The sequence below is a fragment of the Numida meleagris genome, chromosome Z, assembly GCF_002078875.1.
Source record: "Numida meleagris isolate 19003 breed g44 Domestic line chromosome Z, NumMel1.0, whole genome shotgun sequence".
In the NCBI taxonomy this organism is placed as follows: Eukaryota; Metazoa; Chordata; class Aves; order Galliformes; family Numididae; genus Numida; species Numida meleagris.
In genome coordinates, this window is record NC_034438.1 from 13,232,761 (window position 1) to 13,376,939 (window position 144,179).

Sequence of the window (144,179 nt, forward strand, 5' to 3'; positions counted from 1 at the left end):
CTGAGGGGGCTGAGGCGTTCCTGACATGCTTGCTCCTGGACAGAATGCCGGGATGCATTGGTTGCAGATGCATGGAAGGCCACACTGATCCTCGCCCAACATGTGACCAGCTCTGCTTCGCTGTATTTTAGCAGCTCAACTCCCCAGCCCTTCCCTCTCTTTCAGCTAAGGTCTTGCCATACCCAAGCAAAGACTGCAGGGCTCAGGCTGTGCAGCCAGGGTTGGTGCTGCCAGGCTGTGTGAGCACTTGCCACTGTGCCCCTCCTGTCCCTCTCCTGCAGGCTTGTTACACACACAGGCAAGGTTCAGCCAAGTTTGGCTTGTACATTTAGCTGCTCTGGTAAGGAGAATACAGATTATCTGATTTTCTTGCAGAGTATGTTGCCTGCACAAACAGATGTACAGAGTAATAATCCTCGTATTACAAAAAAGCACTCGATCTGACTATATTAGAGCTTTAGTAATGCAGTGATTCACGCAGACTACAAACTGCCCTCTAAAATGTTTGATTAATTGGGACACTGCTATTTTGTACAAGTCCATGATCTGTGGGTATGATTACCTATTTGTGCAACTAGGTAGTTAATCATCCCAAAGCATTCAGTGTGCCTGCACACTTTTCATCCAGGAAAGGCTGTCGTGGTCTTTATTTCATTGAAAACACACCATGACGACACAACAGATAGCCTGTTAGATTGGGCTATGGAGAAGAGACATGTGAGCCAGTTGGACACCAAACCCTGTGACAAGCCGTGACTAAAGCTAACAAAGTGCTCCTGGTGCTCCAGTCTGCTGTAAATCATATGCAGGAATCTTCAGCCCACAGAATGCTATTACACAAATGCACATTGGACAAGCAGCCAGAGACAGCTTTATGAAAATCTCTACATCAAATAGACAAATGAAGGCATAACAGGATCTTTTCCCCAAATATAATATTTTTAACATCTGATCATCCTATCTAGCCAAGGGTATTAAAAAGGATTAAATACGGAAATAGAGGAGCCTGAATTTTTCTGTCATCCTATGATAACAAATCAGTGGGGTGCTCAATGGTGAGCTATCCAAGCAGAGTTTACCTTCACATCAGTATAACATAAATTAACTTTGTTCCAATTTATCAAACTGTAGCTCTATTGAATTTTGATTTGTGTGAAAGATGACTCTGATTTCATGAGTTGATGGCAATAACTTTACTTTCTGTTATGAAACAGCAGCTCCTAAGTACCTTTCCAGCCGCTAACTGTTTACAGATGTGGGACTCCCTGAGATTAATCCAACTTCTGTGTATTTGGCAACCATCAATAAATTTATTTTTTATGAACCTGTCGGGTATGCTTTTGAGGTTACAAAAACACTCGGCACCCCAGCATCTCCGGGCAAGGGGTAACTGCAGCACGAGTGAGAATCCACCTGCATTCATTCTGAACATGCCTTTGGCAAGATTCCAGTGAGGCCTCCTGGTCATGTTGGGCTACCAGCTGCAGTCCAACCCTTCCATGTCATTCATGGTTTCATAGAACCATAGAATCTTAGAATCATTTAGTTTGGAAAACACCTTCAAGATCACCAAGTCCAACCATCAACATGACCTACCAGGTACCATCACTAAACCATGTCCTTAGGCTCTGTCATCCTCATATCAAGTTTCTTTTCCAGTCTGAAGAGTCCTGAGTTAATAATCTCACTTGAAGTGGAAATTAACCACAGCTTCACTCATCTTTTTTGCTCTTCTCTGAGACTTTTGCAGAGCTGTCACGTCCTGCTAAAGAAGGAGTAACAAAACTGCACTCAGTACCCAAGATGCATAGGTGAAAACAGTGCCTAACGATGTGTCCCGTTTTTCTGTTTCTTTCCATATGATCCCTGCTGTGATTCACTTTTTCAACCATCTAAGTGTAGTCACTTCTTTGCTACATTACTTACAGTTTATTTCAGTGCCAACATAGCAGTGATTACAGGACTGAAAGACAGGCAGATGACAAATACATTTCTCAACAACCTAGAGGATAAGCTACAACCATTCACTGGTTCACATTCCTCATTGCTAATTTTGTTGAAGCAAATATTTATTTCCAGTTAAAAAACAAAATCAGACACTTATTTTTGAAACAGGCCAATAGAAATAGAGTTGTTAAAATGCATCGGCCACTGTGGGAGTTTGCGTGACCCGGTGTGATTACAAGACTTCAGTATACAGAAGTACATCCACTGTGCTTTATCCTGGTTTCTCATGCTGCTTCTTTTAGGACACTGGAAGAGCAGAGGTGAATTGTATGGGCTAGCAGATACATGAGGTATCAGCAGGGAGAGTAAAAGGAGTTTGCTAAGATTTTGGGTCACATGAGAAGTGTTTCAATGAGTGGAGGTAACTTCACATTACTGCAAGGGAATAAATGGTGATTTATTCCACTATTTATATATACCAGCACCACGTACTGACCTGCGATGGGCCCAGGACCCCAACTCAGCCCCTCTGCAGCCATCAGCCCCTGTCGCAATCTCATCTCCATCTGCATGTCTCTGCTTGCCCATCTTGGGCTGTGCCTGGCCCCACTCCCACATAGTGGCAGATCCTGACCACCTAGACAGAAAAAAAGCTGCTGAAAAGGTAACACTTTGCCTTCTCTTTGGGTTTTGCATTGTAGCAGCAGACAAGACGACCAGTGTCTGCTCCCTGCTGTGCTCCTCTCAGCTAAATGCAGGCCAGATTCGCACCCAGGTGAGCAGGAGCTGGGTGCTCAGGACAACTATCATATTTGGTTATCGTCAGGAACACAATGCGCTGTCTGCTTGCATTTGAATGTGAGTCAAGAGAGAGGTTTCTTGTGTTCTCTTACAGTGCCAGAAGAGCACAGAGACGACTGGCTCATCATCAGGAGCTCATGTGCTCCACAGAGAAATCCATTCTGGGTGTCTCTCCCGCTTTGTGCTAGGTGCCTCTGAAACTCGCACCAGCTTGTGTGTCCCAGTGCTTCCTTGCAAAGTGCACAAGTTTCATGTTAAGGTATTTAGGAGACTCAGAAATGTGAAAGTTTGGATACTCAGGAAGGAGAAGCAGTTCAGTAAGATAATAATACTTAAAGATAATAAGGAAGATCCTTCCTTGACATCGTAGACTTCGTGGGAAGAAGAAAACAATATATTTGCATAGATCACAAATTTACAGCAGTGTCTGCTAGCTAGACCAGCCACCTGGAGCATTTATTGTTGCATCTTACCAAGAAGCAAACCCAGCCCTGCCCCATGCAATGCCTACCAATGCAATTGCCCTGGTCTGAGGTTTTCCCACCTTTGCATCTGCTCTTCCCAAAACACAGTTTTCTTCACAGCACAGCCCCTTTTGGGAGCCAGCCTGGGCACTCCATCCCTGCCCTGGGGTCCTCCAATCTGTTTTTCTCAGATCTATGATGCAAAGAGTGAGCAGTATTGTCTTTCTTTCTTTGACAGAGATATGCAAATTTACCATGGTTTTGGAGGATGTGTTTAAGTAGTCAATTGTTTAGAAATTTGCTTTGTACATTGGCTAGGTAAGTAGCACTGAATGAGACTAGAAAATACCTGTGTCGAATGAAGTGTTTAAGGACTGCATAACCTCAAGAGCCAGGATAGGTAAAGGCATTTTTTTTCTTATCCCTTGATTGCCTGAAGTATTACAGCATTTAAAGCATTTTAGTATGCTTCTATTGTGTTCTCACACGTAAAATATATTTCAAACATTCCCACCACTGAGATTGTGGTAAAAAAATGTAATGTGCAGCTTGTCAGGTTTCATTGTAGAGTAATACAATCTCCACATGTGCGAAGACCAATGCAATATTTTATGTTTTGCTTACCCTAAGGAATGTGCTATTAAATTTACCAGCTGAATGAGAACTCATAAATATTTTTTGAGGTGCATCAGTGGTATTCATGGGGAGGGAGAAGACATGTAGCACTGGGTGAAGAGGAAGTAGTCATACTTCTCATTCTGTTCTGCCAGATAACAGCTATGCACTGGTCTTCGGATGGATTGGTCTTCAAATTTTCTCACTGATTGAAAACACAGTTTACATTGGGAATAATTTTTTAGTGACTGATTTTTATTGATAATTCATTTGTTCACTGTATATACAGTGCTTTGGATGTCTTGGAGGTAGAAGAGAGGGTAATGGCCTTATTTGGAAGTGTTGGAAGTGTTGACTGATACTGGTCCAAATTAAAGCTTACGTTCACTAATTAATACTGTAAAATACTTGCCACTTTGTTGACCTTGAAATATATGCAAATGTTAAAAAAACTGAAATGGGTGAGGTCCCCAGCTAAGTACCTGGGCACAGAGACTCCTGGGGAGATCAACTCATGGCAGCTGGGATCGGGGCAACACGGACCAGCAAGCTTTCTTCTATTTTGTACATGTACAGTACAAGTTTTTGAGGTCTTTTGATCTTAAAAAAACTAAGAGAAGTGAAAACAAAAAATCCCACTCAAATAATGAACTCACTATAATTATGTATTAAAAAAAAATCACCTTGCATAAACTCCAGCTGATAGAGATTTTACTTTGGGATCCATCTCAAATTTATTTACTTATTTTATTAGTGTTAGTGTAGATTTTGTATATGTTAATTTACTGAATCATCTTCAGAAGACACCATAAAAAAAGAAAACCAAAAAATAAATGCATAAATAAGAAATACCATGTGCTTTTTCCTAACAAAATTAGAGAAATGTACAGAAATGTATGTTAAAATAAAATCTTGTTTATGCGTATGTATAGCTTAGCCCACTGTTTGGAAAACAAGTAAGTATAATGGGCTGCTGTATTTACTTGCTAAGCCAGGTCTTAATGGCTCTCTGTAAGGATTAACCTACCTTCAGAAAACAAAAACTATGACCAAAAAAAAGGCAAATCAAGCCTAAAATTCATTATTCATATCAGTGTTCTGCACTTGAAGATTTAAACTCATTTAGAACCAGTTATTTAAGTTACTTTGATTTCAATCATTACACTTCTGTTGCAATTAATTTTTCCTCACAAATCTCCTAGCTGCTGGGAGAAAAATAAATGAAAATGCCAGAAGCTGCAGCTGGGGCACCACGGAACAAAAAAATAGGCCAAAAATGCGGAATTCATGTTTATCACTTACTTACAATGTGCCTATGCTCACAAATTGCTTATTTCCATAAAATCTATTTCAAATTGATCTTCCAAGAGAATAGTTGCATTTTAATTGCACTTGCTTATCATGTTAAAAAACATCTACATGTAAAACATTCTTTTTCTTTTCTCCCAGATTCAGTGGCTTAAGTACACCACTACTTTCTGGAATCAGAACACTTTGGTAAATACCTGTTTTTCTTTAGCGTTACAAATGCCCTCTTAAAGGCAATAGCATCTTGGCTGACTATACTCACACATATCTGGCTCCAAGATCGAGTCCAGAGAGGAGTAGACAATGGCTCAATGTCTGGATGGAGATCAGTGACAAGTGGGTCGCTGCTGGAACTGATACTCTTTAATATCTTCATCAGTGACACTGACAGTGGGGTCGAGTGCACCCTCAGCAAGTTTGTGGATGACACCAAGCTGTGGAGTGCGGTCGACACACCAGAGGGACGAGATACCATCCAGAGGGATCTGGACAGCTTGAGCAGTGGGCTCAGGTGAACTTTGTGATGTTCAACAAATCCAAGTGCAAGTTCTTGCGCCTGGGTAAAGGCAACATCCACTACCAATAAAAGCTGGGGTATGAAAGGATTGAGCGCAGCCCTGCCAAAAAAAGACCTGGGGGTACTGGTGGATGGGAAGCTGGACATGAGCCAGCAATGTGCCCTCGCAGCCCAGAAGGCCACACATATCCTGGGCTGCATCTAAAGAAGTGTGGTCAGTAGGATGAGCGAGGTGATCCTGCCCCTCTGCTCTGTGCTGCTGAGACCTCACCTGGCGTACTGCATCCAGATGGAGTCCTCAGTACAGGAGAGACATGAACCTGCTGGAGCACATCCAGAGGAGGGCCACAAGAATGATCCATTGAATGGGACACTTCCCCTTATGAGGACAGGCTGAGAGAGCTGGGGCTGTTCAGTCTGGAGAAGAGAAGGCTCCGAGGTGACCTGAGCGCAGCTTTCAGTATCTAAAGAGGGGCTCTAAGAAAGAAGGGGACAGATTCTTTAGGATGGTCTGAGGTGACAGAACAAGGGAAAACTGTTTCAAGCTTAAAGAGTGTAGATTTTTGCTGGCTATAAGGAAAAAAGTCTTTTACAGTGAGGGTGGTGAGGCACTGGAACAGGCTGCTCAGAGGTGTGGTGGATGCCCCATCCCTGGCGACTTTCAAGGCCAGGCTGGATCAAGCTCTGGGCCACCTATCTGGCTGTGGATGTCCCTGCTCATTGCAGGGGAGTTGGACTAGACGACCTTCAAAGATCCTTTCCAACACTAAGGATTCTGTGATTTTATGATTCTATATCATCAGAATGCAGTGTGAACCTGGACAGAAACACTCCACTTTTGGAAGTTGAGTCCCTGGTTTCCATCTCCCTCCTTGGTGCAAGACACTGCTGTATGGGCACATGCAGGCTACAGAGAGGGGCCCTATGGTTCAGTGGAAGAGGCACACTGAAGCTGGAAAGTCCTGTCAGGTGGAAGAGGAACTCCAGAGCGGCTGTGCTCCCATGTCACAAATGCACCCCAGTGTCCTGTGGTGCTCAGTGGTTGCACAGTCACAACAGTGCCCTCATGGGGCAGTCTGTGCACACCTCTGACATGGTAGCACTGCTTGAGTTTAACATCTGACTTGAGCCCACCTTAAAGACAGTGTTTAAGAAGCCTCCCACATATAACACCTTGAATACAGGAATGAAGCCGTAAACCAAGAACACAGGTACCAGAACTTTATTAGATGTTTCACTGGATACAAAGAAACAGTATTTATTTATTTTTACATTAAATACACATTCTTCTCATAAAAATTCACATTTGCTATACAGAACTGTAGGCATTTTTTACACAACATTTATTAAAGTACTATTAAGTAGATCCTAAAAAGAGAAGGTGCAGCTCTGTGAACCTTTGTGGGCACAACACACATGGAGCTCCATGTCCTCAATGTTACCCATTTTTTCTTCCCACAGAAATGAAGAAAGTCATTCAAATGCATTAATGCTCATTTGGAATAATAAGGCTTCTGAACAGAGACCCTGAATATCATCAGGAGGCAGTGGCAATAACATCCCAATTATCACTTTGCATGATCCTAAAGCTACTCAAGTCTGAGGCAGGCAAAAAACATGTGTCCTGACAAGCCTATTTCTTTTAAAGTTTAATTTTAAGCTCGTATCATCATTTTCAATAACAATACATACAGAGCCCAGGATTCTGCTTTCCCAGATCCCAGCTTCACAGCAGAACTGATTTTCCAGTTCAAGTAATTTTACCTACTCTAGGAATTTGCTAATCGAAGTGGCTTTGGCAGAACCTAAAACCAAGGGAAGAGACTAGTCTTCATTATTCCACTGCAGAAAAAAAGCCTAATTGCATCTCAAAATTAGGAGACAGTCATTGACTTATCATCCAGTTTGTTTTTAATTTGGCAAGAGAAAGCTTATGATGGACTTCTTACAAGACAAGGTGAGGTCCTCTGAAGAGAACATGTGTATGTCACCTGGATATGGACATAACCATCAGATATCACAGTTCCATCTTTTAGCAGCAGACCTTGTAAGAACTTGTGAACTGTGATGGTCTAGTAAGGATGACAAACCTGTACAATACTCACTTCGAGCACAGTGTTGCTCACCATAAGTAGTTAAGGGGTGAGAATACAGAAGCTGAGGAGTGCTGAACAGAGACAAAGGAGAAAAGTGGAAAGATGCTGCATTGTAGCTGGACAAAGATAACAGAAGAGGGTCTCAAAGCAGACTTCTGCTTCCCTTCTGTCACTGCTTAAGTAATTTGCTGAGGCTGACTTCATGCCAAACAAGAGTGCTCTGCCTACTCCTATCCAACCAGCTTGGCATGAGGCACATTCCTTGCTCTGCATGTCTTTCAGCATCACCCTAAGAATCAATCAGTGGCATCTCTCACAAGAAATCATGAAAGGAGAGCTAGATTTAGCTGTAGGAATGGTAGGAGGGGAGGTCATACCTGTGGGCAACCGAGAGATTTACATTCCCCTTCCTAGAGCACTAGGCCCTGTCAGCCTCCAGGAATTTACTACAACCATCTTAATTTAAGCTGCCAAGGCTCCTGAAAGCAGAATGCTGTAGGTGGGTATGCCAGGCCAGGCTGCTTAGCCTCAGATATTCATCCTTTTTACATAAGGATTTTTACAGTCCTATCTGGATTGGAGAAGAGTTCAAAGCTTTTACTGCAGACTTACAGCTACATTCCAACATGGGACATGAGCAGTATTGCACAGCATCCAGGCACTTCCATAACGCCAGGGTACCACAACCTTAACATCATGACTGCATCCCAGAAGAGGAATTTCAGACCTTTCAATTGCATCAACAAGATTCCTGCTGGCATCAAGAGGAGCTGTGTGTGTGCAGAAGTGATTTGCTCTGTAGCACTCACACATCTTTGCCACCACGTACAATCAAGGTTGTGCAGACATGCTATTCTCCATTTATTGATATGTAAGTGAGCTCCAGGTAACTTTGAGTTTAACTCCTTAATGCAGAGAAGTGAGGGAGTCAGCACTACAGTCAATCCCCAGTAATGTCTGAAATCAGAACTTGTAACTATGGGCTTTAAATAAGATTATGCAAATGCATTAAGGCAGGTTACATAACTGCCCTTTTCCTTTAGGATTAGTTATTATTTCCTCGTACACTGTAGACAATCCATACTTCCACACACACACATATCTACGAAACAGCAGCACAGTTAAAACTAAATACATCACCGAACTCCAACATACCTATAATCAATACACTGCACATACTATAGAGCATATTTTAACCTCAGCACTGGTAAACATATACGATTCAGAAAAACGCTGACTGTATGTAACACAGAAGCTACCACTGAGATATGGCAAATACATCATATATGCTATTAGCTTTTACTTCACTGAAAAAGAGTTTTGAAGTTTAAAATGGTGTTAACTGAACTCTTGAAATCACCAAACAGTCTGCTCAGATGCTAACACCTAATGCTCTGTATACTATAGTGAGCATAAACAGCACTAGCGCTATATTTTCAGGGCACTCCACTTTTTCAATATGGCAGAGTTAACCCCAACTTTTTTATGTCCTTTGCAACACAGCATATATTTACTAGTCAATGACTATCTGCTCCCTCTCATCCCAGGGTAAAACATTAGTAAATGCTTTGAAGTTACTAGAAATGGCCTAGATTTGTATCAGTATGACAGGAGGACTTAGCCCAGCATACACAATCACACATTCCCTCACACACATGTGCAAATATATACACAAACTTACACACGTTTAAAAGAATGGCTTGAAGTGGCAGGACCTGCACAACTAGTAACATAACCAACAGCAAATGAATGTAAATGGCCCACTGATGGAAAACTAGGCTCCTTTGGTCTGATTCTGAGCCTCTGCCCAAGGCTGGACTTGTACTCCTGGAACCAGCTCCTGTATTTTTTCCCATCAACACAAATTGCGTCAACATAGAACAAAGAGACCCTCAGTTTGCACAAACTGAAAGATGGAGCCACTTAGCTTTACAGCGGCTAAGAAACTGCTCCAATGCCTTTCATCTTGAGTTAATGAGGCAGTTGTAACTTTTCATGAATGAAAGAAAGCGTAACTAATCACATGAAAAGTTCAGAAAGCAATACTGCTTCATGTGCACCCAGTGAACACAGCAATGGGGAAAATGAACACAGAAAGAGAAAACGCTTTGACAGCAAGTGACATCACATTTTAAATAAAAGGATGCTCATGGACATCAATAGCATAGACAGGTATTTTTCCTCTGATAGTCCGATTACAGTCATCTAACTTTCCATGCAGGATCCCTCATAATGCATGTGTACAAACCTCCCAAATGAATGAGGTCAGACAACTAGTCCGACCCAGGCCTACAGTCCTTCTGCAAGCACATTTCTGGCTGAAATCAAAAAGTTTTAGCTGCATACGGATGGCAACACGGGCCTCTAGAGTGGTCCAGTTGTGTTGCATAGTCTTTTCTGGCTTGTTCTTTTCTGGCGAGATCTCCCAGATGATATCCAGCTGGGAGTGTATCCCCATCAAGACAGTTTGAGTACAGTTTTGGTGCCTTACAGATGAAATCGCCAGGAAAGAGTGGATAGCATGCTCCCCCCACCTCCACTTTTTTATTTTAGTAATTAAGGCATGTTTGTTTACCTGTCCCCATTGTAAGGTACTGTGCTTCTCCAACAGAAAGGAGATTGAGAGCAAAATGAAAACAAATTTTCTGACCAAAATTTAACATTTTCCCCAATTAATGGAGAAACTATGTGATTTGTCTATCATCCTTCTTGTCAGAGGATTGGTTTTTTTTTTGTTTTTGCTTTTATTTTCCAGCACCCAAATGACAATTAAAATACAATGCTAAGCAAATTAGAATACAATTAGAATACAATGATGCTAAGCAAACATTTCATAACAACGTCAACAAACTGAAGATATGATATAACTTTATATTTATTCATATATATAGGCACACACACGCACACACGTTTTCTTCAACAAGCAGAACACTTGCTTTGAGTACACCCCTGTGTAAGCGAAAGGCCTGGTGTGTCTGGTGTGTATTTGAGGCAGATGTCCCAGGAGGAACTCAGTGTTAGTGCTCTTAGATCCAACAGGATGTCTGCCAGAATCCAAAAGAACAAACCCAGTTTCTGCTCCATCCAAAGATCCTGACTGTTTTACAGCATTAGAAGGACAGTTTTAATAATTAGACTATACTAAGTAGCTAAAGAATGACAGGAAGAACCTGAAAGCAAGTAAATCCAGCGACACAAAGGGATAAAAGGAGCACTTCACACCACGTGTCGAATAAATAAGCAAACATTTTCATGTTTCTATAGGACACACTCCACATAGAAGAAAAGGAAATGCTTTACGAACTAAGTAAAACCAACAAGTTTTCAGTTTGCACAGGCTTCCTGGACACACATGCTCAGGTTTTACTTTATGTGTCCATTACATTAATTTTGCTTGGCAAGGCTGCGGAGACTGAAAACAATGTGCACCAACCCACCTGACATCTTGTGTAGTCTGGATGAAAGCATCAAGCTCTACCTCTTGTTCAATGCAAAGATGGGCTGTGGCTCATGGCAAATATTTTACATCAATTTGAGTCAAATGTTGATGCTGTACAAAACCTAACTGGCTTAGATCACAGATTTCACTAAGGATGATTTTTACGCTTTTAATATAGAAAAAAACTGCTACTTCGGGAGGCATCATAACTTCCTAATAATTGCAGTTTTCTTCAAGCAAATACGTAACACTCCTCCAGAATATCATTATGGAAGTGTGCAGGGATGTCTTTGTATTGTATACATACATTTAAAATGTGTCTTTATAGTACAGATACACTTAAATGTTTCTCAGCTGTACGCACACACACATTTTCCAAGGCACCCTCTCTCAATACAAAATAGCAGCAAGTGTTCATTTTAACCCACTTCTTCATAAAATGATTTTAAAAAAACCCACAACAACAACAAACACAACAAAACCAACCAACAAATCCCCCATAACTCACCTGTTCAATGAGATCATTTTTGTTTTGATAGAATTTCATGATAGATGGTAGTCATTACCATCTGACAGAAAATAACAAAGTACTATATGATGCCTATCTCCCTTCTCACTCAGTGGAAAGTTCTAGCAATATCAATGGAAACTTGACCTTAGTCTTGTCCTATAAAGCATTGCAACATTTCAAAGAGAATTTTCCTTGTATGACAGTATAGCATCTATTGGTTTGTACAAATGAAATGTTTTGCTTTCCAAACCTGTGTGCATACGCACTGATGGACTCAGGACATATGACTGATGGCACTATATCCAGTTAGGTGTTACACAGTGGCAATGCTTTTATTTTATAACTTACTAAATTTTCCATATATTTGAATTTTATGTGCTTTATCAAAAGTAGGGCGATCAGAGATTCCACTGCTAGAACAGTGCCATTCAGTAGACTTTTAAACTTGTGTTATGCTGCATTATTTCCCATGTACAATGTAACGACTACAGCATATTGTTTTTAGCTAGGTATTGAACTACTACACTCTTTAGTGCAGCAGTTTTTCACTGATGAAACAGGCACTGAATTTTTTTTTAATCCACAGAGACCTGTTGTATTTACAGGTGCTCCAAAAAGAAGCTCAGACTGCATCTATTTTTAATAAAGTGTATTTTTAATCCTGCAGAAAGCATCTTTCTACTATGGGACAAAATCCTGTTCACTGATTCCATGCCCAGTCCATGCTAAACACAGTAAATTTCTCTACTAAATTCAATGGATGTTGGATCAGACTCTTACATGAGATTGGTCCTGGGAAGGTGCGGTGCTCCAAGCTGGCCTAAGCAAAGCCAAGGAAAATAGCTATACCTGCTAAAGCCATAGAAAATACACACTGGCAGCACCTAGAACACACTTAGCCCAGCACTACGTAACTGCTGACTTACCTAACCTGGGGCAGAGACACTGAAAAAACTCAACTTTGGGAATAAAAAGCAAGCAGGATTTAGTCAACACTCTATGCAAGCTGAGTAATGCATTGTGTTTACCATCCAGTGATTAAACATGAGTTGGAGACATGACTTTGTATCTACTTCACAAAGGCATTTAAACCTGTAACTATCAATAAGTACAATCCATTAAATCACCTAACAGATGAAGTGTAGTGGCTGAAAATTTTAGGGCCATATTTGCTGTCCTTAGATGCCTAGTGTAATGTTCACACCTTTGGGAATCCTGCTGTGGGCAGACCCAGGGCAACACACATTCCACTGTGCTGAAAGCAGCAAATTTCTTGGCACTGTTCATAATCATAGAACACAAGAATTGCTTTTGGTATCTCATGGAAAACATGTAAATGGTATTCTTATATCAAACACTGTAAACATGGTTAGTTTTGCTCTTCACATGAAACACAAATGTAAAAAATGATCACAACTGATTAAAATATTTCCCCCAAGCTCAGCCACTGAAGCCCTAAACACATCAATGTGTTTTAGGAAGATCAGTGTTTTACACAATATTTCTTTTAAAATGCAATCTTTTTTTTTTTTTTTTTTTTTTTAATTCTAAACAGCGCAACAACAAATATATTGCAATACTATCAAGTTGTGTCATCTTCACCTTCATCCAGGGCATAGTTGAGCTTTATGACAGTGCTGATAAAGTCACCGAGTTCTACAAAATCTGCAGTGATAATATTCACACCACTTTCTCCTGGTTTCTGAGTTCGGACCCACTGCATCATTGCAGGAAGAGCCCTAAGGAGAAAACAGGAACAATAATTACTCATTAAGCAGTAACACAAATGCATTGAGGCAGGATTTTCCAGTAGCGACTTCCAGTGATCTCACTTGGTTTCTAAGGGATACATGTGGGTTACTGCTCAGGCTTTTGGAAAACTCTACTCTTCATAATTTTTATTCTCTGGATATAGTATGTTTGATTGTATTCAACTTCCCAGAAGAAAAGAATAAAAGGAGATTCATACAGGCTCATAATGATTACTTATCTTGCAAACGGTCATGGGAATCAACCAGACACCTTTTGATATCATCTGGACCTGTGACTCCACGAGAACTGTTTATGAAAACAAAGTTAGAGAGAACTCATGCCATTTGCAAAGTGTGTTTGATGTGTTCAAGGAAATTTCGAAAATAGTATTTTAGGAGACACAGACCACCATGACTTCTACACTATAAGTACAAACTATACTCAATTACCTTTCTTTCCTAGTATTAATATCCCTGGCATAAATTATACTTTCCATAAACAAATGATTAATAACTGAACTAAAAAGCACCACAGTCCCTTTTCTAAAACAGCATGTTTTTATCATGTCAGACCCCTAGTGCTGAGATATGTGTAAAAGATATCTGACTAACTGAATTGTTAAGTATAATTTTTCTGATACCACAAAAATATAAACCAGTGATCACTGGAAATACTACGGGAAATCAAAGGGCTCCACAGTTCTGTATCAATAGAAATATATCCAGCGTTCAGAAGTTAATAAGTTCAAACAAAGTAAGGTACAAATTTTTCGAAGAAAAGGTAACTGACAATTGGAACTAATTCCCAAATATTGTAATAAATTCTGCAGCTCTTGGAGTCTTCAGATCAAGCCTGGGTGCTGTCCTAAAAATACACTCTCTGTCAAGCACCAGCTATTGAGTTAAAAACCAGATCTATGGACTGGGTAAGGCTGCAGTCAGCTGAGACGATCATGTTCTCCCTTTGCTCCAAAATCTACAGATCAGTACTTTTCCCTCAGCCAGCATGCTGCACAGACCTTTTAGTTGAGGGAAGGTACATATAAAATGCTGGTCTGACTGCAATTTAAATCTCAAAAGCTTTAGGAAAACAGAGCTGAAGAAAATTAACTATTAGTACTATTAACTGGCACAGACTGTAGTGTTACAGGCCAGAATCAGTCTTTAAAACAAAACAAAACAAAAAATTAGGACAAAAAATACACACAAGGTTAAAGTTAGACCCCTCCATGATTTTACAGGAGAACACACAAAACAAATCTTTTGCTTCAGCAAAGCACATTTGTCCTTGTGCTTAAATGCATTTTAAGATAACATGTTTAGGATGAGAAGAGGGTTTTATGTCACACACTGATTCAGCAGGACTGAAGCACAGGCATGCATTTGCACCAGCTTGTAACGCTGTGCACTAGGCGGTAAAGAAACCTAACCAGTATCTTTAGATTGCTGCAGTCATGGAAAGCTGGAATTGCTGAACACTGGAGGAAGGCACGTGGATCCACTGCTAAGATGGCAGATGCCTTTGTCTTCAGTGTCCTGTTGAAGCTCCAAGAATTCTAGGTTTAAAGATGAACTGATTGAGTGTTGGCAGGCACAGATTTTTTTCCTACTGCATAAATTGATACCCTTGTTATTTTACTCCCCTGTGACACATAATTACCACTTCAAGTGTCCTTTATTTATTCTTAATCCATTCTGATGTAATTTTATCTTTTGACCATAGAGCTTCCTGCCTACACACTCAGCTGTATACCCTAAAATACCTTTTATTTTTTCCTACTGTTTTGTTATTAATCCAGTCTCTATTGGATAGCCACGTTCCTTTTGATTTGGGCTCTATTTTAAATTCAGTTTGCCCTGCCATTTCATTTCCAAATAGGCTTGGCAGTAAAAATGAGTTGTTTACACTTCATTGATATTTCAAACAGAGCTCAGTTGCATGACCCTTGTCTGTACATAAATTTTCAGATAAAGTCACAGAAATCTTTTGTTTAAGAGACTAGCATGCATTTAAACATAAGCCAAAATTGAATCAGATTATCCAACAAAAAGCTTATTTGCATAGCAAAAACAAAGAACACGTCTCTGTAGAAATACATACCTGAAAATAAGATTTCACTGACCTTATCACATGTAACTCTGCTTGTGATAGAAATTCACAGAAAAACCCATACCTTTTCCCATCTTCCTCCCACAGTGCCATCTTGAAAGAGTATCTACATCAGTGACTGCATGAAACCTTGCGTTGCTCAGCTGCACACAAATATCTCACACGCGCACAGTAATTACTAGAATAAGCCCGCTTTAACATTCCTCAGGGTGTCTTTCTGATAGCAGCACAAACCTTGTTCACCCTCCCTTGTAATTTCCAGTCTCTGCATGCCTCAAACTAATAATTATTCTCATTAAGGGTTTTACTAAGAGGAACACAAAACATGCTGTGTGGCAGCCACCTACATGACTGTGCTCACAGAAACCCAGAGCATACCACAGTCTAAGTGGATTTTGTTGCAGTTTTGATAAAAATGAGAGAGTGTGAGGATGTGCCAGCTTCTCAGCTTGCAACTCGATCCTGGCAGCACCACTCTGGTGACCAGTGCATGGCTCTCTTGTGGAGGCTGCTGCTATCCATGTTTAATGGGGGATCTGGTCCCAGTGGTTCTGATCCCAGCCTTGCAAGCACTGCCAGCAGTCCAGCTACATCAGCATGTGCCACACCTATAGATACTAATGGTTAGCCATCTCTGCTGCTAGGCAAAAACAATGCTACTAACTGAAGCCATGTAGTCATACTGTAACTACACCCACTTCTACACTGTGCTAGTGCAACTTGCTCCCTATTATCAAACTGAATCACAATCGCAGCAGTGCCTGCGATGCCAATGTTGAAAATGCAGCAGTTCAGTCTCTCCTTAAGGCACCAGGCAACCTTCTGTTTCCTCACCCTCCCATATCTCAACTGTCTTTGCCACCCAGGATGCAGTGAGAGCTTAAGGAGTGAATCAGAAGTTTAGCTGGTCTGCGAAGAGTGTTGTGAGACTTCTGCCCTGCGAATAAACTGAGACAGAAAGTCTTATGTTAACATGCTGCAAACTATGAGCCAGGCAGCCATAAACCTGAGCATGAGGACTGTAGTCAGTCCTTCAGAACACATGTATGCTTGTATCCCACAAGTGTGAAACCCAGCCTTCAAAGAAGAGTGAAAGCTCTCAGCAGGAAAGGTTTATAACCCTCAGGGCTGCGAAATACACTGAAAAACTCTGAACCTAGGACACAGAAGAGTGCTGCTTGCCTTAGCCCAGAACTCTGTAGGAGAGAGGTCAGCTGGTCAGCGAATCTAAGCAACGAGAAAGTGAGGAGCCTTCACCTCTCATCCCACGAGCTTGCACCCCAGCCCACTGCCTCTGCCTCTACAACTCTGGGGCAGCCCGCTGTCCCTGCGGGTAAGATGGGAGGTCTGCTTTGCAGGTGCAGCTGGGACACTGCCTGCACTGGGCACTGCTGCATCCTGCAGGGACATCTGCATTCCTTCAAAGGACAAGGCTTGTCTCTCTTGATGGCACTTCACTAGGTTGGTCAGACACACTGGTCACTTGGGCATAGCTTCCCAATCAAGATGACTTACATTACTGTTTCAGGTTGAGGAGCCATACGCTTTCTCATACAGTGCTGCTAGAGTGATTTTTATTTACAACTCTGTAAAATATAGGCTCAGCTTTGACAGTCATGTTATCACCTCTAATTTCCCCATTCTGCTTATTTGCTCATACAAAAAGAAATATGTGCAGGTGTCTTTTTATGTTTTTATTTGTTTGTTTAAAGTTTTGCACTTCTTCAAAAACTATTTACTGACATGTTTGAGAATGGAGCTGAGAAACCCTGCCCTAAACTTAAAGATATGCATACCCCTTTCAAAACCATTGATGCCTTTTCTATTTTTCCCAATCTGCAAAAGATCTCAGGTGGACTCCAACAGAACTAAACTTTGTTTAAAAAATAACAATACATTCAAGAAGCTTCAGTTCAAGCAGCAAAACTGAGAGATCCATTATAAGCTTTCATAAGGAAAACATGACCTAACTAATTGCATGAAAATCTGCTTAAAAAAATTTTTGTTCTTAGGCTATTTTAGTTGAGCAAGAAGGTTGGATTTTTTTTAAATGTCTGAGTCATCACAGCCTGACAACGTGACAGAACATTAATGGCAGCAGCTCTCCATGACAGGACCTCCTGTGGCGAAAAAGCCACTCCTCTGCACAGAGCTTTCAAGAGAGGAGGAGGAGAAGGAAGTCTGCAAGCACAAAGCAAAAGGGCTCTTCACTGTTTAGTCAGAGGCTGAGCCCTAAACGGCAGACAACAGATTCATTTTTGGAATGTAAGAAACCACTAACCCATGCAGGTAGACTGGTCTCATTTCCAGACTGCAAAGTCTAGCATTAAATGGCCATTACTAGCAACAGCAGAGAGAACTGAAGTGGTACTGCTTGCTCAGGACAAAAGTGCTATGTGGCGTTTCTTCTCTCTCCAGCAAAGTACACAGACTTTTGCAAATAGGTGTTACTGTTAAAAAAAAAAAGCAGCACTCCTCTGCAGGAGGATGCACATATATGAGCCAGAATTTGAATCCTTACACTTACCCCCCTTCTCCACTCAATTTTAATCGTATTTGCAAGGACACTGATTAATTCTGGAGCTGTAAGTCAGCACGTGCTGACTTTGGCTTTTCAAGGATGCTGAGAATTCATTGTTCTGGTGGGAGCTGTGGATGTCTCATGTGTCACTGAATCATAAACACCATGACTAGAAAAAACCTTGAAAAGTTGCTCAAGTACATCCAGCCCATCCTGAGGCAGGATCAGCTACACAAAGATCAAATATACAAACCAATCCTGGCAAACATTCAATTTAATCTGTTCTTACAAGCCTCCAGTGATGAAGATTTCAAAACCTTCCTCTGTATTCATAGCATTCCTACATAAATATCCTTACACATTCTTGTTAACGTTTGTGGGAGCTGTCACAAATAGATGCCACCAAAAATACTGGCATTAAGGTGCACTATTCAAGTGTTCATCGTGTCCAATAAAGATCAACTGTTTACCAGCAAAAAAAGCTTCCATGCAAAACACGAAGCATTCCACAGTACTTCATTCTACCACGATTTTCTTTTGTGACAAAATTATTTTAAAAGGTTTTTCTTTTGCATATCAGCCACTTGTTTCTGCCTCCAGATTAGAATTTACCCTTCTCTCAGTTGTGCTAATATACCTGCTGTGACAAAATGAAAGGCAGCAAGTGAAAGCATTCTGGATTAGAAGAAATACATCAACCATTTTCAGTCTTGTCTTGTCCCAGATGGCCCCAAAACATTGAGGAGAACTGACTTATAACAGAACCTTACAAACCTTTGAACCGGCACAAGAAAGGAACAAATGAACTGAAGCACAAATGTGGACTGGCTGGGAAAGAACTCCTTAAATTTGATCCTCAGTTCTCAGATCCTCTCCTGCCAGCAGCAGTGTGCTCATAAAATTGGCATTACTGATTAGAATCAGAAAATCCGGGAAATGTTGGGTGAAAAAAGCAAATTTTATTATTCATAGTCTGAAAGGAACACAGGTGGGAATTCATTTGCTAGGATCCTGAATGGACATGTTACACAGCCCACCAGCTGTCATGTTGCAGGTACAACGTATGTTAACACCCAACAGCTCTATATTTATTCTTCCGAAATGCTTTTTTATTACTCAGCCATCTCCAATTGCTTTATACAGTTTGGAAATGCATCTAATCAGATGACACAGACTATCATACTGTGGCCAGATGAATATTTTACTGTAAATGATCACAGCACAAGTACTCTGCAGAGTCATAAGGGACCAGATGTCTTCACTCCTCTACTGAGCTTGTTGTTGTCTTTCTGGGTTTCATTTCAAAAGTGGCCTTTCCTAACCTCCTTTCAAAGGACATTTCCACTGTAGTTATCGAATCTATACTTCTGTGCTTGGACAAAAATTTAACAGGAGATTTAATAGCAGCAAGCACAATGGTTCTGGACATGATTAATATTCAGCATCCTGTTTTTTTCCTTGTTATGTTTTTAGCCATTGCTCCTAGAACATTAACTGATAGCACAAGGAACACATCAGCTGGTAAAGGCTTCAGCAACTCCTGTATTACCAGAGATCTCACTAACAAAGCAACCCTAGGATTTTGGCTATTCTCTTGGTCAGTGTGGTGGGGAATGTAAGTGAGAAAAAAAAACAAAAAAACAGAGCTGAAAGTCTGAACTGCTGTCACCCAAAGCGGTCACATCATAGAATCATAGAATCATTTGAGTTAGAAGTGACCCTTAAAGGTCATCTAGTCCAACTCCCCTGCAGTGAACAGGGACGTTTGCACCCAGATATGGTTGCTCGGAGCCTGGTCCAACCTGACACTGAATGGCTCCAAGGACGGGACATCAAGTTCCAGTGCCTCAAAACCTTTTTAATAAAAACCTTCTTCCTTATGTCAAATCTAAATCTCCCCTCTTTTAGTTTGAAACCTTATCCCCGTGTCCTATCACAACATCCCCTGTGAAACAGTCTGTCCTCCTCCTTAGAGCCCCTCTTTAGACACTGAAAGCCGCCCTCAGGTCACCTCGGAGCCTTCTCTTCTCCAGGCTGAACAGCCGCAGCTCTCTCAGCCTGTCCTCATAGGGGAGGTGTTTCATTCCTTGGATCATTTTTGTGGCCCTCCTCCAGATGCACTTCAAGAAGTCCATGTCTCTTGTACTGAGGACTCCTCATCTGGACACAGTACTCCAGGTGAGGTCTCACTAGTGCAGAGTAGAGGGGCAAGACCATGTCATGACTAGAGAAGGTCTTGTAACACATGTAACAGAGGGGAAAATAGAGGAGAATAGAACTGCCATTGCTTCCTGATCAATCCAAGTGCTGTTCAGATGACATTCAATACAACCTTTTGAGGGCCAAAGAGAGATGAGGCTGAACGCTCATTTACTCAAATACAGGCAGGAGGCTACAGCCTACCTGCTTGTTGGGTAGGTTTTGGAGGGTTTTGGAGCCCTTTCCAAACAGAAATCTGGCTGTTCAACAAACTCTGAGAAATCCTCAGCAATGATAGTGAGAACAGACTACAGAAATAAGAACTGGACCTTATTCCATTCCCTGTTAAACACAAAGCCTGCTTTTTGTAAGAAAACGTCTCCCACCAATGAAAGAAATAGCTAAAGCTTTGGGTTGTTTTTTTTTTTCCCTCTCATCTGCTTTAAAAATATTTTTAAAAATTCTTGGAAAAAAAAAAGTTGTAGATTACTCACTCATTATGTTTGATTCATTGTATTAAAACTACTCAAGTCACATTTTAAGAATTGACCAGCAATTGAGAACTGCTTTGCCACCTTCATGTCATGATCCATCAAATGTTCTTTCTGCTTTGTATCCCCAAATTTTTTATTGACATTTATTGACAGCCCCTGTGCTCTTTATCATGTCATGATCTGTGTTGTCAAGCATTTCCTGAGGGAAGTTAGTATTGTGGGGTTTTTTTCTTCTTACAAGTTACATAATTCCCATGGTATAGAGTTACACATTTTTCTATTGTCATACAGAATCATCTGTTTCATATTCAGCAAACATTTCTATGTTACTGTTCTGCAGCATCCACCTACAGAACTGATGGAACAAAACAGAAACTGTGTCAGCTGAATTTGATCCCTACAAACACATAACCCTAATGACACTGCCTCATGAATGCCCCTCTCACACTTTACAAGTTACTAGAAATATGGCTCTGAAACACCTCATTTATACAGATATAAACAAGTAACCACGCCATTACAGAACCTTACATGAATAAATATCATATAGAACAGCAAACCAGCATTGTCATCAGTGGCAAATCACCATTCATCAAATGTTTACTCACCATTAATCTGCTTTTTTGATACTTTTTTTCAGTCTAGGTCTCTTGCCCAAACCTGTATCTCAGAAAGCTATCTGTACTGGTAGGAATCACCTTATGTGATGCAAAGGCAAATGACTTGGGCTTGGAAGCTCTGAGGCATCTTCCAAAAAACCCGTCATAATTAACATATATCTTCATCAGTGGTGGTGGCTGGGAGGTAATTTCTTACCACCTGGGGCTTGTAAGTAATCATACAAATTTAGGTAAAGCCATCTGTACTATTAATACATGACTACGTCCATTAAAAATTCTGCCACTTACAAAGGCTACAACTTATTCATCATTATCACACTTAATAGTTACTCTCCTACCTTCTAAAGACAGACAGCTTAAGCTGTTTTATGCCATACTGATGCCATGTTTTGAACACCACCAAGGAGAAAGCCTCGGGCAGACAGCAAGCTTGGGGTTCACCATCCCTGCCTTCTGACAACTCCAGCTACTCACAGCCTCCTGTACACATGCCCTGAACATGTTACCTGTGCTGCCCACAGCAGAGCTCAGCTCCTAGGCATCTGCAGCAGCACACAGGTATAGGGTGGACCGGTCTCGCTGAGCTGATCTGACAAGTGCCTGAGGGGGCATAGCTGCAGGCAGCTATCATCGCCCTGCTTGTAAGGAGCTTTGTGTACTCTGCGCATCCTTTTCTTTCTCTCCAAAACACAGTGTGTATGTGTTCAGCCTTTTGCCAGCAGGCAGCAAAGCATCAAGATGCTCTGAAAATCCTGTGGTGGAACATTCAGCAGAAAGCTGAGAACAAGATCAAAACGGCCATAGTCAACCAGACAGGTGGAAAAAATCATATGCCGACATGAGAGCTATTGGACTCTGGAATCTGAATCCATACATGCCTGTGAAGAATCTTGCAATCCTTGGACACCCAGCAGTGGTCCCCAACACAACTAACCCATAAGAAACTGGGAGTGAGACACATGAGCAGAGCAGAACATAAGAGCAGATCCTATCTCATGGTCGTGGGCCAACACAGACCTCAAGAGGACAAATAAAAAAAAAAAAATCTCGCTAAAAGAAAGTGTATGTTTTAAAACTGATGTCTTGAAAAAACCTGTCTTCTGGGTGCCCAGCACCACTCCAACAGAATAGAAATACTCCTCCCTCTTCCTCCCCTTGCTAACAGGGGAAACAGGAGGGAACTGCAGCAATGCATTTTGTACTAAGCTCTAAAATTTTTCCAATGATTTTCCAACCGGTCATCAGGGGCTAACTACCATATTTTCTTATGGGTCTTATGGCAGATGGCATTTTTCTTACAACCCCATTGCCTGGAATCATAGTATGTGAGAATCATTTTTACTCAGAAGGTATGGAAACAAGCCAGGGAAGAGGAAGCCTAAAAGAAAACAAAGAATAAGATAACTGAAAAGTCTTCAATGATTAATTTTTAATATCTTGTTCACTTCCACTCCAAATTTCAATTTATTTAATTTGGGTATTCTCATTAATCACTTGATATCCTAAGTATAATAAAAATAGAAAAAGTATAATCAAAATAGAAGAAAAAATTGGATGTCATTTTGGCTTCAGAGGGCTTTTTAGAACTTTAATATGAAGGACAACTCCACAAAACAGTATAAAAGCATGTTAGTGCAGCTGTACTCAATATTCACATTCAAAGAAATAAGCAATTATAGATGCAAATGGTTTAATTTTTGACATGAAGGAAGAAAGCATGTGTACAGGCAAGCACAAAAATGTAATAAGCACTAGCTTCACTATAAGATAAAAGGACAACTTTTTCTAACTTTGGCCATCTGCCAAGCCAGCCGAGCAGAAACTTCTACCGCTTTGATGCCAAGGAGCCTAATGAAGGCACGTCACCAGGGCTCCACAGTCTTGGCATAACTGGGTCCTGCACTGTGGCGAGGAAAGGACCCCAAGAGCTTGTCTCATCTGTACCTCATCTCCTTGATTTCTCCCCCTCAACTTGAGACCAGTCACCATCAGATTGTTTTCATTTCACTCATGTTAGCTAATCAATCCCACACCTTGCTCACACACTTGCCCCAATGCAGTATCAAATTTTGGCAGTGTCTAGCTATCCTAGGTAATGGTATCAACTGGAATTAAACTACTAACACCCATCACACATCGTATGGACACACACTGAATAACTAGTGCATCTTATGGCTCCACGTGGTATCACACATTTCCCACCACATGCCCAGGAAGATAGATTAAGAGACTGACTTCCTCTAAGGGGCATACAGAAGCTGCTTTCAGAAGTCTTAGTGACACATGCAAAAGCAGAGAGCACATAGGGAAAGAGACTTATTCATCAGTGATTTACACCTAGGACAGGAAGCAATTGCTAAGTTTCATCTACAATGAAGTTGTTGCCAGTGCTAGACTGTTCACAGCCAACGTTTCCTCCACCAGACTCAGCCAAGATTTGCCAACATGTGATGCATGGGACCTTCCAAAGAGCTCTCCTCCAGGTGCAGAGCTGGAGGTTATTCCCCAGCTGATGGTTTCACTTGCTCCTGATGGCTCAGCCCCTTGCTACAAAACTCAAATTCTGGAGCATTTAATATTTGAATGATGCAAGAAAGATGAGAGAGACTAAATGGCAATGAACACCAATAAATAAAAAAAAGAAAAACAGTTGTACATGGGAGAAATATCCTGAAATTAGACATGGAGAACAAGGAATCTGGGTCCACTAGAGGGGATTTGCACTAATATTTAACCCAGTCCATAACCCTGCAACATGGGTGAAATAACAAAGTAGTTTTGAACAAAAACTTGTTTTGAGTAACTAGAAAAAATGAGCAAAATGTACACATCACTATCAGGGAAAGCAGAGCAGCTAAATGGAAGGTACAGTACTTAAGGCACTTCTAGCTGCCAGTGCTATCACTTTACTGCATGACCTGCAACAGAAATTTGCATAACATCGCAGTTTCCACTGAAACAGATACTACAATAAATCCGAATTACTTAATGAAAAAGATAAAATGTAGATTTTTTCTCATCTGTGTAGCCTGAAAAATTAATGCTTTTTTGAATGAATTTTGAAGCTGGAGATGCTTCAAAATTAAACTAAATGTGAGCTCACCTCTATTTGAATCTTTTGCCACTGAATACAGAACAAAGCAATTACCATTTCCTTTCAAATCAAACTGCTCTAAGCAGTTCCAATTTTTTTTGTTCCATCAAGCAATATTACAAGGAGTCTGCAGAGGCAGAGAGCAGACAACCAAAGTATACAGTACTGCATACAGCTGTTTGCCATGACACCTTCCTCAGTATATTACACAATACATTACCCACCGATAGACACACCAATTACAATGAAGCAATCCACCCAACAAAAGTGAAATGGAAAATTGTTACAAAAATTACTGCCTTTGAAAAAAGGCATGGGGAAATAGCCATTTTTCCAGAAGAAGTACATCCAAGTAATAGAAATTGAGAATAATTACAGCTCTGATTTGAGTGAATAAAAAAAATCAGGAAGTGAGATGGTAGGGGACAAAATCATATCGGAACAGTTTTTCAGTTAATTGAAAGAATTAAGCAGCTAGCTAACGTTCAGCATAGCCAATTAAACAGTGTTCTCTAACTTTTTGCTCTTTTTAAATTCAAATCATCTTAAATGAGATGTTTTAAAAGAGCTACTTTGAATTTGTCAAAACATTTCAATATTTCTAAAATATTAAAAAAAATATTAGAAAATATCAAGAAAAAATGTTTTTCTACTTATTTTCTTCAATTTCAATTACTTATCACTTGGGACCCAGTTTCAAAAATAGCATCAATGCTTTTCAAAAGTTGTTTTTTTTCCAGCAAGTTTCCGTTTAGCATCAAAATCCCTCTCAGCTGTACATGTCTCATCTTCATCTGAGATACCACCTTGTCTTCTTCCTACTGCTTTTTCTCTAGATGAGCAATCATCTTCTCACATGGACTAAAACTCCTCCACTTCCTTCTCCACCAATCTTTATCTCCAAAACTAGTTTTATTATTTTGTATCAAACAGATACACAGTACTAAATCCATATTACATTGCTGTCATTGCTTGCCAGGTTTGTTCTCTAGACTACGTTTAAAAACCTTATATAAACAACAAACAAAATGAAGAATTGACATTCAGTATAAAGGTCTTGTCTGGGTCTTAGTTATGGGCTGGAGCTTCCATGCTCACTCTGGTTCATGTTGTTCCACTGATGTCTGAAAGCATCTGATTTGGGTTAGCAACTATAACTCATCTTTTGGTGAGACTGGTGAATGGTATACAGCAGCCTTGGGCGCAGAGTGGTCACTGAAAAGGTAGAACAAAAAGAAGTCATAGCAAAGGCCAGGCCAGCAGCCAGACCGGGCTGTGCAAGTCTAGGACCTTCAAACACTGATTCTCCCTGCTGCAATAACTGCTTAATCTCACAGGAGGAAACTAAAATGCTTATTAACTGTTGTACATTTTCTAGCTTCCAGCTCTGGCTTCACGTAGCAAAATCAGCTTTATTAATCGACTGGATCCCAGGGTCAATATCTGCAAAACAGTATCCTAAGCATGGCTGTGAAGCATTTAGCAGCAGCAGCTTCCATAGAAACATATAGAAGGTTGGAAAAGACTCCAAGATCATCTAGTCCATGAGTGTCCAAATTTTTGGCTTGCACGGACTGCATTTAGCAAATAGAAATAGTCTTGGGCCACACAGGTTGCTCCAAAAGTAATGCCTCACAATTATTTCCATGGAAATGACAACAGATTCAAGGAGCACAGTAACTCAAGAGTAACGAGCAAATTCTCATCTATAAGACACTGTTTTTTCAAGACAGTCACCACCATGAGTTATGCATTTTCTCCAGCAATGAACAAAAGCCTGCATACTATGCTCATAACAATCTGACCCACTGCTGAAGCACAGCACCTACAGCCTCACTGTGCTCACATTCACTGTTTGGTCTCAATAACAATTAAGAAAGCGTCAGTGAATGTCAGTGAGTGCAATTCTTCTGCATGGAGGAATTCAGTGACACACCTTTGCTTCATCTGCACTTCCATGTCAGATGCCATTTTGTCAGGCTGCCCCTCTGCTGCCATCTGTCACACAGCAACAAATTATAATGGGATATTGGTGGGAAGGTTCAACCTCTACTGCCATACCACCAATATCCACCTCTGACATCGTGGGCCAACATAAGACAATGGGAGGCATTACTTCAGAGCAACCCTGGCAAAATATACAATATCCTTAATATAAGTAACAAAACATTTTAATTTGAATTATTTTTCTTAAAGCATTAAAAAAAAAGAGGAGAAAAGACATAAAACTAGTAGGATATTTGACCTTGTTTCTGTGAAACTAACACATCAGTCTGGTTTGATGGCAGTCGTTGCAATTCTTAGTAAGGTTTCAAGGTGCTCATCAGAGATTTTTGATGAAATTTTACTCTGCAGTACTTCATCCTTGACATAATTGCTCAAAATGTGTGTACTGACAAAAAGCAACTACACGAATAATGTGTAATTGTGAAGCAAAGGATATTCTTCTCTTTTAAGATAGAGATAGGGAAAGTCCAGTAAAGAGACATGATCAGATTTTTGAGTTGAATATCTGATTGCCACTCTGTACAATTCATTTGAAAATCTGCAGGTCATTAAAATGGTCTTGCAAATATAAATTGATGACATTTTTTCTGGCAATCTTGAAACATCAAGCTGTGGGATGCAGCTGACACACCCAAGGAATGGGATGCCATCCAGAGGGATCCAGCCAGGCTTGAGCAGTGGGCCCAGGAGAACATCATGAGGGATGTAAGGATAAAGCACAGTCCTGCTGAAAAGGACTTGGGAGTACTGGTGAATGGGGAGCTGGACATAAGCCAGCAATGTGTCCTTGCAGCCCAGAAAGCCAACTGTGTCTTGGACTGCATCAAAAGAAGCGTGGCCAGCAGGGTGAGGGAGGTGATCCTGCCCTTTCCTCTGTGCTGGTGAGGCCTCACCTGGACTGCTATGTCCAGATATGGAGTCCTCAGTACACGAGATGTGGACTTGTTGGAGTACGTCCAAAGGAGGGCCACAAAAATGATCCATGGAATGGAACACCTTCCCTGTGAGGACAGGCTGAGAGAGCTGGGGCTGTTCAGTCTGGAGAAGAGAAGGCTGCGAGGTGACCTGAGCATGGCTTTCAGTATCTAAAGAGGGGCTCTAAGAAATAAGGGGACAGATTCTTTAGCTGGTTCTGATAGAATAAGGGGAAATTGTTTCAAGCTTAAAGAGGGTAGATTTAGGTTGGGTATAAAGAAAAAGTCTTTTACAGTGAGGGTGGTGAGGCACTGGAACAGGTTGCCCAGAGGTGTGGTGGAAGCCTAGAGATTTTCAAGGCCAGGCTGGACCAGGCTCTCAGCATGTGATTGAGCTGTGGATGCCACTGTTCACTGCATGGGAGTTGGACTAGATGACCTTTAAAAGGTCCCTTCCAACTCTAAGGATTCTATGATTCTGCGATCCTATTTTCAAATTCCCTTATCAAAACGGAAAGCATGGCTGTGTATTCTTTGCTGTTCAGAGTCTTGTGTTTAGCCAGTGCAACAACATGCACACAGTTACTTGCCATCACTTGAATCAGCACTGCACAGCACTGTCCTCCCTGTGCCCTGCTTTCCATTGACACAGAGTTAACAGTGCACTAACTGGCTGCTGCTGAGCAATGGGTGCATGCCTGGAGCTGCTCAGCAGGGAAGAGCAGTTGCCCTTAAATCGTGGAGAGGGGGTGGGCCGCACTGAGAGCTGTGGTGGGCTGCATGTGGCTTGCAGGTTGGACATGCCTCATCTAGTCCAACCGTCCGTCTACCAGCAATATTCCCCAACTAAACCATGTCCCTTAGGACCACATCTTGAAGTTTCTGGAACACCTCCAGGGATGGGGACTCAACCACCTCCCTGAGCAGCCCCTTCCAGTGCCTGACCACTCTTTTGGAGCAGAAACTTTTCCTAATATCCAACCTGAACCTCCCCTGGTGCAACTTGTGGCCATTCCCTCTACTCCCATCACTAGTTACGAAAAGCGTCTTTCCTTTTGGTTTCTTCCTCACAATCCATTACTAACAAGCCGAAAGCATTCACAGAATAAACCCTCTGCTATATCATAGAATCACAGAATCAAAGAATCATAGAATCATAGAATGGCTTGGTCTGGAAGGTACCTTTAAGATCATATAGTTCCAACCCCCTGCTATAGGCAGGGATGCCTCCCTCTAGACCAGGTTGCTCAAAGCCCCATCCAGCCTGGCCCTGGAATGCTTCCAGGGATGGAGCATCCACAACCTCTCTGGGCAACCTGTTCCAATGTCTCACCACTCCCACAGTAAAGAATTTCTTCCTAATATCTAGTCTAAATCTATCCTCTTCCAGTTTAAAACCATTTCCCCTTGTCCTGCTGCTATCTGCCCTTATAAAAAGTCACTCCTCAGCTTTCCTGTAAGTCCCCTTCACGTACTGCAAGGCTGCTGTAAGGTCTCCTTGGAACGTTCTCTTCTCTGGCTGAAGAGCTCCATCTCTCTCAGCCTGCCCTCATAGGGGAGGTGCTCCAGTCCTCTGATCATCTTTGTGGCCCTCCTCTGGACCTACTAAAACAACTCCATGTCCTTCTTGTGCTGGGGGCTCCAGAACTGGAAGCAGTTCTCCAGGTGGGGTCTCATGAGAGCAGAGCAGAGGGGCAGAATCACCTCCCTTGACCTGCTGGTCATAATTCTCTTGATGCAACCCAGGCTGTGGTTGTCTGGTTTCTGGGCTGCAAGTGCACACTGCTGGGTCATGTTGAATCTTTCATCAAACTGACATTCCCAAATCCTTCTCCTCAGGGCTGCTCTCAAGCCATTCTCCACCCAACCTGTATCTGTGCTTGAGACTGCCCTGACCCAGGTGCAAGACCTTGCACTTGGCTTTGTTGAACTTCATGAGGTTGGCATGGGCTCACCTCTGAAGCCTGTCCGGGTCCCTCTGGATAGCACCCCTTCCCTCTAGCATGTCAACTGTCAATAACAATAATGATAGACACAGTATCCAGGAGATATAATAGACACTGCTCTTCCACAACAAGAAATGATTGCTCTGGTCCCAAGTGGGGAGACATACTCTTGAGGCTCTTCCTGACAACGTGCTTTCAAGCCATCCTGCCTGATGCCGGCAGGTCTGGCCCCAGCTTCTCAATTACCAGTGGGGCTGTGAATGAACACTGCAAGTGTGCCTGTTTCCTTCAGGCAGGTCTCAAGAGACCAGACCCAAGCAGCTCAGCAGGAAAGAGGATGCACTGTGCTGTCTTGCCCTTCCATCTGTGGTGAAGAAACAAGGTTACATCCACAAGAAAGTGCACAGCTGCCTCTGCAAACGCACGTTAGAAGCCATGGTGTTCATCTATAGAAACAAGCTGGGAGGAATCTGCCAATTAATTATCTCTCTCCCTCTTTCAAAGGCTGATAAAGCTAATCTTATAAGCAGTCAGCTTTCTTATACCCGCGTCTCTGAGATCATTGTAAAACTTCACTGCTCTGATGGCAGGAAGCCCTTCTCTTACTTTCAGCCTAAATTTGTTTCGTCAGTTTATAGCTCTTGCTCTTGTGAGAACACTGGCCTTTAGCCTAAACTGTTCCTTTCCCTCTCCGGTATTTATTCTCCTGTGATATTTATAGACAGTAATCACATAGCCTCTCAGGCTTCATTGTGCTAGGATAAACAAGACAAACACTCCCATGTCTTCAGCAATTCATTCCCGATTATCTGAATAGTCCCTCTTGCACCTGTTCCAGGCTTAATCTACTCCCAGCACAGGGATGATCAAAATTGCACAGGATATCCAAAGATAACCTACCAGCACCTCAGGCAACATCATCACAGCGCTTCTGTGCATGCTGGAAATGCTTCGGTGCGTATCAAGATGATGCCACTCATTTTCCCAGACACTTTCCACTGAGGGCTTAGCTTTAGCCAGCCACAAGTGACACTCCACCTTGCCTTGCTTCCCCAGCTGATTATATTCCACCTTACCAGAGCACATTCCCACTCCAGACTATTTCTAAATTCTGCAGGTCCTAAGGTCATTCAATTCTTTCTGTATGTTACTCGTCTACTATGATGATAACCAAACTGTGTTAACAGCAAATTCCATTAGCACTCTTCTATAGTTGAACCTAGGGTCCTTCATGGAAATATTAAAGACCAGCAGTCTCTTTAAGGAATGGTTCCATTACCTTCTCTTCAATCTGAACTTCCAACCAATTGCAATTCCATTTCTGATTTTTAAATTCCATTTTGCTTGATAATAACCTATTTTACACTTTACTTGCTGCATTACTGAAATTCAGTAATCCAGCTTTGCTGTAAAATTTCTACAAAATTAGTTACAAAAATGAATCAAGAAAGTTTGCTGCAATCCACCTCAAAAACCTCATCAACATTTATCTCATTTTCCATTAATCTTTGTATCTTTAATTATCACTTCTTTCTAGTTAAGCTCTACAGTCACGCCTTCTCTCAAAACCTTGTGGGGGCTGTGATCATTTCCCTACCAATTTTACATAGGGATGCTACACTTGCTGTTCTCCACTATAAAACAATGCTTTCATAGATCTCTTTTAATACGTACAATGCTTATGCATTTAGCAATTATACCATACAATTCACTCTCCTCTTTGTTTGTATTCAGCTTTTATAAGATGTTTACCCAGCTCTACCTGGGGTCACAAAGAAGGCTGCAAGAGGAAACCTGACAGCTAAGGCAGTAGTAACTCAGGCTGCAGTATGGTTCATGTAACTTCCCAGGCTTTTGGCCTTACAGAGTAGGAATTCATCCAGTTGCCAAGAGGCCTTTTTGTAAAAGGTTGTGTAAACCTAGAAACAGAATCTTGGGGGATGGAAGGGACCTATGGGGATCATCTAGTCCAACTACTCTACTAAAGAATGTTCCCTAGAGTAGGTTACATAGGAAATTCCAAGTGAGTTTTGAATACCTCTAGAGAGGGAGACTTCACAACCCCCATGGGCAGGCTGCCCTAGTGCTCTGTCACCCTCATAGTTAAGAACTTTTCCTCACGTTTGTATGGACCTTCCCATGTTCCAGTTTGTGTTCTGGTTGCTGGGCACCACCGAAAAAATCCCAGCCACGTCCATTTGATTCCTGCACTTTTGATATTTATAAACAGTGATAAGATCCCCCGCAGTCTTCTCTTCTCCAGGCTGAATAGTCCTAGCCTTTTCTCACAAGGAAGATGTTCCAGGCCCCTAATCATCTCTGCTGGACTCCCTCTAGGAGATCCCCATCCTTCTTGAACTGAGAAGCCCAGAACTGGACAATACCCCATATGTGGCCTCCAGGACAGAATAGAAGGGGAGGATCACCTCTCTCAATCTGCTGGCCACACACTCTTCCTAATACAGCCCAGGGCACCATTTGTCCTTGGCCACAATGGTACACTGCTGCTACATGTGAAAATATGTAATACTGAAAAACAGGAGAAAATATTTTCATATTACATTTCGTTTTTATTATTACTGGATAAAAAACTGGCTTCCAAGCTCCTCACTGAATAAACAAATCAGATTTTAACATGAAGATAACCAGGGTTAATTTTAGCCAACTCATGAACGCCTATTACTGAAGTAATGGTATTACTGTTTATATACTGCACTGGGCTGTGGAATCCACTGGAGGGAATGAAATCTATTTATGTCAGTCTAGTAGGTATTTTTGCTGAACTTTGAGCCATTCTTTCTAATATGTGTTACTGACAGATTTTATAACAAAATGCTAACAGTCATTTTTTTTTTATAATTTGGCCTTATAGCCAACAGTCTTGAAATGGCTCAGTGATGATGCAATCACTGGCAACATAATGTGATCAACAGCAAAATTCAGCTTTCTCACAAAGCTAAGTCATCTTCATTAGATTCTTTCACACTGCATATTAATAACTCTACATCTACCATTAGGCTGTCTGAGTTGGTTTAACTAATTTTAAATATTAAAATGGGCAGCCGGTCCATTTTACTCTTGGACAAAGTAATGAGGCTAAACTTTAAACTACAACCAGGTTTTGATGATTTTTTCCAGCAAAGAGAGTAAAGATCCTGGAAATGTGCCACACATTACTTAGATGGTAGACTCTCCCTGAAGAACTCCATCCTATGTCACTTATTATCATGAATAGCAGGTAAATTACTATTGTTAATAATAATGCTGTTTTGCTTGGGCAGTAGCTAATGGGTAAGACCGTAATTCCCAATAATCATGAGCAAAAGGAAAATGAAGAGTAGAAATGAGAAAAAAATATGCTAGAGTCTGTAGACTGTCATTTGACAAACAATGATATCCAGGGGATGGCAAAGGCTGGGCACTTCAGTGCTAGACAGCCTTTGTGGTAATACATAGATCTGGCCAGAGACCAAGAACTTCTGTTCTGTGAGAAACTCCAGCATTTCAAAATGTGTTTCTATCTCAAATTAGAAAGCAAATACCAAGTGTTGGCCTTTCTCATCACGTAAAGTTCAAAATTTATTTCTGAATACAAAAATGAAAGATGTAGTTACAGCATTAAATAATACAATTAACACTGTAACATAAATCTGAAGACAAGATGGAATTAATAGAAGTACAAAGTTGAAATGTTTTGACATAAACTATTTTGTTAAAGTAGACTTCTCCCTGGAGAAAAACATTAAAATATGCAGTTCTGAAAAACTAGACTAGGATATCTGCAGTTTTCAATAAAAAGCTGCACCAATGGCAAAAAGAACAAATGGTTTTGTAATCACTAGGTTGAAACGATTCAACAAAAACATGCAGCTACTGCCACTTTCAACAAAACTAACAACTGTAGACAAAAATATTAAAAGAAGGAAATAAAAAATGTACTAATATAGTACAGTTGTGATCTCAAATTAGCTTTTAAAGCAGAAGTGACCAAGGTTTTTCAAGTGTAAATGATGATTTGGAGAGCTCTTCTGGTTCTGCTTCACAGTAAAAAGAACCAGACACTGTGAAAAGTCTCATGTTTCTAGTAATAACAGTAACTTCTGAACTGATCTCATATTTTATTTAATGAAAACTCATTGCTTATGCTCTTATGACACACAGACTCAGCTGCACACAGCAGAAACAAAAATGCAAATGAACAACAAATAAACAAACAACAGCTAAATCGATAAGCAAAAATTTCCCAACCAGCTGCTGTGAGTCTGCACCACAAAAGAGACATACCCTGCGAAGAACTACTAAGCACAGAAGCAGGCAGGCAGTACGGTCAGCGCTGGCTGTAAAGCTGATTGCTGCAGGCAGGAGAGCAACCCAAAAGATTACTGAGAGGGAATTACATTAAGTGAGCCAGTGGTCAGTCCACACAATGCATTTCCAGTTACTATAGAATAAAGGAAAGTCCTGCCTGAGCAGGAAAATATTTTTCCAAGAAGCAGCCTCCCTATAACTCTCATAAGAAATAGCTTACAAGAAAAAAACAATAGATGATCATCACATGGCTTACTGCTTCCACAAATACTCCTCAAGCTGCAGTGTACAAAGAAAGGAGTCTTCTACCAAGAGGTGACCATTCAGCTGCACTTATGTCTTTTCTGTTTTAGCACAGCCAGACACGAATACCATGAAACATTGTGTGAGGGAGAGAAGGAGCCAGCAGCAAACCCCATGAGCCGACAGAGATCATTATCATACAAATGCTTTCTGATCTGAGATCAGCAGCAGGCTCAAAAGAACCTATTGAGCATGGCATTAAGCAAGGACAAGCAAGTGGCAATCTGAGCACTTCATTTGCAAGGCCTTGGCAATGACCTTGCTCATCCCTGTCAGCTAAGTCCTGCCCTCGAACTACTGCAGAAGGACATTCAGCTGATGGAGTCTTGCTGTGCCATGTGGTGATGCTCTTCAGAGAAACTGCATTAGTCTCCACACACATTCACCACAGTTACCTGCAGAACTGCCTGCCTAGCATCGGATGTCAGCCTGAAACATCCCTAGGAATGTAACTTCCTTTCCCTAATTCCTCACAGTGGCACTAGCAACAGCTTTAAAAGCTGATGTTAACTCTCTGGTTTCAGATTTAATTATTTTAAATAATTAATTGACCAAATCCTTATCATCACCATACAAGGAATGGAAGTAGAAATCAATCTTGTTGGACTGACTGCTTGCAACTGTCAAGAGGAAGAAATTAAACAAAGCAAAAACAGTGTGTGTGGAAGCAGAGAAATGGTGAAAGGTAGCCAGGGAAAGGATGGTCCTAAGCAGGGGTAGATGTCAGTAGGTCACTTTCACCCTTCTCCCTGGGAAGGGCAGTGAGAGTAGGTCTCTTGGGGCAGATCCACTCAGGCGTCACTGCTTTGGTTGCCAGCTAAGGCACCGATGTTCTGCCTTCACCTGCCTGTTGGCCACTCACTTTTCAAGGCATCTTCCTCAACCAAAAGGGCTGCCATGCTTGTCTTCCTTCCAGGAAGCCCTGGTAAGCAGCAAAACCAAGGCAATCCATAATGAATTGACTCTAAATAGTCACCGAATCACTTGCCCTGCAGACAAGGACGCAAGTTGCTTTGCAGTGTCCTCTCCAACCTTGGGAAACAGGACACCAAACGCACTGGCTAAAATGATCCCTTCCTGGTTACTTGAACAATGCAGTCCACTACTACCTGCACAAATCTTTTCAAATCTTTTGGATTTCAGTATTGTCTAGGAACTCTGATTTCAGTGGTCCTCACTGGAAAAGGAGAGAAGCTAGCTTTTGACTTTAGAATGTGTAAATCCAAAATAGGGAGCACAGAGGGTTACTGTTGTCCCACAACACTGGCCAGCAGCAAAATCAAGAAGCTGCATCACTCAAGATCCAGATCAGATCTTGATTCTTGGTTTCCTACATAATAGTACTTGCTGGCACAACTGAGAGTACCATGGCACTACTTGAAAGATAAAGCTAAGCAGGGTTTAATACCCTACAATGAAACAAATGATGGCAGAGTTCCTCCTTTGTGCTACAGCTCAGAAAACAAAAAAAATCACTGGGAAAGTATGTGCATGTCACCATGGCTCTGACTTGAACCTCTCAATCTCCCTCCATACCTTAATAGTGTTTTATGACATAATACATTCTGGATGTCAGTTGCTTAGTTACAAAACCTCTTGGATCAACAGCTTCAAAATTAAAATCTTGCCAAAGGTCAGATGCCACCAGTGATCATTCAGTGTTTTAAAGACATAGCTTTTATTTTTTTTTTTAGCATCTGAGATAAGTACTGAAAGACAGATTACTATAATAGCTTGTATTCTGCTGAAGCAATGGTACAGCATGGAACAATATGTACAACATTATCATTATAATTATAAACATACTCTTGAAAGGAGGTTGTAGTGAGGTGGGGGTCGGCCTGTTCTCTCAGGTAACTAGTGACAGGATGAGGGGTAATGGCCTTAAGTTGCACCAGGAGAGGTTCAGGTTGGATATTAGGAAAAACTTCTTCTCAGAAAGAGTAGTGAGGTATTGGAACAGGCTGTCCGGGGACGTCCCTGGAGGTTTTCAAAAAACATGTGGGTGTGGCACTGAGGGACACGATTAGTGAGCATGGTGGTGATGGAGTGATAGTTGGACTAGATGATCTTAGTGATCTTTTTCAACTTTAAAGATTCTGTGATTCTATGATTCTATAATCTCCTGTTACATATAGTTTGTACCTTAGCCACAAAAAAACCAACCTCAAAACAAACAAACAAAAAAAAACAGCCTGACAGAAGACAATGGAATAAGGAAGCTTTTACCTAGCAGTAAAGTTTAGACAAGAAGTTTGATAAAATGAACATTTCCAATGGATGAAAAATCAAATAAGCTATATATTTTATCAAGGCAGTATCTTTCACAAGGATTGTAGTTCCTTAAAAAAGAATTGCATTTCACCCCACGGACATTAATGAAACATTATTACTTCTTTTTTTTCACAGAAGAAAAACATCTTCCTAGCCTATGCATGTTCTCTGCATCGTACAGAAGGTAGCAGGTCACCAAGACCTTCTGCCTGGCTGACTTCTCTAATTACCAAGTCTTTTTCCACTCACCCTGTTCCAGCCATTTATTTTGTATAAATGTGTCATCATGTTGCCATGATCTCTTACTGCTTTCCCTGTATGTTTTCTACCAGGTCTGCCTGTATCCTGCAAACCTAATTGCTCATTCGGTCCACAAAGGCTATTTGTTTGTAAGCACGGGGCAGCATTTAATAAAATTAATTTCAGGCTTGGACACCTTCAATAAAACTTTGACCAGTCTGGCAGTTTACTTCACGGATTCCAGGCATTTTACTCATTTACAGCTGTTTTCTGGTGAGAAAAACACTTAACTCTTCCTCTCCTAACCTCGACGACAGTTCAGTTTAGAAAATGCCAGTATCTTCTGGCAGTGTTATTGCCAGAGATCAGTGCTCCTGCTGATTTGACAGCACATCCTTTCAGACCATCCCTTTAGCTTCCATCTCTCCTTTCTTCCCTTTCACAACAGAACACACACCAAGGACTGGTAATGCATCTTGCAGGCTTTCCACAGCTGAAGTCCCCTTAGCCTAGCAAGCAAGTTTAGAAATAGCCAGTGCAGAAGACAGATACACAAGTGACTTCTCTAGAGAGAGTGTGGATGCATTCTCTCTTTATTTCACTTGAAAAATCTCCTCTATTGCCTTGGAGGATGCTGAGAATTTACCATGTATCAAATGCATGTGGAATGCTATAGCACGTGTAACAGGACTTTAAGAGCTGATGGAAAGTTTCTGACAAATTTCCATCCACATCCTACCATTCCAGAAACACTAAGCAGGTACAAGGACAGCTCAAATTTCAAATATATAGTAATTACATGTTGTTTAGTCTAGAATTGCTTAAAAAGTGATGATGATGCCCCTATTGCTCTATATTGTTATGTTGTCCTGCAGGCAATGGTTTGCAGCGTGCTACTGCTAACACTACATAGAGACATTAATGTTGCCATATCTGCTGAGTTTTTATTCACCACAATTTGTATTAAATGCCTTTGTATTACCAAATTTCACTATCAGCTTGAAACCCACCCTGTGAATAAATCTGGAAAGGCTTGTTTGTGTAAATCTCTGTGCTCACTTTGTACCTTACAAACAAAAGAGAAGGACCAAACCAACAAGAAACTGTTCCCTTCACAAAGAGGTACAAAGCACACAGGCAGACCGACCCAGACCCTGTACCAAGAAACACATTTTCACTCAGAGTCAACGCTTTTTACCATCTTTTAGCTGTAGGATTTCCAAAGTTATCTGAGTAATGTCAGAAAGATCAAAGAAAACCCAACTGAATCAACGAGCCATCTGCAATTTCACTACATTGGTGAGGCAGATTGAGGTATGAAATCTTTCAGGCAAGTAGATGTTAGTAATGGCACATAACAGATGGGGTTGGAGAATGAACGTGTACTTTTCATAATGAACAACACTTGCTGCTTTCTGTATATGCAGGGTCAGACTGTGTTTAGAGAGTGTGATGACAGCATTACATAAAATATCTTTAAGTGCAGTCACACAGCATACATTGTAACTGCAAACAGGTGTTTTGGTGCCTAACGTAAGTTACAAGCAGGCCAAATGGAGGAAAATTCTATGAAGAAAAAAAGAGCAGCAACTCTCAGAAAACCCATAAGTCAAGCCATCAATAATATGAGCTGGCACAGAGTTGGTGACCAGTATGTTGCCTTCCCTTCTGGAGTAAATCTTACAAGCTATTAATATGCACTTAGATCTCTACTAATCCATGATAAAGTTATTAAAAATCTCGTGTTCCTCTATTTTGTGGCATTTTACTGCTATCCCAGGCTCACGATCAGCCAGCCAGCCATCAGATACAACCACTCAGCACTTCCCGAGGGAAAACAATGCCAACATTCTTGTGCTCACAGAAGTTCCCAAGACGAAATGCCTCTAAAACATCTGCCTGTAAAAACAAACTGAGCACACACAGCCAACTCTGGATCTCATAGCAGAGGACCACTGATGTGGCTTCTAGATGCTTCAGATGACATCAAGGTCTGTGCGCCAACCCAGAGATTTCCTCTTCTGTGGAACAGCTAGAAAAGTAATTTGAGAACAGAAATACTATGGATTTGTCTGGATTGCAGAGTTCAGTTGTAAAGTCTCTGGTAATGATAGTCTGAGCCTCCTGGAAAAAGAAGAAAAAAAAAAAAGAGAGAGCTGCCTTCAAAATCAAACATAGTGATGGCCAAGCATGATGGTACTACAGACCTAAGTGAGAGACTGGGTCTGCTCTTGCCTCTTGGTGGCTTAAGATGGGCTGCTATGGGTTTGCTGAGTAGTAAACCCAAACCAGCTGAAATTGCAGCTCTCCTGCAGCCCATAATGGCAGCAGACATCAAGATTATAAGGAGGAAGAGTACTCACATAATTAGCAAAATAAAATCACCAATTCCATTGATATTTGTTTTTCCACATATTCCACTTAAAAATGACATCAGTCATTACCTAGTATGGATCTAAAGCAACAAAATCTCACTCTTCCAGAAACTCTCAAAAATGAAGCTGTTTGAAGTATGGCTTTGAGAAGGAGTGCACCCTCTGTAGCTGACCACAACATCCCACTTTTTGCAATTTCAAGGATTATTTTTATTTAAATATCCACCTATATGCTAGCTAAATATGAGCCTGCTTAGTTTATGACTGCACCCAGAGATGGCTTTTGTCCAGACAGCTTCTGTGTCCTACTTACCACTTCTGTTATTAATACTGTCTATGCTTTGCCTTCACTTCAAAGGTTTCTGTGTGCAGGATTCCAGGATTTTTTTTTTCCACTTTGGTTGCTAAGGGGTAAGCTTTAGCATAGTGGTCAAGGATTTAGTCACGTGTGAGCCGTAGGGAACATTATCCTTAGAGATTAATTTGGAAATCAAGGGACAATAGGCTGGGTATGTGCCTATTTTCCATTCCTCAAAAGCCTTAGAAGTACGTCAAGATTTTTCTTTTCTCTAAATGAGATCTGTTATTCTTTTGTATTATTCAACCTCAGAGACAACAAAGAGAATATAATGCTTGTCTCTAGTGTCATTTACCCATCAGAAATAAAATTAGTAATTTCACTACAAATCAGAAAACAAACTACATTAATATGAGGAACAGCTCTACATGCATCAAAAGGTTGTTTCACAACCGTCTTTCAGTTGTACTAAAGGCAGCTGCCTCACTGTGAAGTTAATTCAATAAGCAGTGGGAATGTAATTCATTTGGTACATACTGTTTGCTAATCAAAGAGTATTTCTTGGCACATAAACTGTGCCTGACAGAACATTACGCCAGAAAACATATTGTTAGTCCTCAAAGTTTTTCATCAAATCAAAGAACGTAATGTATGCACACGTGTGTGAGTCTCCTTATTCAAGTAACAGATAAAAGCTGTGGTATGAAGCTTTGTAAAGGTGATCTGCTGATCTAAGAAGAGTACACAAGAAACAGCTTTTCCCTCTGTATTTGCTCAGGGCAGAAAGAGTAGAAGACAGGGTAGAAAAGGTAGAAGACTTTTAAATTTCCATTTCTTTCAAATTGTTATCCCACTGAGTATCATCTCTGATGATAGCAGCAATATCTATAAACAAAGTTTATCAGTAAATATCAATCCTGGTGACTTCAATCTTGGGAGCACAAAACTGTGTCTTTCACCTCTCACCTTGCCACCTCAGTCACAGTGCAGTGAGGAATAGTGTCAGGAACAAAATCTTTGCTTGTTCTGAAAAAGCATGAACAGCACCACAGAAGACTGCTCCTCTGTAGCTGGAGCAAGTAGACTTGCACCACAACAAGCAGCCATATTATAGAACTGCCCACCCCACCAGCTCGTCAGCTACAGAGGAACATTTCACACCATGTGAGTTATAAAGCAACAGAAAGGAGCACAGACTGCTGCATAGAATCTGCTTGTGGTTTTCCAGTCTGACAGATGCTACAACAGAGAGAAAACATGTTCTCTCTCTCAGACCATTGTTCTTGGCGATCTTAAATAATCTCACGAGTAATGAACAATCTGATATGTTTTATGGGATCCACAAGGATCCAAACTCTGCACTGTTCTCAAAACTAAGTAGATACATGACAGTGACCACACTACAGAAGAGGGAAAAAGCAGAGACATCTAAGGGTTTTATTTGAAAATGCTGAAAAGAAACATTTCCTAAACAGAGTATTTCATTTAGGAAAAAAAAATGCAGCTGCCAGCAAAAGCACACATGCAATATACCTGGACGCAATAATGGAATCTGATGTGTGCATTCATTCCAAAAACGACAGAATGTTTCTGCAAATAATCATTAGATAGTTCAGCGTAGCAAGCTCCATGTAGCTGGAACATATACCCCAACTCCTTTAATATGGATTACATACTTTTAAGTTTCTGAAATATTAATTTGATGAGATTGAAGAGAATTCTGTCAGTTCCACCCTTTAATTGCTCATCTATTTATTTTTAACAGGATCATCATCACATGAGGAGCAGTTTTGAGTATACTTGATGTTCACTTTCAGCACTTAATTCAATATATGAGCTCAATTTCTGTACAAATTAACACATATTTCAAGATTGTGTCTTCCCACAGTGTACTTTTTTTAATAACTAGTAGGATTTCCACTTCCATACTTGAAAGACAAAATACTAGCTCTGGAGATGACATTTGCTTTGTAATGGTTAAAAGAGCTATGCAAAGTAAGAAAAAAGTATACATGGAGCAGACACTTAGTGTTCATGTGGGTATGTACTTCTTAGGAAAGACGGGCCAGCAACGTGAGGCAGTAGAGCTGCTCTTCATGTGAGAAAGCAACTGGAATGGATCCAGGTTTGCCTAGAGATGAATGATGAATGAGTGGAGAGCTTAAGGAGCTGGCTAATATGGGTGACACCACTGTAGGTGTTTACTACAGGTCACCTGATCAGGATGAGGAAGCTGATGAGGTGTTCTCCAGACAGCTGAAAGTAGTAGGCACTGGTTCTCATGGGGGACTTCAACCACCCTAATATTTACTGTAAAAGCAACACCGCCAGGCACACACAGTCCAAGAAGTTCATGCAATGCATGGAACGTAACATTCTGACACAGGTAGTGGAAAAGCCAACAGATAGAGGTGTGCAGCTGACCTTGTTCATACAAATGAGGAAGGACTGGTTGGGGATGTGAAGGCTGGGGACAGCTGTGGATGAAGTGACCATTAGAAAGCAGAATTTGGGATCTTACATGGAAGAAAAATGTGCAGTAAGTAGGACTGTTAACCCTGGACTTCTAGAGAGCCAATGTTGACCTCCTGAAGGACATACTTGGAGGTATCCCATGCGTTAATGTTTCGGAAGGTAAGGAGGCTCAAGAAAGGTGGTTAACATTCAAGAATCACTTCTTCTACACTCAAGATCAGTGCATCCCTGAGAAATTAGACAAAGGTGACAGGAGACCTGCATAGATGAGCGAGAAGCTCATGGAAAAACTCAAAGGGAAAAAAGAAAGTCTACAAAAAGTAGAAAAGGAGTCTGGCCACCTGAGAGGATTATAGGAACACTGTCAGGACATGCAGCGATGCAACAAGGCTAAGTTAGATTCAGAATTAAATTTGGTAAGGGAGGAGAGGCTTCTGGCAAGGGAAGAAGAAAGCCTTCTTTAAGCATGTCAGTAGCAAAAGGAAATACTGAATGAGGTGGGTACCCTGATAATAGAGGAGACAGAAAAGGCAGAGTTACTGAACACTTTCTTTGTCGAGGTGGATCTGGACAGAAATCTTCTAGGCAAACTCAATGCATGCAAATCCATGGAACCAGATGGAACGCCCAAATGCCGAAGGAGTTGGAAGAAGTGATTGCCAAGCCACTCTCTATCAACTTTGAAAGGTCATGGAGCATGGGAGAGGTGCCTGAAGACTAGAGGAAAGCCAGTGTCACTTCAGTCCTCAGGCCAGTCAGCTTCACCTCCACCCCTGTAAAGGGGATGGAACAACTTTTTCTGGATGTCATCTCTAAACAAGTGGAAAAAAGAAGGTCATCAGGAGTAGCCAACATGGATTCACAATGGGGATATCATGCTCAACCAACCTGGTAGCCTTTTATGATGTTATGACCGGGTAGGTAGATGAGAGCACTGAATGGTGTCTACGTTGACTTCAGCAAGGCTTTTGATGCTGGTTCCCATAACATCCTTGTTGATAAGCTTAGAAGTTGTGGGATAGAGGGGTAGACAGTGAGGTAGACGGAGAACTGGCTGACGGGCAGAGCTCAGAGGGTTGTGATCAGCAGCACAGAGTCTAGTTAGAGGTCTGTAGCTAACTGTGTTCCCTAGGGGTTAGTACTGGGTCTGGTCTTCTTTAATTTCTTCATCAATGACCTGGATGAAAGGATGAAGTGCACCTGAGCAAATCTGCTCATAACAGAAAGGTGACAGGAGTGGCTGACACATCAGAAGTCTGTGCTGCCACTCTGCAAGACCTGGACAGGCTGTAGAATTGTGCAAAGAAGAACCTTGTGAGGTTCAATAAGGTTAAACGTAGAGTCCTACACCTGGGAGGAATAACCACATGCATCAGTTCAGGTTAGGGGCTGACCTGCTGGAAAGTAGCTCTGTAAAGACCTGGGTGTCCTGGTAGACAACAGGTTGGACATGTGTGCCCTTGTGGTCAAGAAGGCCAGTGGTATACTGGGGAGTATTAGGAAGAGTGCACAGCCAGCAAGTTGAGGTGAGGTGATCCTCCCCCTTTACTCTGCCCTGGTGAGGCCACATCAGGAGTACCATGCACGGTGTCCATTTCTGCGCTCTTTAGTTCAAGAAAGACAGGGAACTTCTAGAGAGAGTTTGGCAGAGGGCCAAAAAATGATTAGAGGCAGGGAGCATCTCCCATCAAGGCTGAAAGACCTGGACTTTTCAGCCTGCAGAAGAGAAAACTGCGGCGGAATTTTATCAATGCTCATATGAGGTCTGTTCCAAAAGTAATGGCTTCCATTTTCTTATGTTAGCCTATGATGTCAGAAGCAGACGCTGGTGGTTTGGCAGTAGAGGCTGAACCTTCCTACCAATATTCCACTACATTTTGTTGCTGTGTGACAGATGGCAGCAGAGGGGCAGCCTGACAAAATGGCATCTGACATGGAATTGTGCAGGAAGCAACGTAAATGAATTCCATCCATGCGGAAAAAACTGTATTCACTGACACCTGCTGAATGTTTATGGAGACCAAACAGTGGATATGAGCACAGTGAGATGGTGAGTGGTGCATTTCAGCAGTGGCAAAGTGGGTCACTTCAGCTGGTGCACATTTTTTAAGAGTCTGGCCTGCAGGCTCTTGTTCACAGTGGTGACAACACATAGCTAATGGCGGTGACTATACTGAAAAATCATGTTTTGTAGCCTGAGAATGTGCTTTATTAAATAGTGTTATAGTGCTCTTAGAAATAGGAGGCATTATTTTCAGAACAACATATGCCAGGTTCTTTTTAATGGTGCCAAGAGACAGAACAAGAAGTAATGGGCACAAACAAAAAATTCCATATAAACATGAGGAAGAACTTTACTAGGAGGGTGACAGAACACTGGAACAAGCTGCCCAGAGGGGTTGTGGAGTCAGTCCCCTCTAGAGATATTCAAATCCTGCCTTTGTGCTTTCCTGTGTAACCTACTCTACAGAACCTACTTTAGCAGGTCCCTTCCAACCCCTGTGATTCAGTGAACATATCAGTCGAAATTTGGAAAAACAACAGTCAGGTAGTCCTGCCCAACCAATTACTCACATTTCAAGTAATTTGGTTGTAATCTCAGAATCTCCTGTAGACAAAGGCATACCAAAACTTAAATTACAACTCATTCTGGGTTCTGCGAAACATATCCAGAATTCATTTGAACCTTTTATTTCTCCTATCAGCTTCACAAAAGCACATTAGAAGCCAGAGGGGAAGAAAAGCATTTTTTTAACTTGCTTTGTTATTGATGTAGCAAGTTTTAAGAGTAACCTGTTAGTTTCTCAACTGTGCTACTTCATGTTCTAAAGAACAGGCAGAAAGATGTTTACCAGAGAAAACAAATGCCTGAACACCAAGGTGAGGGTTTTAAAGTAAAAGCCATCAGCAAAGTAGGATTTCAGTACTGAGAAGTGCTCTTCAGACTCACCAGTTAGAGTGGTACCCTGCCCAAAGGAACGTATAAAAACACGCATTGTGGATACACAAACGATTGCAAGTACAATCATACAAGCATTTGTGAATCATATTAAATCGCCTATAAAACCTTCTGTGTCACTCTTTTGTCGTTTCTGGTAACATTTGTCCGGATTTTTCCTACTAAACAGCCACTTGGGATAGCTGTCATGAAAAATGGTTCAACTCTTCCCAAAAGTGAGGCTTGTTTTCTTCAGAGGGCATAGTATCACAGACATTGTGCTATTCATCACAGAGAAGAGGCAATGTTCCCAGTGGACCTTCCTAGCACAGGACCAACCATACAGAGACCAGAACATTACCAGGTCATTCTTCCCCATTATTCTACACTGCAACATTTTTTTTAAACAGAAATCTTATGCCTTGCCACTAAATTTCAGGTTTCTGTCAAGAACAGAGTCACACATACTTGCCTTTAAGCTGAAAATTGGCTGTGATTTATCAAAGTCAGAATGGTATAAATAATGCATGTCTTGCACAGAAAACATTTTTTTGTAATGTAAGAATTAATGGCCTGTCAACAGAGCATTCCAACCTCTACAATGGTTTACAGAGTTTCTTCCCTCAAATTTTTTAATATGATAAATGAAAGGCTGTTAGGACGCAAAATTACCCCAATTCAGTCCTGACAACTATGATATTGTGTGTGATGGTATGCAGACATGTCATATATCCTTAAGATGAGTAAAGGTAGTTAAGGATGCAAAATTCTGCATAGTCAAAGCTTTGCCAATGAGCCCAAATGAAAAAAATTATTTACTCAATTCTTGAAGCCCAATGCATAAATCAAAATTTAATCTTGGTGCAGTCTCACTTTGAATACTGTGTGCAGTTCTGGGATCCACAGTATAAAAATGATGTTAAGATACTTGAATGAGCCCAGAGGAGGCAACAGATCTTGTACCATGGCTGGAAGGCATGTCCTGTGAGGAGAAGCTGAGGACAGCTGGGTTGTCTAGTCTGGTGAAGAGGAAGCCAAGAGGTGACCTCACTGTTCTCTGTAGCTCCCTGAGGAGGAGAAGCAGAGGGAGGTACCAAGCTCCCTCTGGGAGTTCCTGGGAATCAATGGCAGGACAGGAATGGCACCAAGATGCCAGGCAAGGTTCAAATGGGACATTAGGAAACATTAACTCTGATGGTGGTCAAACACTGGCATGGGCTTCCTGGAGAGGTGGTTGATGCCCCATAGCCTGCCAGTGTTTAAGAAGCATTGGACAATGCCCTCAATAATATGCTTAACTTTTGATTAGCCCCCAAGTGGTCAGGCAGTCAGACTCAATGGTCTTTGTAGGTCTCTCACAACTGAACTATTCTATGCAGACAAATCTGTGAGGAAATATGAGGGCAGATGTTCAGTGCCTGTGGTAAGAAACCACATTTGAAAATTAAAGAAAAAGCCTGCATTCGGGAAAAAAAAAAAAAGCCAATCCAACCCCATATGATTTCATGAGGCTTTTGTGCCAGGTTTTCTTTCAAGATACAATAGCTCCTCCTTAAATCTGTTGCACTCTAAATATTTAGGATTATGCTCAAGTTCTGAATCTTAGCCATGGTAGCATAGTAGAAACACATCTGCTGAAGTTTTTGTAAAAGGAATTAGAAAAGCAGCATTGCCAATACACAGTAAGTACAGTCACCTCAAGTTACCAAAATAAACTTACCTTTCTGTTATTGTTTCTCTGAGACCACTTGCAACCCCTTTCACCACTGTACTAGCCTTTGGTGTCAGCACTACTTGAGATATAAAAAAGGAGCCCTTCTTTCTTCTTTCAGTGACTGATGCCTGGAGGAACTGAATCAGTTTTTCTGGATCTGTTGTGTTTGCCCATGGAGCTGGCATCATCTGGCCTGGCCAAAGAAATGGTACCTCAAGAGCCACTGGGCTGTGATAAAAAACTAGCACTTGGTGTTCCTTTTCCCACAGGTACTGGAGGCTTACTTCATGGGCAAATATAGCAGGACACATTTTGTTTCCATATGTGTCCTTGAGCATCTGGACAAGCTTTTCATGATGGTATTTCTGCATTCCATAGAAATGATTGAAGTCCAAGAAAACCACTTCTTTTGGGTGGTCAGCAAGGAATGCATTGATCTCTTCCAGGCCTTCCTTGACTTTGGCACTGAACAAGCCATGGGCAAAGTAGAGTTCGTTGTCTGGGTCTCTGGGCTTGGTGGAAATCCTAAGATCAAAATACCGTATACCTGCACCCAGCTGGCTGGTGAAGTTCATGGTCTGTGTAGCCAACCACTTCCTCATCAGCTTTTTAGCCACAGTTCCAAAAACAGACACAAAGTTCTGGACCGTTTCTGGCTGTTTGGGCCCAACTGGAGAAGCTTCATCAATGTAGAAGCTAAAGGAGTCATGAGAACCTAAAAACACAACAAAGGAAAACAATCAATATTGGTTATATGCAATAGAAGGTGTTAATGGTTCTTCCTTTCTGACATCTGTCAACATTTTTCCACCAGCTCTCCACAGGAACTTGAATGAAAATAAGTGTCTGTTTTACAGCTTGTCTGGGCACTCACTCTTTCAGCTCCTACTGACCCCTTTCGTACTACTTAAGTCAGAGGCTCTGAATGGCAAAACAAGCCTGATATAACTTCAGCAAAGTCAGACACATAACATATCCCCAGAGCCAATGCAAAGATGAGTATCTGGCCCTGTACTCTGAATAGTGCATTGTCTGGTTTGCACAACAAGCTACACATCTTTGCATGAGTGTAAAAATGCCAAAGACATGTAACCTTTCTGACTTTTTCTTTACTTCAAGTCTCAAATCATCAGCAAGGTTATTAAATGCTGTTTTCCTTCTTAAACATAGCTTTAAAATTCTTTCTTTTTCCCCCTTGCTACATAAATAAAATTGAGCTATGGATAGCATTATGTTCCTCTGCTAAAGCATAGAAGTTCTACTGTGTGCTCTTGACGAGAACAGGACTACTACTAAACATACCCATATAGAGAACCTACCATTTTCTACAAAACAACATGGCTGTATAGAGATACCTGAGAAAAACTGCTTTGCAAAATTCTTGTTGTACCAAGGTATGTTCATAAAAATACCTACACATTTATTTTGCCAAGCCTTTAGATCTTTACATGAAAGCAGCTGATGATGCTAAGGACATCTGCAAACGCATGATAATTCTCCCAGCAAGAATTTTGTCTTGCTTTAAGGAAAGAAATGCTCACCCTAGGAGATGCTTATCATACTTGCATACCATTAACTTTCTGCAGTTTGCACAGACTGACTGCAGGCAGAGCCACTGACCCCTTGGTCGGGGATGCTGGTCAAATTCACCACAGCAAGGAGTTCTGGTCCTCAGTCTGTGCCACATCATCAGCAGAACTCCTTCAGGTCAGCAGGACTTGCAACTCCAAAATAGATCATAGCATTAAGCCCCCAGAGATCCAACTTCAAGCATCAAAATGAGTTCAAAGCACAAGTCATGCCTTCTGCTATTTATGCTTTTGTAGGTGCTTTTCAAAATTATCTTCCAAGGCACACAAGCTGTAGCAAGTAAGTTTCACATTAATTAAATCCTGCTACTCAGTCATTTCTGATGGTGATGCTATTTTAACTGAGGTGCAACAAACCCTATATACTGAAGTGACAGCTGTAAAATTTTCTTTAACAATAAGTGCAGTCATGCATATCATCATAAACTCTGGTTTGAATTTGGCTTTGTTTAATCTGAGAAAAGTCTTAAAATATTATACACACTTGCTTTTCACAGCTGTCGCTCTGAACAGCATTTCACTTTCAATATTAGACAAATTTTCCATTTTGAGGTAGCTTGCTACTGCTAAGCGTTGAAGCCATACCATATTCCTTGCAGAGCCTGATTAGATCATGGAGTATCTTGTTACACATTGATATCCCAGGGGACCAGATCCGCATACAGAATTTTAATGGTAAAACAAATGATTAGAGCAGTAACTTGTGTTTGAACAGCATTGTAGGGAAAAATCAATGTGATACATTAAATGTTCTCCTCAATGTAACCTGCACTAATCTAGAAATCAAAGTAAATACAGTCCTGTTAAAAACAAGGCATAGTTACTGATATGGATGGATCTTGCAAACCCTCATTTTGTCCACTGAAGTTCCTTTCATTTCAGTAGGATTTTATGACTGAAGAAGTATATATGCACAAACAAGGTTAACTGATTGCAGCAGTGGACCCAAAATCATAGTAAGATTAATTCAACTATTTGCCTTTTATTGTCAGATGTATAGCCACTGGGAGTTGCACGAAGAGGTAGCTAAGCTTGATCACCACAGCCAATACATAACACAGTGCCAAACACTACTTTAAAACACTGAAGTCATGAGAGGCAGCACAGTTCTTACTGTTGAAAACTACAGCGAACAACTTGTTAACAAGCAGCTGTTAGCCTTCAGTAATGCAGACCACAGAAGGAAAGGAAGGAACATCATGGTTAGAAGTTACTGACCAGTACAAGCAGGATAGTTTAGAATTTTGTTATTCTTAATTAAGATCTTCAGGCACATATTTGAATCTAAAAATTGGGATTCCTGTGTGAAAGGTGTAGAGAGGAGGGCACTAAAAAACTCCACATTTTGTAACCAGAACAGGAAGGACCCATTCAGTTCTATAAAAAGAAAATAAAGTTTGACTTAACTTGGTTGGCAGTGAAAGGATCTGATGTGAGCTATTTCAAAGCATGTAAAGGTTCTTTCTGACTGAAAAAAAAAAAGTTTTTGGCTTTCCACATGTATAAGTAATTTGAGCAGGTCATCTAATATTTATCCTCATCACACACTATATTCCACATAATCAGCTTGCACATCTAACTCTGTGAAATTCAAAATTCTTGCACTTGGCAAGGAAAATTAAGAGCACTAATTTTTTCTACTGCCATATCCCAAATCACTATGTTCCTGGTAAAGAGAAGATCTTGTACGTTTTTAGTAGGGAAGTTTCCTTCCAACTCTGCTTTGGTGCACAGGGACATTCTCATACTTCTTTGCCACTGAGAAGTGGAGTTGCAGGTCCTCTGTATCACTAGATCTCAGGTCCCATAAGGAAAGGATGCAGGATTTCCCCGGTTCTGGTTGCAATAGAATTACTTTTCCTCATATAAATGACATGATGCTGTGTTTTAGATTAAGAACACCATTGATCACCCACCGATGTGTTAGCAGTTGTTGAGCAGTGCTTACACAGAGCAAAGGACATTTCAGCTTCTCACACTGCCCTGCCAGCGAGGGGCTGGGGGTGCACAAGGTGCTGGGAGGGGACAGAATCAGAACAGCTGACCCAAACTGCCCAGTAGTGCATCTCATACTACGTGGCATCATGCTGAACCATAGCTGGAAGGAGGAAGGAGGGACTTTTGGAGTGATGACATTTACCTTACCAAGAAACAGCTACACATGCTGAACCTTGTTGTCTCGGCACTGGCTGAACACCTGCTTGCTGATGGGAAGCAGCCAATGAATTCCTCACTGTCTTTTGCTTGGTTTCTGCTTTACCTGGTAAACTGTCCTTATCTCAGCCCAGGGGTTCTCTCACTTTTACCTTTCTGATTCTGTCCTTCATCCCATCTAGGGATAGTGAGTGAGCAGCCGTGTGGTGGTGAGCTGCCTGCTAGAGTTACACCACAACAACGGTACATTCAGAAAAACTAATGCAGTGACACTTGAAGTCTTCACAAGGCAGCAGTGTTCACACATCAGTTTTTTTTACACCAGTAGCGAAGCACACTTGCAAACCCCAGAAAATGCTTGCACCTGATGTATCAAAGTTGTACCTATGCTGCACAAGTGACAGTCCCTACTACAGAGACTTCATAACTTGAGATGTGGAGAAGTAAGGTCAAGGGACCATTCAACCTAAATCACACCAGGAAAGAATAGTAAATGGATATTCTCTTCTCCATTCTCTTCTCATCAGTTTACTAATTGTCTAGCATTTTCTTAAAAGTATTAGGTAGCATTTTCCCACTATTTCCGCAACACAAAAAACAATGATTCAAGGAGTCAAAGATGAAGAGTCACAGATCAAGATTACAGGGGTGGCAAACAAGGCATGACCATGGTTTGGATATGTTACAGACTGTCGAGTTATGAAGAGAAAGTGAGTAAGACCTTTAAACATCTGGAAGAAGCCTCACGGAGTATTTTCATGGGAAACTTGACTACCGTGTTTTCATGGGGAACTTCAACTACTTTGACATTTGCTGGAAGAGCAGAACATCAGGGCACAGAGAATCTGGTGAGGTTCAAAGACTTTTTTTTTCTTTTCTGCTGGCACTCCTCCTAGTAGACTGCTGGGCTTGGTATGAATAAAGGATAAACAGCTAGGGACATGAAGGATGACAGCCATAAACTGACTATTAGGTGATGAAAAAAATTAAAATCCTGAGGAAAGCAAGAAAGGTAAATAGCAGAACAAAGACTCTCTATTTCAAAGTAGTAGTCTTTGCTCATTCAACTACTTTAAGGGCAAAGGGACTGAGGAGAAATGGTTGTACTTGAAAGACAACTTCCTAGAGCATATGAACAATCCACTCCAGTGTGCAAAAAATAAAGGAGATAATGCAGGGAGCAAGATTGGTTGAATACTTGAGTGAGCTCAAAACAAGAAGCCATACAGAAAGTGTAAGCAGGGACAGCTACCTGTGAGGAATACAGGAGGAAGACAAGGAGAGAGTTAGGAAATGCAAAGCAAGGCTGGAGTTAAAACTTGGAAAGGATACAAAAGACAACAGAGATCTCCTGCAGAAAGATCAGAAGCAAGAGGAAGGAAGAAGGAAAATGCTGCTCCACTATCAAACAGGGCTGAAGATTTCATAATGCAGGACAAGGAAACTGCTGAAGCAACTGAGCAGTGGTTGGACTAAATGACTGCTTGAGCTCCCATTCAACTTAAATTATTCTGCATCTCTCCATCTCCCTGCTCTCCCAAGAGACAACATCTTCACTTCTTGTCTCTCAACCTCTGAAGCAATCATCATGGGACATTGCATAATCTGTGATGCAAAAAAAAAAAAAAAAAAAAAGGGGGCCAGTTTCAACCACTGTGCCACTAAATTTCTACGAACTTAGACATAAGCCAAACACTATTCAGACATTTATGGGTAAAATGTGCAACATCACCTAGAGTACAAGAATGGTCTGTTTTCTTTAGTGAATTCCCTTAATAGGACAATTGGGAATATAAAACCCACTACTGCTCAGCTATGGACATATTTATGGCTTTCTCAGAGGGCTAACTCCCCCCTCATTTAAAAAATAATTGGGCTCAGTGCTGAAGAGTCCCCTTGGGAGAATGTGATACAGTTCAGAACTGCTTCTTCAGCCACACTGGAGATTTACAGACAGGTTTGGTGAAGCAACCATTTTTGGTGGCTAAGCTTTAACATACCGTTCACAAACAGGCAAGGTGCTGCTGAATTTCAGTCTGCCCTCCCCTTGCCTCACTGGGGGCCCTAGACAACCCTCTTAACAAGAGCCTGGAAAACTGCACCTAAAACAGAGGTCCTGATTCAAACAGTGCTGCCCAACTTGCTCCTGACAGCAGCAGATCAGCAAGTCACAGCAAAACTGCAGTTTTCACAGTTCGGGACACATTTTACCCTTCTCACATAGATTTCAAGCTCCTTCTGCCTCTGCAGCAGGAGTTACCCAATGACTGCTGGAAGTGGAACCCTATACAATTGCTTTGCGTGTCATTAAAAGCTTTACTCAATGTTATTTTTCTATATTTAGGAGATGACATCCCTCGGTGACTATCCCTGAAGCTTCACAAGCGGTGCAGTCTAACCTTTTTGAAGACAGCCTTGCCAATGAGAGCTCTACAGTGACAGACACCAGATCACAACATGTTTCTCGGAAGCTGCAGAGGGCAGCAATCCCTGACATCTGGTACTAAAGGCAACCAAAGCTCATAATGTTCCTGTTTCATTTGGTCTGTTCTTCCCATCTCATCTGCCCTTAAGAACAGTCATACAAGGCAAAAAAAGCCTTGTGAATCTTTACTTAGCCACACTGTGGTTTTAAGGAATAGCAAGTCTTTACATATGAACACTACTTGCTGCACCTTAATGGTGTGCTCCACCTTCTTTTTAAGGCAGCGGAGCACTCACTATTCTCTCAGTCAAAACCACAGCACATCTCAGGATGTTAAAAGGTTCTGCCAAGAGTAATGCAATTCAGACTTCATGATCCTCTAGCATTAAATTGCTTGGGAGACACCAGCTTAGTTTGGTAAGAAAGATTACCCAAGAAAGCAAAACCAGAAGAACTGGGGGAAAAAAAAAGGGAGAGTATAGATCATGCAGTGAGCCAGCTTTCCCACAGGCAACTGCGTGGCTTTCTTCCAGTGTTCAACAGTTATGAGCCCCTGTCAACAACTGAAGGTCACGGGGCTTAAAGTACTTCATGTAGTGCAAAAATCCAGATAACAGAATACATGGCCTACTCTTGTGTATGTAAGCCTAGTGGCTTCACCCTGATCACAATAAGTTACCATGTAATACAGACAATCTTCAGCTGTGATGCTCCAAACAAGCCTCATAAATCCTGTCAAAACCCTAAGAGAAACAACTGACTTCTCCAAGACCATGCTCCTGTTCCCAGGAAACCAGGTAAAGATGCACAGTGCAAGTCAGTTTGGATTTGACGAAGAGCTGAGAAGTCTAAAACTGCTCTTCTGCAGTGGCACCAGGGAGCTTTCCCCATGCAAACCCCAACACCTTTGTTTTGTTTTGTACCTGAATCAAGAAGCCTGAAGAGATGGAACTGGTCACCCCCACCTAACATTCACCTAAAGCTCATGGCCATGGCCAGTTAAATGGCCACAGTTAGCTGAAGGAAAATGTACCTGGCAAGGCTCACCCATGGTCTTGTTCCTGCACCTCAGTGTCCAACAGTTCTCTGGGATTTCTGCAGCTCCCTGTTTGTAAGCAGCTCCAGCAATGTCCGTAAATATGCCAAGACTTTCAGAAAAGGTTTCCTGCAGTACCAGCAGGCTTACACCCAGCTTTGGCTCTCTAAAATTTCGAGAAAACTTCTCAAGAGAAAGCCAGAACAGTTTTCACCCTTCCCAAGAGCTCTGGTAAGCCAAACAACCACATATTCTTGTACCTCAGTCTCAGCATGAAAACTGGTATTTTTATTAAGAAGTCAGACTTTTCTTTTAAAGAGAACAGTATATTTTAATAACCAACAATAACTGGGTTTTATTCAAATGAATTGCCTGATCAGAAAATAAGAAAAAAATATTTTAAAAGCCTGCATTTTTCAAGTGGTGAGCTAGCACATAGAAAAATCAACCTGAATTGCTCCTCTCAAGTGGTGAAAACCGAGGAGCTATTTTTACTTTTCGTATGTAATGCCCTGAAGTTCCTACTGAAAAACTACAAACTAAAGTGAAAACACTTTAAAAATAAACCAATTAAACTTGAAATACCTATGAGGTAACATGAATATAAATCAATTCACTTTTTAAAATTAAATATTCTTCCAGGTCATACAGCACTAACAACCTTATACGTGGACAGTTAAATCTTTCCAAATCATCAGCCTTAGCCTGTGAAGTAAGCATTTTAATTATTTCAATGTGTAACTACAAGGATGAATTAACCTTGATTTTCAGAGGGAGATTACAGATAATGTACAAGTCCAGAGCCCAATTCTAAGCACCCTCAACTGTTTGAATGCCTTTAATTATGTGCCCAAATGTCTGCAGGAAAGAGCTCAATTCTCTTTTAGCTTCTTTCAAAATAATAGAATTCCAAATTGCATTGGAGTTTCACGCAACACCAGCTAAACTGAAGTCTTTGAATATCTGGGAGCAAGAAGAGGCATCCAGTGACAAAGGAGAAAATGTATTCTGGTTGTGCTTGCAAATGTAAGCAAAAAAGGTGACAGGAGTGACAGAGAATGAAGCTGTTAAAGCAACACTTATTAGATTACTATTAACACTGCAAGAATTTAGGTGGTGTTGCAAATACAGCACAATAACAATCTCACCAACAGAAATCCACTCCACAGTCTGCCCACGTCCTCTGTGCCAGCTGTATCAACCCCAACAAACTCTTCTCTTCCTCCTCTTGTAACCAACATCCCCTTCTTCTTTGAAGACTTCAGTGATAATGTGGGAAAAGTAAAGGAAGTGTTCGCTTCCATCCAGGCTCACTACCTTCTGGAAGCCTTTCCTTTGCCCACCATCCTCCTGCAGGAGATAAAAGGTGTATTTTTCATCCTCCAACAGGGAAGGACCAGCTACCAGAACTCCGCATAACCATAACTCTGACCTCAGTCAAGCATCTGTAGACATAACATCATAAGTCTGTGCTGTGCTGCTTCATCTGGACTGTTACTGCAGGCAAGCTGCACGTCAAGGAATATTCTAACAAACCAGACAGGTGCACAGTAATTAGTGCACTGATATTTTAACGTGGTTTGTTGGCAAGACTGAACAAATTTATTTTGTGTCTAAAAACTCTTTGAAAGTCATTGTTTGTTGAGCCAGACATGGTTTCTTAACACTACTTCAGCTGTGGGCAGATCTCTCGCTGCATTACTCAGCTGGAGCACCTTACTTCAAACTGTCTTAGTTTCAGCTGGGACAGAGACATCTCTGACAATCAGAGATGATTGGTATGATGCTATGTTTTGGTTTTAGGAGAAAAACAATGTTGATAACACACTGATGTTTACAGTTGTTGCTGAGTGGTGCTGTAAAAAGCCAAGGATATTTCAGTTTTCTCAGCTTCTCCTACTGTTTTGCCAGCAAGGGGGCTGGGTGGGGAACAAGGAGCTGGGAGAGTCAACAATCAGGACAACTGACCTAAACTGGCCAGAGGGGTATTCCATACCATATGACATCATATGGAAGGAAAATATGAAAAAGGGGGAAGTTAATCAAGCAGGCAGCCACTGCTTGGAGACTTCCTGGGGATCAGTCAGTGCGTTGTGAGCAATTGCTTGAGCATCACTTGTTATATATATATATATATATATATATATACACACACATATATATATACCTCACTTGTTATATATATATACATGCACACACATATATATATGTATATATGTGACAATGACTATATATATTATCCTATACATAGGATATATAAATATGTATATATGTGTACGTATATATATATGTGTGTGTGTGTATATGTATATGTACAGGTGAATATATACACACACATAAATATACGTGTATTTGGGTTGAGGTAATCCCAGATATGTATACAAACTGGGAGAACTCCTTGAGAGCAGCCCTGCTGAGAAGAACTTTGGGGTCCTGGTTGACTGAAAACTACACATGAACCAGCAGTGTGCACTTTCAACCTGGAAGGCCAATGGTATACTGGATTCCATCAGAAGAGGGGTGGTCAGCAGGGTGAGGGAGGTGATTGTCTCCCTCTATTCTGCCCTGGTGAGGCTCTATCTGGAGTACTGCATCCAGGCCTGGAGCCCCCAACACAGAAATGATGTGGAGCTGCTGGAGAGGGCCTGGAGGAGGGCCACAAAGATGATCCAAGTGATGGAGCATCTCTCCTGTGAAGATAGGCTGAAGGAACAGGGCTTGTTCAGCTTGATACAGAGAAGGCTGCAGGGACTCTCACTGAGGCTTTCCAGTATTTAAAGGGAGTTTATAAATGTGAGGGACATCAACTTTTTACATGGGTAGATAGCGACCAGACAAGGGGGAATGGTTTTAAACTAAAGGAAGGGAGATTTAGATTAGGTGTTGGGGGGAAGTTTTTTACTGAGAGTGGTGAGGTGCTGGAACAGGTTGCTCAGAGAGGCTGTGGATGCCCCATCCCTGGAGGTGTTTAAGGCCAGGTTGGAAGGGGGCCTGGGCAATCTGCTCTAGTGCTTGATCTAGTGGCTGTCAACCCTGCCTGTGACAGGGGTTTGGAACTTGATGACCCTTGAGGTCCCTTCCAACCCAAGCCATTCTACAATTCTATGATACACACACACACACACACACACACACACACACACACATTTATACATGTATATATACACACACACACACATACATATTCATGTATATAATTTTCATAACTATTATCCTTTTCACCTCTTCCTTTGGTCTATCTTAGTGAATAGTTTTTAGCTCAACGTACAAGTTCTACTTCTTTTTCCTGATTCTCTTCGCATCCCACTGAGAAGGGATACTGAGTGAACTACTGTGTGATGCTTGGCCACCTGCCTGGTTAAACCACAACAGAACCACAGCACAAGTACAACAGATACCAACTACTCTATCAGTGGTCATGGCCTAGAGCTACATGTGGTAAAGCACAAAACATTTAAAACACAGCACAGAGCAAATAACTTCGATCAACACAATACAAAATAGAGAGCTCTATCCTTCAGAGAATCACAGAATAGTTGAAGTTGGAAAGAGGCCTGTGGAGGTCATCTGTTCGAACTGCCCTTCTCCTGTATGTAAAGAGAATGAAGTGAAATGCAGAAAAATGTTTTGACAGATCGCTACAAACCATTGAATACTGCTCAGAAAGACTTGTATGAATCTAGTACTTCGCTAGGGAGAAAGACGAACCAGTAATCCCTCAGTCTGAAGGTGACGTTCCATTCCAAGTGACCACCTTTCAGATCTATACACAAACCAAATCTTCATACACAAGAATTGATTTCAGCAACTGTTTACTCCAGTTCCTCTAGCATATCATCAACTATGAAATACTCCTGAGATCATGTTTTGTTTTCTGCTTTTGAACATGGCTACAAATGCCTTCAAAGGCAGTCTTTGTTGACATTGCCCCTAATCTCCATAACCACGAAGAACTTGCTCTTCATCCTCATTGAGAAGCATTGCCATTTAAAATGTTTTGTTTTGTTTTGTTTAAGAGACAGCTTGTGGACTGTAGCTGTGCCTGCACTGGAGAAGTGCTTCTGATTGCTCAACTGCGCCAAGGTGCTCCTCTTAGGAATGTGACAGTACTTGGGTGAGGATCTCACTTGTAAAATCAAACAGTAAGAAGGTGGGGAAAAAATCTTTGTTTTACAGCCAAGAATAATGAAAGATTATCACAGTAATACATACAAGCTTTGGCTAAAAACCTAACTGGGTTAATTCTTATTCAATTCATACTAGCATGTATAGCATACGTAAGAAGTACTCAGATTTAGTCTCCTACACCTCCCTCTCACAAAAGCAATTCCCTTTTTCCTTAGGATACATATCAGTTAATATCATATTTTAAATTCCCAATGCTATGTTGAAAAGCAAAGATAAAAAAAAAACAAGCTGTAATTTTATTTCTAACTCTCCAAACACTATGAGCATATGTCACAACTATGGATAGCGCAAGGCAAGTTCTGCTAAGAAAACTGTTCTTAAACAGAAAATTAGCATGTTGCCCTCCTGAGAGCATGTTTCCATTCTCACTCGCTAACTTCTTTACTGTCCTGTAATAATTTGTGTAGGAGGAGGTGTTTTAATGTTTTCTGAGACACTTAAGTGTAAATAGCCTCCCACCTCTTTCCAGTAAAACCACCTCCAGATACATTTCAGTATGGACTTTGTGCATACAGCCCACAGAGAAGACAGTATGATGGAGCAGCGCTTGAATAGCAGGGGATTTCTGAGAGCCCTAGTTTTCTGTACTCAAAGTCCACCATTAAGTGAACTATTAGCTTCATCACACTTAAGTTCTAAACAAGATGGTATTTACTCAGACAAATGCAACATTAATATCAGGAGAAGCCTGAAAAGGGCTACAGGCTCAGGCCATAGCACAGAACAAAGAGCCTTGTTCTGAGGTTTGTTCAGCTCAGTGGAGACCTCGCGTTGCATGGCAAGCTCTTGGCAGCAGCACTGCTCACAGCCTCTCTCCATCTTCACTGTCATAGGGGGTGTCCCCAGATTCTCTGCAAAACACCAGTCAGGCTACCAGGTGAGTCCCTGCAGACACCTGAATTCAAACAGCACAGGGAACATTTTTTATGTTAAGTACATAGATATAGAAATGATTATATGGAGGATTGAAAGAATCAGTTAGTGTTACTTCCCCACTCTTTTTTTTTTCCCCAAATATGATCTTAAATGTCTCAGCTGCATGCAGAAGGTGGAGGAGGATGATGGTAATACTACCTATGTGTATGCCAAATGTATAAACACAGTTTTACATTTGTGCACTGAACTGAAAATTTTAAAAGATGTAGGAATTACTTTGAAGTCTGGCCTAAAATAAGCCACTAAAGAAGCTATTTTTATTTAGTCAAATGAAATGTGAGGATGATTTCATGATGTTCTAAAAGAAGACACAGAATGTATTATTTAATAAAAAAGAAGGCTCAATTCATCTACTGGGCTAAAACTTAGCAGAATTAATGAAAGAAGACAGCCAAGACAGCCAGCACAGCTTCACCAGGGGAAGGTCATGCCTAACCAATCTGGTGGCCTTCTATGATGGAGTGACGGCATCGGTGGACAAAGGGAAAGCGACCAATAACATTTACCTGGATTTGTGCAAGGCCTTTGACATGGTCCCCCACCACATCCTTATCTCCAAATTGGAGAGATGTGGATTTGACAGGTGGGCAACCTGGCTGATAAGGAATTGGTTGAAAGGCCGCAGACAAATAGTGGGGATCAATAGATCTTTGCCCAGGTGGAGGCCAGTAACAAGCGGTGTCCCCCGAGGGTCTGTCTTTGGACTGGTGCTCTTTAACATCTTTATCAATAACATCGATGATGGAATTGAGTGCACCCTCAGCAAGTTTGCTGATGACACCAAGCTGAGTGGTGTGGCTGACACAGTGGAAGGGATACCATTCAGAGGGACCTCAATAGACTTGAAAGGTGGACATGGGTGAATCTAATGAGGTTCAACACAGCAAAGTGCAAGGTTTTGCACTTGGGCTGGAGGAATCCCAGGCATAAATACAGACTGGGAGGAGCGATCCTTGAGAGTAGCCCTGCAGAGAAGGACCTGGGGGTTCTGGTGGATGAAAAACTGAACATGAGCCAGTAGCGTGCTCTTGCAGCTCAGAAAGCAAATGGTATCCTGGGCTCCATCAGAAGAGGGGTGGCCAGCAGGGACAGGGAGGTGATTGTCTCCCTCTAGTCTGCCCTTGTGAGGCCCCATCTAGAGTACTGCATCCAGGTCTGGGGCCCCCGGTACAAGAAAGACAGGGAGCTGTTGGAGAGGGTCCAGAGGAGGGCTGCAAAGATGTTCAGAGGGCTGGAGCACATCCCGTACGAAGACAGGCTGAGAGAGCTGGGCTTGTTCAGCTTGGAGAAGAGAAGGCTGCAGGCTTCCAGTACCTGAAGGGAGCCTACAAACAGGAGGGGAGTCAACTCTTTACAAGGGTAGATAATGGCAGGACAAGGGGAAATGGTTTTAAGTTGAAGGAGGGAAGGCTGGATATCAGGGGGAAGTTCTTTACCAAGGGATTGGTGAGGTGCTGGAACAGGCTGCTCAGAGAGGTTGTGGATGCCTCGTCCCTGAAAGTGCTCAAAGTCAGGTTGGATGGGGCTCTGAGCAGCCTGCTCTAGTATTAGATATGGAGGCTGGCAGACCTGCCTGCAGCAGAGGGGTTGGAGCTTGATGATCCTTGAGGTCCCTTCCAACCCAAGCCATTCTATTATTCTATGATGATTCTATGAAGAAGAGCTTCAACTCAAACCTTAAAAAGCAAATATTCTATCTTTGTTTCTGGCACAGCAAGAGTAACTACTGATTTACTCACTCATTTTAAGGAATCTTTACACCTAAACTGACCACACACACCTGAAAATATATAGTCTAGGATGACCAGAGGTTACAATGTCAACAGTAGAGCAGATACAGCTTCCACGGGATACAGGTTTCCATGGTCACACACTGTGATAGGTGGACTGTTATGGCCTTACTTAATTAACTATGTATGTATGAAGATTGAATAACATATTTTATATCAAATTAATGAGCATCACATGCATTATTTCATGGACAACTACAGCTTGAAGACAGATTACCTAATTACTTGGAAATGAGATCCTTGGAGGCAGAACCCTAGCTACTGTCTGTCGTCACCATTCCACAAACAAGGAATCTTTCAAGTTTTTGCTTCTTTGGGAACAGAGCAAACACATCTACTATGATATTTTTCCTTTTTTGCTCTGGAAGCTCACTGCTGCTTGTTCAGATGCATCTGAGATTCTATCACAGCTGACATTTTAGTTTAACACTAGTCTTAGAGTTATCATATTAACTATTTTCCTCTTAATTCATGGAATAGCGTAAGAAGATGGACATTTCAGAATGCAAAAGATATATCTGATTCTAAGAATAAAATTAATGTGCCAGGAATAGTCTAGGGTGTATTTTATCCCAGCACCAGCACAGTCTGGCTGAGTTTTTCATCAGTATCCAAGTCATATCTCTTGGGGGCGATCAGCAACACTTGCATTGTGAGCCAGCAGCTCTGGAACTGGCAAGAAGCCGCAATGACCCCAGGCAGCTCTGCTCAGCATGTAAAATGGCATCTTCTCACAGTGGCTGCCTTCTGATCATAATTCTTGTTCATAACCCTAGTGCTACCATTGACAAGATAGCCTTCAAGGGCAGTATGCAGCTGAGGAGGCTTATAAAAAGAGAGCAGGCTGCTGTTGATCTGTTCATATCTCTTCCTCTCCATGCACACAGGAACATAAAGCACTACTTATTATGTATAGCCACAAGTAATGCAATGTTCACACTTGAAAACAGGATCAAATCAGGACACCTCTGCTTCTTGTGCTTTTATTTATTTCATTTCTTTCACAAAAAACAGCCTTTAATACTCTTGGTAACAGAAGAAATTTCCCTTGAAATAATTGCTTTGATTACACAAACCTTTCTCTTGCCAGGTATTGCATCTTTTCAGCACAATGAAGCATTCTGAATTTTGCACTGGCACCATCTCTTGCCTCTCCCCTCTTCTTTGATCTAATTGATTTTCCCTCTGACATATATAAAAGGACCCCAAACACACCCTGGGGTGCGTCAGATCCAGCACTGCCCTGGGCAAGAGAAGGGATTGTCCCCTCTGTTCTCTGTGCTGTGAGGCCTCACCTGGAGTGCTGCATTCAGGTTGTGCACCACAAACTTAGGAGATAAAACTATTAAGGAGAGTCCAAGGGAGGACTTCAAAGATGTTGAAAGGTCTGGAGGGCAAGGTGTGTGAGGAGCAGCTGTGGGCCCTCGGTTTGTCGGGCCCAGAGCAGAGCAGGTTGAGGAGAAGCTTCATGCCGGATGCAACTCCTCACAGGGAGCAGAGGGCAGCGCTGAGCTCTGTTCTTTGTGGAAACGACAGGGCCGGAGGGAACAGCATGGAGCTGTGACAGGGGAGGGCCGAGGGTTAGGATGATGGGCACGGCCCTGAGCTGCCGCAATTGAAAGGTGTTCGGATAATGCCCTCAGACACAGAGTTTGGATTTTGGGTGATCCTGTGTAGAGCCAGAGATTTTATTTAATTATCTTCATGGATCCCTTCCAGTTTCTAGATATCATAGAACCACAGAATATGGCTCTACTCACTACTGCTTTTACATCGTTGCACTTTTTTTTTCCTCTTTAAACCAAATACTTGTTACAAAATCTGAATATCAATACTGAGCAATTCTAGTGATTCTTCAGCTGACAAAACTTTCTTGCACCGCATGTATGGTTTCTGCATCTCTAGCCAATATTTCAAGGCCAAGAAAAGGAAAATTGGGATGCTGTTGTTTAAACTGTTTAAACTGAGGTTGCATTTGCATCGCTTGTGGATGATCAGTGCCTTAAAACAAGTTTTCTGGGAGTTCAAAGATTCTGCAAGAAATCTGATGCAGTTAGAGATGCATATCCACAGGAACTTTAAAGGCAAAATTTTTCAGTTGTACATACAAGCACTGAACTCTGCTGCAATCACTCCTATGAAGTAGAGAACAAGGATTCCCCTTGCACTTTAACGAGTGCACAGCCAGACAGTTTATTAGCACTCCAGGATGGGCTTTCCCAGGGATGATATTGGTAGAATTTTCTATTACCATGCAAGAAATCTAGGCTTGATTCATTTTCATTCTCTCAGTCACTGAGCTTGAAAAGCTGGGACAAATCTGGGCCGTTAATCTTATTCTTCTGAAGTAAAGCTGGGAAGGTGAGTGGGAGAAACATTATTCCCTCTTCTGAGTCAGCTGGCAAAGGCTTTCACTTAGAAACTTTTTTAAAAAGATCACTTTTAAAGCTTTTCATAGAAACTTAGCTGACCAACCACACCGCAACTCGGAGATAACAAAAAGAAGCAAAATACTGCAAAGGAATGAGAGGAAGAGGGAAGCATGTAAGTTGGAGTATCTTGACCATTCCCCTTGCTCTGCACCTTCTCTTACGGTTTGTTTGATTCAGCCCAATGCCAAATCCCTGCCCTGCAGTGGAGCTCAGGAAGTGTAGTGTACAGAAGCCCCTATCCCCAGCACCACTCTCAGGGGGCCCAAGTCCTTCTGATGAAGGCTCAGCCCGCAGAATGTGTGAGACAAGTAGCAGACCCATGGCATGCTGGGCTCGGGGCTTCTCAGAGTTGGGTTGCTTGGAAATGCAGCAAAGCCTTTGACGCTGTCTTTGACTCTTTCTCCTACAGTATTCTTCTGGAGAAGCTGGCAGCCCATGGCCTGGACAGGTGCACTCTTTGCTGGGTAAAGAACTGACTGGATGGCCAGGCCCAGAGTGATGGTAAATGGAGTTAAATCCAGCCAGAGAGTGATCATGAGTGGTGTCCCCAGATGTCAGTATTGGCTCCTGTCCTATTTGATATTTTTATGGATGACCTGAATGAGAGCATTTAGTACACTCTCAGTAGGTTTGCAGGTGACACCAACTTGGCAGGAAATGTCTGTCTGGGAGTAGGATGGCCCTGCAGAGGGATCTTGACAGGCTGGATAGCTAGGCTGAGGCCAGTGGGATGGAATTCAACAAGACCAAGTGCGTGGTCCTGCACTTTGGCCACAACACCACCAAGCAATGCTACAGGCTTGGGGCAGAGTGGCTGGAAGACTGTGTGGAAGAAACAGATCTGGGGGTGTTGGTCAGCACATGGCTGATCATGAGCCAGCAGTGTGCCCAGGTAGCCAAGAAGGCCAATGGCATCCTGGCTTGTATCAGAAATAGCGTTGCCAGCAGGAGCAAGGAGGTAACTCTGTACTCAGCCCTGGTGAGGCCGCACCTCAAATACTGTTTTCAGTTTTGGGTCCCTGACTACAAGGAAGACATCAAGGCCCTGGAACATGTCCAGAAAGGGGCAATGAAGCTGGTGAGGGGTCTGGAATGCAAGTATCATGAGGAGTGGCTAAAGGAATTGAGATTATTTACTCTGGAGAAGAGGAGGCTCAGGGGAAACCTTACTGCTCTCTACAACTAGTTGAAGGGAGGTCGGGGCAAGGTGGGGCTCAGCCTCTTCTCTCATATATCCCACGTAACTGGACTGGAGGGAATGGCCCCAAGTTGCGCCAGGGGAAATTCAGGTTTGACATTAGGAGAAATTTATTTTCTGAAAGAGTGGTCAGGCACTGGAACAGGCTGCCCAGGCAGGTGGTGGAGTCACCGTCCCTGGCGGTGTTCAAGAAACATTTAGATATTGTAGGAAGGGACATGGTTTAGTGGGAAATATTAGTAATAAGTGGACAGTTGGACTGGATGATCTTTGAGGTCTTTACCAATCTTGGTGACTCTATGATGCTATGGTCTTCACACTGGATGTTATTCTATTGTCTGGCACATTTGACAAACTGCTGCAAACAAAACTCCCTTAGCCATGGTGCTTTACATGAGACATAACTCCTGAGAATGAATGTTTTAAGATAAGTCTCTCTCACAAAAGGTCTCCTCAACTACAGTGAAGACATGGTAATGTTTAACTTCATGTTTAGTAGTGTGAAATAATGAAATACTTCCCTTAAGCCTGAAATGCTTACGGAAAACACAACATCATCTTTTCTAAAGCATTTGTTTCCCTCTAAAACTTCAGAAAAACAGCTTTAAGCATTTGGAGCCTAAGCTTTATGAAGGCATTGGTTAAATGTGCACAAGAAACAGGGGTCTCCTGTCAATACTTTGCTTTCCTTGAACTAAACAGGGTACAACAGAATGGGCAACTGGAGCAGTGTCATGAAGAGGATGCATGCAGGCTTGTTTAGCTATCTGCAAGCATCAACGCTTCACCAAGTTACCATTCCACAGTGTCACTTGCCTCTCAAACCCCGTATCAGAGGTCTGCAAATACAGGACAGCTTTGCTTTAGTATCTAAAACCCATGCTTAACAAAATTTCTCCCTGTGAAAATACTACAGAGGAAAAAAATCTTTCCAGGAGGCACCCTGTCTCCACATAATCATTACCTGACTTTCACATCCAACTGCAGGGTAAGGAAAGTAATCTGAAAGACTCCACATGTAAGAGTTCGAGATGGTTGTGGCTTTCATAAGAAATCCATCTAAGATACCACAAACTGTCAGATGCTAATACATTCTGATTTTGTATGACCTCCTAGCAGCAAATGTCACCCTCCCATTTCACCATCTTCTTGCACCACACTTTACTGTTCAAATTCCCAAGGAAGATCTCCACAATCACACACAGTCCCTGTAGTAAACCATCCTTTCTAGGAATGTGTAGAGAAGAAAAAAAAAGATCTGGCTACATACTGTGTGAAGAAAAGCGATCATGACACCTGTAGAACATCAGATGAATGCAAAAGAACAGCCAGTTGCAATCAGATGACACCCAGACATGAAGACAATCGGCAAAGAGGCTTTACAGAAGAGAACAGTGCAAAGATGCATGCAACTGGAAAAGCAGAATTCAAAGAAAAAGTTTAAATAAATTTATTTGGTCAGCAGTGAATGGAAGAATAAGCAAATGTGATCTACATTTTTATTCCTTGAACATGAGGTATGAAAAGAGGGGTAACATTTCTGTAGCCAAACAGGGAGATTTAAAAACAAATCCTATCTAAGCTGAATACAAGTATGACTACAGACCAGTACTTGAATCTGGGAGCACCGTCAGACCAGCCATGCAGTGATGGGGCAGTATTCTCTTTCAGGAGCAATACCGCAGCAGAGGCTTGGGATAAGATAGAGGTGTAGGATGATTTGCCATCTCTTCTTTCCCCACAGGTTCACAAAGTTAAAAACCAAAACATGAAGTTTCAAAAAATCTTCATGCTTTTAACTGTAACTCTGAATCTATCTCCCTATCCGTGCCATTAACTACTTTCATTTTTTGTTTTCGGGGACTAGGAGCATAAAAAAACAAAAGAGAAAACATAGCCAAACACCAGAGATCTAAAGACAAGTCTCAGTCTCAACAAATATCCCAGAAACAGGACTCAATTTGTTGCTATTTCAGCTGGTGGATCAAATAATAATAAGTTTTAAAAATCACATTTTATTACAGGTAAGTATTACCAAAGCTACTGCTGGAGCAGTCTTGGCTAGGACTGTGAAATGAGTTTACTAACTACATCACCAGTGCATATCCTCTCTGGTCTAGGAACATAAAGAGACTAATAATTTCATTTTGCAAACAGTGGCAACAAGTAAAGACTCATGGAATACGGAGGAACCAAACTGTTAATGGCTGCCTTTTACTCATCTCTTTTACCATCACTAAACAGGCAATATAAAAGCCCTGCACAATCAATCAACCTGGAGTCCTGCCAAACATGCTTTGCCCAGCAATTCAATTTCAGCTCCTCTTGCCTTATTTGTTGCAAACGATTTCCCTACTTGATTCAATACAACAACCAAATAAGCCACTATACAGTACAGGGGACTGTAAGAAATGAATGAAGCAAGTTGTAAAATAACTGTTCCATTTCCTAAATTTCCAGTCCATACCAGATTTCCAGTTGGTATTTATCAGTGTAGCTCTAATGACCCATTATGCCAATTTAGACTACTGCAGATCTGGCTGCTAGCGCTTACCATTTAGCATGAAGAAATCAATGAAAAAGCACAGGCAGCATTACTGATTAACTAAATGAACAGTCAGACGATCTGCACTTTGTCCAGGCTCTGAATACACCTAATTTACACTGGGTATGTTCAAGTCTTCAAAAACAATAATTAGTTTAGCTATTTCATACTAACACTACAGAAGTAAAACATTTCATATTAATTTCCTAACATGAAATTGGAGACTATCCTTATCCTCCTGGGTCATCTCAGCTCTTTTCATCCCCTTGGTTCAGAAGTTAACTTTGATGCAATAAAATTTACAAATTACTAAGCATATTTGAAGGACCTTTGAAAGCATCAGAGCACCAACTGCTTTTAGTCTTGGAAGTGCCGCAAAAAATCATGTTTTCTTGGAACATGGCACTGACAGCAGCACACTCCGGTGACTGCGTTTTGGCTTCAACATGACAATTCCTAAGCTTAGAAGTCAAAATATTGCTATCCACAATAATCTAAAGTAAAACTGACAATGTTTGTAAAACTGACACTTACAATATAGCAATGATTCCAACACAAATTCGTTCATACTTCTGTGCCACCCTTTTATTCTGTAGAAACTGGTTTGTAGTGGGGCAGAGATTGCCCTAATTATTACAGCACAAGAATCACAGTGCAAACTGTGATACTTCCCCTTCACTCTCCAGATCATGCCATCCCAAATATTTATTTCTGGACATTTTCAAGGATTTGCTCCAGATGGTCCATTTCTGATCCATCTGTTGAGAGGACATGAGTGGTTTATATGAAAAGAGACCCTTTGCTTCTGCTTTAAACTAGCAAGTTATTACTTAATAAATTGGTAGACAGGCAGGATTTCAGTTCTGCAGTCCCACTCTGCAACCAAACATAATAGCAGCAGTTCCATACTGCTATTATTGTCATTTTTCAATGAGACTGTCAAAGCAGAGTCTATATCAGACAGTGTCTTTTTTTTTTCTCTCTCCAATCTCTGCCTTTTTTTTTTTCCAGTTATAGAAGTGTGTATTAACATAGGACTTTGTTAATTTTTGACTAACGGGTCTTCCGAAAAATAAAATCCTTGTTACTGCTTTCAGGAATAGCTGTACTGGAAATAAATAAATAAATAAATAAAATAGATAATAAATAAGAATAAATAAAATAAATAATAAATAAAAACAAAACAAAAAATAATCCAGCAAGCCACTTGCAATTATGTAAATGTGGGTTGAGATTGGCAGAGACCTAGACTTGTGTACCTAACTGTTTCAAAAGCTTTTTAAGATCCTTAACTTCTCTGTCAGATGCAAAACTGCCTTCCAGTTAGAACATCGCTGAAGCTGGGGAGCACTTGGGGACAGAGTTCCTGGGACCCCCTGTCCTTCCAACACACAGCTGTGACGCAAAGATCTGTGCTCAGATCTATCTGGGAAACACACTCAGCATTTTGGTGAAAATTTCTTCACCATTTGGTTTTCTCTTCTGTAAAACAAGGGATATTAATACTCTGTCTTCCATTACGTCTCCCAATAACAAGTGCTGTATAGGACCTAGGTGTTGGTGCATTTTCAGTTGAAGCAGTACCTAGATCAAACAGACATTCATCCAACAGCTGAATGATATTATAAATATCATTGCTTGTCATAGCTCATAAGGATATTCCTTGCACTCATGAGACGGGTCATCTTGCTCTTACGCCTCCCAGCACATTGCAAACCTTCCAGAAGCCAGGGAGCAGCACAGTAACGAGCGCAACAAGCTGGACAGAGTCACTGCAGCAGTTGCAGAGGCTGTGTTTCATCATTACAGGCAAATGCTGCTGTGCAGAGGCTACAGCCCCTCTCTCCAGCCTGGCAGACTGCCGCCCGCCTTGTCATCAGGCTGATCCCACCTACAACAAAAAAAGTTTTGTTGCAGAAGGTGGGTCTAGTAGATTGCGTTGTGCTCACAACTCCAAAACATTCAACCTTCCATACAGTAAAAATGGTTAAGATTTGACGAGGGAAGTATCAAAATTGCCTGGCAAGTTATTTCTCACCTATGACAAACACCTAGTCTGCAATGTTCTGTTGCTAACAACAGCTCTGACATATAAACAAAGAATAAATATATCTTATCAGAGAGTGTGTTTTGAAATCCAAACATATTCATTAAAAATTAAAATTTGCAGGAAGTTCCTAATTCTGCTCCTGCTCTAGCAATTAACCATTTTGCACATCATGTTAGTGACATACTTTAATTAGCTCTAATTCACACACTGTAATCACTGTCTCGAAAATTTGTGATGCACTTGTTGTGAAGCAGATTTGCATCTTTATCAACACACAGTTGTTTTAATGTTATAGAATCACTAATGCAAAAGAAAAGAGCTCTTTTTGTATCATGAATTCAGATATATAATATTTCTGTCTTCCCATTACGTACTCTCTTCCTCTCTGGTTTTTGAAAGGCACTTCCAACCTAATAGCCAAAAGTATTAAAATCTCTTTTCATTGAGTACAAGAAAAAGGTAAGAAATCATTCCTTTGTTACAGTGACAAACATTTTTTAAAATATATTTCAACTAATCTGCTTCAGTTCTTTTGAAAAACTCTCAGAGCATATACTTGTACCTTTCTGTTCCCAAAAACCTTTGAAACTGACAGAGTCTGACTGTTGCTGGGAATCAGTGGCATCCAGGTTTTTTTTGAGTGAGATGCACGCTGTTTAAGCCTGGCAGTGCTTAACTGTAACATACAGTGCCATTGCTGTTGAAAAGACAGGGAGTAAAATTGAAATTCAAAATTGCCACCCTTTATAATAGCGAGGTGGATGTTGGTATTGCTGATGTTCAGACCTCATTACTAGAGGGTCTTCAACACCAACTATTGATTTCAGCAGCGTATTTCCTAGCATTGTTCCAGGCAGATCTAATGCAGCCTACTCATCAAGTGCAGAGTTTTAATAATTTGATGTATCTACTAAGTGAATCATAATTTCTTCGAAGAGGTAAGAATAAAAAGCAAAAGTGAAGGTGCAGGGGAATGAAAGCCAAATGAAAAAACAAGCACAAAACCTTGGGAAGAATATTTCTGAACTTGCAAGCTATGGTGTGTGAAAAAATATAAAAATACAACAGCTTCTTCATTTGCTGCAACGCACTTCAAGCACAGGTGTTTCCTCACACCAGGTCCCTAGCCATCCAAAAAAAAAAAAAAAAGGCCAGATTTGTACCTGACCCTCAAGGAAAAATATATTCTACTTCTTGCTTTATTTCTCTAATATGCCTCTGTCTGCACAGAGGTACAAATCCATATTAAATATTGCTTCCTTCTTCCACAAGTGAGCGCCTTTGCATCTCTGAAGAATTCTAGAAACAAGACAGTTCAATTATTTACCAACAGAAAGCCAGATTTCATGGCACTGATAGACTTTCACCAGTCAAACAGACACAAAGAGGCACACAAGGGCACTGAGCTCTGAACAGTAAATGAAGCCATCAATGACGACAAGGCAAGCATGAATGCAGGTGCCAGGCACATTTTCATGTACAATTCCAAACAAATGAGAGTCCACAAAGAGGAAGAGGAGATATACAGCAATCAGTCCATGCTGAAGTCCATCCCTGCTTGCTGCACATTCCATGGCTGTGCAAGGGCAAGTCCCGCTCTATGCCATCCAAACTTCTCTTGTGCAGCAAGTAGAGCTGCAACAGAAGCAGAAGACATCCCTCAGTGTAGGAGGAAAATGAGTAGTCACCCTCATGTGACCAGTAAAACAGTTTTGCCAGTATGTGACCTTTTGTTTGCTATCAAATCATCTTCCTAGCAGTCAGATCATATGTTTGTCTATTCATCAGCTCCTCTGAACATTCAGACCACCTGTTCACAGGCACAAAGGCTGTTTGGATCCTTCCTGCCCTCTGTTGTGGCAGCTCAATAACAAAGACAGGGAGCTCCCAGCTGGGTACCAGCAATGGAGAAATACTACACACTCAGAAAGGAAAGAGATGTCAGCAGAGCACACTTAAGGAGAAAATTAGGGTCTAGAAACTCAGCAAAAAGTCATCCTTTTTCTTGTGAGTGTCATAAAAGAAAGATGCTCAGAATAATTACTACAATAGTGATGTTAAAATGTTAATTTGTACAGTACTCTGGGGAGCAGGCAGTTCTGACTGACGTTTTGACTGGAAAAGGGATCTTACTTAGCAATCTGTTTGCTGAATTAAAGCACTGGTAGAAGCAGTTTGATAAAAATGATGCAACCCTACTTGAAACCAAAGGAGAAAAACATTTTTACCACTTCACTCCTGCAACTATTAGGTGATATTTAGAGAAGATTTCCAGAATTTTGGTAATGTGGATTTGAATTCTTAGCACCAAACATTAAAAATTGTACAAAACTTCTGAAGAACTGTAGCAGCAGAACACAAGCTATTTGCAGGAACAGCAATTCTTTGGATAGTTAATTTTATCACACTAATGGACATCCACATAGGTGGTCCATGTTTTTCACCCCAACCACCTCACCCAACTGTAGCCTCTCATAGAAATTGATCAGATAAATTCCTGCAGAGACAGAGGAAGAGAGAGGGACTTCTGATGGATTCTCATGCTTGTCCTGACACAGATGTTTAACGCAAGCCAGGAGGATCTACTACCTATGCAGACAGTCCTTTTCTCCACTCTTTAGATGAGACAAACAGCTAACTTCAGACAGCTAAAGCTATGTGAGATGAATCCTAGCATATGTATCTCAGGTACTAATTAATGAATCTACAGGGAGGAAAATATTTTTCCCTGTATCACTGAAGGGCAAGGCAGGGTTTACTAATTTAAATAATTTAAACACCTTCTGTGTGGAATTTTCAGGTATCAAGTCTAAAGCTGTGACCCTAAAAACTGCTTTGTACTTCTTGCCTACATGTGACAAAATCTTACCACAGCATTTCTCAAGCAATGAGAGTTGCCCACAAAGGAGTCATTCTCATAGCTGAACAGCTCAGTACTCAAAAGGATAAATCCTTCCTGGAACCAGAAACTTAAGGTATTTTTGCTCTAAGTTCTTGTTTAGAAACCAAGCTTTAAGCACACCCAAGAATATAAGACAACCCTGAAGGTGCTCTGTAACTCCAGACACCAGACCACACAGTCCAGAGAAAGAAGCAGGTTGAAGGCTAAGCTTGAGGCAGGGAGAATGACAACTGCTAGGAGTGCAAGAGTCTGGAAATCCAGGCCCACAATATTTCAAACTGAGCACCAGAAGTTGTGTGGTTTTTCTTGTTGTTGTTTTTCCTGCCTAACATACTCTCTCATATTCAGTCATACCTCCATTTCTTTCCTGTCTCACTGCAGTGCAACTATAGTAGCAACAGCTGCATTGAGATAGCTTAAAAAAATCCTCATCACTGAACATGGCTGCATTGTTCTAGAGAACAGAGACATCACAGACAGCCTGTATCTCTGCAAAGATCTGACCATTTAAGGATAAAAGGATATCCATGAAGTAGGAAATAACAATCAAAAGAGGAGAGCTAAAATAAACACAAAGACAATTAAGAACAAAATAAAAAAAAGTCACAGCTCATCAATTGCTTTCTAAATGCTTCATATTTTGTATCATGGTAGATCTCAATTTTAGAAAATGATGGCAACAAGACTCCCAGTCTGGAACAGTATTCCACTCTTTCTAGAAATGCAAAAAAAAAGTCTAAAAGAAAAGGTGATGGTGCCAGTGGAAAATGCTGTCAGTCAAGAGAAGGGGCCATGGTTACTGAAACAAAGAAGAACCAATCCTCCACAGCATCCAGGACACAGATTGGGCTGAGGTATGATGAAAATCTGAAATCAAGGATGAGCACTTTGTGTTTGATGTGACTGGCAAGGGTATCTGGAGAAGGAAAGAGAAAGGCAAACAACCAAGATCAGTCTCTCATACGAGTTCTGCAGAAAGATCTGTGGGAAAATGAACCATTCCGTCTGTGCAGTTGAGCACTAAGGTATGGAGCCATACACAACCCAAAGCAAACCAACCAAGTACCTACCTGAGCAGTCCCAGAAGCAATGAGATAGGCACTCTATGGTGAGAAACAACGTATCATCCTCTAACACTTTGCAACTCACGCAAACGCACACACAAAATGGGAACAAACCAGAACTACACAAGCAATCTTAATTCAAGTAGTTGCTAATCTTGAAGGCTTCCCTTGACCACATCCTGGTATTATTTCTCCCTGCATTACATACTAAACTTTGAACAGAAATGTAATGTTTTGACAACTGTCTTCTTACCCACAGTATCAAAGCAACTTGATTTTTTAAAGCATTGTTCCTTCATATTCCTCCATGCCTTAGTTACTTCGTGCATTACAAAGGCATAATTCCAATGACAGCAAAGCTCTTGCTGTTTTTCCCCTTTTCTGTGTAAGGACCGTGCTCAGACAACCAGCTGCTGGAGTGTCAAGGAAAAGAGCCCTTGGGGTTCTCCCAGCACAACCCAAGCCAGACTCTGCTTGACACTCAGACTGTGACAGTTTCATGTTTCACAGATTGAGCTACTCAAGCTGTGTTTATTCTCAGATAGCACTAGCATTAGATTAGCGTCAGGCTGTACTTTTGTACTTAGCTTGAAGTCCACTGCTTCCATTTCAAGCTTGGAGAAAGGCTTCTATACCTGAAAGTTTATCCAATTTTTTTTTCCAATTATAGCCACTGGTCCTCAAAAGATACTACCATTTCTACATGCCTCATTCTTGATATTCTTGGACTATCACAGTCATAAGGAAATGACACCAATATATAAAGGTAGTGAATTTGGTATCTGAAAGGAGACATTGCCTAAAGTGAAGAAAAATGAAGCCACACTATCAATTAATTCTCAAATTTACACACTATCTTCAGAAGACCTACTACTACCCTCAATCCTTTAAGTATTACCCATTTTTTTACTAGTGTAACATACTACTAGGTAGAAAATGGCAACAGCACTGAAAAATCATCTCTTGCACTCAGCTTTTCAACTCACCAGGAAATAACTGAAACAAGAAATGTGTTCAATCAGACTAAAACACTCCTGAAACAAAAACAACCAGTATACATCAAACTCTAAAAAGCTGCCAAAATAATTTGGTAACAGACAAAATAAGAAAAATATGAAGTCTCATTAACATGATGAAAACACTCATCACCAACAACAAATTGACCTGGAAACTTCAAGAAAAAAAACAGTAACATCACCTTGCGTGCTCGTGGACACAAATATGGAGCTACATCCTTAAAAAGACTTTATTTCTTCCACTGCAGGAGGCTATTAAAAACCCACATCTCTTAAGCTTTTAAATAATTTCCTGAACCTCAACTTTCTTCATTAAGGTAATCTCATTAACTCCTGATCAACAGGTAACAAACTCAGCTGCTAGCTCCTAATGACACAGGAAACTGCACTGGGCTGTTCACAGCTGTGAATTACCTCTTCCTCTGCCACATATGTAACTATTAATCTCATACTGTTCCAGTATCTAAAGCTCCATCGTTAAGAAAAGAAAGACACCCCAGAAGCCCCAAGATTTTTTTTTTTTACTTGGTTGAAGAAACACAAGGAAAGTCAGCTCTAGGTGCTTTCCTACAGACTACATCACCTCATTATTGTAGAATACAGTTTAGTTTTCTTGAATATAGTACCTGTATGTCTTTTTATGAAGTCTTCTGGCAAAGGGCTGGACACAAATTTGGTCATCCCTGTTCTGAACCCCAGTTATTTTCAGTGGCACATTCCCTCCTCTGCACACTCTCCTCTTCCTTCTCCACTCCTCCCAACCTTCTATTAACAGCAAAGAAACAAGAGGAGTCTATAACCAACATCAGGTACATGTCGGCTGAAACCTATTGTAAAATTTCTCCCACAAATCTATCAGTTATTTCCTAATAATGGTTTTTTAATGCATTTTTTATCTAAATGGACAATATCTTGTGTCACAAACGGTGTATAAAACTGATAGAGAACTAGCTGGTTTCTCAGTGTGCCTGTACCCCTACTGCGTTAAATCTACTAAGTCTACTCTAAGCTGCAAGTCTAGCAGCCTTGGTTCCTGCAGAAAACATAATGGTAGAGTATAATGGCTGAAGTGAAAGGTCAGTCTGACTTTCACTTTGACAGGTTTTAGACATTAAAGGTTAACACACAGAAAAGATATTAGCTCCATCTCTAACGCTCTTTTGTGTACAAAAACAATGTTTCTGTATGAGTACGAGTAACACTTAAAATGTGATTATAACTGGCTTTAGATAAATCAACGCAAGCCTCTCTGAGGACACACACTTATTTCAGCAGTATGGACTGCACGGCTATTAGAAGCTGGTTTTAAAGAGGCACAGTATGCATGCACTGTGCTGCCAGACCTGTTTCAAAACCCACTGAAACAAAGCAGGACAGGGGCAGCCTGCGGCAGCCCATCCAGCAGGGGCTCCAGTGGGGGAAGGGTTTTTTCCTGACGAGGGGCCATCCATTCATTATGGATGCCGTAATTAGTTAACCAGAAGTCACTGCTGCTGTTAAAAGATTGAGCTGTAACTGAAGACTAGATGGGCATCATCTGGATTTCAAAATCTGACTGGAGCTATAGAATCTGCTATTTAAGGGGAGACTTCGCAGCTCTGTCACACTTATGTTTCTGTATTTGTATTCGACATTCCTGCATTTCTCCCACTGCCTCTTCCCCCCAGAAATGCATACATCTAAAGGAAATGCAGAGATCAGTTATCAGACACAGGTGGAAATTTGATTCCAAAAGTGCACAGAAATTGTGAATGGAGTATTTTTATCTGTGTAATGCTTGTGAGCCTGAACACTTACAAAGACATACTGCAAACTGCAGGCTCCAAAAATAAAATAAAAAAAACAAAACAAAATAATTCCTGTGCTAAAATCAAAGGAGAACTATTTAATTACTTCACTGATTTCTTTCCTGGAAAAAAAGCATGTACTAAGTAAATAAGATATTTTAGCGTAGAACAGCAATTTCTTATGGCTCTAGCTTTGGCCAGGTTGACAAATAAAACTACCATACGCCTTAGAACCCGGGAAGCTAACGGTTATCTCATTAAAGTGCAGCACATTAACTTGCAGCCATCAGCTCTGCTGCATGCTGTGCTGTGAATAAATTAAATGTGAATTCTGAAGAATTCTGGCTGGCTGTGTCTGACAAGTTTTATCACTGTGCATATACCAGCAGTCATTTTGCCAGTTTTGCAGGGAAAAAAAAAACAACAAAAAAACAGGCAGAAGCAAAAAACCCAAGTTTATCTTCTCTGGCAGGGAGTAGCTAAACTGCTAGCACCAGAGATAGCATCATATCAATGTTCAAATGGCAAATGCACAAACAGCACTGATCTTTTGGACAACCACCAACTAAAATGGTTATTTCAGTGACCTGCCATTAGTAGGTTCTACTTGAAGCTGTATGTATTGCATGGCTGTTCCTTATGCAAACACAGTTCATGTTCACTCAGAAGGAAACAATACGACCACCAACTACGTTGAGTTTGGGCTCAGCCACACACAGATCACAGTGGCAGTTACTGAATAAGGCATTTTCCCGGGGCGCAAGAATAATTCCTCAGTTCTTTGTTGCTACTGCTTACAGTAGTATTAGCCCCTTTACACCGACAGCATAAAGAGGCTATGAAGATGCATTTAACCCACTTCAAACGAAGCAACATTTGACTATGACAAACAGAGACTAAAATTATTTTCCACTACACTTTAATAAATTCCATCTCATTAATGAAAATCAGGATTTGCAACGCTGTTCTTTATTTCTAAGTATGAATGTATAATAGGAATATTTAAATTTTATTTAGGTGAAGCAGGCAATCAGAAGATGAATGAGTACACAATAAAGAACATCATAGCTGGCTTAGGCTTTTCAAAGCCATAAACACAAAAGCAGGCATTCAAGATTGAAGCTATAGCAGTGATCAATACAAGCAAGAAACTCATAAATATGTATCAACAAGTTTTAGTTCTATGCATACAGAATATCATTATTCAAATAGGCTCAGTATGAACTTACTGGCGGGTTGGAACTAGATGATCCAAAGATCCCTTCCAATGTAAGCCACTCTATGATTTCATGATTCACATTTAATCTACAACATGAGTACTTGAAGACCTCATGGCTAAATTAGCTCAACGAAAGCTGAATTGCATGATGGCTGTCAAAGAATATGTAAGAGCAGAATTTGGCAAACTGGCATAACCATAAATAGAAGCACACAAACACATTTTCTTCTGTTAAACTTGATCAGCTTGACCTCTGGTACAATACAGTTCTGTAGCTCTATGTATATTAAAATGGGCAGTCTTTAGGTCATATAGTCTTAGAAAATCTTTGAGACAAAAGCACATAGAGTTCTAGTTAGCTCAGACTGACGGAGAATTAAAAATTAACCTTATATTCATCAATATTTCAAAGCTCTATCAGTTTCCATTCAGTAGAGAATGTCCTTAGCATGCATCCGGGAGTGTCTTATAGAACAATTACAGCAAAGCAGGAGAGGATGACAGACATTTAACTGAAGAACATAGAAGGACATCGAGTTTACCTCAAGTCTTCTTCATACAGTGGTTCCAAAACCAGTGCACACATTTCACTGCTAAAAAGCTTTTTTGTTTTTATTCCATACTTTGTGAAGATTTCTTACTTCTAACAAATTCTGACAAACAAGGCCCCTGTGTCCATTTTCTTCTGTCTTCAGTTACAGATAACATTGATTTCGGCTTGATCTCACAAGGGACAAATGTGAGCAATTTATCATTTTTGGGTTTATGACCAACTACATATTCTTCAGAATATTGTCCCTGGACTGGTAACTGCTCTCTCTGCAACTGTCACAATTTCTGAAGCCTTTCAAAACCACAGCAACACTAGAACTGGAAACAAACTGTGGCATTGAGTAATGTGGCTAAGTTGACAACATCAGCTTCAAATTACAAATCTCACTGTAGCAATTCTCTGAATTGTTTTTAAGTTTTTATTCAGATTCTCAACATGCTTCTTCTTCCCAAGAAGGGAAATGAAACACCTGTCTGTTCAGAGACAGTCATTACTGACCCTTGGCAATGATCATAGAATCACAGAATCATAGAATTAGCTAGGTTGGGAAAGACCTACAAGATCATCCAGTCCAACCATCCACCTACCACCAATAACCCCACTAAACCATGTCTCTCAACGCAACATCTAAATGTTTCTTGAACACCTCCAGGGACAGTGACTCCACCACCTGCCTGGGCAGCCCATTCTAGCGCCTGACCACTCTTTCAGAAAAGTAGTATTTCCTAATGTCCAGCCTAAATCTCCCCTGACACAACTTGAGGCCATTCCCCCTCGTCCTGTCACTAGTTACAAGCGAGAAGAGGCCGACCCCCAGCTCACTACAACCTCCCTTCAGGTAGTTATAGAGAGCGATAAGGTCTCCCCTGAGCCTCCTCTTCTCCAGACTGAACAATCCCAGCTCCCTCAGCCGCTCCTCATAAGGCCTGTGCTCCAGACCCCTCACCAGCTTCGTCGCCCTCCTCTGAACACGCTCCAGGGCCTCAATGTCTTTTTTACAGTGAGGGGCCCAAAACTGGACACAGTACTCGAGGTGGGGCCTCACTAGGGCTGAGCACAGAGGGACAATGACTTGCCTGCTCCTACTGGCAACACTGTTTCTGATACAAGCCAGGATGCCATTGGCCTTCTTGGCCACCTGGGCACACTGCTGACTCATGCTCAGCCGAGCATCGACCAATACCCCCAGGTCCGTTTCCTCCACACAACCATCCAGCCACTCTGCCCCAAGCCTGTAGCGTTGCCTGGGGTTGTTGTGGCCAAAGTGCAGGACCCGGCACTTGGTCTTGTTGAACCTCATCCCGTTGGCTTCAGCCCAGAGATCCAGCCTGTCCAGATCTCTCTGTAGGGCCTCTCTACCCCCAGGCAGATCGACGGTTCCTGTCAGCTTGGTGATGACTCCCTGCAGAAGATGACTACCATTCTAATGGTTCTCACAGCATCAAACACAAATATTCAGGAGCCACAGAGGAAGGGGCATAAAGGAGAGTAAACACTGAAAAACACAAACAGAAAATGGAAAAAGAAAAAAACACAAAGAAAAGACAGGAAGAGACGATGCAGCAAAACAGATCATCTATAGCAGAAGCGACTAGAACTTAAGAAAAGGCTGTAGAAGATGACAGAAATAAAAACAGAATCATAATAACCTTGCCTGCAGTACAAGAGGTTTTCAGCAGGCAAAATATGTATATTCCACGGAAGCTTTGCAAAGTTGCTGCTAATAACCCATTCCAAAGGAGCAGATTCCATACTGGAGTCTATACGCAGAACTCTGGGGAAGGCAAGCTTTAGCTACTATAAAGGCTTTAAAGTAGAGAGATGGTACATGACCCCACTGCCCTAAATCCTAGCATTTCATAACCTAAGAGGAAGTATCAACTCTGACTTATTTGTAGGAAGCATGCCCTCAAGACAGGGTAATTGATCTTAAGTGCAATCTTACAAAGAAAAAAAAAAGGAAGATCAAAGCATGGGTCTACTAAATTTGCCCTGCAATAGGATGGTAAGTTGCAGCAATTGCACACAGAGGAGCCGTGGCATTAAACCACCTTGTACCACAACACAAAGCCCACTTCTTCCAGTTCTCTTTTCTGCAGCCGTTTTTTTTTTTTTTTCCAGACAAATCAGCTATATCATCTAAAGGTATTGGAAGGAAAATGAATTGAGATAAAAGAAATAATTCATATCATAAATACTGGGGAGATGTCCAGATATTACAGTACAATGTCTGTGCAAAGCTCTGGTAATTGAACCTAACTTCTCCTGGGTACTTTCATTTACAAGAAGTAATGTATAAACTTACTGGTAAATAAAAACAATTTGTTTTGATAAATACACTTTTTTCTTTGTTTAACAGCACAGCAATTGCTGCTATGATGTACCTCAGCAGGTTTGTTGTTCTCAGAAAGTTTCCACGTGGGTTAATGTCAGAGAAAGACAGGTATTGGTGCTCAGCGGCTACTGCAGCACCCACTTGCTGCAGGATCAGGACGCTCATATGCTCAACAGTGCAACAAGTGGAAAACAGGTGAACAAAATGTTACAATATTTACCCCGAAAAGAAGGATCATTCAGCATTCTAAGAGTTCACTACAAAACAAAATGTAAGAGCAGACTTCTTTCTAGAAGTTCTTGTAGCTTGCTCATCTCTTCTATCACTGTTTATCCCATTCATACCTTGCATAGTTTGCAATGTAAGTTCTAACTTAATCTCTTACAAAGTTTTAACAGGGAGCTGCCAACAGAATGACCAATATAAACATGTAAAATCACAGGTGCACAAATATATCTAATTGGAGTCAATGCAATGATTAATATGTGTCCAAATACAAATTAACTGAGTTTTCTAGCATAATGTGAAATTTAGCACATAAGCCTTTAAAGGAAGAATTTATCTGCCAAAGGAGAAAAAGTTTTGCCATGACTTCAGATCAGTCAAACCTGGCTCAGGACAGCTTTTTGGTTTTTGAGATCCCAGCTCCCAGTCACTCATCAAAAAAAGCCAGGGCATACCAAGTGTGATTTTTTTACCCTGCTCTTCTCTAAAGAATTTAGGAGTTCACTAAGGTTACCCCTGTGCAGAACTGAGGATGCTAAGATGTGGGCACTATGCCCTGGCTATTATATAACCTATGACAACAGATGGGCAAACAAAAAAGTGCAAAGGATGAAAAACACAGCTCTGCACAGCACTACTGGTGAATACCTTTAACAGAGAGAAAATTAATTTTTAAAATCCTTGTTCATGTTTGCGTTGGTTCTGCTTAACTATTCCCAGTGCATGAAGTGCAGCTACTGCCAGGGAGGCCCTTAGCACCCCTACTTAGAGGGCTGCTCTAACAAGCTTCTGACTCACAGAAGCAGCATTGTGCTGCTTTCTAGCAAGCCTTTCATCATCTAACTGCACAAATTCAACAAGACTTCAAAATAGCACATCTCCAGACTACTTGCTACAGCATGTGACGTCTGTGCCCAAGTACAGTGCAGAGCAATGCCAGACTTTCTTTAATCTTCCTGTCCTTTGTTCACAGCAGGAAAAGGCACAGGTTGGACCTACCTGCCCTGCGAGGCCATTTCTAACTCTAGGTTTCAAAGAGCTAACTAACAGAATTTATGGAAGAAACCCTGGCTGCTAAAGCCATGTCCCTGGAAGAAAAGTGAGCCAACACCCCTGAAGTCCTGACACAAGCAATGCTACTGCTTTCACAGTATTTCTCCAGGTTCCAGGAGGCAGGTTAGTTACAAAGCCCTGTGTTCAGCTGCTTACAATATTTGACAGTATTAAGTCTTTGAGGAATTTTTAATAACTACCTCTCAAATCAGCAGCATAGCTGGTGCCCCACATAGGGTTAAGAATACTGAGTACTGCCAGCTCTGGCTTACAAATGAAGTAGCAACAATCTGGGTAGAAAAGTCATACTGCATTTTTGTATTTTTATCCTGAAGAAACTGACACAAGGGATAATTGAGAAGACCACTATAGCTGAAAGCCTATCTCAGTAGCTGGAAAAAACAAACTAACACAATATTAATTGATTAATTATATATACATGAAAAAGTGTGCAAGTCTTATTTGAATGGCCTGGAGATCTATCCTGCAACTTGTATAGCAACCTCCACAAGGCTGTGATGCTCACAATCAGCTGTTACATTCTAGTCCCATTCCTCTCCAGCAATTCAAGAATATGTGGCCAAATCAGGACACCTAGAGAGAGGTAAGCAGCATCGTGGCCTGGAGCAGGAAAGCAGCACATCATGATGAAACACTCTAAATGCCTTGAAAAATTCTTGAGAGCAACACTGGATGAATTCCAGGTATATCTGAAAATTCCCATCTAAACTTGTACCAGCTAACACAGAAGTAAACCCATACACGTTACTTAAGAGCCAGCAAAAAGAAACCCAGCTTGACAGGTATGTGCTTATCACTGTTAAGTACCACTAAAAAATATTTGCATTCTAAAAGTTACCATGTGACATTAAGCACCTGGAAGCCTGAAAAACATACACAGATATCATGTGTTTCTTGGAAGTCAGGCGCTTGTGTGACAAGTAAGCAATGTGAACCTAATGAGGTTCAACAAGGCCAAATGCAAGGTGCTGCACTTGGGCCGGAGCAATCCCAGGTATTTATACAAACTGGGGGAAGAAATCCTTGAGAGCAGCCCTGCGGAGAAGGACTTGGAGGCTCTGGTGGACGAGAAGCTGGACATGAGCCAGCAGTGTGTGCTGGCAGCCCAGAAGGCCAACCATGTTCTGGGCTGGATTAAAAGAGGAGCGGCCAGCAAGGAGAGGGAGGGGATTGTCCCCCTCTACTCAGCTCTTGTGAGGCCCCATCAGGAGTATTGTTTCCAGGCCTGGGGCCCCCAGTACAAGAAAGATGTGGAGCTCTTGGAATGAGTTCAGAGGAGGGCTGCAAAGATGATCAGAGGGCTGGAGCACCTCTCCTATGAAGAAAGGTTGAGGGAACTGGGCTTGTTTAGCTTGGAGAAGAGAAGGCTCCAGGGAGACCTCATTGTGGCCTTCCAGTACCTGAAGGGAGAATGAGTGTTTGCAAGGGTGGACAGCGATAGGACAATGAGGAATGGTTTTAAACTGAGACAGGGAGGTTTAGGTTAGATGTTAGGAGGAAGTTTTTCACTCAGAGGGTGGTGACGCACTGGAGCAGGTTGCCCAGGGAAGCTGTGGATGCCCTGTCCCTGGAGGCGTTCAAGGCCAGGCTAGATGTGGCCCTGGGCAGCCTTGTCTAGTGATTGGCAACCCTGCACTCAGCAGGGGGGTTGAAACTCGATGATCTTTGAAGTCCTTTTCAACCCAGACCATTCAATGAATTAAAAATGTTTTATACACTACCTTCACATTTGCTGATTACCTGGCCAAAAAGTTAATGCCTCCTATTTTCTGACATTTGGCTCACAACATCAGAGGCAGATGTCAGTGGTACAACAGTAGAGGCCGAACCTTCCCAACAGTATCCCATTACATGTTGTTGCCGTGTGACAGATGGCAGCAGAGGGGCAGCCTGACAGAACGGCATCAAATGTGGGAGCGCAGATGAAGCAAAGGTGTGTTACTGAATTCCTCCATGCAGAAACAACTGCACCCACTGACATTCACTGATGCTTGCTGAACATTTATGGAGATGAAACAGTAGATGTGAGCACAGTGAGGCTGTGGGCAGTGCTTTTCAGATGTGGTGACAGCGATGTACTTCATCTGATGCAGACTTTTTAAGAGCACAGGCAAAAATACACAGTTAACGGTGATGACTGTTGAAAAATAGTGTTTTGTAGTCTGAGAATGTGCTATATCAAACAATGTTATTGTGCTCTTTGTTGTAGTTTCCATGGAAATAAATAGAAGGCATTACTTTCAGAGCAACCTCCACATAACATCTTTTGCAGTTCAGCTGTTTATGCTTCCAGTCCTTACACTTAAAATTCTTCAATTTATAAAATTTAACTTACTCTGCCCATTGTATAGCTTAGTCCACAGTCTGCTTTAAAAGAGTGAATCTGGCTGTGACTAATAACAGTCTGCCTTTTGCAGCCTTTTTATCAGTCAGATTCATCAATCTGCTATCCTATGAGCAGTCCTTAGAGCACACAGTGGTGAGTAAACTACTTCAGATTAGTTTCACGCACATAATTGCTTTTCATAAAAAAAGCTAGATGAGTGCTCAGGAAAGTTCACTGGGTCACTCTATTCAAAACACACCTTCTCATATTTTAATTCAGTATATACCAGTCTCTCAACTTACTGAACCAGGATCACAGTCACATTCATATTCTGACCTTTTGTCTTTTGAGGACAGAAATAAGCTGTTAGAAAATGAACTTTCATAAAACATCTTGAGAGCAGAGCTCTACCTAGGCAACTGTAAAACCAGAAGGATTATACTTCACCAGAAAAACTGAACATAAATTATAGCTGAAAACAATGTGTTTTTCACTGCTAAACTCTGCAGTGTCCAGCCCTAATCTACCCCAAGGCAATCAATGTTTATAAATTCATCCTAAACCATCATATTTGAGATATTAACCTGCTGCAAGGAAAAACATCCAAACATTATTATTTCCTGCCCAAAAAAGGAGGAAAAGATGGAAGAAACTTACCTCACCCTCACAATACAAAATAATAGTTTGATTTTTAAAAGATGGCAGATGAAACTTTCATAAATAATGTCAAAAGACAGTACAAATAAAGAAAGCAAAACAGATACAAATCAATGTAAGTATCTGTTGTGTAAATCAAATAAATGAGTCTAATGAGTATGATGGAAGCAAAAAAGTGAAAAAAGATCTGTTTATAAGAAATTCTTGAATCCAAAATTAAATGACTTTTATTGACAGTTTTTACTCCTTGGTCAATCTGGAGAGCAAAAAAACTTGTTTCAGCCGACATATTCTCCACATATTATTGGAGTATTTTCAGAAATCACCGCCTATTTCAGGCTCCTGAAAAACCAAACATTTGCTTCTTGACGATTCAGGAAGATTCACTACAGGGCACATACAAGTAAATCAGTCGTTTCATTAAGTCATTTAGTCATTCAGGTACAACTCCTACTGAGGGAAAGTGCAAAACTGACAACAATGTCAGGAGCATCCTCTGCCTTTTGCAGTATTTTTTTATTTTTGTTTTTTAAATAAGTAAAAATAAGTGATAATTGTTTGGTTTCTGACAGATATCTCAGAAGTTCTCTGCAAAGTGATGATATTAGCAGTATTTCCAGGTCTTGAAGATAATGGGAGAACAATTATTTTTGCTGGTCCACTCATCATAAACTAACAAGATGTGTTGTCCATTTCGTTCATAATTTTCTATTACTTTATTACTTAAATCAGATTTTTTCTTACTATTTTTTGATGTTTTTTTAATTTAATGTGTGATCCCCATCCATCCAAGATTACACATTTTACTGTTCAAGAACGCCTGCAGGCTATTATTTTGGAAGAAAGCAGTTTTCCATGGATGGTTTGTGGAACAGAAATATCTGAGGAATTAACAGGCCATATCTGCAGATTCACAGCAAAGCCATGTAATAAATTGATAAAAGCTGTTTGACAAAAACAGCCTGCAACAACCAGCTACAACAGATAAGTGGACTGAAAACACTGGTAGCAGAAATACATAGTTCTCAAGTATGCAAAACTCCTCTAGGCACTCTCAAGAGCTTCCATCCTGCAAGTCCTAATACTGATCTAGGTCCACACGGCCAGGTTGGGTGGAGCCCTGAACAGCCTGACCTACTGGGTTGGAGCTCCATGATCTTTAAGGTCCCTTCCAATCCAAGCTTATTCTATGAGTCTATCAAGTTCTTTTGGTTTTTTTTTTCACCTAAATCTTCCTTACAAATGTCATCGAAGAGGTAACTTTCAACTAGAAATCTGTTCAGTTATAAACAGCTTTAAAACAGAGCTTAACCTGTAGAATTTCAGGGGAGTACAGCATTCCACACAGGGGCATTCAGCTCCTTGCTAATTAATCCTCTACAAGAAGTGTCCTATTTGTGAGATAACCCAGAAGCCAGAAACCCCTCAAGACCATAAGCCACAGAATAAAGAGCTACTTCAACCTTAGAAACTTTCTGAATAGAACTACCTGGACCTCCTAATGATCTTGAAAAAATATGCAATCTCCATCCAGCATCACCATAAGATTCAGAAGATGAACACGTAATTCAGTGAAATAAAGCAAAGCTTGTGCCACTTTCAGTAGCTGAAAGCCACATATACAAGGAAAGCAGCTGATCTGCTTGCCTCTGTTCTTGCTCTTCCCTAGAACTCTGCATATAGAGGCTGGAGAACAGCAAGGTAATAGGGAGATGGCAATGCATGTATCTATGCAGTGCTTTAAACAGAGCTTTGATTTGAAACAAGTTCTTTATGTTTGATATATATGGCCATTAATGAGTTCATACATTTAAGCTGGTTCATGCCTGAGGAAGAAATTTTTATTTTAAATCAGAAAACATGCATTTTTCCACTGCAAATAAAGAATTCCTTTCTCTCTGGCATTTTCAACTGTTAATGAAAAAAAGGCATCTGTTACTTCAAAAGCTGTCTTCCTGACAATATGGAATTTATTGGAAAACAGATTACAGTCGTAGGGGATTTCAGATCAGGGTCTCTACAGATCTCTAAGGCCACAACAGACAGTAATTACTTATGCTGGACTGTTGCAGAGAACAGAATAAATCAGTTCAGGCCACAGAATTACTCCATTTGATAGACTTCAGAGCAACTGTGAAATTTTGAGTGTTTTTTTTCTGGAAAGAATTCTAATCTTGCTTCAACAAGTTTGACTTCTCTATCCATTGGTTGTGCTAGCAGCCTCATTGGTAAAAGTGCACAATTTAACTCCAAGCTGAATTTATGTGAAATAGGAACTCCATTTATATTTCCCTTCTTGACTACCGTCAAAGCATGCTGTGATACTTATGTCCCTACCGGAGAGCCATCCTAACAAAAAAAAAAACAAAAAAACCACACACTGCTCATGTTCTTCAATCAGACTCAGAAACATCTTCATACTCTGTAGGAAGCAGCAGCTCCATCAAAAATATGAATCTCACAGGGTCTCAACCACGAATCTTCTTCATGGTCTTGATGCAGCAAACGACCTCCTCCAGATTTCATCATTCCTAATATCATAATGAAATGCATCATTAAGAGCTGTAAAATAAATCCTAGAATCACAGAATAATTTGAGTTGGAAGGAAGCCTCAGAAGTCATCAACTTCCCTGCAATGAAGAGGGACATCTACAGCTAGGTGAGTTTGCTCATAGCCTCGTCCAGACTGACCTTGAATGTTTCTTAATATACAAACAAATTTAGAAAGGAAGACACTAGTACTTTTCTAGTAACATGTAACTTACCATTTGTCTTCATCTCGGGAAAGTAGTTCTGCAACACAGAACACGACGTGCATTCCAGAACCATACATGGAGAGGCTGCATTTTCTCCCTGACTGGACCTCTCAGAGGCTCTACTATGTGATTAAGCATGAAGTGCTGGCAAAGCTGTAAGGACAATACAGGCAGAAGCCAAAAATAATCATTCAGACTGCCGAGCTCAAGAATGACAGCAATCTACATGCAGCATGTACAGTGTTCATTCACACGGCTTAGGGACTGCTAACCTACAAGCACTACCATAATACTTGGAAAGAAGCATTGCATTTAACTATTAGTGTATTTCCTTACACATGCCCTGCTTTATATTCTGTAGAACAGAATGTGCTTTGATTCCAGCAGAGCATGAAGCAACAGCTAGTTAAGGCTCAACAGTGGATGCTGCCCTCTGGTTTGTCAGGGTTGCTTCTTAAAAGTTTAAGTAGGCCTACCAGAGGGCCTGTTCAAGCAAAAAACAAAATTCACTGGAAAAAGAATAGAGTTCAAAATTCACTTCTTAATGTGGAGTGATTTTTCTATAATTTTTAGGCTGTAATTCAATTGGCTAGGCTCTGCCATACAGAGAAACATCTAGAGTGAGGTTCCAAGGTCACACATCTTGGCTCTTTACCAGAAAGAGCTACTCAGCACAAAACTTCATCAAAAAGGAGCACACTTTTGAGTCTAAGATGCCCCCTGCAGAGAAGAGCTCAGAGAGTAGGTCAAGCCATGTAAGAGAATTCAATCTTCTAGTATACGGTCAGGCTTTTTTACAGCATGGCAAAACAAACTCTCAGTGGCTCTAGCAGCATCCATTTTTTATACAGCATCAGTTAGAGTATTTCCTCCACAGTTTGCAATAGCAGCCCTCTAAATGCAGTGTACCCTCTCCAATCTTGCCACCAATTAACAGTTATGAACAATCTTAATTGATATTCTCTAAATTTATTCTCCAGAGGTTTCACTGTTTTTGTTGAGTTACTACATTGTTACTACATGCACAGCGACTCTCTTAAGGAGCCTGAAAGCTGAAGCTACAAGTATAGAACTGAAGTTTGAAGACAGCTGCAGGTGGAGTCATGCAGTCTTCTTGAAGTTGCAGCTTGGCATAAGCTTGATCGACCAGGAGCCTTCAGGTTTTATAAATGGACTATCATGACTTGTAGCTCATTTCTACATCTGAGGTTGCTTAAAAAATGCCACATTTTAACCTGTATTTCCTGAAGATGAATAAAGGATGGGAAAAGAGTGTTCCTTAAGTCAGGCAGGGAATCCACCTGGAAATGTGTAGCTTTCGTTATTTACAGCAAGGCAGGCCTTCCAATCCAAGCTTCAAGGAGTTCAGAGAAATCATACCTCATTTCTTTTTTCTGAGTTATATGTTAATCTATCATCAAGATATTTCCCTGTTGTTATCATCTCTCGCCGATTTCAACTCCATTTCCAGAGTTGTATCTGGGTGCTATCCTAGCAATTTTGCTACTTCACTCCCACTCCTCAAACTGACACATGATTAATGGTTTTTTCACTTCACTTCCACCTTCCATTTCTGTCTTTTAGTAATGACAAACACAATACCACATTTGCAGTGACATTGTACTAGCATCTCCATCATAAACAATACTTCTGAGCACGCAGTTGAGACCTGCAATGGCAATTTCTTCCCAGCTGCTTGATGTGTTAAAATTGCAGCCATCATTCCTCAGTTCTCTTTCAAAATTACCACGTTTTAAGTGTCTCTTCTGCCAAATAACTTCCAAATAATTCTGCAGTCCAACCCAGCCTATTAGTTTATTTTTAATCCAAGTGCAGTTCATTTTACTGTGGTCCAGTATGGGCTAATGTTTTCCTCTTTCAATTGTCATTACCCATGTATTTCAATAATGAGCTTGATCTCATCTAGCTTATTAATGAAATACATTAAATGAAAGAGCATCCAACCATTTTAGCAATGAAAAAACACTCCTGCCCAGAATTTGATGTCACCAACTTACTGCTGTCTTCACCCAAAAGAATTTCAAATTGACTGGATGCAAGCATTACTAACATTTTTTTTAAAAAAAACTATCATACACAACAATAAAAAGATTTTAATTTGTGTTTGTTATTTTTTCTCCCCAAAGTCATTAATCAGCTCACCCTTGAAAAATGCTTCAAGGTTACTTCTTTAAAGCTATCACAAAATCACTGCCAAGGGTAGCAGGCAAGACACACGTCAGCAGACACAGTCCTAGTGGCAAACGTCATTTTAGGCAGTCAGCTGTTCCATATTCTGATTAAAATATGTCAGCTATAAAAGCATCTTCCCTCAGTGGCTTTCAACTTACATATCCTAGCTTGACATCCATGGAATATATATCTAAATGATAGAGCTCAAAAGACCTCTAAACGATAGGGATATGACAACAATATGTATTTTCAGAACATACATAAGAATGACAGAAATAAACCAGTCTTTTCAGAGCCCACATACAAACTCAGCAGCTGCTGAAGTGACTGGGTGTATCTTCTTATTTAGCAGTAACATGTTGTTTTCATTGTTGTGAATTGTACTGATTTTCCTAATAGTAGTGTTATGCCTGTGCTTTCTCTTTCCAAGCTCAGGTTTTCCTTTGCATTTTCTTAAGTCTTATAAGTGAAATCAGTCAGCAAAACACTCCTGGGTTATGCTCTAGATGCTTTATGAAGCAGTTCTTTGAAAAGATGGAGATATATCTGGCAGAGTTCACCTTCTAATCTGCACAGAGGCCCATGGGTTCAGGAGCAGACTGGGACTCAGCGCTCTCAGAAATTCCGTTTCTTTATCATGCTTCAGAAGAGCATGACGATACCCTAGGCTGTGACAACAAATTTAACAAGTGAGCACACTGGCATTCGTCCTACTCTGTTTTTACAACTTCTTTCTCTTTACGAATCTGTGAGAAATGGTTACAAGTATTTATAGTTGCCTTACATTACCTATGCAGCATCAGCACCACAGATAAGGAGATCAAAATAAAACATTTAAATTGTCTGTATCTTATGCAGTGCCAGAGAAGTCACTCAGATACACTTCTTCTGACTAAGGGGTAACAAAAATGTTACTTTGCAGTAACCTAGGTTGTTTGTACTCATCCCTCAAGCCCTCAGTAGACTCATTCTCCATTTAATTTAATCTGTTCTCTTCTGTTGTACTGTTTTGGATGAACAACTGAAACTACTCATGCCTTCAGTGTTTCAGACCACACAAATAGAAGGCTTTTGAGCGTTCACACCTTATCCTATTCCACAGCATATATTAAGTAGCATATATTAAAGACTAAAGTGATCAACAACTTGCTCAACTATCTTCACAAAACCATGGTCAGAAACTTTGCATGAGGAATTGAAGGATATGGACTGAGGGAAAGAAGTGCTGCTAGACCACTCCAGGAAACACCAAAACAGGCAGCATACATACAGCACTCGCATAGGGAAAATGCAGAACTGTTAACGAATTTCAGTACTTAACTGCTGACTTGACAGCTACTTCTCTCCTTGCAAACTTCCCATCTCACTGATGCTACTGCAATGCTTTCTTTGCTTTTCATTTGAGTAAAGAAACCTCAGCTTCACAGCTCACGCTCTAATCTGCTTATGACTACTTTCCTAGGGCTGGTCTTCTCCTCCAGAGACCCCTAAGAGACAAGCAGTGCCACCACCACCACTCTGTTGGCCATCGAGCCCTTTGATGAACTGCAAAGTTGTGCTGCTTTCTACCAGAAATGTTTCCTGTCCTCGCTCGTGTGACAGAGCACAAACAAGTATCACATACAAGGCATCAGCAGCAAGCCAGATGTAATAAGAAGCTTCAGATACCTGTTTGTCCTCTAATACAGCTGTAGTTCAATGTCAGAGCAGAATACAACTATTTTAAAACATATTACTCCTTAAGAAAAAAGCATGGTTCAAAGACTAAGTCACTACATCATGATCTATAAAACTTGAGTGGGTTTATTTCCTGCTTCTGCCTCAGTTCTCCACTTTAAGCAACCCATTTAGTTTTTTTGGCTCCATAAAGCATAGAAAAAACCCTGTCATAATAGAGGATATGAATTCTTTACAATCCATTTAGTACTGAAGCTATGTAGAAGGATACACTGTTCAGGTTGCGTTTCTCTCAGATGATATTTAAGTACATGTCTTTGACTACAAGCCCCCTTTACCAAATCTCATTTCACACCTCCCTCTGGAATCACAGAATCACTAAGGTTGGAAAAGACCTCTAAGATCATCCAGTCCAACCATCCACCTATTGCTAGTATTTCCCACTAAGCTATGTCCCTCAGGGCAATATCCAAACCTTTCTTGAACACATCCAGGGACAGTGACTACACCACCTGCCTGGGCAGCCTGCTCCAGTGCCTGATCACTCTTTCAGAAAATAATTTCTTCCTAATGCGTAACCTGAATTTTCCCAGTGCAGCTTGAGTCCATTCCCTCCAGTCCTATTGCTAGTTACATGGGTGAAGAGGCTGACCCCCACCTCACCACAACCTCCTTTGGAGTAGTTGTAGAGGGCAGTAAAATCTCCCGAGACTCATCTTCTCCAGAGTAAACAATCCCAATTCCCTTAGCCACTCCTCATAAAACCTGTGCTCCAGATCCCTCACCAGCTATGCTGCCCTTCTCTGAACACACTTCAGGGCCTTGATGTCTTTCTTGTAGTGAGGAGCCCAAAACAGTACTTGAGGTGCGGCCTCAATAGCACCAAGTACAGAGGGACGATCACTTCCCTGCTCCCGCTGGGAACACTGTTTCTGATACAAGCCAGGATGCCATTGGCCTTCTTGGTCACCTGGGCACAATGCTGGCTCATGATCAGCCATGTGCTGACCAACACCCCCAGGTCCGTTTCTTCCACACAGTCTTCCAGCCACTCTGCCTCAAGCCTGTAGCGCTGCCTGCTGTTGTTGTGGCCGAAGTGCAAGATCCGGCTCTTGGTCTTGTTGAACTTCATTCTGTTGGCTTCAGCTCAGCCTGTCCAGATCCCTCCCTAGGGCCCTCCTACCCTCAGGCAGAGTAATACTTCCTGCCAAGTTGGTGTCACCTGCAAACTTACTGAGGGTGCACTCAATCCACTCATCCACATCATCAATAAAGATGTCAAACAGGACAGGTGCCAATACTGACCTCTGGGAAATATCACTCATGGACTGTTGCTGACTGGATTTAACTCCATTTACCATCACTTTCTGGACCTGGCCATGCAGCTAGTTCTTTACCCAGCAAAGAGCGTATCTGTCGATGTCACAGGCTGCCAGCTTCTCCAGGAGAATACTGTGGGAGACAGTGCCTAAGACTTTCCTGAAGTCTCGGAAGATGATTCAACAGCCTTTCCCTCATCCCCTGGGCAGGTTACTAGATCACAGAAGGAGATCAGTTAGGTCAAGCAGGACCTGCCTCTCATGAACCCATGCTGGCTGGACCTGATCCCCGTGTTGTCCCACACATGCTGTGTGATCTCCCTCACGATTATTTGCTCCATAACCTTTCCTCACACCAAGGTCAAGCTGACAGGCCTGTAGTTCCCCGGATCCTCCTTACGACCCTTCTTGTAGATGGGAGTCACACTGGCAAGCCTCCAATCCTCTGGGACCACTGCAGCTGACCAATGATGATGGATGGTGGAAAGAGGCCTGGCAATCACCTCCACCAGATCCATCTGCACCCTCAGATGGCTCTCATCTGGCCCCATGGACTTGTGACAGTCCAGGTGGAGTAGTAGGTCTCTGTTTCCACCTGGATCACAGGGGTTTTATTCTGCTCCCCATCCCAGACTAGCCTTTCTAATTTTCTCCTTGCATATCCTAGCAACTTCTTTGTACTATTCCCCCCCCACCGAGTTGCCCGTCCCTTCTTCCACAGGAGGCAGATTCTCTTTTCTCCTGGAGCCTCACAAAAAGTTCCCTGTTCATCCACTATGGTGGTCTTCTCCTCTGGTTCATCTCACAGCACAGGAGCACAGCCTGTTCCCGAGCCTTTAAGACTTCCTTCCTGAGGAGCATCCAGCCTTCTTTATCCTTCAGGACTGTATCTCAAGGGACCCTCCCTAACACTGTCATGAGCAGTTCAAAGTTCCACTCTCCAGAAGTTCAAGATAGCAGTTTTGCTGGTCCCCCACTTCGGGAATACAAGAAAAACTATTCAGAGTAGAAGCTGCAGAGCAAGATAAAAAGCATGAGAAAGCAAGGTTGAGAACAAAGGACACCTCCAAAAGAGAAAAACAAAGTCAAGTAAGCTGCATGATGACCACGTGATAAAGACCCTGACTGGAGGAAGAGCATGTGGCTAGGAAAGACTCATGACTCTGGCTGGATAAGCTCCTGCATGCACAGTTATGGAGAGTTTGTGGAACGTTTTGTTGACATGTAAAGGCAGGTGAAAAAGTTAAAAGAAAAAACTTGTAAATGTATATAAGGGATGTTAGAATCTGTAATAAATTATTTGGATCATTCACATCTGAGTCCGTGCCTCAGACGTTGCACCCCTCCTGACTTCACCTAGAATCAAGGACTCCACCATTTGGTGGACACTCTGTCCAAAACAGCTCCCGATCTCCTCATCTCCCTCCAGTCCTCTGTGAGCAGCAGGTCTAGCAGGGCACCTCCCCTGGTAGGCTCTCTTATCAGTTGTATCAGGAAGTTATCTTCCACACGCTCTAGAAACCTCCTAGACTGCTTCTTCTGCACTGTATTGTGATTTCAGTATATATTGGGGAAGTTGAAGTCCCTCACAAGAACAAGGGCTGGCAATCGCATAAATGATGTCAGCTGCTCACAGAACGCCTTGCCCATCTCCTCATCCTGGTTAGGCAGTCTATATCAGACTCCCACCAAGGATGTCCACCTTGTTGGCCCTCCTCCAATCCTTACCCACAGAGACTCAACTTTTTTATTCCCATCCCTGAGCTCAACAACACTGAAACACTCTCTAACATAGAGCTACGCCACTGCCCCTCCCTTCCTTGCCTATCCTTCCTGAAGAGATTCTGATAATCTTCAACACGTTGAAGATAGATTTTTTTCTTTTATGTAGCTATTTAATAATGGTTCAGAAACTGGAAACAATGTAAGCTGGTACTCATCCTTCTGAAAAAAGTTGCACTGGGTATTTTACAGGGCCATATTTAACTCCATCACCTAATCAGTATCGCTTTCTTCAGCTAGCCTTTGCAGTTTATTCAACAAGACGTAACCAAAATAGACTCAATTCCTGTCACGGCATTATCAATGGATCTGTGTCCGTGACAGGGGGACAGCAGGCCCACAGGCCCACCGGCCCGGAAAAGGGAGAATGGATGGAAAAACAAAAAGTGTCTGTGGTTTAGGGGCTGGCCCGGTCCGGTGGCTAATGCGGTAGGAGACCTGTGGACCCACGCCCTGGGGAAAACAAAGGGAAAAGGGGAAGGGTAGGAAAACCAGAGGTGGGTCTAAAACAAAACAGCAGCAACAATCTGAGGAGGAATGTTAATTTACTACATATGATATCGAAATTGAGGCCAGTAAATCAGAGCAGAGAGAGTTCAAAGCTGAGATTCTTACTCCGTAAGCTGCACAGGGACCACGCGCTTCTCCGCTGCATACGGAGAGAACTCCCTGCCTACCAGGCAGCTCCACCAATCCCCTCTGAAAACCAAGCACCTAAAAACAGCAGTCCACAGAACCAGAAGATTAACTCTTTAACTGCCAGTGCTTTACATGATGTTATGATGTGGAATACCGACAACAAAAAAAAAATCACAAAACCATGACAATTCCATAACACATAGTTAAATACAATGCACAAATTAAACATATAGAGTTAGTGCCCTTATTTAGTGACACATCATACAGATCAGCACTTACAATATATGGTACATGGCAGTGGAAAATCAGGCCAAAGAACATCAGGCTCATTTCAAAATTGTCCTAGCAGCTGGTAAATTCTGTTAGCTAACCAAAAGCCCAAAACCAAAACAAAAGGACTTACGTGTGAATCAGGTTGAACTTCAGCAAAAAAGCTTGCTTTGTGCATAATATATGCTTCATTCCTTCTAGCTGCCTTCCCATGGCTTACTCATACACTGGTAGAAGTTTTGAAAATGCATTAATTTGCCTCCTTTGCAAATTCACAATTCATTATCCCAAATTGAGAGACGCAATCCCTAGACCGTCCTCACTTACTTTTAAATGGTTTCTATGATTCTTGTGCTAGAAGAATATGCCTCCATACTTCTACTGGCTTTGTATATCCTCTACCAAACTATCTTCGGTCCCTATTTCACACTTAGTAAATAACAGATTAAGGAAAACTCAGTGTCAAACAAACTGCATTTACCTTCTCTGTTTCTGTTCCTATAACAAATATTTTTGAATTCAATAATTTTGAAAGGAAAAGGCATTACCTTGACTCAGAAGCTGCCTTCTACGCATAAAGTTTGTTTATCGGCACTTCTATATACCTCTCAAAATATGAAAAAGCTTATTATTAAAAGCTTAAAATGACAACAAAACACCATAACTTCTCTCTCTCTGATAAAATTCAAGCTATTTCACAATGACAAAGGTGGCTTGAAGATTAAGAAACTATTGACACATATGGGGAAGCACTGGCAAAACAAGGCAAAATCCAGTTCTGAACATTACACTAGAGGCTTATTTTTGCCTGAACACTTATTTGAGAATCAGACTGGACTGGAAAGAGGCTGCCATACAAGTTAGTTCCTCCAGGGTAGTCTGCGCAATGCATGAGATTCCTCCTCCAAAGCAAGAGAACGTTGATTTATGTGAATTGTAGACAGCCAGAAGCTACTGAGCTTTGAAAGAAGAAAGAGGTCATCTTTCAGCCTTCCTCCTTCAGCTTTGCAGCAGGCTCCAGAAGACCACAAACAAGATGAACTAAGCTGCTGCACTGACATGTTCAGCTGTGAAGGAGGGGGCCGGGCTACAGCTGCTGTTCCAGAACACCTTCTGTTGCTTTATTCAGTGACTATTTGGTGTAAGAAAATGAAGCAGTCCCAGAAGCAAGGAAAAAAACTTCTCTCCATCCTGTCTTGTCTCAGGCAAGATCTCCCGTCACTGATCCACATTGCCTTCTACTCATGCCCCTGCAAACCCTGCAATCTCCAACAACAAAGGGGAATAGGGAAAGAGTCCAATCCAGCCTTATTTACAGCCTAAAGGTCATTGGGAAAAAGTCCATTAAAGGTTATACAGCACAATAATCTGAATGCAATCTTTTGGTTGAAGAAATCCACAGGTCAGAAGAGTAATGGAGTACATGTACACATGGTGGGAATATCCCTTTATCCTCATCAATTTCTTGAGGCCTTGCCCTGGCAGAGGACATGGAAGATGCCAAAGTCAGTACGCTAAGCTAACTGCATATTTGATCTCATTTGATAGAGCAGTTCTCATCCCAGCCTTAGATCTCCACCACTGCATCCCATACCACATAGCAAGAATTAGCTGAAACCAGTGTTATTTCTCCATATATCAATAAGGCACCCCCAACACTGATACCACCTTTCAGTAACAGAGATTCCTCCTGATTTTGTAAAGGATGCAGTCTGTAGGGAAACCATCGTAATTTTGTGGTGTACACAACGAGAAAGCTAGGAATTTAAATCATAGGATGTACCAAATTGAAGGTCTTAGTTGTTCTGATCTCTGCAGAGCAGAAGGATGCAACAGGACTAGCGTGCATTATTGGAAAAAAACAGACCATTTCTCTTCAGTACCACCACCACACCATCCTGAGCTCTCTAACAATTCAGTTTCCGCTTTTATCAGTTCACGCTCAGCTTGTTCCCAATCAGAAACTGGCCTTAGAAATATCTGATTTTCTGCATATTCTACACTGTAATTTTCAAAGGGATTCTTGCTTCTTACAAAGAAGAAACTACGATATTCATTTGTACACGTGCTGTTCATGTCCTTCACAGTGTCCTTTGGCTTGTTGCCCCTGTAAGACAGCTACATCCAAAAACTACTGAGGCTGGCTTGGTTTCTCCTTATTTATTGTCAACTTATAAAATATGTTTCTCAAAACACTCACTAGGCACATGTCCTAAATAACACTTAGCTAACGGCACGAGTCCAACTCCCTTTCGCTATAAAAGCCTGCGCTACTAGATAAGCGCTGAAGCATGACTGGAAGGTTAAAATACATACACTAGCTGCTCCTAGCACTGACAAGATCCATTTGAGACAACTTGTCCTACTGCAAAGAGTAAAGGTTATCAATTTTGCACCATAAGGGCATTAAGTCAAAACTCCAACCAAGCAATGCTTTACAGATTGAAGTGAGTTAAAGAGACTGTCTAGCTAAAATCAACGCACACAAATCCATGCACCCTGATGGGAAGTACCAACATGTGCTGAGGGAGCTGGCAGAGATGACTGCAGTTCACCCTCTATCATCTTTGAAAGGTCTTGGTGAACGGCAGAGGTGCCTGAAGACTGGAGAACAGTCAATGTCACTTCAGCCTTCAAAAAGGGCAAGAAGGAGAATCCAGGAAACTACAGGCCAGTCAGCCTCAACTTTGTCCTTGGAAAGGTGATGGGACAACTTCTTCTGGATACCCTCTCCAAGTACTTGGAAGAGAAGGAAGTTATCAGGAGTGGTCAGCATGGATTCACCAAGGGGAAATCATGCTTGATCAACCTAGTAGCATTCTATGATGTCATCGCTGGTTGGGTATATGGGAGGAGATCAGTGGATGTTGTCTACCTTTAATTCAGCAAGGTGTTTGACACCGTTGCTCACAACATCCTTGTTATGAAACTTAGAAAGCGTGAGATGAGTGAGTGGACGGTGAGGTGAATTGAGAACTGGCTGACTGGCAGAGCTCAGAGGGTTGCCGTCAGTGGCACAGAGTCTGGCTGGAGTCCTGTAACTAGCGGTGTTCCCAGGGGTTGATGCTAGGTCTGATCTTCATAGAATCATAGAATTAGCTGGATTGGGAAAGACCTACAAGATCATCCAGTCCAACCATCCACCTACCACCAATAACCCCACTAAACCATGTCTCTCAACGCAACATCTAAATGTTTCTTGAACACCTCCAGGGACAGTGACTCCACCACCTGCCTGGGCAGCCCATTCTAGCGCCTGACCACTCTTTCAGAAAAGTAGTATTTCCTAATGTCCAGCCTAAATCTCCCCTCACGCAACTTGAGGCCATTCCCCCTCGTCCTGTCACTAGTTACAAGAGAGAAGAGGCCGATCCCCAGCTCACTACAACCTCCCTTCAGGTAGTTATAGAGAGCGATAAGGTCTCCCCTGAGCCTCCTCTTCTCCAGACTGAACAATCCCAGCTCCCTCAGCCGCTCCTCATAAGGCCTGCGCTCCAGACCCCTCACCAGCTTCGTCGCCCTCCTCTGAACATGCTCCAGGGCCTCAATGTCTTTCTTCCAGTGAGGGGCCCAAAAGTGGACACAGTACTCGAGGTGGGGCCTCACTAGGGCTGAGCACAGAGGGACAATGACTTCCCTACTCCTCCCTCCTGTTGATCTTGTTCAACATCTTCGTCAGTGACCTGGATGAAGGGATAGAGCCAACCATCAGCAAGTTTGTTGATAATATAGCGCTGGGAGGAGCAGCTGACACACCAGAAGGCTATGCTACCATTAAAGAAGACCTGGACTGACTTGAGAGTTGGGCAGGCATGAGCTTTAACACCTGGGGAGGAATAACCGCATGCATCAGTACAGGTTAGGGGCTGACCTGCTGGAGAGGAGCTCTGCAGAGAAGGACCTGAATGTTCCAGTGGACATCAGGTTGGCAATGAGCTAGCAGCATGCCTTTGTGGCCAAGAAGGCCAATGGTATCCGGGGGTGCATTAAAAAGAGCATGGTCAGCAGTTCAAGGGAGGTGATCCTCCCCCTCTATTCTGCCCTGGTGAGGCTGCATTTAGAATACTGTATCCAGTTCCTGGCTCCCCAGATCAACAAAGACAGGAATCCCCTAGAAGTCCAGAAGAGGGCCACAAAGATGATAAAGGGCCTGGAGCATCTCTCATATCGGGAAAGGCTGAGTAACCTGGGTCTGCTCAGCTTGAGAAGAAGATGACTGAGGGGGGATCTGATAAATGTTTATAAATTTCGAAAGGGAGGTGGGAGGCAACTGGATGAGACCAGGCTCTTCTTGGTGGTGCAAAGCCACAGGATAAGGAGTGATAGCCTAAAACCTGAACATAGGAAGTTCCATAAAAACATGTGGAAAAACTTCTATTCAGTAAGGGCAACGGAGCACTGGAACAGGTTGCCCAGAGAGGCTGTGGAGTCACCTATGGAGATATTCAAGACCCACCTGGGCTCCTACCTGTGCAACCTATGGTAGGGTACCTACTTTAGCAGAGGGGTTGGACTCAATGATCTCTTGAGGTCCCTTCCAACCCCTGTAATTCTGTAAATCCGAGTACCTTCATGCCACTGCAAAAGCCTCCATTTCATCCCTGGAGATGGTAAGATGACTTGGGAAAAAAGCTGTAGTATTAAAAAGAAAAAAGAAACAAAACAAAACCATTTTCTGAAACAGAAAATTCCATATTTAAATCCACAAACTTAAATGGCCTAAATAGTCCTGAACTTGAATGTGTTGACCAAACAAATACACAGTTGACTCTGGCACTATATGGAGATGCCAATTACATACAGACAGCAAGCATGGTCAATTCCAGAACGCATCTGCAGATAGAAGGTTCTGGGGATCCAACACTGGAAACCCCAAATGGCACATTTTAGTGCAAACGGAGACAGCTATGAAGGCCACCTAACCCACAGCATCTGATACTTAATGCCCAAGTCAGATCTTTGCCTCCATGAGGCGCTCTCCTTCCCCTTTTTTTGTAATTTCAAGAATAGCTTTGAACAGCCACAGCTCACCCCAGTGCACTGATTTGCAGTTCACAAGTAACCAAATAAATAGCCTTTCTCCCACAGCATTGTCTAGGGGTCAGTGAATTACTCCACATCCCATGGAGCACAATTCATGATTAAGTTCTTCTCCCAAAAACAAGGCCAGCCTCAATATCAGTGTTTTTCTACACATCATTAGCCCTAGACTACACTGGAAAAAGAAAAGCTTTCTAGTGGCTTCAGAGGTAGAAAAAAAATAAAACTTTTCTGTATCTTTTCTACTCTTTAAGAGTAGACATCTGAATGAAACATCAGAAGACAATTCCTGTTGATCTCTGGTTGGTACATCTTCTGAACACATCATCCAGCCTTGGGAAGTCTGAAACTCACTTTTGAGGAATATGTAGTTATAACAAAGGTATTTACTTAAACAAACTAAAACATTTTTAAAATGTAGACCAATAGACTGATCAAATAGCACTATAAATAACTCGCATATTAAACACTCTCACTTAAGTCCCAATTTATTAACCTTCCATAGTTATAAAAGCCAGTTGCATGCCTGCCAAAATATAAATACTTGCCAAATGTTTAAAAGGATTTTAAAAAAAATCCAACAATAAACATAATACATTCTGGGTGATAGCACCACAGCAAAGTAAAGCAGGAAGTATACTACTTATCTCACTATATTTTGTTTTGATTTAAAAACTGAAAAGGAAAAAAAAAACCTACAGAAGTTACTTAAAGATCAGGTTAGCTCAGTGCCCTTAATCCTGGCTTTTTCAAATCAGTAGCAAAACTTATAATCCAACAAACTTCCTGGATAGGTTGTCACTTTCATAGCAGCAGATCATGTCATACATCTCCAATCACCTGAGGCATCTTAAGTGTCATAGACAGAGAGGAGCCAAGATTGGAACCACTGCCAAGGGAATTTGTTTCCTTCTCTTTCTTTCTTCTTTTCCAGATATTCTGAAATACTTTATTTCATAGTTGATACACTAAAACGAAGCATTTAAGCATGAGGTATGCAAGCTAACTGATGAAAGATTAGATGAAGAAAAGATTAAACATTATTTAATAGAAACGGAAGCATTTTAAAAGGTGGCAGCATATCAGAAAATTATTCTAGTGATTCTGCTAAATCAGATCATAGTGAAAACCATGGCAGAGATTGGATCTAGTCAGAAAAAAAATATATATTGTTTTTTTAAGAGGAAAAAAAGCAGAATATATTACATTTCACCCCAAGAGAAAACAACTTTAAAGTTGATATGACATTTTGCTACATTAGAAATACCACAATCCCTTCAGAACAATTGGGCCTGAGCTGATGAAAGACCAAGAGCCCTCACCTTCCATGGGAGATGATGCACTCACCACCTTCCAGCACTAAAGCCCTTCTGTCTGCTAGGCACTTATCTCCTAGGGAAAAAAATCCCCAGCTTTGCCATATGCATTTTGGACAGATGACAACTTAGGGAGTGATTACGATTATTATTATTATCAGTTGCAATTCTGTATTTTTACTGACAACAGTAAAAAAATTATTTCAGATATTTCATAGCTCCCCACTACCCACCCACTCCTTAGCACAAACTATTTCTTCTCAATAAAGAAACCAAACCCTGCTACAAATATGTGAAATATGACCTCAGTAGGTCTAACTGAGCAAACATAAGCAGGACCTGTACAGTTTTCCATCACAAGTATATATATGCACGAAAATAAATGCAAACTATTTATCCCTGAAATCCTCCTGAGGAAACCACTAGTGATTCCAATTTCTGGGGGCTACTCGAGAAGGCAAAAAAAGCATTTCATTGCATCTGTTTATACTGATTTACTCCAACATTTCAGTACTTCCATACAGTTATTATTTGTCACTATTCAGATGTTCAAAATAATACAAAAAGATGTAACCAACATATGCTACAGCAGATCAAATGAAAAAACAACCAACTTTGCAAAAGCTTACATTGAAATCCAAATTTTCAGATTTTGAATCATCCTTTTTATAAATTATATTATTTGCAATGCTTCACAAACTTTACTGTAAGGACTGCAAAAGCAGTTCCACTCACAAGCATAGCACTTTAGTTTGTACCTACCTTGAAGGTAAGACAAGATCTCAGAACCATAACCTGGATCACCCAAAATCCAAACTCCATGTCTTAGAGTGTTGTACAGACACTTCTTAAACTCTGGGAGCTCAAGGCTGTGCTCACAGCCCTGGGCAGCCTGTTCCATTCCCACTGCCCTCTGGGCCAGAGCCCTTCCCTACGCACCCCCACCTCCCCCCCACCACCCTTCTCATCAGAGCTCCATGCCATTCCCTTGGGCTCTGTTGCTGCCACAGAGAGCTGAGCTCAGCGCTGCCCTCTGCCCCCTGTGAGGAGCTGCAGCTGCCAAGAGGCCTCCCCTCAGCCTGCTCTGTGCTGGGCCCAACAAACCCAGGGACCCCAGCAGCACCTCACACTCCTTACTCTCTAGAACCTTCATCACCTTCACAGACTTCATTTGAATGCTAATATTTTTACATCCTTCTTATATTGTGGTGCCCAACTTGCACCCAGTGCTGGAGGTGAGCCTGCACAGCGCAGAGCAGAGGGAACAAGCCCAGTGGCAGTGCTGGGCATGGTGCACCCCAGGGTATGGTTGGCCCTTTTGGCTGCCAGGGCACACCGCTGACTCAGATTCAACGTGCTGTCAACCAGAACCCACAGAACCCTTCCCACGGGGCTGCCCTCTAAGGTCTCAATACTCAGTCTGTACATACACCCAGGGTTGACCTGTCTCAGGTGCAGAATCCAGCAGTTGCTCTTGTTGAACTTCATGTGGTTGGTGACTGCCCAGCCCTTCAGTCTCCGCAAGGCCTCTCTGCCCAAAAGGCTCCTCTCAACTTGGTGTCAAACTCAAACTTACTTAGTATGCATCTGAGACCTCCATCCAATCGTTATGAAAACATCAGAGAACTGGCCCTAAAATTGAACCTGTCAGAACTCCACTAGTGACTAGCTGCCAGCCTGATGTAACCCCATTCATTCTAGCCCTTTGAACCTGACCCATCAGCCAGTTGTTCACCCACTGCATTATGTTTTCGTTTAGCTGTATGCTGGACATTTTGTCCAGAAGGATACTGTGAGAAATCTTTTCTGAATGAGTACAAATGGGAATAGATGTTACTCTACCTGGAAATGGTTGCTAGAAATGGTTTGAAAAGCAAAACTGTTAAACCCAAGCCTATTTACTAAATTTAAAAGTTTTTATTAGACATAAAATAATCAGTGTCTAATTACATAGCTAAAATTTTAGTCAATATCTATACGCAGAGCAGTACAAGACACTGAAGTTTTTATTTTAAATACATGATGTGTTTGAGGGATAAATCCTCTACTTATTGTGTTTTCATAACATGGCCTGCTTTGAACTTGCATTTTTAATTACTTGCATGTTTGAGTGCATCTGAGCACCTGCAAAGTAAGTTTCATTTCACATGGTAGACACAGTACAAGTTGCAATGCCATAACTGCCAAAAGTTACCAATCATAAAACATTTGCAGAGTTAAAATTTGATACAGGGTAAGGGCAGTCTTGATGCAGAGACAGAACAGTAAGTTTCTAGCCAAGAGATGAAATGAAACAAATTCAGTGAGGTGGAAAGAAGGGAATAATTCCAGATGGCAATGCAGCCATTTCCTCTGCCGCACCTGCCAATATAGTGGGATGCTAGGAAGAGAAGAAGCCAGCCCTGCAGGAACTACGCATAAGAGACTAAGAGATGGAGACTGCTATATTAAATAAGAAGCTTCTGCGGGGAAAACCAAGAAAAAATGGTTTCAAGTAATTCCTCCAAGGAGACAGGCAAGCAGCCGAAGGGCCTGAACTGCATGGCAGTAAGAGAAACCACGCAGTCTCACTCTCTGCATGCTAGAAACACATCCTGGCATGGAGAATTAGTGCTGAATGCTACAGAGACCATGTCAGAGAAGTATTCCTGAAAAAGCTAGAAATAATAGTAGCATGTGCAAGGCTGGTGAGGGGTTAATTTACAGGCAGGTAAGATTAAAAAGCTCATCACTTAAAAAATCAGCTAACAAAGGAAAAATCAGGAATGTCACTTATGAAGATATTCATTTTCAGACCAGAAAATAAAGTGTAAAGCACTTATTTCAGGCAGAAGGGCACTGTGACAGAATACAGATTGCACTGAGAAAAAAAAAACGAACAAAAAAACACAGTTCTTCCAGATATTTATACCTAGGCCAAAAGCTAGGTGGGCAACCTGCACTAACAGCTGATTTATAAGGCTACCTGCAATATCAGTTCACAGTAAAAAGCAGAAATAATTTTGTAGTCAGATCCAGGAAAGAAAAGCAGAGGTCCTCTGTTGACCACTAGTGGACAAGTAAGGATGAAGCGGGCTCCAACCACTTCCTAAATACATCCCTCTTCACACTAAGAACATCCAACTCATCAGCTTTTCAGGCTCAAAATTAAAGAGCTCCCTAACAGCATTTAAAAATGACAGTGTTGCATGAGCATGTAACCGACAGGAAAGTATTTTTAGCCCTTTTAAAGATGAAAAAGTTCCCTGTAGGGCTGAGAGTGAGAATTGTCTGCCCATGAAGTAATTACTCAAACATCTGCGAAGTATTACAACTGAAGACAGAAATTTAAAGTAGCATTAGGAAAGAAGTCAATATGCTATTTCTTCAGTGCCGTCATTCGGTAAATGGCCAAAATATTGCAACCACAACACCCAAATGTTTTTCCCAAGTCTCTTGGTACCACAGCCTGCACCTTAATACATTTACATGTACATCTTTGACACTGACAGACATAATTTCTTTCTCGAAGGTAATCTGTGAGGTTCTGCTCCCCCCCCCCCCCCCCAAGCATGATGATGGTGGAAAAGTGGGGAATACAAATTTCAAATCTCTGAGCCTCTTTCTAAATATGGGTAGCACAGTAAAAAATAAAGAATTCCACCTGCCAAAAGCTCCTTCTCATTTAAAATGAGCCAACTTTAGCTCTGCTATATCTAGTAATTGCTTTCTGGCCAACGGACAAAGAACTTTATAGATCAAAAGAGAAAAAAAAAATCCTATCTGAGAAACAAAAGATGCTCTTCAGATCCTGTGTATTCCTTCTAAGGAACTACATTAAGCAAACACAGCTGCCAAGCTGGTAACACAGTGAAAATAACTTTCACTGAGGATTGTATCGCTTACAGCAAATCCTCAGGCGACAAGAGCACACACTGAGGCCAAAGGTTTCATCTACTCAAAGAAAGAACAAAACCCTCTCATGAAACAATAGAGTCTCAGCTCTAAAAATGAAGCACTCATGGGCTATTTGGGGTCTCAAATTCATTCAGAGGATTTTATACATGCCCCTAGCATATCAGAATTACTCATATCACTGATCTCAGGCAAGCCACAATTTCGGTAGAAAGACTTGTTACCTGGAGAGAAAAGCACTCTCTTCCATTGTAAATTATTTGTAAAGACTTTCTCAGAAGCTTAGAGTATCAGCACTAGGGGGACAGGTAACACACAAATTATGTAAAACTCAGACTCAAAACTACATGCTTATCTACAGACTGTCAATAAGAAAAAGTTAAATCATCTAAGTGGGTCAATTGATAAGGAATGCTGCGTACTGATGCCTGTTTTACTGCACTGCACACAGCTTATGCTGTCACTCCAGATTAAAAAGAGAGCATCAGTGCAACAGAACAGACTCTACACTTCATCTTCGATCCACAATTTGGGTGCCCAAAGACTTCAATTCTGTTATCTACAGAAAGCTATTTCTTATACTGGTCAAATACGTGCAGCCATTCAACAAAACTACACCTTACCAACTACCATAAGACACTCTCAACCAGTCAACCAGAACCCCCCAAAATCCTCTGCCTTTTTCTTAACCAGACTGCTATGTCTTTACCCAGGCAGAGCTTTTAATGTAAGAAGGAGTCTAAAGCACCAGGAGACAAACCTTGGGCTGAATATACTCCTTCATTGTTCTATCTCTCATAACAATAGAAGATTAAAGATGCATGGTGTTATTTTCTAGTTGCTAAAAGATTTTGTTGTTTCCACATAGAGTATACTATTAGTTGTTACTGGTATTCTCCACTTGAGGAAAATCTGCCATTTGCAATACATAACAACACAGATACAGCCAGCAGAGCCAAAGAAGAAAACATTATGGTAGAAGGAGCCATTCTCATACTTGGGAGAAATCCAAATGGAAAAGTTTGACTGACAAAGCTGGCACATGTTGCACTAGAGATCTGTGTCTCCTCTACCAGATTTCTCATCTTCAGAAAAATACTCAGCCTAGGCTGCAGAGAGCGAAATAAGTGAATGAGTTTGCTAGGATACTGACAAAACCCAGCACTGGCTATGGAACCATGAGTTCAAGCTTAACAACTGACCAATAAATAAAAAAAGATGATGTATGACCTATCATGTTTCGAAACATTAGGTGAACACTTCAGTATTACTGCTTACGTACTACCATGAGACAATGCTATGTATTTTGTGTCTCTCTTCTGCAACAGACACAGTACATCATCTCATTTCCAGGCACTCCTTCTAAATAATGAGAAATGTACCAATGACTTCTAACAAAACGACATTTTCCAAAATAGAATGAAATATCCTCTGTATTGGATCAATGATGATATATCCATTTGGAAAATTCATTCTATTATTTTTAAGCTAACAGCTGGTTTCTTGCACATGAGCACTGGACCTTTATTCAATATTCTAAACTGAATTCCATATAGCTGAATTAAGTTCAAAGACAGTATTCCTACTGCTGCAAGGAAGGTTTACATCCTGCTCAAAATAAAACAATTTACTGTTAATTTCCTTTGTTATAGAAAAAGATGTAAACAGAATTCCGTTTGCAAGGTACAGCAATTGTTTTATGACTACATTACTACAATAATTGAAAAATTGGAAATACTAGTTTGCAAAACAGTTAAAAATGTTCTACACTAAAACTAAAAGATATGATTTATTAAGTTTCTGATTCTCCACATTCCTTACGTTAGCAACTTGGGAAGCACTGCTTGTGTTACACACATACAACATTAACGATCAGCTGTGATCATATGGAAAGAAACTTGCAAACAAATTTTGTCAATGCCTAAAACATTATTTCATCTCAAAGGATTAAATCAATCCCATGCTTGCTTTTTCCCTAGCATTGTATATTTCCACGTTGCATTTTGAACATGATAACAATCTACTGCAAGAAGATATGACTACTTCACCTGCAACTACACCCACAGAGCCTGTGTGCCCATGCTCCATCATAGACCAATTTATTTGAGCTATATCTTCCCTCTCTCCATAAAGCTCTATTTGCCAAAGCTGGCATTTTAGAAGCAAAACAGAAAAACAAATGGGGTTTACATCAATTTATGTCAACAGAAAGGCAAATTTCAAAGGTCTTCACTTTATGTCACTGAAGTTAAAGAAGTTTTGAAGATAATTTCACAAAAAGCAAGACTGTGTCCTTCACTGTTATGTGCAGAAAGCCCTTTTGGTGATTTAAGGGGTCACTCTTTGTACTACAGGGCTGCAGAACTTGCCCACTACTTAATGCTGGCATTAACTGGGTCTGTAGGTGATTATTTGAATAAACAAAAATGTTCAGTCATGTTAATAAAATGACTGAAAGATTGTTATCAGTGCCTAAGCTGCACCAAAGCACTGATAAAAGTGCACTATGAAAACCTGTCCTGTATTTTACTGAAGGGCTGGGAAACAGTAACTGTGAGCGCTCAGTGAGAGATGCCCCCAAAAGCCTCAGCCAAAGAAACCAGTGAATGCTGATCCGCTTCACAAGGAATTTCACACAAGTTTAGTCAGAACCACGAGAATGACTCTAAAACAATACATTTAACTTGTAAAGACCCAGTGAATTACAAACCAGCTCACTTCTCATCAAAGACAATATTCTGTGGGAACATTTTGCACCAAGAGGGCTAAGGAGGAGTTATTAACACCAAAAGCTTTTAATAGCACCAACAGGATTTGACATAATAATTACAGATACTGGTTCCTACACTGATGGGTGAACACAGTTTTACACACAATATACTCAACCAACAGCAAAAAACACCATGTAGCATGTAAAAGATGAGCCACAGCTTGCACGAACTGCAAGAAACTATGAAAACAAAGTATTTTATTTTAATAGAACAGATTTATGTCTGAACAAAATAACTGCAGAACACACATTCTAGCAAATTGCCGCGATTGACTTGGAACAGGTCTTTGACTGGTGTTACAAATTGCTGCAGCACAAGTAGCTGCTGGGCAAAACTTGCGAGAAGTGGACGTTTCCCCAGGGGAAGCTCGAGAGACACCAGCGCAGCCTCAGCGCCTGCGGAGCCTCGCTGCTGGCGGGCACCGGGGCCACCCAACCCACCCAACACCTCGCCTAGGTCAACTCGCCGCCTGCACCTCACTGAAAAAAAAAAAAAAAAAATGCAGAAAGTCCGGGAGCGAAGAGGTCGCCGCGGGGTGCCAGCGGCATGACGGCCGGGACGGAGCGCTCGAGGCACTGCCCCGCACCGCCCGCCAGGATGCCCGGCGCCGAGCACGGCCGAAGCGCCCCGCACGGCACTGCTCCCGGAGCAGCGGTTCCTGCTCCGACTCCAGCCCGGGGGGGAGCGGACCGCCCGGCTTGCCCCCACGGCAGCGGCGCCGCGAGCCCCGCCGCCATTTCCACCCCGCGGCCGCGAGGGGCAGAGGGCGGGCAGCGGCCCACCTGTTCGCGGCGGCGGAGCGGGGGGAAGGCAGGGGCGGCCCTACCTGGGATGGCCAGGTTGGTGAGCGGGGTGCTGCGGATGCTGTCGGGCAGAGCTGCCATCCAGTCGGCGAACCGCGGCTCGCTCTTGCCTTGCGACGAAGCCATGCCGCCGCCGTCCCCCGACCGCTCTCCGACTGCCGCCGCAACCGCACGCTCCAGCCCGCCTGGCCCCAGCCCGGCCCCGCCCGCCCGGCGCCGCCCCGTGCCGCCCCGTGCCCCGCCGCCTCGCCCCCGCCCGCTGCCCCTCCCCGCCCGGGCTCTCAGCGCCCGCGGAGCGCAGTTGGGGTGCGGCGCTTCGCTGGTGGGGCTGGGCTGGCCCCATGGAGGGCAGGGGTTGGCAGCAGGAGCCTCAGCCCGCCCCAGATAACTCAGGGGACGAGTAGCGGTCGCAGGCCAGGCCCTGGGCGGTAGACCTCGTACCGCGGCTCCTTCTCTCCTGTCACAGAATTCGCCTTTGCTGCCGGCTGGGCTGAGTCACCATCACCCCTCAGCGCCAACCCGGGATCTCGGCCCGCAGGTCCTGTCCTGCTGCTCGGATGGCGATGGGGACATCAGCAGCGTCCTCATCCCGTGTGCAGCCCTGGGGCTTCGAGTAACCTGCCTGGCCCTAACTACAGTCATAGAATCACAGAATATTTCAAGTTTGAAGGGACCCATGGGGATCATCGAGTCCGACACTTGGATCCGCACAGAACCACCAGAAATCAGACCATACATGTGAGAGTGTCGTCCAAACGTTTCTACTCTGGCAGCTTTGGGCTCTAACCAGTGCCCTGGGCAGCCTGTTCATTGCCCAACCACTGTCAGTGATAGAATCATAGAATAAGGCTAGATACCCTCTGTGCTGGGACCATGGCCTTGGGAGGGTCTCCCAGCTGATAGCTGCTCCAGGTTTCTCTGATCTTATATGAAATCTCTGCAATGGGTTGCTCACACCAAAAAAATAGCACTCCTTACTAGAATACTCTTTGGAGATTTGTTTTCTTTTGGATATGATTTCTTACTGTCCTTTGAAGATTATATAAATTAGTATCATCCATTCTCATTCCCAACCTGTCTTTCTTTTGAGAGGCAGCTTCTTAAATGTTTGCATTAGCAAAGCATTTATATTTCTGCCTCTGAATCAATGAATTAATGAAGCCAATATGGCTCTGTGAGCCATCTGGAGCTGTTACAACAGTCTTGATCTGTTGACCTCAGCATGACCATTCATGTTTTATTAAAGTAGCTGATATGTGTGTGGAATTGTAGAGATGTTCACTTGTCAGAAACAGTGCCTGAAAAGAACCAGAGCAGATGATCACCTCGCCTTGAAGTCCTAGCAGAGCCAGCTGTAGTCCTTCAGTTTGTGTTTTTCCTCAATATCTTTGATTGCAGCTGGCTTAGGAAATAAACGAGAGGGAGAAATTATTAATGACCATTATTTCTCTTTTGGTCTGAGTGTGCAGAAGAACCAAAACCAACTAACCAATAAACAAACAAACAAACAAAAAAAACGACACAACACGACCTCTTCCTTCAGCCACGAAATAAAAGAGATTTCTTGAAAAATGAATATTTCTGACATTTCTTTTTTTAAAAAGGGAAAATGCTGACTCACTCATTGCAATAGAAACTGTTTTTAAGGTGGGTTTTATATGGAGAAATGCAAACAGATGGTTGGTCTTGGGAGAGATGTTGGATCTGAATTGATAGCACATGAAAAAGGAGGAGGAGTACACAAACAATCACATAAATGGGTTTAATTTTTCAGTATTTTTGTATGCCTTTCAGTATGCTAATTTGCCCCTTTCAAAATCACTGATATTAGTAAACATGGAAAAAAAAGTCTGGATTTTGGATATGAAAACATAAAACCCGCTAATGACCTGGAAGTGGAAGGTACTGCTTTACTTCATCTTCAAAGGATAGTATGAAATTGTAGTACAAAAATTATAGATTTCTAAAGAGCATTCAAGTGAGGAATAATGAGTGTTTTTATTAACATGATTGGATCAAATCTGTTTTAAGTGGCAAAGTTAGTAATGGATTGCTCTAGTTACCTGGAAAACTGCTGCTGATTTTTTATCCAATCCGCTATGTGTTATGTCTTTTCTAACGCAAAACAGATGTATATTGGTTTTTGAAAGGTTAAGCACGTTATTAATAACTACTGTTGATCTCTTCCAGTCTCTAAAGCTTTGGGTCTAACTCAGAGCAAAATAAAAATGTCCACATGAAAGCCCTGTCATTTTTCAATGTCTGAATTTTTATAATAATGGTAGAAATATTTAATAGCATTCTGTGGTTCCTACTTTACTGGAGAACTGTAAATGTCCCCCTTTGCACTGGCGATAAACTCACTGGCCTTTGTTTCCACAAGTAGCTAGAGCTTTTGTATCTGCTTTTTTCTTTCAGTGTGCAAAGTTGGATTGGATGTAGGATGAATATCTACTTAAGCATTTATACTTGTATACTTTGTAATTAAATTAGAGACTTAACAATAATACACAGAGGACCCAAGAAATTGTGCATGTCTTAATGTAAATTTTTTAAGAAGTCTAAAATGCATACTTGTTTCTACTGTTAAAACAGAATAAAAGAATTAACATTTATGGAAATATATTTTGTTATAATTAACTAAATTCTGGAAGTTCAGAAGAAGTGGCTGAAAGATGAGTGATAATACATGCATACAGCACACAGGAAGAAATCAATTTCGCCATAGCCACCCCTTTCTGAAGATTATTTCTAAGGCTCCTGAAAGAGAGCATTTGTTCTGCTTTATTTTCTTCTCTTTTCTAAGTTTGTCCTGTGGGGTTATTTAGTGCTTAAGAAAGGCCACTTAAATAATAAAATGGCTAAAAGTACATAACACTGTCCTTTTGATGTTAACCCACACTATATGTCTTACCTAGGATATTTGTTTAAAATTGCATCAATGGTGGCTGCTTTTTCATCTGGTTAAAAACAAATAAGTTTGGTAACAGGATTATTGCAAAGACTGTAATAGCATTACTGAGTGTGGTGATGGCAGAACTTGAAAAATTCTATTTTCTACACAGTGGTATGAGATTACACAAAAGATATGCAACTTCCATACAGGGAAGGATGCAAGAAATGTTGCTTTTTGTTTGTAAAAAAGCTTGATAATATTTCAAAATATCCTGCAGAAACTCGTGAACATTTTGCCATGAATAAGTGTGCAGTTTTGAAGTCTTCACAGTGCAGAGCAAGCTGGATAACAGTATATTAATTTCAGCACATTCTCAAGAATTAAAACTGGGCTCTAACAAAAATAAGAGCTAATTGAGCTAATTTAGCAGTGGAGTTACCACAGGCAAAGCAGAAGCAAGCACCAAAGCTAATCATCATTGATGTGGCCACCAAATATTGTGTTGAGGTGGTCAGAAAATATGTATAGGAAAATATCTACCTTTGTTCAAAAAGAGAGATGAAAGCAGCACAGACTCCTCCTCCTCCACTTTCTTCATTCCCCCCTCCCAATTGTTAAGCTTTCCAGCAGCAGCAAGGTAGAACAAAAAGTTCTGAAGGCAATCAGACAGTTTTGTCAGAAAATCCACTCCTTTGAATGAACAGAAATTTTTGACCAGCCTAACTAAAGTCAGTACTGAAAATACATACGGCTCCATAAGAATTCAGATTTTTTGGATGCTGAGATCATACCTTTGGGGTTGTAGCTAACAGAGAAAAAATTGGAACTTCTAAGTAAAAACTGTTAGAAGACAGAAGCATGTGAAGAAAATTCCATTGATGATGTTTATAATATTATTGTAGTAAGAAAAGATAAACCTATACACAGAAAAAATTGGTGAAGGTACCAGGAAAGAAATGGATGAGATTACCTGCAGGATTTTACAGTTAAAGATAGAAGATGCAGTAATTTCGTACTTGTCAGCCATTTAGGACATAGTTCAGATCTACATGTTAAGATATTTAGCAACCAAGGAAAAAGAGGAAAATACTATTTCTAGATAGGTGACCTAATAATAAAGCAATTTTTTATTCATTAAAATATAGAAATTAGGTACTATAAAAAGTGATTCTACAACTGCTTCTTTACCATCAAGGTATTCTGAATGACATCTTATAAATTGATCTTGTCTATGACTGAAGAGCACATATGCACTATAGTGTACTTACCATTTCTTTGCTGTAATATTATTTTTAAAAGTGCAAACATTATTCAAGTCATTCATTTTCTGTGGTGTTATTTAAAAGAGGCTAAAAGAAATGGAAACTGAATTAAATGAGAAAATAGAGAAAGCAAATAAAGCTATGCTGAGTTCTTAAGCAATTAATATTAAGCACTAATAAACAAAGTATTCTGATTTCTTTGGCTGATGGAAAATAAACCAAAATGAAGTGAAGATAATGAAAATACTCCACTGGATTCAGTGGAATATGGATCCCCTGGATGGAGAACCAGTGTCATTTGGTTAATGGATGATGCTTCCACTGTGCCTACATCCAAAGCCACTAGGGAAGAAAAGTATTTTCTGTTTTTAAATAGAAACCATGGTGGATGACACAGAGACTTCACAACAGGAGCTGAAGACTGTTAACAGTAGTCACTTCCACTCCTGGCAACCGGCATTGTTTTTTATGAAAGATGCATTTCAGCATCCTAGACAAGGATTCCCAAGCAGGCTCTTGCTGTTTGCGTGGTAATGAAACACTGCCTAGTGGTGTTGAGAATAGTAAGCAGGACTAATGAGATTTTAGAATGAATTCGGTATGCTAGCTGCATTTAACAGGCTGTAGACCATTCATGCTGTGAGGATGAGAGGTAATGTTCCTTTCTAATTACACACTCCCCATGATTTGTATGAACAACGTGGTCACTCCATCTTGATGTTTGCAGACGAGGTAGTACAAAGATGCAAGGCACTGTTTCAGCCTTAAAGAAATGAGTAATGCATCTGGCTTCTCTATAGGGAGAGGTAGGAAGGGGTAAGCATGGATGCTAGGGAAAGAAAGATGACTACTAATTCTGGGAAGTCAATATTTCCACAGAGTGCCTGACTCTGATGTGTGATGTTAAGGAACTGCTTAAAGGGAGTATATTATACAACAACATAAATTTTTTCCCTTAAACTTTCCCTGTTACCTTCCAGCACAAGAGAACAGTGCTGAGGAAGAAGGATAGAATAAGAGAATGAAAGAGAGGCTGGAAGTGAAGGGAAAATAATTGTTCAAGGAAACTGAGAATGTTATATCCAAATCTGGTTCCTAATGGTAACAACAATGCTTCAGGTTATCACAGGGTTCAATGATATCAGTATAATAAAGGCTGCAAAAAAAGATATGTCAGATGCCACTGTCTTGACGAATTCCCCGGGAAGGAAGACTCCAGGAGTACCTGTTGGCAAAAGAGTTCCACCAGCAGATAGCAGAGTTTTGGATGTCATCTGAATGATGAAGAATCCCAGATCTTACACGCAGATCATAGGTCACTTGGATCCTATACACTTTGTTCAGCATATCTCCTGGTATCGTGAAGGAAGGAAAGCTATGGCCTTAGGGGAAGAGCACCTTTTATTAGATATGAAGTAACATGCAGAACTGGAAGACACAGCACAAGGTGTCTCAGCTAAATGCCCCATAACTAACAGCTGAACACAGAGCAAATGCATCTCATCTAAACTATGTGTGGGGCTAATTGATTGCAGCCAAGTAACAATGTAGTGGAGACTTCAACAGATTAAGTTAAACATGCAGTTGAGCCCAGGCTAGTTAAAGGAAAGACTTGACTTACGTAATTCCTGGAAAGGGATGTAGCAGAGGATTGTGCTTCAGATCTTGGTCTTCAAGGCCAAGGAAACAATCTATAGAATGCAAAAGTAGGCGGGCTAGTGTATGAATAAAAGTATATCATCAAAATACATTAAAAAGTGGTATTCAGTAGAACAACTGATAAAATGCAGTGAAGATAGTCACATAATTAGAAGGTGAGCATGGAATCACAGTTTTTAGATACAGATTGTGGAGTATGCAGAAGATGGTGGAGTTTGCATAATAATTCCTCAGGGTGGGCTGAAGAGTTCTCAGAAATAGGATATGAATGTTGAGTAGTCCTGTATGGGACCAGGAATTGGACTCCACAGTCCTTGTGAGCCATTCCAATACAACATATTATGTGATTTTTTTGAATTATATGACAGTATGATTTCTCTAACTGCTTAATAAAGAATCAAGCTAAGCTTCATGTAATGCAGGGCTGACTGATTCTGAAGCTTGGGAGTAGCAGAAGGGATGGATTTGGGAATGGTCACACTGGCACACTGATAGAGGCCAGAGGACCACGGTAGAAGCATGAAGCAACACAGCCCACAACTCCTCAGAAGAAGAACCAAATAATAGAAGCTAGGTTATGAATTCAGTTTGCCCAGGGGGGATCCAAGCAGTCTATGACGTGTCTGTGTGGGAAGGCAGTCACTGAACACTGCAGAAACAGGGACAGGACTGGTGTTGAAGATACAAGACCAAGATGTGGAGCTTATCCTTGAATGAGGGGGGTGCCCTGGTAATGAAGGACACTGAGAAGACAGAGTTACGGAATGCCTTCCTTGCTTCAGCCTTTACTGCTAAGACTGCCCGTCGGGAATACGACCCTGGAGGAGAGAAAGAGAGAGAGTCTGGGGAAAGGAAGGCTTCCCCTTGGTCGAGGAGGATCTCATCAGAGACTGTCTAGAGAAACTCAAAGCACACAAATCCGTGGGCCCTGATAGGATACACCCATGAGTGCTGGGGGAGCTAGCGGAACTGTTTGCTAAGCCACTCTCCATCATCTTTGATAGGTCATGGAGAATGAAGAGGTGCTTGAAGACTGGAGGAAAACCAATGTCACAAAAGTCTTCGGTCTTCAAAAAGAGCATCTGGGAAATTGCAGGCCAGTCAGCCTCACCCCCATCCCTGTAAAGGTGATGAAACAACTTTTCCTGGATGTCATCTCAAAGCAAGCAGAAGAAAAGAAGGTCATCAGGAGTAGTCAACATGGATTCACCAAGGGGAATTCATGCTCAACCAACCTGGTAGCCTTTTAGGATGTTATGACCGGGTGAGCAGATGAGTGGAGAAACACAAGCAGGGCTATTGAAACTGGCTCCCATAACATCCTTGCGGGTGAGTTCAGGAAGTGTGAGATAGATAAGTGGACAGTGAGGTGGACTGAGAGCAGGCTGACTGACAGGCTCAGAGTGTTGTGATCAGGGGCACAGACTCTCGCTGAAGGCCTGTAACTAACTGTGCTCCCCAAGTGTCAGAACTGGGCCCAGACTTGTTTAATAGCTTAATCAGTGACCTGGATGAAGGGATAGAGTGCACCCTCAGCAAGTTTGCTGATGATACAGAGCTGGGAGGTGTGGCTGACACATCAGAGAACTATGCTGCCATTCAGTAAGACTTGGACAGACTGGAGAGTTGGACAGAGAGGAACCTTATGAGATACAACAAAGGCAAGTGCAGAGTTCTACACCTGGGGAGGAATAACTGCATGCATCAGTACAGGTTAGGGGATAACCTGCTGGAAAGGAGCTCTGCAGAGAAGGACGTGGATGTCCTGGGGAATAACAGGTTGGCCATAAGACAGCAGTGTGCCCTTGTGCCCAAGACCAGTGGTATCCTGGGTTGCATTAAAAAGAGTGTAGCCAGCAGGTTGAGGTGATCCGCCCCCTCTATTCTGCCCTGGTAAAGCTATATCAAGAGTATTGTGTCCAGTTCTGGGCTACTCAGCTCAAGAAAGACAGGAAACTTATAGAGAGAGTCCAGCGGAGGTCCACGAAGATAATTAGGAGCCTCAAGCATCTCCCTTATGAGGAAAGGCCAAGAGATTTGGGACTCCTCAACTTGGATGAAAGAAGACTGAGGGAGACTCTTATCAACAGTTACAAATATCTAAAGGCAGGAGTCAAGCCTATGGGACCAGGCTCTTTTCAGTTGTGCCCAGCGACAGAACAAGGAGGAATGGGCACAAACTGAAATACAGGTAGTTCCATACTAACACAGAGAAGAAATTATTTACTGTCAGAGTGATGGAGCACTAGAACAAGCTGCCCAAACAGGTTGTGGATTCTCCTTGTCTGGAAATATTCAAAATATGCCTGAATGCTTTCTTGTGTAACCTACTGTAGGGAACCTGCTTTAGCAGGAGGTTTTGATCTCCTGAGGTCCTTTCCAATCCTTATTATTTTGTGATTCTGTGATTTCTGCCCAGCTCCTCCATTCTCTGGAATGATGAAGTGGAGGGGCAGGTGTAACCTTCCCTATCACTCTTCTGTCAGGTTCCTGATACCCACGGACTCAAGTTATCTTCTCTCTGCTTTGAATTGCTTGCTCACCCTTGACCTATGTAGAAAATTAAATTACACACCTAACACCTTAATGATCTGACGGCACTGTACCTAATGAACCATTCCAAAAGGCCAGAAGTGTTTCTATCTAAAGCTTGGAATTCAAGCATCCATTTCCAAAGTAATTTTCTGCCCACGAGATCGAGCCCTAATTGCTGTGCTTCATGACTTGCTACCAGAGTGAAAAGATGTTAAAAACAGTTTCATTAAATGCAGTGCAGCTCTGGATTATAAAGATAATTAAGTTTGCAAATGTAATGATCTGTATGATGCTGAGTGAATAAAAGATATGAGGAATTCCTAATAAATATACAATCCCCTTAGGATTAAAACAATTTCCAACATAAAGTCTCATGTTTTAACTGCTAGGCTTGCCTAATACTCTTGGAAGGATCAAGGTTAAAGAAGCCACTGGAGACTTTTCCTCAGGTAACCTGCAAGCACAATAAACCATCAGGCTGGAGGAAGAGGTTACAGCGGGTCCACTCTGGCAATTCACTGTGTTCAAAGTCCCTTTGGACTCCATGGGATATGATTGGCAGCACAGCTCTCAGTGAAGGATCAACCAGGGAACTTCATTTTCAGGCTCAATGAAATATAGCCCCAGTGTTTCACAGCTCATTTCCTTGACCTGCTAGCCTGAACTCAGGGTACAACCCTGATGTCTGATCTCTCAGTTGCTCTTCTCATAATGATTTTTCTGGGGAATGGGGAAAAGTAACCCTTTGCAGCACTCAGTGTTTCATGCTATTTCCATGAATGGGTTTTCTCCAACACATGTTTTCATAAGGGCTGTGCAGAGCAGAGCAGGGCAGGGGTATAAGGTGCATTATCTCCTTTTCCTCATTTTAAGGTGGGCTCATGTGGGCAAGACAACAAAAAGGAAAAGAATTCAAGCACCCAGATCCACATTGACTGCCATAATCTACACACAGAATTTAATGAAATACTCTGAAATATACAGGTGCAAAGTGATAGATTTCCAATTTCTGCTGCTGTAGAAATCAGAAACTTAACCTGGCTTGTACTGATGCTGTATTTGCACCCTGTAAGAGATCCTTAGTGATTTGCACATGTTAATTACAGCTTTGTGAAGCTCACTGACTCTAGGATGAAATCAAAATAGCTTCAGATGGTAGGAATGGAGCTGGGAATGTAAACATCAACAGCTGAGAATTGGAGCCCCACCCTGGAAAGCTCTGGGAAGAGCTCAGTGTTGTCCACAGCAGATACGAGGGCAGCCACCAGCAGTAGCATGGGCATGGTCAAGTGGAGAGGATGCTATCAATGAGTCCTTCTCTCAGTCTGTTCTCATCAAGGTTTGCCCCAAGTGTGGCATCTTTCATTTGGCCTTGTTGAACCTCATTAAGTTCTCACTGGTCCTTTTTCAAGTTGTCCATGTCCCCCTGGATGGCATCCATTCCTTTCATCGTATCAACTGCACCACTCAGCTAACCGTCATCATCAAACTTGAGGAAAGGGCATGTGTTCACAGATCACATGTAGGGGTTGGAAGGGACCTCTGGAGATCATTGAGTCCAACTCCCATTCTGAAGCAGGATCCCTGCAGTAGGTTGCACAGGTAGGTGTCCAGATGGGAATATATGCAGAGAAGTAGACTCCACAACCTCTCTGTTGTTCTAGCACTCTGTCACTTCTTCCTTCTGTTAGTATGGAACTTCATGTGTTCCAGTTTATGCCCATTGCCTCTTGTACTATTGATGCATGCCACTGAAAGAGTCCACACCCACTGACATGACTCCCGCACTTTAGACACTTATAAACAGTTATGAAATCCCACTGTCCAGGTCATTGCTAAAGATGTTGAAGAGCACTGGTCCCAAGACAGACCCTTAAGGGACATCATTCATCACCTGCCTCCACCTGGACATAGAGCTATTGACAACAATCTTCTGGCTGTGACCATCCAACGAATGCTTTATCTACTGAATAGTCCACCCTTCAAATGTACGTTTCTCCAATTTTGAGATACGGATGTGGCGTGGGACCATGTAAAAGGCCTTGCATAAATTCAGGTAGATGATATCAGCTGCCCTTCCTTTGTCCACCAGTGCTGTCACTCCATCATAGAAGGCCACCAGACTGGTCAGTCATGATCTGTGCTTGATGAAGCCATGCTGGCTGTCTTGGACCACCTCCTCGTCTTGCATGTGTCTTTACATGTCTTCCAGGAGGACCTGTTCCATGGTCTTCCCAGACATCAACAGATTGATGTAAGTCTATATATAAGTATGTCAAAATCAGACAATACATTTTTATGAATGGGAGAAAATGCACAATGATTCTCAGCATAAGTATTCTGTTGAAAATCTCCGTGTTGAAATGATGCAGCATATTCATCAGTAGCTACATGGTGAAGATAGCCTGATAATGTTTCCTTGCTGTTATGTTAAGCATATGCCATTTGAAAAGAAAGAGTGTGGATGTTATTCCACCAGCCATATGAAGTGAAAAAGCTAATAAAACTCAGTCTCATTTTTAGAATTTTGTTTTTGGAAGAGTTTTCCATTGCTGAAAGAGAAACGACAGTGGGAGGTTTGTGAACGTTTGGGGTGATAAGCAGCTTGAGTGGCACACGGAGGAGATGCAGTGGGTAAAATCCTTGTCCCTTTGAAGTCAATAGGAGGCTTGGCTCCAAATGTGAGGGAGCCAGACTTCACCATCAGTTTTGGCTTTCCTTGAATGTAGCAAGAGCTTTTCAAGTAACACTGTTGGCTAAACAGCCACAGGGTTGTGGAAGGAAAAGGGAAAGCATGAGCTAATTTTTCCATTGCAAATGAGAACCAGGTATATGCACTGATATAATGCATTTCTCCACTTCCCTTGGGAAACAACCTTGGGATCCTTGGTTGAAATTTTCCTTGACCTGTTTGGACACAGATAACCTCAACCTCCTAAACCAGAGGCATCCCAAAGGACAAATGCAGTGCTTTGAAACTGCCTTCAGAGAAAGCAAAGCAATTTTGAGCAATATGTGTCATGCACACACGCTTTCATGCATGCACACAGGAGTCCATCTGGGACATGATGTGTCATCACTCTGACTCGTTCCTCTAGTGCTGTCTCTGTAAAACCTTCTGGAAGTTTCCTTTATGAGGAGAAGCTCTCTGAGCAACTTTCAGGAAGTTAGAGAAGTTCAGATGAGACTGGGCTAAAATGCTACCTCCTTTCTGCTGCACAGAGATGGGTAGTAGGACAGTGAAGAAGAATAATTAAGAATAATGTGAGAGCAAAGGATTTCAGCAGCTGAGTGTCTGCCAGCAGTGGATAAATGGTTTGCTGACCAAGAAACAATACCTTTGGAAAAAAATATCTTCACAAAATACATTGGAATAATCTGAACATCCTTTTACTGTGCATCCAGTGCTTGTAAAAAAGGAAGTCTTTCTAGATATAGAAGGAATTTCTGGCACTTCATGTACACATAATTCATAAAGAAAGCATTTAAAAGTAGAAGTTTGAAAAGGCAATGAATCTTTGCTAAAAGTGCCTCTGTCTCTGGGAGATAAGAGGAAAGGAGAAAGAATTGTAATTTCTTTTAAATTCTCCTTTCAATCCACTTGCAGCACAGCACCCACAAAACACTGTGCTGTGACTAAGCAGGCACATGGCAGCCTACCCAGACCTGAAGTGCCTTGCTGCTCCCTTGCCTTTTCCTCTCCTTGCTACTCACCTGTTGCCCAACACTGATTTTTTTTCTACTGTAATAAGTTCTTTAGCGCAGTGTTTCTCACACTGACATGGTAATAAAGACTTCGCCTCACTAATGTAATGCAAATTCATAGCCTGAGTGGGTAACTCACACAGAAGCATTCAGGTGGTCAAAATATGCACGTGGAATGCTGGGTAGCTTTTTCCTTCGGCATTTCTGCAGCTTTCCTCCATGGCTACTCTGGCAGTTGGCACTTTGCCATATCCAGAAGGCGGAATTGCTGGGAATTATGTGTGTTCTTTCATACTTTTGTTTTGCCCAAAGGAAGGTGCCCAGGTTGAGCCCAGCTCTGTTTCCTGAATTCAGAAGACAAAATATCTCAGAAGGATAAATGGTGGGCATTTAAGCTGGAGTCTCTAGAATGTTTATGAGGGGGAATATATATCACTGCTGATGCTTTGTCTGGCAAAGCTTGGGAAGTTTGAGGTACTTATCTCAAAAGTTATGAGGAGTGCCTAGAGATAGGGTTATTTCTTTATTGACTGTAAAAATCAAAGTATATTAATGAGAAGAAATAATTATGAGACTGGTAAATCAGTGCCAGTACTGGCAATGGACTCTAAATGTTTAGATACCTCTAGACTTACTACTAACTCTCAAGACAAAAATTTCCAGTGAATTTTTTAACTCTGTTGTGATGAACTTTAACACTATGTAACCTGTATGTTAGTGCTGTGTTGATTAGCAACTTACATGCTTTTTACAAAGGGTAAAATATATGAACATTTATCTTATTTTCTAAAAAAAAAAAAAAGCAGAACACATGCAGCACATTGCAAAGCCCTGTTCACAGAAGAGCAGCTGTCTGTCTGCACCTGTTTTCACTCCGTGTAAGAAAAACTCAGAAAGGAGGATGACCACTGCCTTGTGCTGCTGGCACTGTGTCTGTTCAAACACCAAGGAAAAACTAACTTCCCAAGACCAGTCTTCACTTTTATAATCAACCTTTTGGTAGCAGTTTTTTTCATGTGTTTTTCTTCAAAACTCCATAAACACTCGAGTGAACAGAAGGCACTGCTCTGCAAGTTTAATAACCCTCCAGACAGTTTACGATGCTTTTATGCTCTAAATCCAGATTGTGGCTAATTATTCTCCTCCATCACACAACGTCTTGTAATCCTGCACTTCCAGCCATCACCTTCAGAAGAAAAATCTGCAGTACTTGTTCCCCAGGAAAGCTGCTGCAGATGTATGTGGGGTTGCTTCTTTATCACTTTGGTTAAATTAAAGCAATATTTTAAATATCCTGAGCATGGATTTTTTTTGCCTTTCTGATAGCAAGGACTGGTGCAAGAGCAGGATATGTTCCTATTACCCTGGCAACAGAGGCAGCAGCGACCTGTGCCACTCTGCGTGCCTATGGATGTCTCTGTGGTGTGAATAGAAACTCCCTGACCCAACACCCACTAGCACCAAGCAAAACACCAGATAATGCCAGAGAAATGGAATCAATAAAATGAATCAGATATCTGTGTTCAGGTGCCAGGGGTACATGTGTGTTGGTGCATTATAGAGGCTTTGCCTCAACATACAATCATGGACCACCATGCCTGCTGTCCCTTGGCTGGCTCAGCAGGGACTCTCATGGAAAACAGAATAATAGCATAGCAAAAAGTATTTACAGACATGATTCACTGTTACAGTAGTTGCCACCATTTGCCAAACTCAATTTGCCATTTCAAAGCGATTTCCTCCTTGAAATAAAGAGACTAGCATATATTATGGTTATCATGTTGGCAAACACCATGTTTCTAAACAACAGCTGTAAAACTACTGAGACTTGCCAAATGCAAGTGTAACAGATAGCACTGTTTTCCCGGGAAAAAAAATAAAATGGTTTAGTTAAGGTGAAATTTGCTGAGTTTCAGCAAGTGAAAGCTGGTGTTTATGAAAGAGACTCTGAGCCATTTCTTAGGTGCAAAGCTAACACCTGTGGGTTACAAAAAAACAAGGAAACTCTCCTTTGAGTCAACATTTATCCCTCGTCCTTAATTTTCTCTTACTGGAAAGCCATAAAAACCTGTAAAATACCAGCATTCATGCCACTGCTGAAAATGCAGTGGTGTTTACAGCCTAAAAATATCAGTCAGGAGACAGCAAGGATAGGGCAAAGGCATCCGGGCTGTTCCCCACTTTACATAGGGATTAGGCTCTGAAATTGGAGGGGTGATAGAATAATAGAATTACCAAGATTGGAAAAGACCTTTAAGATCATCCAGCCCAGTGGGGCTCAAAACTAGGTTATGTAGGTGCAGGGAAGCCCCCAGAGCCTGGTCACTGGCATCAGGCTCATGCTGCTGCTCCTGGTAGCATCAGTGAATGACAGTGTGGTTTGAGTTGGAAAGGAACTCAAAGACTACCTAGGTCCAACCACTGCCAAGGACAGGGTTGAAACCCACTAGAATAGATTGCCTAGGGCCTCATCCAGCCTGGCCTTGAATGCCTCCAGGAATGAGAAATCCACAGCTTCTCTGAGCAGCCTGTTTCAGTGCCTCACCACCCTCTGAGTAAAGAATTTCTTCCTAATGTCTAACCTCATTTTCCCTTCTTTTAGTTTTAAACCATTACAACTTGTCCTATCACTACACTCCCTGGTAAAGAGCCCCTCTCCAGCTGTCTTGTAAGCCCATTTTAGTACTAGGGGTCTGCTACCAGGTCTCCCCATATCTTTCTTAGTCAGGGTTTTGTTCCCACCTGGCTAACCACAGTGCCGTTACCAAATTGCCACACACTTACTATCACTCTGTAAGATTTTATCTTCTCACTCATCAAAGCACTTTACCTAAGAGATCACACTCCAAAACCAACCTTCTGAATTTCAGTGCCAGGGCAGCAGTGGCCTTGCCTTTTGCAACAGCTCTCAGATCACTTGTTTTTTCCCTCCACTTGCCTAAGTCTGTACTAAACAGGCGCCACCTCTCATCATTTTATTTTATTTTATTTGGCATTTCATCCTTTCGGAAATATACTAGTGAAATCTTCCTGCAAAGCATTGTCTTTTCACTAGGACTTCACCCTTTACCTCATATTTTTGTCCTGAATTTGAAGTGCCAAGCAGTGGAGTAGTTTAGTTACACTTCAGCTATGTGTTTTAGCACAGTTGGTAGAATTTTTGTTCCAGATGTAACATATTTCAAGCATTGGAACAGGCTGCCTAGGGAAGTGGTGAAGTTGCCATTCCTAGAGGAATTTAAGAGATGTGTCAGTAGGTCAGACTGATAGTTGGATTTGATGATCTTGAAGATCTTTTCCATTTTAGATGATCCCATGCTTCTGTGATCTTTTGTAAAGCTTCCCTAGGAGAGCTGCCACTTAAGTTTTTTTATGATGAGCTACTGAAATTCTTATGATTAGCAGCCGATCCTTAATTTAAAAAGAACATGAAACAGCTGAGACCATACGTATATATTTTTCCTCCATAAAGTGGTAAATGCTTGCAGTGGTAAAAGCCTGGATTTATGTTAAACACTGAATCAAAAAACATTTAGAATTTATTACCCAACTTCAGTTATATACTCCTGTTGACATTGCTGCTGTAGCTCAGGTCTCACTGACAATAAAAAAAACCCCAAATAAATAAATACAGTTTATCTTTGAGAGCAAAGAGTACCAAATTAGGCACATTATTCTATTTCCCTGTTTTAACCAAACATCATAAAGTACAAATTTTTACATCAAACAGAAAGCCCTCGGAGAAGGGCACAAGAAATGCTAGCTGGCCCTGTAACAGCAAAACAACTAAGTATGCATCTAATTTCTTTTTGAGTTACAGAAGAACTTCAATCACATGAACAGTAACACCAAATTCATGGAATTAATTGTATACTTAATGGTGTCAACAGACTCATGTGTCTTCTTTAATTTCTGTAATACAAATTCAGATTCAGATGCTTTTGCCTGCTGCTATCTGCATGTTGCCTCCCTACATGGGGCATGAGTTGTTTAAGAGGGGAAGGTGATCCTCCTTAAAACTCAAGGAAGCGCTGCATGGCTGCCTCTCAGATGAACAGCAAAGGTCTTTAGGTCCTCCTGGAGTCACAGAATGGTTGAGGTTGGAAGGGACAGCCAGAGGTTCTGCCTTGCTGCCTGAGCAGGGTGGCTAGGCCAGATGGCCTCCAGAGGTCCCTTCCAAGCTCAGTCATTATGAAAAGCAAAAATCTGAAACTCTTTCCTGTGTGTGCAGATATACTGAAGAGAATAAGTGTTTTGTTGTATGAAACCACTGCAAAAGGAGAACCAGACATGGGGAAAATACAAATCCAATCCAATTGTTTTAATGCTTACCTATTATTTACACATGCTTTGTAATATAAGGATGGAAATAAACCTATGTACATTATGCTCTCCCTGAATTGCAGATTTTATGCCTGAAATAGTAAAAGCACTCAAAATATTTTTGTCTTTGATACTCCATCCTTACAGAAATGCATAAGTTATAAGTGCTAGAAGTTTTGTTATTTGTCAGCAGTCTATCTTTTTATTAGCCATTACACTTCATGTGCACGTTTGCTTCCAGCAAGCTCTTTTTAAATTGCATGACTTTATTCAGTTTTGTTATTTTATTTAAAGCAGGCAGCTTGTGATTATTAGAGAAAAGTTTTCATCTTAATCTCTTATCCTGTAACTTGTTCATAAATAAGGATTTCCTCAGCACAATGATGAGATTGTTCAGGGTTTTTCAGTGTATGCTGAATAGTGCACCAAGAAACAGACATCCTGTGGGATAATAAAAGACCAGTTTCAACACTGCTTTGCATCTGTTCTAGTAAAACTAATTAATTCAGAGGTGAAACAAGCTATCAGTGGGTTTGCATATTGCACATCGCTTGGAAGAGCTGGGGACAGGCTTTTCCACCACCATCACCCAACCATTCCAACAACACACTCCCTGCTAGCAACCAGTGCCTGTCAGTGAGTGAGTGGATGCAGAAAGATAAAGACCAAGCCAGTATCTTAAAAGCTTGAAAGGGTCTAAAGAAGCCCAGACACAGCCATGGGGTTTGTATGGAAGTGTTGGAGCTCATGGTTGGACAGCAGCACTAGCTGGTGACTGATGAACACATTCTCCATATCTTCAGCTTTCCCCTTCTCAAGACTCCCAAAAAGACCTAAGGTCTTCAAACACCCATTTCTTCCAGCAAATTCACAAAAGCACAGTTGGTCCCAAGAGGAGAGGATGAGAGGCCAAAAAAGGAGCCTGTCCTATATCCTCTGCAGTTGTTGGAGTAGAAAGACCGGAGTGGATGACAGCAGAAAAATCCTCTCCCTCTGCAGGAGGCCTCAGATAGTGCATGCTCACTTTTTCAAAAAGATAATTAAAATTTATGTGAATAACCAAGGGTTCACTAGGGAGCACTGAATTTCAGGGGAGCACTGAAAATACGGAGTGACTTCCTCAGGAGAAAAACACAAGACAGGCCTCACTGCTACCTACAACACTGAAGCAGCTCACTGTTGGATTTCTTGTATCCTGAATTCTGGACTTTCCACTTTTAATTCCTTTCTTACCATATAGAAGTTGAAAAGCACTGTAAAATGTATTCACTTGATGTTTCTGAGATAGGCCTTCAGCCATGCTGCACCTCTTCCAAATAGTAGCTAGATACATAGCTTGGTCTTAGTGATTATACATATGTATATCCATTTGGCTTTTCCTTTGGCTGCCTGTGAGCAGTGTGATAGATAGATTTCTCTAAATGGTGTACACATTCTTATCCAAAAATTCTTCTCTGGCCTACATGACTTGAAAAAAATGCCTTAGAATAAGTCTGCGGAGTTAGAGAAGAGGTTCCTGGCTTATGAAGTAGCCCCCCGTGCCTGCACTGTGTAGCACAAGCACAAATTATCCCAATCGACAGGCAAAGTCCATTTGTGAGAGGCTTCTGCTTCTTTTCTTGCTCTCTAGCAGACGCAATTCTCAAGAACAAAATTCCCCAATGAGGCTCTAACCAGTAAAGGAATACAATGGCTCCATTTAAAATTTCCCTAAACAGCTCTAAAATACTATTAGTCCCTGCCTCCTCCGTGACCCAGAGCACAAACAGCCATCACAAACAGCACACCAGGCTGTTTGTCTGTGCCTCAGCACAAGCAGGAATCATTTACTGCTTGATTCTTCAATCAGATCTGCAGGCTCTGTCGGATGCCTCTTTTAGTCTCAACCCACACAAGTCAGTAAAACTGTAGTCTTTTAAAAGCAAATATTGTACCTTCTCAGTTACACTCTAATTTAAAAAGTAAATCAATAGAGTTTGTAACTGATAACCAGATCATGATTGCTTTTAAGATTCTGTTATCTTTCCCACAAGGTAATCTGACAGCATATGACAGCACAATAAATTACACCTATTTAATACAAGGAACTCTCACATATTCAATAGGCCTGTTTTAAGAGACCCCATAAATGAGATTTGGGATTCTAAACAGCCTGAGTGACTTCCCTTCCTCTTGAGTTCCTGCTGTTTGGGTTTTATAACATTTTTCTTCTTTTTGAAAAGAGATTCAAAGCATGGTTTTAGACCTTTTTTTTTTCTGTATGTGAACATATAGAGGAATATATGAGCATACCCCTACTTGTATAACAGAGCAAAAAGCTTCTTTTCATGTTCCCTTTGCAGAAACTAAAGGAGGTAAGCCATGTTGCAGACCTTGTCAGAAGATGCTTGTGATGGAGGAGGCCATAATCAGCCAGCTAAACCACAGCCATGGCTCATAGCAGCACTCGCCATGATTTAAAGAGTAATTAAAGGTAATGAAGAAAAAATAATCTTCATTAAAAATTACCCTGTTTGATAATTTGAAAAGGTTACATTCCATGGTTAATATCTCAACATGATGGACGCAATGACTGGGAAGTGGGGTGGGACCAGGGCTGTGCTGTGCCTGCAGGCACAGGGCAGAAGGATGCTCTCTGCAAGACCTGCAGCCTCACATCTCCCCTCCACCACCCAGGAATAGGAGCTGGCTGGCACAGCCTCAGGATGACCCTGCCCTACTTCAAAGGCAGGGCTGGCCAGTGGCAGCCTTGGTTCTATCACCTGTAAGGAAGGTGAAGAAACCACTGTGCTAGTTGATAGCTGCCTGAGTCTGCTTCAAAATAGACCAGTTTTTCTATTTCTTTTCTATATTTCTTCTTCTTTTGTTCTTTTTTTTTTCCCTCTATCCTACTCCAAGGGGAAAAGCAGACAAAACGTTAGCTTGAGTGCCATTACCATCATACAAACAGTTAGACAGCAGATGCTTGTATGCACCTAGACCTGATATTGATGTACACCAGCATAAAAACACAGATAAGATGAAGCAAATATTACTTGCATAGCCAGATAAATTTCCATTCAACATCCTTATTTCAAAGGGCCCCTCCTCTGTGGCTGCCATATGCCTGTTGCTCTGGGAATCTGGACACAGGATGGCAAAAGGGCACCCTGGCTCTTCAGCAGTCTAAAACACATTTTATTTCATTATGCTTTTCAGTGTAAATGCTGTCAGATGAAATAAATAGTTGCATGCAGCCTTCTACTAATGCAACTATAATGACAGCTTAAAAAGCTTAAATTCCCATTATTTACACATAAGCAAACCCTGAGAGTAATGTTAATTTTTAATTTTAAACTCATTTTGAAAAAATTTTTAGGGCTTCTGAAACTACCACCCAAAACAACTATTGGACTGTATGTTCTTTGTATGTTTCTGCTTGTCTTAAATCTAAAATTCGCTGGGGATTATTTTTTCATTTTCAGAATTAAGTCTAAATTTCATAGTTTTTATAGATTTCTTATGTTTTTATGGAGAGGCTGAAGTGGTACCCTTATACCTGTGGTGGCCACCATGCAGTGCCAAATCACGCCACTGCCACAGCATGGCAGAGCAAATGCATTCACGTGTGTTCACCTGCTAAACTGGCCAGAAAGATATGTTGCTTTAAGTGGCTAAAGATAGGGAGAAAAATACAGTTGAAACCCTGACAGATTGCTATTTTTTCCTTTCCTCCCCTACATTTTAGTCTGTTTTTGTGACTGCAGATGTTACTATAGACACCTAATCAAACTCAGGTCAATCCCATTACACTCGGAGCAGTGCTTTAATGCCAAAAAAGGCCAGAAAGCTGCCCTTCTGGAGGCAGGAGATTTTCCCGGAGTGAGCAGCAGCTTTAATGCTCCAGACCCCTGACCCTGCTGCTAAGCCATTTACATCCAACTCCCAGCTACAGTAGGAGTGGCCAGAGAATACTCTGTTGGTAAAAATTACCAGCTGTTTGTGTTAAGGCAGTGCTGGTGCTGCTCCCTGTCTCAAGTCATCCCCTGTGGTGTTAAAGCTCAGGGGAAGATGAATGCAATGTTGCTGCCGGCATGTCCTAACCAGCAGTGCTGCATGTGGGGCTTGCTCATTTTTTTGCCTTTAAGCGAAGGCCAAAATGCAGCCCACCAAACTGGCTTCAGAGTATCCAACGTCTCATAATGCTCAAACTGTGGTAGACTAGCTCAAAGTTTGACATACACAGTTCTCTCAAGATGAATTGATGTAAAACAGCATAATGCTATAGAAGTCCTTGCTCATGTTGTCATGCATTTTAATATTGTTCTCTTTTTATTTCCCTAAGGAAAAATTGATTGACTTTGTAAGAGCTATAATTACACGTGAATTTTCAACTACTGTAGTTCTTTCACTAGATTTCATAATTTTGGAAACACGAGGATACATACAATGCCTTCACAAGATTAAATAAGACTGAATAACTATGTTAAGGTACATTACCACTTAGAATTACATAGCTGCTTCCACAAACGTAAGCACTGTGTACTCTGTTTCTAAGAAACTTTGCATTTATGATATGTCAAAGCAACATTTAGATGGAAATTTGAAGTCAGCTAAATTACATGCTGTAGAATTTAAAAGTAATATTATTTTTAAAATTGCCTTGAATTTGCTGGACACAAAATAAGAAAAATAAACTTACCAAATCATATTCTGCATTAAAAACTGATTTATTAAGAATAGACTTTTTTGTGGTGACAATGTCCTTCAAGATTTTAGATCCAATAAATTTCACTTCCACACTTCTTTTTTATCCATAAACTGTAAAACAAGCATGTCTATTTTTTCTGCTCCCAACTGATTTCCATTTTTGTGAGGAATAATCTTTGGCAGGTCTATCTGAGGGAAATGATCTCTACAGATATAAAACAGGCTATTTCCATCAAAAGTTGTTTCACTGCTTCAAACAATTTTTTCCAGATGCATAGCCAGTGCTATTTCAGAATTTTGACATGCTTTGAAAATGTGATAGTAGATATGCACTGCGTGATGTTATTTTTCTTGGGGGAAGTTTGGTTTGTTTTTGTTTTTTGTTTGGTGCATTGGAGATGTAAGAGTATAACACATGTTGAACTAGAAGATAAGTCAGCAAGAAATTCAGGAATCAAAGTTGCCAACTCACATGACTGTGTCTGACAACAGGGACAGCAATGTTTCTAAGATGAGAGTCTGTTTAGACCCTAACATTTCATGAGATCAACTTCAAACTTAAAAGACCAAAATATTCTTCTTTCTTTTTAAGGATGCATTTTTCTTTGTTGATGCTCATGTGGTGATTTCATAACAGAAAGGTCACCTTCTCCAATAAATTTACAGAAAGGATCTATATGTTCCAGACCTTTCATATCACAGCATGTCCATGCTAGATGAGAAACTAGATTCTTTGTTCCAGCTAGAACAAATATTAACATTACCTAGTCAAGATATTAGTTTTGGCCTAAATGACTCATGAAATACAAGATGGTTAAAACAGAAATGGAATAGTATAGGACAGCATAAAGAAGATTTTTACTCATCTTGGTGCAAGCCTGTCCTTGGCTCTCTTGGATTTCCTGGCGCATCCTTCTGCCAGGATGAGGAGCAGGACTTGGCTCAGCTCTCTCACAGTTCTCTGTTCAACCAGAATAAGCTAATTCTGTCATCATGGAGCCACAAGATGAGTTATAGTAATAGGAAAGACACTGGCAGTTCAGGCTACTGTCCATAATGCATTTTAATTATAAAAGTCATTAGAAATAAACATTTAATATCTGTACTCTTGACATTGCCTACTCCTTTGGTAGGAACCATGAACTAATTCCTGAGATACCAAATACTCAATTTCTGATTGCAATTAGTGGGAGTTTGCCAAAATCTCATTTGATCCCTAGATTCCTTCAAAGGTCTTGGTCTTGCCAGTGCAACACTGAAACACTGAATAATACTCATATACATATATATACATACATATACATGACTATATATAATGTATATGTATATGTGAGTGTGCTATCAGGTTATATATGTAACATTGTCAGGTGTCTACTCCCACCTTTCCTAGCCATGGGAATTAACTGTATACTTTTTTTTCTTTTTTGATAATGACTGCAAATTCATAAGGCCAATCCATAAGTGGCTGTTGCAATCTATTATAATTCATTTCTTTTTGCATGATGTTACATTTTCTGGTATATTGTTGTCAGATTGTATTCTGAAGCAGAAACACCTAACATACCACTCATAAATATACTGCATACAAGTCAGTATGCTGAACAGTTATGTGCTCTTTTTAACAATGCTATCTGTACTCAAACTGAAGCAATGACAGGGCTTTACCTCCCTCACTGCAAGCAGTTATTATCCTGTCTTTTTCCCTTAGTTTTATCTTAGCCCATTTTACTTCTGCAAGCTATAGCTTTTCCATCGTCAAATTAGTTCTCTTGCTATTAAGTAACTTCCATTTAAGACAGTGAAGAGCCCACTGCAGATAGCTGTGTGTGGCACTCTTATTAAGTTAACCCCTCTGCAGCAGGAAGGCTGAGATCAGACATTGGCCCTTTTCAGTCCAAATGTCATTTCCAAGAATAATTTCCCCTCGTTGCTTAGCAACTTCTCTTAATCTTGACTTTCTCTCATTCATATCAATATCCAGCCCCTCGGCCACATCACAAAGCCAAGGCACACTTCCTCCAGCTTGCTACTTACAGTGGCCTGCTAAGAACAGTCAGAAATTCCCTTGGACCCATTTCCATTGTTTTGTCCCAATAGAATTGTTTTTACAGTTGTTTTGCCCAAGGAATGCATAAAGCATAAGATATGCAGGCAACAGGAAATGGACCTGCTGTTGCCCTTGTGCACTGGGGCACAGGGAGGTCAAAGGAGTCATAGCAATTAGGTGTTCGCGCGCCCTTTCCTCATGTGAAAACACATGCAGGCTATCACTCAAAATATAAAGCATGATCAAATTTTGTTGACATGTAAATGTACATCTTCTAAGTAATTTGGGGCCCTTGCTGATTTATAATCTTTTGTGCACAACTCTTTCATGTTCTCTCCTATGCTGCTCCTGGCCACACCTTACATATTGCACTGAAGTATCACTATTTCCTTGCAAAATAGTCATTGGCCAAAGCTTTCCTCATACACCCAGGTACAGCTCAGAATTCCATGAAGCTGGCATCGTACTAACTGAAAGCAAAACTTTCCCGTGTGTGTCTAAAGAGCAATTGGCAAAGTTTATTTCTTTAAAGGAAGCATTTTCTCTGAAGGGCATTTTCCAGTCACACAAATTACACAAATATAGGGAGCTCCACCATTTCTCATCCCTATTATTGCACTGGGTTATTCACAGGCAAACTATAAAGACAAAATATCACCATAGCCTCATATGGTATGATTTTTGACTCTGCTAGCCTCCCTGTTTTCCTGGGCATAAATAACAAAGATATGCTCTGAAGTTTTTTTGTGTAGGAACCCCACTGGCACCTTATGTTTCTCAAGCTGTAGGAAAATTACAACCTTCTCATCCTGAGCCATGCCAATAAAGAAATTTCAGCTGAGACTTTTAACGGTTTTAAAATTTCCTTTGCCCTACGAAGCTCGGCAGATAGCAGTGTTGGGCGAGGTCAAATGACCTTTCCATAAAACAGTCAATTTAAATGTCAAAATAAAGTCCCTTCAAGTTCTTGGTGATATTCAAGGCTTTCTACAACACTGGATAAAAGCCACTATTCTATCACATACCCCAGTATTCATAATCATGTGCAGTCCAGATTGGAGATTGCTAGTCAAAGATGAGAAATAGAAACAGTTTTTAACTCAGCTGGAGGCATCAAATGATTACCAGGCTGTCAGCGAGTGAGCAGCCAAGAAACCTGCCCTTGAAGGAATAAAACTCAGCTGAGTGGGATGTAATCCGATAGGCATCCTTGTAGAATGAAGTAAGCATCAACCAAGAGAATATCTTCAAGCAAATCAAGGATAACCAAGACCTAGGACTGATCAAGTCAACCATTATCAATACTAAGATTACACCCATTTCCCATGGGATGTTCCAGGACACTCTGTAAAAGAAGACTTTACTAATGGACAGAAGAACAAGAGGACAGTGCATATTGTCTCCCTGCAGGAGAAAAGTACAAGTCTTGGCTATTTTCTCAGTTGCAGGAATTGGATAGAATAAGGAAAACATCCAGAGAAACACTGCTATTGATGATACACCCTGAGACCAGCGTGATATGAAACAAAACTGGACAGATCAGGGGAAAAAAAACGTGTCTTCATTAGTGAGATAGGAACAGTAAGAAAATAATTGAGACATATCATTGATAGCTTTACTAAAGTGAAGCAGGTTTTCTTTTGAAAGACTGGGTGACTAGCGCTTCCTGCATTCCAGCAATAATTATTGAAAAGAAAGACGCAAGCAGATCAGTAAAGAACTTATTACTTCAGAAAATATATGGGAGTATGCAAAGGAGAAAAATTTAACACAGATACTAACCCAGCAAATCGTGAATAAATTGACCTACAATACAGAAATTGTGAAAAAGATAATGTTGCAACTGCGGGAATTTGCAGCAAGAAGAAATAAGAATTGGAAATTTCTCATTTACAAGAAGACATTTAATATAATTGTCATTATAGAAACCCAGTGGGAGTATGTGCATGCCTGGAATGTTAAAAAAAATTCCTTATAACCTGGTTAAGAGCAATAAAGCAGGTAAAAGGTAGGTGGAACAATTACACCATGTGTCATAATTTTGGTTGCTTATCTTAGGGACTTGAAACCACAGTTCAGAGCACAAACAAAAAACAGAGAAGAAATGACAGTGGCTTGAAAGGTGGGTATATCACCTACAAATTGGTAAGCTTTTCTTTTTTTCTTTTTTTCCCATGTTTGACAAATATGGATAGTTTGAAGACAGTATATTGTTTGGAAGATTATATGTGTAGACAGTAAGATTGTTGTCTTAGCCGGTTTGCTATATGGACATTTTCATCTTTGATTTGGATGCTGTCTGGCATGCTGTTGGATCCCATCTTTGTCTGCGTACTGCCTCAGTGTGCTAAATGGTGTTTTGATTTTTATTTCTAACTTCCTGTCACAGAGTGATCTCTAGATCTATCTGTGTCTGTGATAGGGGGGCAGCAGGCCCGCAGGTCCACCAGCACCCCCACAAAAAAGGGGGGGGAGGGGATTGTTGACAGTTTATGGGCTAGTTTGGCCCAGTTCTGTGACCAGTGGGGCAGGGGACCCATGGACCCACGCCCTCGGAAAGGGGAAAGGGTAGGAAGATGGGAGATGGTCCTAAAAACAGAACAGCGGCAATGATCTGAGGAGGAAAGTTAATTTACTAAATATGATAACAGAATGCAAGAAATCACAGTGTAATACAATGTAATTGGAGTTGAGGCTAATAGATCAAACAAAATGAGAGAGAGAGATTGTCCAAAACCAACGGCCTTACTCTAAGAATTGAAGGCAGAATGGCGGGCAAACATGCAGTCCCAGGCAGTGAAAAAAGAGAGCATCCCGTGGCTTGCGAGGAGTTTTATCTTTTCCTCTGAACGCAAAGTCCTCTGGGGTATGTAGTTCTTCTCTTCTGAGAACCAGGTGCCTGGAAAATCAGCAGTCCATGGAACTGGAGCTTTAACTCTTTAACTCCCAGTGCACTACATGATGTTATGGAATACTGATAACAAAAATCATAAAACCATGACACTTCCTGTAAGTTCTCATAAATTTTACTTCAGCATTGAACAAAGTTGTTTTTCTTCTTCCCATTGTTTCATTATTTGTATTCCTACCTATAAGTCATTCAAAGTCCAAAAGTTTTACCTGTTCCAATTCATTTTGAATCCTTTAAGGTAAGAATACTGGATTAGCATCAGTACTGATGAAAAGGAAACAGTTCTTCTCTTCTGCATGAAGAAAGATTTAGGCAACTTCATTAGACAAAAGAGAAGGAATAAGTATGAGCATTGTAGTCTTTATAAAAAGTTTTGAATGGTCAAAAATCTACAGTCAAGACAAAACTTTTTTTAGCACAAATTCATGTTGGATAAATGAAGACAAGAAACTAGATTTATAATAAAGAAACAAGGAGGAATAGGCAAAACGAACATACTATCTGTCTTGTAGTATAGAAAAACATAATAATAAAAGTTTAAAATGTTAGACAAAAATCCATGGCAGGCAGAGCAAAGAATAAAGAACTTCCATTTAAGCCTTTCTGTAATAGTTCATTGCTCTGTATTTGGAAAAGGGCAAGATGAAGATGAATTAATTTCATGAAAATGATAAAATATTTCACAGATCAGAGAAAACCAAGGAAGCACGCTAAGCTACATATAGGGGATGAACATTTGGAATGGTGGGGCCAAATATCTTCTTCACAAGTCATGAATTAGGTTTATTGGGAAAGATTCTAGGCAGTTGATTTTCTCTATAAAATAAAATTCAGGAGAAGCCAGAGAAAATACCTGGTGGCTGGAAAAGCTGCAACAATGTCCACTCTTCAGCAGGAGCAAACAAGATAACAGATGGTGGGCTAATTTGATAGCAAACTCAGACAAAATAGTGGGAAATCAAATAATCAGTTGTAGGAGATTCAGCCCACAGAAAATGAGCCATCTTACATCTGCCATAGCAACACATTTGCCACTGCTGCTCTTTATTGTGCCCAAAACAGTGAAGCTTTTTGCTCTTTCGACAACAAGATCCAACTAATCTCAAATGTTAATAATTGCTTGGCCATACCCCCAGCTTTCTGCCTTTTCTATGCTTCTTGCCTTCATCCTTCCTCTTTCCAGAGCCAACAATCTTCAACTGGAGACAGAGAAACAACTTGTTAATTGAATCTTCATGGGGTGCTGCTAGGTGGAGTCTATCTATCATAGGAGTTCAAACAATAAGGAATTAGAAGACAATAATTAACCTGAGTCAATGTGATTTTCTGGAAAACAAGTCTTGCCAGACAACTGATTTAATTTATTGAGTGGCTAAAGGTAACTGGCTTGAAGTCTTGAACATTCAGAATGTATTCTTGACTGAAAAATAAATGGTCTAAAATATCTTCAAAGCACATGAACTGTCTAATGAGTTGGAATGCTTCTTACAAGATAATAGAGAATAAATGTTCCCTGAATTTTGAAAAAACATCATTAGTTATAGTTTCTGGTGCACAACAGCTTGCTCATAACCTAAGCATTAAGTAAAAACATGAAACATTCTCAGTGATATATAAAGTTTGCTTGGTAGCAGCAGAACACTGTAAAAAAGTTACACGAATTTGAGGAAACAAAGTAGACAAATGGAAAAAAAAAATCTTACGAGAAAAGGTCTGGAATAAACAGTATAGTTCATCAAACTTAGCATGTGATAACTGAGACAAATAGGTGTAGCCCAGAGATGTTCGTGGACTTTCTTCTGAAGAAATTAAGTAATCTAGCCCAAAAGGTGTTACAGGAGGTCCCTGGAACAACTTTCTCCTCAAAGCAGCTAGGAGGTGCCATGGCTCATGGCTTTCTCCAGCCTAGTCTTGAAAAGAATGGTATCCTGGAATCATAGAATGGCTTGGATTGGAAGAGACCCTAAGGAACTCCAGTTCCAATGCCCTTCCGTGGACGTGGTTGCCATCCACTAGATAAGGCCCCATCCAACCTGTCCTTGAATAGCTTCAGGGATGGGGCACCCATAGCCTCTCTGGGCAGCCTGTGCCAGTGCCTCACCATCTTTTGAGTAAAAAAAATTCCTCCTAATATCTAACTTAAATCTCCTATCCTTTAGTTTAAAACCACTCCCCCTTGTCCTATCACTATCAGACTGTATAAAAAGTTGGCCTTCATCTTTTTTATAAGCCTCTTTAAGTACTGGAAGGCCACAGTGAGTTCTCCCCAGAGCCTTCTCTTCTCCAGGATGGACAAGCCCAGTTCTGTCAGCCTTCCTTCACAGGAGAGGTGCTTCTGCCCTCAGATCATCTTCCTGGCCCTCCTCTGGACCTGCTCCAACACCTCCACATCTTTCTTGTGCTGGTGTCCAGACCTGGATACAGTACTGCAGGTGGGGCATCAGGAGGGCAGAGCAGATGGGGACAATCACATTCCTTGGTCTGCTGACCAGCACTCTTTTGATGCAGCCCAGAATACTGTTGGTCTTCTGGGCTGCAAGCACACACTGGATGCCACACAGCCTTTCTGGGCAATCTTGTCCTCTCTAAACTGTACCCACGGGGAAAAACGTTTCACTTTATACCTAAAATGAGCTACTCATCTTTCAGCTTAGGTCCACCATCTCTCATTATGCTGCCTTGCACAGCTGTGGAAAACCTGGCTTCATCTTCTCTGTGACCTGATCTTAAACAGGTGAGGCTGTTCCGAGGTGTCCTCAAAACCTTCCCTTCTGCAGGCTGAAGCAGCTCCATCCCTCATGATCAACTTGCATAGCAGGTGCTCCAGCTCCTGAGCATTCTGTTGGACCTGCACTGGACTCACTCCACCTAATCAACCATTTCTTCAGGTTTAGTTGTACAACAAAAGGCTATAAAATAACTTCCACTGCTTTCCCAGCAGAGATTTCTCTTTAAAATAGAGTAGTGCAGATCTGGCATGTAAATTTTGATTCATTTTTTTTGCACTGACGTGTAACAACTCCATTGGCCAAGCAGTACCAATAAGATATTCCATGTTCCCATTTCAGCCTGCAGACAGTGGTATGTATCTTTAAAAAATATATAAAAATTAACAATGTAAAAGATTGGGTAACTACTGACCAGTCATTAAAACAATTTTGGCTGCATTTGACCCCCACTACACCTTGTGGACCAGGACCTCATCAAGATTTGACAGAGGGATAGAAAAATCTGCTTTCTAAATTGAGAAGTCAGTCAGTTAAAATGTCCGTATACTGCCAGCAAACAAAACTAACTACAGCAATAAAATTGCCAATCTGTAAAAATTCATTTAAGACGTTACATGAATTTCCCCTAGTTACAAGGTCTCTTTGGGCTTGTTTATGTGAATATCCTCTTCAAAGAATTCATGCTGTGACCTGGCATGGAAAGTATGAGTGTTGTTTTGAATTCAAAAATCTTTGGCTTGACAGTTCTCACTTAGATGTCATGCAATGTATGGATTGAATTAAAACAGCGTAAGGTTATTCTTTCTGAAGACTTGTTACTCTACAAAGCAGTTATTTCCGAAAGATGTCAAACAGTAAATCACTTAGTAAATCAAATCTCACTCAATTTCTGGTCAACAGAAAATGAAAATATTTGTTGTCGAAGTTACATGTGACAAGTCACACATGAATTTCTCTTTGAAGTCTAGTTTCCACTCTTTCAGCTCTACTTTATACCTAACACAAAACACTGTTCCCAACGTGACTAGCCTTTTAAAAATGTGCTGCTGTTGAAAATAACTAATTCTCATCATCATCTTTAAAATTTACAGTGTTGAAAACAACAGAGATTTTGAAGTAGAGATGTAACATTCGCAGAGCACATCCTCTAAAGCAAGAACTGGATTCATCCACAATGAATAAACCATCATATATGCTATGCTCACTGTGCTCAGAGAAAGCGGTTCTCTTGCTGTTGAAATGGACTTTATTAACTAATTACACAGTAATAATCAGAACATGCTCATCATGGGGATTAATGACCAGAAGGGTTTGATTGATTGTTTCTGTGCACACCTTGGCCCATTAGCTCCCAGCAAGCCCTCAGTTATTCATCTTCAGGAAACTGCATTATTCTTATTGGCATATTAAACTGCATATGAGAGCAGAGCCTCCAGATTTATGGATAGCTTAATTTTATTGGCTACTGCAGAAATAGTTAGTGTGTACAGCAAAAGGAATGAATGTCATGCACATCAAATTAATTGGGAATAAACCCTGTACTTTCTATTTGCCTGATAATCACAACAGATTTCCCTTTAGAAATGTGACTGATTTCCTTTAATCCTGCTGTACTTTCTATCTGCAACACTATTTTCACACTGTCACATTGTTTTATAACTTTTCTGAGGTATATCCATGATCAAAATAGTAATTGCCATTATTCAGAAAATCGCAAAACCTTTGAAGAAGGGAGGGAAAGGAGCAAGCTGAATTTTGTTGCTTTCAGGTCTGGCTTTCATACCCAGGAGCAAGGCCCACTAACAGCCACGAGAGCTCAAGAGAATGGGAACAAGCAGCTGTGGAAGAAGCAGTCCTCTTTCCTGAGGGAGACAGCCATTAGGAGAGGGCAAGTCCTCTTTCCTACTGAATATGTTCTTCCTTCAACATCATTTTCCACAACATAAAATGTAATAGAACTGCTATATTAAATCCCAGCTAGACTAAGTAATTTCTTATGATATGATTTTCTAAGACAAAATAAAAGAAGCTTAACTTCTCCCCAGACTTGAAACTCACTGCTAAGGCTGTTAGACACAAAACAAGACCTAAGGGCTTTGTTTTGCCTCACTGCTTGCACTGTGCAGCCTGACACATTCCACTGCCTCTGCCCCTGCACACTATCCTGTGGCCAGGCTGGCTTGGGCTGCTTGCCCCAGGTGATGCTCTGCACCAAGCAGCAACAGAAGCCTGCAAGGACACAGGTCCTTGTATCTCAATGGCATGAGCATGACAGTGGGGTGATAAGCAACATGAGGGGGCAGTTCTTCAGCTAAGCATCTTCTTCACCAGCAGTATCAAGTTAGTGTTTGGGATTTAAGCACAGCATGAATTAAGAATGCCAGCAGTGGCTTGGTCATGCTTGTAGGCAAAGCATGGCACTACCATGGTAATTTCTCAGAAAAAGCAAGTGGGACTCATGCCATTTCATAGAAAAAAAAAGTAGCCTCATCATTTAAGAAATAAACAGTATCAAGGACATCAAACTGCCCTTTAAAAAAATTGAATTTGAGTGGAAAAAAAGGTTACGCTTCTACTCTTCAGTCGTGTGGAAATACAGTGAGCAATTTAATGGTGACTTTCACCCAATCTGTTCCAGGGGCTTTAATTAAACAAATCTTTATTTATTTATTTGTTCATCTTTTGAAATCTAAAAAAAACCCAAACAACACTACATATTTAGGCATTAAGTTCGAATGTATCTGTGTAGGACCACACAGTCAAAAACAAATGTTATTTTTTCTCTTCATTACATTATACCAGTCTTTTACGAGCATTCATTAGCATAATCTCATTTTATCTAGATAAAAGACCAAAATGCCATTTCAAGCCATCATATTACAAATGAGACGGCAAAGTCCAGAGAGACATGAAAATCCAGCAAAAGAAGCTGAGGCACAGTGAAGCCTGGGGGGAAATACCTGTATCAGAAGTCACCCCATCTGCTGCCTTGCCTGGAACATTCCCTTACCCTAATGCAGAGTGTGTATATATACAAGGGCTGCTTTGAAAGTATCCCATTACATTTTGTTTCCATGTGACAGATGGCTGCAGAGGGACAGTCTGATAAAATGACATCTGACATGGAAGTGCAGATGAAGCAAAGGTTTGTCACTGAATTTGTCCAAGCAGAAAAAATGGCACCCACTGACATTCATGGACACTTGCTGAATGTTTATGGAGACCAAACCGTGGATGTGAGCACAGTGAGGCAGTGGGCGGTGCATCTCAGCAGTGGTGACAGTGACAGTGGTGACAGTGGTTCACTTCACTGGTGCAGATTCTTACAAGTGTGGCATGCAAGCTCTTGTTCATTGCTGGCAAAAATGCATTGCTAATGGTGGTGACTATGCTGACAAACAGTGTTTTGTAGCTGAGTATGTGCTCTATCAAATAGTGTTATTGTGCTGTCTGTATCTGTTGTATTTTGCATGGAAATAAATCGGAGGCATTTCTTTGGGAGTGACCTATGAAGTGTTTCATCAGTGTATCAAGGTGTCAGTCTCTGGTGGCAGCTGCAGAATTTTATTCCACTGCATTTGGAAATGATCAGAATGTACTTTAAGTCCAGCAAAGTACAGTTTCAAGGTTCTCAAAGTAAAGTCAGGTTATCTGCAGTGCCCTTTGCTAGGAGGCAGTTTTCCTGTGTTGAGATTTAATCTTGGGGTGAAGATTAGGATCAAACTTCCAAACATGACTGGATAGTCTTAGGATAACCTATTAGCTATATAATTAACTAAAACATTTTAAAAATTACCATGTGGGTATCTATGTGGGGGATGAAATACTGCAGGCCTTGTAGAACTGTAAAGCTCTGAAGATGAATAAGGACTCCTTTTGCAACCTGCTGACATACAGTGGTCAGTAAAGACAAGTCACCCCATTGCAGCTTAGGAGTAACAAGAATGGATAAAATGCATCTCCACGTCAGACATACAAGGACACAGAGTCTGACAGGTGAAGGTGCTGACAACTGGAACAAACATCAAGAGGCCGAGATGTTTGGCTGTCACTTGGTCTCTCCAAATCAAGACTGGCTGTCTTTCTGGAAAATAAATCTTAGATCAATGGGCCAGGGTGAAGCTTTATTGTACATGACATAAATAGCTAGCATTATCTTCCAGCCTTAATATGCATTAGTCAGCCAGTCAGAACAATGAATGAAAGGAAGACTGTGTGTTCAAGAAAAAGCACACGCAGGAACAGATCATCCCCCTTCAGGGAGCACGCTGGGTTCAGCTTGTCAGGACTACTCCAAAATGGTAGGGTCTTTTCCCTAGGAAACTTTGCTTCTCTGCATTCAGATTTCTTTTGTTGTTTTAGGAGACAAAGCTCAGGAACGGTACACGACTTTCTTTTGTATTTCATGATTTCATATCCTATATCTGAAAACAAAATGCGGCATGAAATTTACTTTTTGTCCTAATGTGAAATTGGATAAAGTAAAAGCAGTTTCTGTACTCTTAGTATGGAAAGCTTCCTAAAAATTGGTGAAAAGGATTCAATTCAGTTAAAAAAATATATATCATATTTGTACTTTGGTTCACAGTGATTTGATTACCATCTGACATAAGATAGATGATATGGAATTACAGAAGAATCACCATATAAAAAAACCAAAATTATTAGACTTTTTTTTTTTTTTTGCAATGATGTATTGTCTGACCCTTGGATCCCTCTGAGTCTGCATGCAGCTGCAGTTAAAAGAACTTCTGCGGTGAAACACTCTGACTCTGTTTGCAACAAGTAGGAACTAGTTTTCCTTTAATAACAGAGCTTTTCTAAGAGCTAATGGAAAGATGGATGCTCTTTGCAGATCCCTTGTAAAACAGTTCTGAGACCGAACTGATCTCTCCCAGACAACCTCCTTACAGTCAACAGGAAACAGCATCAGCACACATCATTTGTCAGAATAAGGAGAGATGTACCCATGTACCCATGATGATAGCAGTGCTGTACATGGGGAACACAACCCCTCCCAGAGAGCAGCTCCATTTGCATTTCACATCAACTTGCAAAGTACTTAGAAATGCAGTTAAACCACTGTAGCTTGATTAAATGAGCAAGCTGTTCAAGTCCGCAAGTGAGCAAGCAATCACAAGTCCATTTTGTGATTAGGATAAAGCAGAATGACAAAATATAATGAAAAGTGAGACCTCCCTCAGACCATAATGAATTGTTTCTGACATGGTATTGAAGAGCGATTTTGCTGCTTGCAAGAATAATGCAGGATGAATGGCAAACTCTGAGAGATTTTATATGCCAATAAATTAAAATTATCTATGTGGAGGAATACATGGACACACAGACTCGTGTGCACATAGTTTTGGCTGAGAAAATTAGTCCTGAGCTAAACCTCTGAAGAAGTGTTGGGTGAGTGATCAGTTTCAAACAGTGCTTGGCTGATCCTGCTTGGGCAGCCCTAGTGGAGGAGAGGATTAGCCACAAGCAGCAGCTTGAGCAGATGCAGATTGAGCTCCCAGACATTAAAGCTGGTATTATTTTGAGGAAGACTGTTACTGTGGTTTGTGCAAAAATATTCCAGGTAGCACCGAAACATCTGCTCATCCCATTTTTGTCGTATTTGTTCACCTACACTTCATGTCCTTGCTGTGCCTGGGAAAGACCTTGTGGACACCAAGGATTGCCCAGAGCCCCATAGCAAGGCCTTCCTTGAAGAGACCATGTGACTCAGCTGCACTGGTCCCAGTGCCTCAAACCACCATGGCCCTCCTGGAGTGAAACTCCAAACACCACCTTGCAAGGGACCGTGAAATACTCCTTGTGTGGTCAGAGTGACCGTGGTGAGGCCTCTCACTCAGCAGGCCCTGGGCTTACCTCATCCAGTGACTAATCTTAAGTGGTACTATTATAAAATATAAAAAATGAACAGCTAACATAATCTGATTTTTAAATGTAATGGATACACTAAAAGCCATTTGTCTTCAGTATGGGAGGACGCAGACTAGTGCAGGTGGACAGCAAGACAGGTGAGAGCAGCAGGCTGGGCTGCTGCTCACCAGCTGCACAAAGTGTCCCAAAGCAAACCATGGGCAATGCGCAGTGGGATTTGTCTCTCGGAATACAGCAGCTGCACATAAAGACATCATGGCAAAGAACTGTTAAAGCAAAGTCTTGTGTTTGTACCACAGCAAAAGGCACGAGCTGTCATTAACAGCATCAGGCAGGAAAGAGAGGGAGTCTTCCAACCACCAGAGCCTCAGCCTGGGCAATGGGCGGGGCGACAAGCCACAACGGGCCTGACTCACGAGTGGAAAAGAGCAGTGTGGCAGGGGAATAGACTTGATGGCACAGGTAGGCTTGGCTCTTCTTTGCCTATCTGTGGGAAAAAATATTCAGTCTGAAATGTGCAGTTTTTCCTCAGTGTTTTCCTGGTGCTGATGCCAAATCACACTGATGAACAGTGCTTTCATCCTTTCTGTATCTGTCAGTGATTCATTCCCATCCTTACGCTGGGCTCAGTTTTGCTTTCACAGTTCATTATTTTTGCCACCAGAAATATAGTCATGCAGTATTAATAAGACCTGGAAGTTAAAAAAAAGTTTGGCTAAATTAATATTCCTATAGTAAATATTTCTGTAGTAAAATGTTCTGCAACTGCATTTTTCTCCCATAGGAGGACCTCACAGAATAGGCAGAATGGCCCTTGCTGGAATGGAGTATCTTGGAAAACTCTCAGATACTGCAGGGTTCTGTGAAAACAAAAGAACAAAACCTGTAAAATCTATACAAACCTGATTAGATATGTGTACACAGAAGGAAGAAATAGAGTTAACACATCAGATCTTCTGCAGAAACAAAGTGCAAATTGCTTTATGTGCCATCTTGTGAATTTTGTTCCTTACTCCTTGCAAATCTGTATGTGATACAGGAAAGAACAGTCTCTAATTCATACTTTCAAGGAAAATATCATTTAATGTCATTAATATGTATGCAGACCACTCCAAAAGTAATGCCTCCTGTTAATTTCCATGCAAAATACAACGGATACAAACAGCGCAATGACACTTCTTGATTGAGCAAATTCTCAGCTACAAAACACAGTTTTTCAGTATAGTTACCACCATTAGCTATGCATTTTTGTCAGCAGTGAACAAGAGCCTGCATGCCACACTCGCAAAC

At 41.3% G+C, this 144,179-nt stretch overlaps 1 protein-coding gene across 2 annotated transcripts; it reads right to left on the bottom strand.

The window, feature by feature from the left end:
- On the bottom strand, window positions 6,858-108,440 carry PLCXD3 (phosphatidylinositol specific phospholipase C X domain containing 3). 2 transcript variants are annotated; one of them, XM_021379952.1, is made up of 4 exons: window positions 108,265-108,397; window positions 86,547-86,690; window positions 46,286-46,994; window positions 6,858-13,437 (listed from the first exon to the last, which is right to left on the bottom strand). In XM_021379952.1, exons 2-4 carry the CDS (start codon window positions 86,608-86,610, stop codon window positions 13,281-13,283), a joined length of 930 nt encoding a protein of 309 aa, XP_021235627.1. In that variant the 5' UTR covers window positions 86,611-86,690; window positions 108,265-108,397; the 3' UTR covers window positions 6,858-13,280. The 2 variants fall into 2 exon arrangements, with proteins under 2 accessions (XP_021235627.1, XP_021235626.1); XM_021379951.1 differs by lacking the exon at window positions 86,547-86,690 and having other exon boundaries at window positions 108,265-108,440.

Bases quoted from the DNA above. Each gene is read 5' to 3' on its own strand.
- PLCXD3 (XM_021379951.1), bottom strand. From the start codon at position 108,367: ATGGCTTCGTCGCAAGGCAAGAGCGAGCCGCGGTTCGCCGACTGGATG. The intron at 46,995-108,264 runs GTAGGGCCGCCC...TTGTGTTTTTAG, and splicing joins CACCAACCTGGCCATCCCAG to GTTCTCATGACTCCTTTAGC. The intron at 13,438-46,285 runs GTAAGTTTATTT...TTTTCTCCTTAG, and splicing joins AGAGAAACAATAACAGAAAG to GGCTCTTCCTGCAATGATGC.